The following is a 144,179-nucleotide window of genomic DNA, read 5'->3' on the forward strand; positions in this document are numbered from 1 at the left end:
CAACACCATAACCACATAGAAACTAAATAATACCCCCATACTGTTACTGAATAATACTGCCACACCATAACCACATAGTGACTGAATAATACCCCCATACTGATACTGAATAATACTGCCATACTGATACTGAAAAATACCTCCACACCATAACCACATAGTGACTGAATAATAGACCCATACTGTTACTGAATAATACCGCCAAACCATAACCACATAGTGACTGAATAATACCGCCATACTGTTACTGAATAATACCTCCACACCATAACCACATAGTGACTGAACAATACCCCCATACTATTACTGAATAATACTGCCACACCATAACCATATAGTGACTGAATAATACCCCCATACTATTACTGAATAATACTGCCACACCATAACCACATAGAAACTAAATAATACCCCCATACTGTTACTGAATAATACTGCCACACCATAACCACATAGTGACTGAATAATACCCCCATACTGTTACTGAATAATACCACCACACCATAACCACATAGTGACTGAATAATACACCCATACTGTTACTGAATAATACCGCCACACCATAACCACATAGTAACTGAATAATACCGCCATACTGTTACTGAATAATACCTCCACACCATAACCACATAGTGACTGAACAATACCCCCATACTATTACTGAATAATACTGCCACACCATAACCATATAGTGACTGAATAATAACCCCATACTGTTACTGAATAATACTGCCACACCATAACCACATAGGGACTGAATAATACCCCCATACTGTTACTGAATAATACCGCCACACCATAACCACATGGTGACTGAATAATACCCCCATACTGATACTGAATAATACCTCCACACCATAACCACATAGTGACTGAATAAAACCCCCATACTGTTACTGATAATACCACCACACCATAACCACATAGTGACTGAATAATACCCCCATACTGTTACTGAATAATGCTGCCACATCATAACCACATAGTGACTGAATAATACCCCCATACTGATACTGATAATACCACCACACCATAACCACATAGTGACTGAATAATACCACCACATCATAACCACGTAGTGACTGAATAATACCCCCATACTTTTACTGAATAATACCTCCAAACCATAACCACATAGTGACTGAATAATAACCCGATACTGTTACTGAATAATACCACCACACCATAACCACATAGTGACTGAATAATACCCCGATACTGTTACTGAATAATAATGCCACACCATAACCACATAGTGACTGAATAATACCCCCACACTGTTACTGAATAATACCACCACACCATAACCATATAGTGACTGAATAATACCCCCATACTGTTACTGAATAATACCCCCACACCATAACCACATAGTGACTAAATAATACCCCCATACTGTTACTGAATAATACTGCCACACCATAACCAGTGACTAAATAATACCCCCATACTGTTACTGAATAATACTGCCACAACGTAACCACATAGAAACTAAATAATACCCCCATACTGATACTGAATAATACTGCCACACCATAACTACATAGAAACTAAATAATACCCCCATACTGTTAATGAATAATACCGCCACACCATAACCACAGTGACTAAATGATACCCCCATACTGTTACTGAATAATACTGCCACACCGTAACCACATAGAAACTAAATAATACCCCCATACTATTACTGAATAATACTGCCACACCGTAACCACATAGAAACTAAATAATACCCCCATACTGTTACTGAATAATACCTCCACACCATAACCACATAGTGACTGAATAATACCTCCATACTGTTACTGAATAATACCCCCACACCATAACCACAGTCACTGAATAATACCCCCATACTGTTACTGAATAATACCACCACACCGTAACCACATAGTGATTGAATAATACCCCCATACTTTTACTGAATAATACCACCAGACCATAACCACATAGTGACTGAATAATACCCCCATACTGTTACTGAATAATACCTCCACACCATACCCACATAGTGACTGAATAATACCCCCATACTGTTACTGAATAATATCGCCACACCATAACCACATAGTGACTAAATAATACCCCTGTACTGTTACTGAATAATACTGCCACAGCATAACCACATAGTGACTGCATAATACCCCCATACTGTTACTGAATAATACCGCCACACCATAACCACATATTGACTGAATAATACCCCCATACTGTTACTGAATAATACTGTCACACTATAAGCACAAAGTGACTGAATAATACCCCCATACTGTTATTGAATAATACCTCCACACCATAACCATATAGTGACTGAATAATATCACCACACCATAACCAGTGACTGAATAATACCCCCATACTGTTACTGAATAATACCACTACACCATAACCACATAGTGACTGAATAATACCGCCACATCATAACCACGTAGTGACTGAATAATACCGCCACACCATAACCAGTGAATGAATAATACCTCCATACTGTTACTGAATAATACCACTACACCATAACCACATAGTGACTGAATAATACCGCCACATCATAACCACGTAGTGACTGAATAATACCGCCACACCATAACCAGTGAATGAATAATACCTCCATACTGTTACTGAATAATACCACTACACCATAACCACATAGTCACTGACTAATACCCACATACTGTTACCAAATAATACAGCCACAGCATAACCACATAGTGACTGAATAATACCCCCATATCGTTAATGAATAATACGGTCACACCGTTGCCACAGTGACTAAATAATACCCCCATACTATTACTGAATACCACCACACAGTAACCACATGACTGAATCATACCCCCATACTGTTACAGAATAATACCACTACACCATAAACACATAGTGACTGAGTAATACCCCCATACTGTTAATGAATAATACAAAAAAAACATAACCACAGTGACTGAATAATACCTCCACACCATAACTACATAGTGACTGAATAATACCCCCATATTGTTACTGAATAATACTACCACACCATAATCAAATAGTGACTAAATAATACCCCCATACTATTACTGAATAATACCGTCACACCATAACCACATAGTGACTGAATAATACCCCCATACTGTTACTGAATAATACTACCACACCATAATCAAATAGTGACTAAATAATACCCCCATACTATTACTGAATAATACCGTCACACCATAACCACATAGTGACTGAATAATACCCCCATATTGTTACTAAATACTACCTCCATACTGTTACTGAATAATACCCCCATACTGTTACTGAATAATATTGCCACACCATAACCACATAGTGACTGAATAATAACCCCATAATGTTACTGAATAATGCTGCCACATCATAACCACATAGTGACTGAATAATACCCCCATACTGTTACTGAATAATACCGCCACACCATAACCACATAGTGACTGAATAATACCCCATATTGTTACTGAATAATACCGTCACACCATAACCACATAGTGACTGAATAATACCCCCATACTGTTACTGAATAATACCGCAAAACTGTAACCACATGGTGACTGAATAATACCCCCATGCTTTTACTAATTAATACCGCCACACCATAACCACACAGTGACTGAATACCCCCAAACTGTTACAGAATAATACCACCACACCATAACCAGTGACTGTATAATACCCCCATACTGTTACAGAATAATACCACCACATCATAACCAGTGACTGAATAATACCCCCATAGTTTTACTGAATAACACCGCCACACCATAACCACATAGTGACCGAATAATACCCCATACGTATACTGAATAATACCCCCACACCATAACCACATAGTGACTGAATAATACCCCCATACTGTTACTGATAATACCACCACACCACAACCACATAGTGACTGAATAATACCCCCATACTGATACTGAATAATACTGCCATAACATAACCAGAAAAGTAAATGAATAATACCCCCATATTGTTACTGAATTATAACTCCACACAATAACCACATAGTCACTGAATAATACCCCCCATACTGTTACTGAATAATACCGCCACACCATAACCACATAGTCACTGAATAATACTCCCATACTGTTACTGAATAATACCGCCACACCATAACCACATAGTGACTGAATAATACCCCATACTGTTACTGAATAATACCTCCACACCATAACCACATAGTGACTGAATAATACTCCCATACTGTTACTGAATAATACCCCCACACCATAACCACATAGTGACTGAATAATACCCCCATACTGTTAATGAATGATACTGCTTCACAATAACCACATAATGACTGAATAATACCGCCATAGTGTTACTGAACAATATCACCACCCCATAACCACATAGTGACTGAATAATACCCCCATACTGATACTGAATAATACCGCCACACCATAACCACAGTGACTGAATAATACCCCCATACTGTCACTGAATAATGTTCCCATACTGTTACTGAACAATATCACCACCCCATAACCACATAGTGACTGAATAATAACCCCATACTGTTACTGAATAATACCGCCACACCATAACCATATAGTGACTGAATAATACCCCCATACTGTTACTGAATAATACCTCCGCACCATAACCACATAGTGACTGAATAATACCACCATACTGTTACTGAATCAAACCATTACACCATAACCACATAGTGACTGAATAATACCCCCATACTGTTACTGAATAATACCGCCACGCCATAACCACATAGTGACTGAATAATACTGCCATACCGCAAAACCGTAACCACAAAGAGACTGAATAATACCCCCATAATGTTACTGAATAATACCGCAAAACCGTAAACACAGAGACTGAATAATACCCCCATAATGTTACTGAATAATACCGCAAAACCGTAACCACATAGTGACTGAATAATACTGCCATACCGCAAAACCGTAACCACAAAGAGACTGAATAATACCCCCATAATGTTACTGAATAATACCGCAAAACCATAACCACATGGTGACTGAATAATACCCCCATACTTTTACTAAATAATACCGAAACACCATAACCACAGTGACTGAATAATACCATAATACTGTTATTGAATAATACCGCCACACCATAACCACATATTGACTGAATAATACCCCATACTGATACTGAATAATATCGTCACACCATAACCACAATGACTAAATAATACCCCCATATTGTTACTGAATAATCCCGCCACACCATAACCACAGTGACTGAATAATACTCCCATACTGTTACTGAATATCGCCACAACATAACCACATAGTGACTGAATAATACCCCCATACTGTTACTGAATAATACCCACACACCATAGCCACATAGTGACTGAATAATACCCCCATACTGTTACTGAATAATACTGCCACACCATAACCACATAGTGACTGAATAATACCCCCATATTGTTACTGAATAATACCGCCACACCATAACCACAGTGACTGAATAATACACCCATACTGTTACTGAATAATACCGCTACACCATAACCACATAGTGACTGAATAATACCCCCATACTGTTACTGAATAATACCGCCACACCATCACCACAAAGTGACTGAATAATACCCCCATACTGATACTGAATAATACCTCCACACCATAACCACATAGTGACTGAATAATACCCCCATACTGTTACTGAATAATACCGTCACACCATAACCACATAGTGACTGAATAATACTCCCATACTGTTACTGAATAATATCGCCACACCATAACCACATAGTGACTGAATAATACCCCCATACTGTTACTGAATAATATCGCCACACCATAACCACATAGTGACTGAATAATACCACCACATCATAACCACGTAGTGACTGAATAATACCCGCATACTGTTACTGAATAATACCTCCACACCATAACCACGTAGTGACTGAATAATACCCGCATACTTTTACTGAATAATACCTCCACACCATAACCACATAGTGACTGAATAATACTCCCATACTGTTACTGAATAATATCGCCACAACATAACCACATAGTGACTGAATAATACCCCCACACTGTTACTGAATAATATCGCCACACCATAGCCACATAGTGACTGAATAATACCCCATACTGTTACTGAATAATACTGCCACACCATAACCACAGTGACTGAATAATACACCCATACTGTTACTAAATAATACCGCCACACCATAACCACATAGTGACTGAATAATACCCCCATACTGTTACTGAATAATACCGCCACACCATAACCACATAGTGACTGAATAATACCACCATACTGTTACTGAATAATACCTCCGCACCATAACCACATAGTGACTGAATAATACCACCATACTGTTACTGAATAATACCGCCTCACCATAACCACATAGTGACTGAATAATACCTCCATACTGTAACTGATAATACCACCACACCATAACCACATAGTGACTGAACAATACCCCCATACTGTTACTGAATAATACCTCCGCACCATAACCACATAGTGACTGAATAATACCACCATACTGTTACTGAATAATACTGCCACACCATAACCACATAGTGACTGAATAATACCCCCATATTGTTACTGAATAATACCGCCACACCATAACCACAGTGACTGAATAATACACCCATACTGTTACTGAATAATACCGCCACACCATAACAACATAGTGACTGAATAATACCCCCATACTGTTACTGAATAATACCGCCACACCATAACCACATAGTGACTGAATAATACACGCATACTGTTACTGAATAATACCGCCACACCATAACCACATAGTGACTGAATAATACACGCATACTGTTACTGAATAATACCTCCACACCATAACCACATAGTGACCGAATAATACCCCCATACTGTTACTGAATAATACCCGCATACTGTTACTGAATAATACCTCCACACCATAACCACATAGTGACTGAATAATACCCCCATACTGTTACTGATAATACCACCACACCATAACCCCATAGTGACTGACTAATACCCCCATATTGTTACTGAATAATACCGCCACACTATAACCACATAGTGACTGAATAATACCACCATACTGTTACTGAATAATAACACCACACCATAACCACATCGTGACTGAATAATACCCCCATACTGTTACTGATAATACCACCACACCATAACCACATAGTGACTGACTAATACCCCCATATTGTTACTGAATAATACCGCCACACTATAACCACATAGTGACTGAATAATACCCCAATGGCAGCATCGTGTTTCTGCTGCAGGACCTGGAAGGTAGAAGGTAACATCATTGCAAGGTATTCTGGAGGAGAACCTTCTGCAGTCTTCAAGAGAATCATAAGGTTAAAGTCAAAGCTTCACAGCGATGGTCAAGTCAGATTCCAGGGATCAATTCAATTGAGAATTTTTAACTGAACAAGATAACAGCATTCAACAACCACTGCATCTGCTTCAGCTTTACACACCATTTGGTACTATAACTGCCAGGGGCCATTCCTGCTTTGTATTGAAGGGATAGTTTCAAGATTCACTGGTGGTATCTCAGGTATCATACATACATACATACATACATACATAGCAGCCTGAATAATTGATCCTGACGTAACAAAAAAATGACCTCCTCCCCCACAGTTGGGAAAAATAACATCAGTATTCAGAGTCAGAGTCTTAAAGAAATATACAGGTCAAATCCGATACGCTATGTTAGGGCCTAAATGGCAGTGCCAAGTGCCCCAGTAACAAAACATACATTAGTATTGAGGCACAAGATATACTCTGATTGTCCACCCCTATTTATGTGACCCTAATGACGTTTGTCAGAGATAGTTACTAGCATGTTGTTATTACAGATCTGTTCTTGCTGTATATGGCTGCCAGATTTCTGCTCATTATAAAACATTCTGCACTCAGTCAGCTGTTAACTGCACTTCCAGCATCTGAGCCCTCAGTAAGGCCAATGTCCAATTTGCACAAACAGGTTGTTTTTTTCCCCTGGAGTTAAATGTAAAATGCAGGTAACATGCACATAAGGGGAGATTTACTTAGACTGGCTGTTCAAACACCAGTCTAAAAGCAAAATAGGTTGGAAAAAAATTTGACTAATTTATTAAGAGGCACAGAAGTTTTAATTTTTAAATGAGTCAATCGATGGAAAGGTAAAACTTCCACTTGAATTTACTAATTTAAACCAGCTTCTCTGACTATATAGTGGTACATGCCAGTTATATACAGGAGCTCTGTATGGAGGTATCATTCAGTCACTGTATGGAGGTATTATTCAGTCACTGTATGGAGGTATTATCAGTCAGTGTATGGTGGTATTATTCAGTCACTGTATGGTGGTATTATCAGTCAGTGTATGGTGGTATTATTCAGTCAGTGTATGGTGGTATTATTCAGTCAGTGTATGGTGGTATCAGTCACTGTATGGTGGTATTATTCAGTCACTGTATGGAGGTATTATCAGTCAGTGTATGGTGGTATTATCAGTCAGTGTATGGTGGTATTATCAGTCAGTGTATGGAGGTATTATTCAGTCAGTGTATGGTGGTATTATTCAGTCAGTGTATGGTGGTATAATCAGTCACTGTATGAAGGTATTATCAGTCACTGTATGGTGGTATTATCAGTCAGTGTATAGTGGTATTATTCAGTCAGTGTATGGTGGTATTATCAGTCACTGTATGATGGTATTATTCAGTCACTGTATGGTGGTATTATCAGTCAGTGTATAGTGGTATTATTCAGTCAGTGTATGGTGGTATTATCAGTCACTGTATGAAGGTATTATCAGTCACTGTATGGTGGTATTATCAGTCAGTGTATAGTGGTATTATTCAGTCAGTGTATGGTGGTATTATCAGTCACTGTATGCTGGTATTATTCAGTCACTTTATGGAGATATTATTCAGTCACTGTATGGTGGTATTATTCAGTCACTGTATGGAGGTATTATTCAGTCACTGTATGGTGGTATTATCAGTCAGTGTATGGTGGTATTATTCAGTCAGTGTATGGTGGTATTATTCAGTCACTGTATGATGGTATTATTCAGTCACTGTATGGAGGTATTATTCAGTTACTGTATGGAGGTATTATTTAGTCACTGTATGGTGGTATTATCAGTCAGTGTATGGTGGTGTTATTCAGTCAGTGTATGGTGTTATTATTTAGTCACTGTAAGGTGGTATTATTCAGTCAGTGTATGGTGGTATTATTCTGTCACTGTATGATGGTATTATTCAGTCACTGTATGGTGGTATTATTTAGTCACTGTATGAAGGTATTATTCAGTCACTGTATGGTGGTATTATCAGTCAGTGTATGGTGGTATTATTCAGTCAATGTATGGTGGTATTATTCAGTCAGTGTATGGTGGTATTATTCAGTCACTGTATGGATGTATTATTCAGTCACTGTATGGTGGTATTATTCAGTCACTGTATGGAGGTATTATTCAGTCACTGTATGGTGGTATTCAGTCAGTGTATAGTGGTATTATTCAGTCAGTGTATGGTGGTATTATTCAGTCACTGTATGGTGGTATTATTCAGTCAGTGTATGGTGGTATTATTCTGTCACTCTATGATGGTATTATTCAGTCACTGTATGGAGGTATCATTCAGTCACTGTATGGAGGTATGATTCAGTCACTGTATGAAGGTATTATTCAGTCACTGTATGGTGGTATTATCAGTCAGTGTATGGTGGTATTATTCAGTCAGTGTATGGTTGTATTATTCAGTCAGTGTATGGTGGTATTATTCAGTCAGTGTATGGAGGTATTATTCAGTCAGTGTATGGTGGTATTAATTAGTCAGTGTATGGTGGTATTATCAGTCAGTGTATGTTGATATTATTCAGTCACTGTATGGTGGTATTATTCAGTCACTGTACGGTGGTATTATTCAGTCAGTGTATGGTGGAATTATCAGTCAGTTTATGGTGGTATTATTCAGTCACTGTATGGTGGTATTTTTCAGTCAGTATATGGAGGTATTATTCAGTCACTGTATGGGGGTATTATTCAGTCAGTGTATGCTGGTATTATTCAGTCAGTGTATGCTGGTATTATTCAGTCAGTGTATGGTGGTATTATGCAGTGTGTGGTGGTATTATTCAGTCACTGTATTGGGTTATTATTCAGTCACTGTATGGTGGTATTATCAGTCAGTGTATGGTGGTATTATTCAGTCACTGTATGGAGGTATTATTCAGTTACTGTATGGAGGTATTATTTAGTCACTGTATGGTGGTATTATCAGTCAGTGTATGGTGGTGTTATTCAGTCAGTGTATGGTGGTATTATTTAGTCACTGTAAGGTGGTATTATTCAGTCAGTGTATGGTGGTATTATTCTGTCACTCTATGATGGTATTATTCAGTCACTGTATGGAGGTATCATTCAGTCACTGTATGGAGGTATTATTCAGTCACTGTATGGTGGTATTATCAGTCAGTGTATGGTGGTATTATTCAGTCAGTGTATGGTGGTATTATTCAGTCACTGTATGGATGTATTATTCAGTCACTGTATGGTGGTATTATTCAGTCACTGTATGGAGGTATTATTCAGTCACTGTATGGTGGTATTCAGTCAGTGTATAGTGGTATTATTCAGTCAGTGTATGGTGGTATTATTCAGTCACTGTATGGTGGTATTATTCAGTCAGTGTATGGTGGTATTATTCTGTCACTCTATGATGGTATTATTCAGTCACTGTATGGAGGTATCATTCAGTCACTGTATGGAGGTATGATTCAGTCACTGTATGAAGGTATTATTCAGTCACTGTATGGTGGTATTATCAGTCAGTGTATGGTGGTATTATTCAGTCAGTGTATGGTTGTATTATTCAGTCAGTGTATGGTGGTATTATTCAGTCAGTGTATGGAGGTATTATTCAGTCAGTGTATGGTGGTATTAGTTAGTCAGTGTATGGTGGTATTATCAGTCAGTGTATGTTGATATTATTCAGTCACTGTATGGTGGTATTATTCAGTCACTGTACGGTGGTATTATTCAGTCAGTGTATGGTGGAATTATCAGTCAGTTTATGGTGGTATTATTCAGTCACTGTATGGTGGTATTTTTCAGTCAGTATATGGAGGTATTATTCAGTCACTGTATGGGGGTATTATTCAGTCAGTGTATGCTGGTATTATTCAGTCAGTGTATGCTGGTATTATTCAGTCAGTGTATGGTGGTATTATGCAGTGTGTGGTGGTATTATTCAGTCACTGTATTGGGTTATTATTCAGTCACTGTATGGTGGTATTATCAGTCAGTGTATGGTGGTATTATTCAGTCACTGTATGGAGGTATTATTCAGTTACTGTATGGAGGTATTATTTAGTCACTGTATGGTGGTATTATCAGTCAGTGTATGGTGGTGTTATTCAGTCAGTGTATGGTGGTATTATTTAGTCACTGTAAGGTGGTATTATTCAGTCAGTGTATGGTGGTATTATTCTGTCACTCTATGATGGTATTATTCAGTCACTGTATGGAGGTATCATTCAGTCACTGTATGGAGGTATTATTCAGTCACTGTATGGTGGTATTATCAGTCAGTGTATGGTGGTATTATTCAGTCAGTGTATGGTGGTATTATTCAGTCAGTGTATGGTGGTATTATTCAGTCACTGTATGGATGTATTATTCAGTCACTGTATGGTGGTATTATTCAGTCACTGTATGGAGGTATTATTCAGTCACTGTATGGTGGTATTCAGTCAGTGTATAGTGGTATTATTCAGTCAGTGTATGGTGGTATTATTCAGTCACTGTATGGTGGTATTATTCAGTCAGTGTATGGTGGTATTATTCTGTCACTCTATGATGGTATTATTCAGTCACTGTATGGAGGTATCATTCAGTCACTGTATGGAGGTATGATTCAGTCACTGTATGAAGGTATTATTCAGTCACTGTATGGTGGTATTATCAGTCAGTGTATGGTGGTATTATTCAGTCAGTGTATGGTTGTATTATTCAGTCAGTGTATGGTGGTATTATTCAGTCAGTGTATGGAGGTATTATTCAGTCAGTGTATGGTGGTATTAGTTAGTCAGTGTATGGTGGTATTATCAGTCAGTGTATGTTGATATTATTCAGTCACTGTATGGTGTTATTGTTCAGTCACTGTATGGTGGTATTATTCAGTCACTGTACGGTGGTATTATTCAGTCAGTGTATGGTGGTATTATGGGTCAGTTTATGGTGGTATTATTCAGTCACTGTATGGTGGTATTTTTCAGTCAGTATATGGAGGTATTATTCAGTCACTGTATGGGGGTATTATTCAGTCAGTGTATGCTGGTATTATTCAGTCAGTGCATGGTGGTATTATTCAGTCACTGTATGGTGGTATTATGCAGTGTGTGGTGGTATTATTCATTCACTGTATGGTGGTAATATTCAGTCACTGTATGGGGGTATTATTCAGTCAGTGTATGCTGGTATTATTCAGTCAGTGTATGGTGGTATTATTCAGTCACTGTATGGTGGTATTATGCAGTGTGTGGTGGTATTATTCATTCACTGTATGGTGGTATTATTCAGTCACTGTATGGGGGTATTATTCAGTCAGTGTATGCTGGTATTATTCAGTCACTGTATGGAGGTATTATTAAGTCACTGTATGGTGCTATTATTCAGTCACTGTATGGAGGTATTATTCAGTCACTGCATGCTGGTATTATTCAGTCACTGTATGGAGGTATTATCAGTCAGTGTATGGTGGTATTATCATTCAGTGTATGGTGGTATTATTCGGTCACTGTATGATGGTATTATTCAGTCACTGTATGGAGGTATTATTCAGTCACTGTATGGAGGTATTATTCAGTCACTGTATGGTGGTATTATTCAGTCACTGTATGATGGTATTATTCAGTCACTGCATGGAGGTATTATTCAGTTACTGTATGGAGGTATTATTTAGTCACTGTATGGTGGTATTATCAGTCACTGTATGGTGGTGTTATTCAGTCACTGTAAGATTGTATTATTAGTCAGTGTATGGTGGTATTATTCTGTCACTCTATGATGGTATTATTCAGTCACTGCATGGAGGTATTATTCAGTTACTGTATGGAGGTATTATTTAGTCACTGTATGGTGGTATTATCAGTCAGTGTATGGTGGTATTATTCAGTCACTGTAAGATGGTATTATTAGTCAGTGTATGGTGGTATTATTCTGTCACTCTATGATGGTATTATTCAGTCACTGTATGGAGGTATTATTCAGTCACTGTATGGAGGTATTATTCAGTCACTGTATGGTGGTATTATTCAATCACTGTATGAAGGTATTATTCAGTCACTGTATGGTGGTATTATGAGTCAGTGTATGGTGGTTTTATTCAGTCAGTGTATGGTTGTATTATTCAGTCACTGTATGGTGGTATTATTCAGTCACTGTATGGAGGTATTATTCAGTCACTGTATGGAGGTATTATTCAGTCACTGTATGGTGGTATTCAGTCAGTGTATAGTGGTATTATTCAGTCAGTGTATGGTGGTATTATTCAGTCACTGTATGGTGGTATTATTCAGTCAGTGTATGGTGGTATTATTCAGTAACTGTATGGTGGTACTATTCAGTGTATGGAGGTATTATTCAGTTAGTGTATGGTGGTATTATTCAGTCATTGTATGGTGGTATTATTCAGTCACTATATGGAGGTATTATTCAGTCACTGTATTGTGGTATTATTTAGTCACTGTATGATGGTATTATTCAGTCACTGTATGGAGGTATTATTCAGTCACTGTATGGAGGTATTATTCAGTCACTGTATGGTGGTATTATTCAGTCACTGTATGATGGTATTATTCAGTCACTGCATGGAGGTATTATTCAGTTACTGTATGGAGGTATTATTTAGTCACTGTATGGTGGTATTATCAGTCAGTGTATGGTGGTGTTATTCAGTCACTGTAAGATTGTATTATTAGTCAGTGTATGGTGGTATTATTCTGTCACTATATGATGGTATTATTCAGTCACTGCATGGAGGTATTATTCAGTTACTGTATGGAGGTATTATTTAGTCACTGTATGGTGGTATTATCAGTCAGTGTATGGTGGTATTATTCAGTCACTGTAAGATGGTATTATTAGTCAGTGTATGGTGGTATTATTCTGTCACTCTATGATGGTATTATTCAGTCACTGTATGGAGGTATTATTCAGTCACTGTATGGAGGTATTATTTAGTCACTGTATGGTGGTATTATCAGTCAGTGTATGGTGGTTTTATTCAGTCAGTGTATGGTTGTATTATTCAGTCACTGTATGGTGGTATTATTCAGTCACTGTATGGAGGTATTATTCAGTCACTGTATGGAGGTATTATTCAGTCACTGTATGGTGGTATTCAGTCAGTGTATAGTGGTATTATTCAGTCAGTGTATGGTGGTATTATTCAGTCACTGTATGGTGGTATTATTCAGTCAGTGTATGGTGGTATTATTCAGTCACTGTAAGATGGTATTATTAGTCAGTGTATGGTGGTATTATTCTGTCACTCTATGATGGTATTATTCAGTCACTCTATGATGGTATTATTCAGTCACTGTATGGAGGTATTATTTAGTCACTGTATGGTGGTATTATCAGTCAGTGTATGGTGGTTTTATTCAGTCAGTGTATGGTTGTATTATTCAGTCACTGTATGGTGGTATTATTCAGTCACTGTATGGAGGTATTATTCAGTCACTGTATGGAGGTATTATTCAGTCACTGTATGGTGGTATTCAGTCAGTGTATAGTGGTATTATTCAGTCAGTGTATGGTGGTATTATTCAGTCACTGTATGGTGGTATTATTCAGTCAGTGTATGGTGGTATTATTCAGTAACTGTATGGTGGTACTATTCAGTGTATGGAGGTATTATTCAGTTAGTGTATGGTGGTATTATTCAGTCATTGTATGGTGGTATTATTCAGTCACTATATGGAGGTATTATTCAGTCACTGTATTGTGGTATTATTTAGTCACTGTAGGGTGGTATTATTCAGTCAGTGTATGGAGGTATTATTCAATCAGTGTATGGAGGTATTATTCAGTCACTGTATGGAGGTATTATTCAGTTACTGTATGGTGGTATTATTCAGTCACTGTATGGAGGTATTATTCAGTCACTGTATGGTGGTATTATTCAGTTAGTGTATGGTGGTATTATTCAGTCACTCTATGATGGTATTATTCAGTCACTGTATGGAGGTATCATTCAGTCACTGTATGGAGGTATTATTCAGTCACTGTATGGTGGTATTATCAGTCAGTGTATGGTGGTATTATTCAGTCAGTGTATGGTGGTATTATTCAGTCAGTGTATGGTGGTATTATTCAGTCACTGTATGGTGGTATTATTCAGTCACTGTATGGAGGTATTATTCAGTCACTGTATGGTGGTATTCAGTCAGTGTATAGTGGTATTATTCAGTCAGTGTATGGTGGTATTATTCAGTCACTGTATGGTGGTATTATTCAGTCAGTGTATGGTGGTATTATTCTGTCACTCTATGATGGTATTATTCAGTCACTGTATGGAGGTATCATTCAGTCACTGTATGGAGGTATGATTCAGTCACTGTATGAAGGTATTATTCAGTCACTGTATGGTGGTATTATCAGTCAGTGTATGGTGGTATTATTCAGTCACTGTATGGTGGTATTATTCAGTCAGTGTATGGTGGTATTATTCTGTCACTCTATGATGGTATTATTCAGTCACTGTATGGAGGTATCATTCAGTCACTGTATGGAGGTATCATTCAGTCACTGTATGAAGGTATTACTCAGTCACTGTATGGTGGTATTATCAGTCACTCTATGATGGTATTATTCAGTCACTGTATGGAGGTATCATTCAGTCACTGTATGGAGGTATTATTCAGTCACTGTATGGTGGTATTATTCAGTCACTGTATGATGGTATTATTCAGTCACTGCATGGAGGTATTATTCAGTTACTGTATGGAGGTATTATTTAGTCACTGTATGGTGGTATTATCAGTCACTGTATGGTGGTGTTATTCAGTCACTGTAAGATTGTATTATTAGTCAGTGTATGGTGGTATTATTCTGTCACTCTATGATGGTATTATTCAGTCACTGCATGGAGGTATTATTCAGTTACTGTATGGAGGTATTATTTAGTCACTGTATGGTGGTATTATCAGTCAGTGTATGGTGGTATTATTCAGTCACTGTAAGATGGTATTATTAGTCAGTGTATGGTGGTATTATTCTGTCACTCTATGATGGTATTATTCAGTCACTGTATGGAGGTATTATTCAGTCACTGTATGGAGGTATTATTCAGTCACTGTATGGTGGTATTATTCAATCACTGTATGAAGGTATTATTCAGTCACTGTATGGTGGTATTATGAGTCAGTGTATGGTGGTTTTATTCAGTCAGTGTATGGTTGTATTATTCAGTCACTGTATGGTGGTATTATTCAGTCACTGTATGGAGGTATTATTCAGTCACTGTATGGAGGTATTATTCAGTCACTGTATGGTGGTATTCAGTCAGTGTATAGTGGTATTATTCAGTCAGTGTATGGTGGTATTATTCAGTCACTGTATGGTGGTATTATTCAGTCAGTGTATGGTGGTATTATTCAGTAACTGTATGGTGGTACTATTCAGTGTATGGAGGTATTATTCAGTTAGTGTATGGTGGTATTATTCAGTCATTGTATGGTGGTATTATTCAGTCACTATATGGAGGTATTATTCAGTCACTGTATTGTGGTATTATTTAGTCACTGTATGATGGTATTATTCAGTCACTGTATGGAGGTATTATTCAGTCACTGTATGGAGGTATTATTCAGTCACTGTATGGTGGTATTATTCAGTCACTGTATGATGGTATTATTCAGTCACTGCATGGAGGTATTATTCAGTTACTGTATGGAGGTATTATTTAGTCACTGTATGGTGGTATTATCAGTCAGTGTATGGTGGTGTTATTCAGTCACTGTAAGATTGTATTATTAGTCAGTGTATGGTGGTATTATTCTGTCACTATATGATGGTATTATTCAGTCACTGCATGGAGGTATTATTCAGTTACTGTATGGAGGTATTATTTAGTCACTGTATGGTGGTATTATCAGTCAGTGTATGGTGGTATTATTCAGTCACTGTAAGATGGTATTATTAGTCAGTGTATGGTGGTATTATTCTGTCACTCTATGATGGTATTATTCAGTCACTGTATGGAGGTATTATTCAGTCACTGTATGGAGGTATTATTTAGTCACTGTATGGTGGTATTATCAGTCAGTGTATGGTGGTTTTATTCAGTCAGTGTATGGTTGTATTATTCAGTCACTGTATGGTGGTATTATTCAGTCACTGTATGGAGGTATTATTCAGTCACTGTATGGAGGTATTATTCAGTCACTGTATGGTGGTATTCAGTCAGTGTATAGTGGTATTATTCAGTCAGTGTATGGTGGTATTATTCAGTCACTGTATGGTGGTATTATTCAGTCAGTGTATGGTGGTATTATTCAGTCACTGTAAGATGGTATTATTAGTCAGTGTATGGTGGTATTATTCTGTCACTCTATGATGGTATTATTCAGTCACTCTATGATGGTATTATTCAGTCACTGTATGGAGGTATTATTTAGTCACTGTATGGTGGTATTATCAGTCAGTGTATGGTGGTTTTATTCAGTCAGTGTATGGTTGTATTATTCAGTCACTGTATGGTGGTATTATTCAGTCACTGTATGGAGGTATTATTCAGTCACTGTATGGAGGTATTATTCAGTCACTGTATGGTGGTATTCAGTCAGTGTATAGTGGTATTATTCAGTCAGTGTATGGTGGTATTATTCAGTCACTGTATGGTGGTATTATTCAGTCAGTGTATGGTGGTATTATTCAGTAACTGTATGGTGGTACTATTCAGTGTATGGAGGTATTATTCAGTTAGTGTATGGTGGTATTATTCAGTCATTGTATGGTGGTATTATTCAGTCACTATATGGAGGTATTATTCAGTCACTGTATTGTGGTATTATTTAGTCACTGTAGGGTGGTATTATTCAGTCAGTGTATGGAGGTATTATTCAATCAGTGTATGGAGGTATTATTCAGTCACTGTATGGAGGTATTATTCAGTTACTGTATGGTGGTATTATTCAGTCACTGTATGGAGGTATTATTCAGTCACTGTATGGTGGTATTATTCAGTTAGTGTATGGTGGTATTATTCAGTCACTCTATGATGGTATTATTCAGTCACTGTATGGAGGTATCATTCAGTCACTGTATGGAGGTATTATTCAGTCACTGTATGGTGGTATTATCAGTCAGTGTATGGTGGTATTATTCAGTCAGTGTATGGTGGTATTATTCAGTCAGTGTATGGTGGTATTATTCAGTCACTGTATGGTGGTATTATTCAGTCACTGTATGGAGGTATTATTCAGTCACTGTATGGTGGTATTCAGTCAGTGTATAGTGGTATTATTCAGTCAGTGTATGGTGGTATTATTCAGTCACTGTATGGTGGTATTATTCAGTCAGTGTATGGTGGTATTATTCTGTCACTCTATGATGGTATTATTCAGTCACTGTATGGAGGTATCATTCAGTCACTGTATGGAGGTATGATTCAGTCACTGTATGAAGGTATTATTCAGTCACTGTATGGTGGTATTATCAGTCAGTGTATGGTGGTATTATTCAGTCACTGTATGGTGGTATTATTCAGTCAGTGTATGGTGGTATTATTCTGTCACTCTATGATGGTATTATTCAGTCACTGTATGGAGGTATCATTCAGTCACTGTATGGAGGTATCATTCAGTCACTGTATGAAGGTATTACTCAGTCACTGTATGGTGGTATTATCAGTCACTCTATGATGGTATTATTCAGTCACTGTATGGAGGTATCATTCAGTCACTGTATGGAGGTATTATTCAGTCACTGTATGGTGGTATTATCAGTCAGTGTATGGTGGTATTATTCAGTCAGTGTATGGTGGTATTATTCAGTCAGTGTATGGTGGTATTATTCAGTCACTGTATGGATGTATTATTCAGTCACTGTATGGTGGTATTATTCAGTCACTGTATGGAGGTATTATTCAGTCACTGTATGGTGGTATTATTCAGTCACTGTATGGTGGTATTCAGTCAGTGTATAGTGGTATTATTCAGTCAGTGTATGGTGGTATTATTCAGTCACTGTATGGTGGTATTATTCAGTCAGTGTATGGTGGTATTATTCTGTCACTCTATGATGGTATTATTCAGTCACTGTATGGAGGTATCATTCAGTCACTGTATGGAGGTATGATTCAGTCACTGTATGAAGGTATTATTCAGTCACTGTATGGTGGTATTATCAGTCAGTGTATGGTGGTATTATTCAGTCAGTGTATGGTTGTATTATTCAGTCAGTGTATGGTGGTATTATTCAGTCAGTGTATGGAGGTATTATTCAGTCAGTGTATGGTGGTATTAGTTAGTAAGTGTATGGTGGTATTATCAGTCAGTGTATGTTGATATTATTCAGTCACTGTATGGTGTTATTATTCAGTCACTGTACGGTGGTATTATTCAGTCAGTGTATGGTGGTATTATCAGTCAGTTTATGGTGGTATTATTCAGTCACTGTATGGTGGTATTTTTCAGTCAGTATATGGAGGTATTATTCAGTCACTGTATGGGGGTATTATTCAGTCAGTGTATGCTGGTATTATTCAGTCAGTGTATGGTGGTATTATGCAGTGTGTGGTGGTATTATTCATTCACTGTATGGTGGTAATATTCAGTCACTGTATGGGGATATTATTCAGTCAGTGTATGCTGGTATTATTCAGTCAGTGTATGGTGGTATTATTCAGTCACTGTATGGTGGTATTATGCAGTGTGTGGTGGTATTATTCATTCACTGTATGGTGGTATTATTCAGTCACTGTATGGGGGTATTTTTCAGTCAGTGTATGCTGGTATTATTCAGTCATTGTATGGAGGTATTATTAAGTCACTGTATGGTGCTATTATTCAGTCACTGTATGGAGGTATTATTCAGTCACTGCATGCTGGTATTATTCAGTCACTGTATGGAGGTATTATCAGTCAGTGTATGGTGGTATTATCATTCAGTGTATGGTGGTATTATTCGGTCACTGTATGATGGTATTATTCAGTCACTGTATGGAGGTATTATTCAGTCACTGTATGGAGGTATTATTCAGTCACTGTATGGTGGTATTATTCAGTCACTGTATGATGGTATTATTCAGTCACTGCATGGAGGTATTATTCAGTTACTGTATGGAGGTATTATTTAGTCACTGTATGGTGGTATTATCAGTCAGTGTATGGTGGTGTTATTCAGTCACTGTAAGATTGTATTATTAGTCAGTGTATGGTGGTATTATTCTGTCACTCTATGATGGTATTATTCAGTCACTGCATGGAGGTATTATTCAGTTACTGTATGGAGGTATTATTTAGTCACTGTATGGTGGTATTATCAGTCAGTGTATGGTGGTATTATTCAGTCAGTCACTGTAAGATGGTATTATTAGTCAGTGTATGGTGGTATTATTCTGTCACTCTATGATGGTATTATTCAGTCACTGTATGGAGGTATTATTCAGTCACTGTATGGAGGTATTATTCAGTCACTGTATGGTGGTATTATTCAATAACTGTATGAAGGTATTATTCAGTCACTGTATGGTGGTATTATCAGTCAGTGTATGGTGGTTTTATTCAGTCAGTGTATGGTTGTATTATTCAGTCACTGTATGGTGGTATTATTCAGTCACTGTATGGAGGTATTATTCAGTCACTGTATGGAGGTATTATTCAGTCACTGTATGGTGGTATTGTCAGTGTATAGTGGTATTATTCAGTCAGTGTATGGTGGTATTATTCAGTCACTGTATGGTGGTATTATTCAGTCAGTGTATGGTGGTATTATTCAGTAACTGTATGGTGTTACTATTCAGTGTATGGAGGTATTATTCAGTTAGTGTATGGTGGTATTATTCAGTCATTGTATGGTGGTATTATTCAGTCACTATATGGAGGTATTATTCAGTCACTGTATTGTGGTATTATTTAGTCACTGTAGGGTGGTATTATTCAGTCAGTGTATGGAGGTATTATTCAATCAGTGTATGGAGGTATTATTCAGTCACTGTATGGAGGTATTATTCAGTTACTGTATGGTGGTATTATTCAGTCACTGTATGGAGGTATTATTCAGTCACTGTATGGTGGTAATATTCAGTCATTGTATGGTGGTATTATTCAGTCACTGTATGGAGGAGGTATTATTCAGTCACTGTATGGAGGTATTATTCAGTCACTGTATGATGGTATTATTCAGTCACTGTATGGAGGTATTATTCAGTCACTGTATGCTGGTATTATTCAGTCACTGTATAGTGCTATTATTCAGTCACTGTATGGTGGTATTATTCAGTCAGTGTATGGTGGTATTATCAGTTAGTGTATGGTGGTATTATCAGTCACTGTATGGTGGTATTATTTAGTCACTGTATGGAGGTATTATTCAGTCACTGTATTTAGGTATTATTCAGTTACTGTATGGAGGTATTATTCAGTCAGTGTATGGTGGTATTATTCAATCAGTGTATGGAGGTATTATTCAGTCACTATATGGAGGTATTATTCAGTCACTGTATTGTGGTATTATTTAGTCACTGTAGGGTGGTATTATTCAGTCAGTGTATGGAGGTATTATTCAATCAGTGTATGGAGGTATTATTCAGTTACTGTATGGTGGTATTATTCAGTCAGTGTATGGTGATATTATTCAGTCACTGTATGGAGGTATTATTCAGTCACTGTATGGTGGTATTATTCAGTCACTGTATGGAGGTATTATTGAGTCAGTGTATGGTGATATTATTCAGTCAGTGTATGGTGGTATTATTCAGTCATTGTTTGCCGGTATAATTTACATTCTGTATTTTTATAATCTAGCTATGCCCCTGTTGTGAACTGTAAAATGATAATTACAATCACAATAAACTGAAAAGCTCACTGACACCTCTAATTATTATTATAGACACTGGACAAAAGTTCATGATTATTACGGACTGTCCTTGCTGTATCTAAATAGAACTTTACCACAGAGCAGAATTTTTTGCTTAAATATACTGTGAATGTGACAACTCTTAGCAAAAAGCAACTGCTTGCAAGAAGGAAGACATCGCGTGACTCCTGGACAAACTCTTGGTGGACTCTAGTTCAGTCATCTCCAACCTGTGGCTCTCCAGCTGTTGCAAACCTATAAATGCCCTGACAACCACAGGATAAAGATCACTGCTCCAGTCGGACACCGAAGTAAGAGTTAAGGAGTCATGCAGCCAGCACAGCGAGAGATAAGACAGGGAAATCTTTCTACCAGAGGTCTGTTTGCCACTGGCTGCACGTCAGCTGTTTCAGTGAATGTCATATGAGCTGAACATCTGCAGGCTAAGCTTCTCAGGAGCTACAAGAGACCCATCACCCTCCCAAGAGATCTGAAGATCTCCTGAGAAACTGGCAGAACCACACAGACTCCTCATTCAGCGATTCACACTTCTGGCAACATTCCCTGGAAAGAGTGGAAGTCAGAACAATGTTATATACATTCCAAGACAATTCTTCTAGCCGGGCCAACCAATCATAACCTCAGCTCACTTCAGCATGCACTGAACACCGGCTGTTGCGGGATTCTGGGATCTCATTGGTTATTGCAGGGAGGCAGTGGCTGGGTGTGAGATGTTGTCTTCGCTGCATTGTTTTGTGTATTGGTAAATAGATGTGAATCAAGTATTTAGCCTCAACACGCGCTCGTCCTAAGAAAACTGCGGAGAAGCTCCAAACCACTCAAGATGCAGCAGCGTGTGGTGGGGAATAGAGACCATGAATGTCCGTCAGTTTAGATTTAAGGTCGAAATATAGAACATTTGCAACTCATCATCCACTACAACCACCTTCCAGATGTTATGGTTACTGCACCGTCTTTGCATCTTCTTCCTCTCCTTCTGTTTCTCTATTCTTGCTCACTGCTGAACTTGCTTTCTAATGGGAAGGATCATCAGCGTCCATTGTTGGTTAGCATATGGTCAGTTTTAGACTTTTTTTTTTAATAATATAAAAATGATGTACTCGAATGGTTATTCTACAATGTATAAACTTGTTATTATAATTATTTTGAGGCTTCTTGCATGCAACACTGTTACAGACACCGTCCTGTGTACATGAGGCTCCAAGCAAAGACTTGTAGCAGGAAAACTTGCTCCTACAAGGTATAAATATGCTCTGTGCTGTGTTAGTCAGGACTGGAGAGATCTTAAGACCTTCTGTTGTTTTGGCTTGATGACTTATGGGCCCGGCTGAGTCTTTAGTACCAAGCTGAAGAGAATATTTCCAATAATACCACTGAGGCTGGGGCAACACCCATTGAGTTGCATGTAATTTTGTGGATGGCAGCGGTCACTTAATAGTTAAAATCAATCAGTAGCACTACAGTAAGTCCAGTTGTAACCCTGGCCTAAGTCCGCAGAGCCAGGCTGAGATGGAAATCCTCCTTTGAGAATCAGTAGGTCATCTTCCTATTTGAAAATAAAGCTGGGCCTTGTAGAACTGGACAAGATAAACATTGTCCTTTTAGACCAAATATCAGACTGGGGCTACATAGGGACTTGTTGTCGTATGACTTTCCAGTTTTAACTATTAAATGACAGCTACCGTCTACAGTCGTGCACTCCACGTAACATATTCCTTTGCACTTCAGCCAACCCTTGAAGTTTACTCATCCTGCCAGTCCTATGGACCTAATCATGTCTATTAACCTGACAATTCACAGAAAGATATTCAAGTTCATCAAGGCTTGTGGTCGTGGGTGGTTGCGAATCCCAGTGAGAACATCAGATCATTGTAGATTGGAAAAATATTCATTGCACAAAGATGAAGTACACGAAGTCAGTAACTCGGTTCCATGAAAAAATAACTACATGGTCCCTGAAACTTTGCCGAGTGGTTTATGTGTAAGACGTCTCATCATCAGCTCTATCTCACTGCCACTGGGAATTTCCTAAGTCTCCAGTCTTTATGAAGGTCGTAGTCTCACCAGCTGCCGCCCTGCAGCAAGGAGGAGTATGCATTACTCTGTAAATGGACAACTGGCCGATAAACTCTGTGTTAGGTCCATGTCTCGTATGGAGAGTATCAGGGAAAGTCATTCCGGACTGTCAGGGCTCTGTTATCATCAAGAATAAAGAAGGTGGTGAGACTCTTAGGACCAATGACTTATTTTATAATATCAGATACCATAGCAGAATCCAAATCATCCTGGCCCAAGGGGCCAACTAAAAGTAGTATGATTGCCGTGACTGAATGTTTAATGCAACCACGATACCGTGAGGCTCGGCCAGGCCAATAGTGAACAAGTATGGACTGCTCTCGCATCACCAATATAGGAATAAAGTACTAAATGGATTTTTAGAACAGGGAGCGCTTATTCTATCCACTCCATACAGTAAACTGGTATTGCAGAAACTCCAGAAACGACGCACCTTAAAAAAGGAACAAACACTTCCAAGTGCTCAGAATGTCCTAGGATCCAGCATCGTGCTGGTCTCACGTGTGGTGGATATACAGGACTTACCAAAAGTATTCCTACACATTGTGTAACAACATGGTCACAGAAGTGGAAACAAATCTCTAGAAAGTGATCGACATTGGATTTATTACACACCCAAAATAACTGAAGAAAAAAGATCCAAAATACTGTGCAAACAGTCACATGGAGTGTGGCAAGAGAAACTGAGTGACAAACTCTGAAATTGAATGCAAAAATGCTCAATTGTCCGATAGGATAAAAATGTTGAATACCAAAAATATGACATGCCCACCATAAAGCATTGTGGTGGGAAATCATAGAAGAAAACCTGCTGCAGGCCGCAAGAGAACTGACACATGGGAGAAGATTTACAGAAAGAGGGTAGCTGAAATCTACACAAGGGTGGCTGAAAATGGATGTTAATGTCCATTCATAGTCCAGATCTCAGGCCAATTAAGAATGTGTTGGTAAAATAGGAAGCTACGTGTGCATGGATCCCATTGACAGAAGTCTAGCAGTTCCATTCATACATGACAGTATCCACAGGTTCAGACTCAAGACTGTAATAACCACTAAACATGGACTGAAAGGGAGTGAATTGTTAGGCATTCAACTGTTTGGCGCTTGATAATTATAACAAACGTAAATCACTGACTTTTTTTTCCACTTTGCCATTAAAATCTATTTCTGTTGTGTTGAAAAAGTGTAAGTTAAAGCCGAATGTGATTCAATGAGGTTACACAAGAAAACGTCTAAGGGGATGAATACTTGAAGACACATTCTGAGCAGGCACACGGTTATCGTGGACACACGTAGAACATTTGGGCTTTTATTTGGAATGTGAATTTCTTGTATTCACTTGGAGCCGGTTTTGCTGGTAATGACATTAAATTGACAATTATAATGTAATATAATGAAAAAGACATAAAACAGACACAAATGACTTATGATACCGATATCTGTAGATAGAAGAGAACATGAAGCACACAACTGGTCAATAATTTGCCGCTATAGATTGGGGGGTTATTAGTGACTATTGCATAGTCTATAAAGAAGGATGGGACCCGGCCCGTGAGTAGTACGTTTACCTCCACCCCATTATCAAGCAATGTTACCTGCCATATTCCTCACTGTAAACCCAATATGGTAAGAGCAAGGCATAGCACGGAGATGGGGGCAACGTTCAGAAGAGCAAGAGGTGGAGTAATCAAGTGAGGGGAGAAGACCTACTCCATAAATAATGAGCCGGATCAGCGCCGGCGTGCAGCTGACATCAATACTGTGTACGCTATGTAACACAAAGCATATACTAAACTGTTAGGCTTCACACGACCATGTTACGTCCGTAATGGACGGAACGTATTTCAGCCGCAAGTCCCGGACCGAACACAGTGCAGGGAGCCGGGCTCCTACCATCATAGTTATGTACGACGCTAGGAGTCCCTGCCTCGCTGCAGGACAACTGTCCCGTACTGTAATCATGTTTTCAGTACGGGACAGCAGTTCCACGGAGAGGCAGGGACTCCTAGTGTCGTACATAACTATGATGCTAGGAGCCGGCTCCCTGCAGTGTGTTCGGTCCGGGACTTGCGGCCGAAATATGTTCCGTACTTTACGGACCGAACACGCTCGTGTGAAACCAGCCTTACAGTGACCCCCTGGGAAGAATAACAATTGGAATGCGTAGGGTCTGTGCATGTAAGGCATTGTTCACATAGCGTTACTGCCTTTTGTTGATGGTATATGTAAAAAAAAAAAACGTATACCACTTTTTGTTTTTGTTTACTGCATTCCTCTATAAGAAAAAAAAGTGTAACAGACTTTGCTGTTCTATAGAGAAAAGGTGGATTTTGTTCCCCGTGAAGTTTAGTTGTGGATTATGGGATCACACCTTAAATTTATTAGTAAAAGTCGGGATGGGGACTATTGTTATTGGTCAGTAATATACAAGCAAATTGGTCATGAATAAAATCTAAAAAGCAGTGGTGGTCGGAGCTTTCTGAGGCTCAATCCAAAAGGACAATTCCCTTAGGAAACCCTGTGGCCTTCTTAGCCACGGACTGCGATGATCTGGTCAGTCAGAATACATGAAAGCTCCTTCTCTGGTGCCCTCCTGGGTAGTACAGACAGGCAAAGTCTCGCTGAAGAGCCTTGTGGGAATGTTTAGGTAGGGGAAGGGTCTGCGGGCCGAGTCCCTCTCTTCTATATACAGTTTGTCCTTGATTTATTTCACTAACATAAATGACGTTTCTGAGTCGTAGTGAAGTGCAGAGAACAGAGCGGGAACCCGAGAACTCATTGTGGGAAAATTGCTCGTGAGACATTTCAATAACTTCGTTGTCATAACAATTCAATGACAACAGATGTTTCCTGCCCTAAAAAAGAACCACGCAGCTTCATACGAAATCTGGTGAACTGGTTCATGGCCTCTTTCGACAGTACAATTCCAACCGGAGATCGATGCGGATGAAGAGAATCTGACTGATGGAAATTCTGCTGCGTTTTACACAACGTCCAGCTCTTAACGTCATCAGAATATACTTCGTGATCCACTTCTCTGCTTGCTGTCATTGAATTATTTACATCTAAAGGAGAATGAAACCTATTCTGATCTAGTCCTGCTGACACAGCTGAGGATGTTACAATGTATCAGCGCAGATACAAGCTACTAGTCTGGAGTCCAAGTCTAATGTCTTAAAGAAACTGCACTGACCCACTGTACAGACAATCATGAAGCTGCAAGGCACTGGAGCGACGGATTCTGCTACAAACTATTTTTTTTACAGATGCCCAAGTCTCCAGCTGTGGATTAAATCTGATAATTGTGTAATGTAATCCGGCTCACATTCATTTTTGATCCCTTTATCAAGCCGTCAGGTTTCATGCGCTATCCAGAGAGGATACGGGGGAGGGGGACCATCATTAACACAGAACGGGCTTCACCATTCTGTGTAAAACCAACCGGCCGGCTTCACAATTCCCACTTACCCATGCGGCCGGCGGAGGGTTCCCGTCTTCGCCCTGGTACACGACACATTCCCTCTGCCTGTGTCACCTCGGGGGTCTGTGCACAGATTTAATAAAAACAAAGCAAGCGTTGGTATTTTAACATTATCTTTATACTTTCTTTTAAAAAATAAATATGTTTCTACATAATATTTAATCTGCAAAGAAAGATGTGTTAATGACTGCTCTCACAACAATGACAAATGATAGCACCAATAAATAAAACACATATTACAATTAAAAAAAAATTGTTAGGCAGAATTAACTTTTTGTGTTTTTGAATTTATTTACAAAAAGAAGGAAACCTGTAGTGTTTATGCTTAATGCTCGATATACATATAATAAACCCTTGTCTGGCAGAGGCCTCGTGGTATAGACGTCATTGTCACTAGGATAGTAATGGCTTCTACGGATGACCGAGACAGCGCTAAATGGTCGACATGCAGCTTTACAGCGCGGCCCTGGTCAGCGGGAGGAAGAACACCATCCTCTTCAGAGCTGGGCCTATAGACACAGCCAGACTGAACCATTAGAGGGGGGGGGGGGGGGACTAATAACGAGCGTCTGACTGATATGTGGCCAAATTGCAGCAGATAACACATTAAGGATTGGATGAAAGCCGCAGCATGGTCATGTCCATAGTCCAGGGGTTTCGTCATTTAATCTTTTAAAGTGGACCAGCCACCTGAACACCGGATGGGGGAAGAAATATTAAGCCAATAAGTACACTTAAAAAAAACCTCATGCACCTCATACTTCGGCGACACGCCATGCCCAAGTGTAAAAGTTGACGTGACCATTTTAAGAGGAGATCGGACTGTAAAGCTGTATTTTACCATTGCCAGCCCCCTCTGGACTCCAGAGCCTGGGACCGTTCTGCTTTACGCTGCACACGACCATTTAGTTGATATTTTTGCCCACAGAAATACAGGGCAGGGACCAGTTCTTCTGGAGTTGAAAGCGATTAATTACATGGAAGAACATGGAGCAAGGGACTACAGAAAACACACACCCTTTTTGTAAGCACTACTGTTCATCTTCACACTCCAGTGGAAAGACTAAGGGTAAGAAGTCATCATTAAATATTACATCTGGTGAGCTGAACCGTTTCCCTTCCAGAGCGATGCACGCCGTATTGTTCTGCAACGCGGTTTGCGCTAGTCGGGGGGTATTCGCCTCCCCCTTCACCAGCTCAGATTTAATCATGACCAAGCTCAGCACCTCCTGAACCTCACACTCAACATGTGCAAGTTGTGGAGATGCGGAAATAACCAGACAGTCCGCGCCGGACTGAGCACGATCATTAACAAAGGGAGGCAATGCTTTCTATGTGCACAGGAGAGTCAACAAAACCCATGAATATGTCGTATTCACACGTGCAAAATAGTAAGATGCTCCTCAGCGCTGCCCCGATATACACAGTCCACACAATAAATACTTAACCGGATGGGGTAAGATACTAATACAGCACAGGCAACAGAGGATGGAATTTGGAATAGAAGGTTTGACTGAGGGCGAGCGCCACGAGACTCAGCCCCGTAATGCTGGGACAGACGTTTGCTTGCTACATCTGACGCGTTTCGCAGCACTAAGTCATTACTGTGTGCACTGTAACATAACAGTATGCCATTTATCAAATAAATAAAATAAATACTGCCATTCAGACTTTATTCCTGCTAAGAGCTGTTTTTTGCAGTCATGGGGACAGAAATAGGTGACGGACTAATTGTACATTGCCCTATATCACGGGTTCCACAGGCCAGGCAGCCGAGACACAGAAGCGAGATTCCCACCAACAAGCAGATATTGTGACACACGTGTATGTCATGGCACCTGTATGACGGGGACGCAGACCTCTACTGACGGCCAGATTTTATCCTTCATCTAGGAGCAAAGGCAGCAGGTAGACGGCTCCAACCTACAGAACAGCCGGAGTCGCAAGATACTAATCCACTGCCATAGAGGAAAGATGAGAGAATAGTGTTGTCCTTCTGTTCCCTTAGGCCCTTCTTACCTAAAAAGTAGGCGCCTTTATACAAGAAGCCAAATGAAAAATTGGAAAAGGAGAAGATCCAGATCGTCAAACCTAAAATCTGAACACGAGTGTGATGGAAAGAAGGGGGACTTCATCAATACAAGTGATGTCCCTACTCCCCGCACCTCCACGCCCACATCCGGCCGGCCTTCCGTAATGGCTTGTAAAGAACAAATTAAAAACCCCAAAGAGAACGGATAAAAACATTGGACAATTAAGGTATTTGTATAAATTATTTTAAATATAACAAAAGAAATACTGAACCCTCCCGCAGTCTCTTAATTTAGGATTTATAAAAAGGGACATTAAATAAGTGTGGTGACGGCTCTGCATTCATGTATACACATACACACACTGTAGGTTCTGCTGCGATGTCCTGATCGGCAGACGGACAGGTGGGACAGCCTCTACATATTTGGGGCCATCAGAAGACTCGCCAGGTGCTTTAGACCCTAGAAGGCACTTATTGTACATGTTTAGCTCCATGTCTGAATTTGGCACTAGAGTAAGGCCCCCGCTCTAGAATCTGCATCTTTATAAGGGGCTCTCATCCATGATCATGAACGGCTTCTCAAGAACACAATCATTTGCAAGCTTCCCTGCCTTGAATAGGAGAACATTGACCACCGCACATTAACATCCACACAGGTGAATTTATATCCCCTCCCCCAGTAAGTTTTCCCAGACAACATTGCAGTGTACACAGGGATTTTGCTATAACACAGTCTAGCAGCAAAAGGAGCCAACTCCCTCATGCAGGGATCAACCCTTTATTTGTGTCATTTTTTTTTTTATCAGTTAATCTTTCATCGGCACTAAAGTCTTTTAACCCAAAAACAGCTCAGGGTCTTACGGAGAAGGAGCCTCACTCGTTTCTAGGCTGCAAGGCACGTGGAACCTTAGAACAGGTGTGTGTGTCTGTATACATGAGATACATAGGCAAGGCTACAGTGAACACGTTCTATAGACTCTAGTGATTCCACCCGCTGCGGCTCCAGGACTCGCGGTGTTAAGCTGAGATACTTGGGGCCAGGACCAGGTTGCTTCAGATTCTCAGACATGCGAAGCCAGTCCTGGTTCTATGATTTGGATGGGGAAACCATTCACCCACTGGAAGGCAGTCTCACTCAACATAAACAAGTCTCATTCAATAAACAGCAAGCTGCACTCATTGAGCGATCCGTACTCTTAATATAGTCATTTCCACTCATTATGAGTGAGTCTTCCTCACTGGGGTGAGTTTTTAACTCAATGTACAAGAGTTCACGTCATTTGCCGATTGCTCACTGGGAGAATACAAGTCCCAATGGATCCTAGTGATTACCGCCGGGTCTGCACGCTAATCCAGAACCATTCCTTTCTTGTCGCCTCCTTGATTTTGGTCCAGACTCAGTCCTTGCTTCTGCGAGATCTTGAATTTTTAGTGTTGTATTAAGACCAGAGATACAAGTGGCACTAGCCGAGTATACGCCTGACAAAATAGAGTCAACAGGTCACAAAATTTAGAAAGGACATTTTTTTTTTCTCGACAAAGTAAGCGTCCATTGGAAATAAAGTCAGATATCTTTGTTTTTCCCCGAAAGCCTTTCCATTTCTGAACACATAACATACCCAAATCCATATACAGAAACACCAGTATGTCGACATTAGATGCCCAAAAAAAAAAGTTCCTCCGGGGCACAAGCTGTGCACGATGGGCAAAGTTATACAATGACGTGGTCTCCGGCCAACCTCTGGCCCCGATTAGTCTCCATTCCCTCAATGAGTCTTTCTATCTGCAGAGGGCACAGGGTAAGTTTAGTGAAGGATCGCGTTTTGCAGCTGTTGGACTCCAGAACATCTCAGCAGGGCTTCTTTGACCTTTGATCTGAACTTTTTTTTTGTGCCCCATAAGTATTGGTTTAGCAGAAACTTAGTGACAGCAGATTATGATCCAGAACAATTATTAGAATTAGAGGTTAGCAGCGGTTGAGTAGCTATCCCCCACGTACGTCAGTAAAAAAAAAAAAAAAATGTTTGGTGGGCGACCAAAGTCCAGTAGATTACTATTTTGTTAAGAAAAATCCAATATATATATATACACAAATATATATATATTTATATATCTATATTTAATTATTATAATAATATATTTATAAGAATCCCAAAAAAAAAAGAAGTTATGACCCCCGCTGTTCTGGCTCTCGATGTGTAGCAGCATCAATTTTGATAAGGAGAAATGGCGTTTACTGAAAAATACGGCTATTCTTTCCCTCCTTAGGGACACGGAATGCATGAGAACCAAAGTGCTGTGCCGAGTTTCGATCCTTCATTTTCACTCCATTTTGTCTCTTTCTGGAGACTCTCTCCTAATTTCACCGCCGCGGTTTTTCACATCTGGACATGTTTGGGAGAAACAAAAAAAAGAATACAATTTAATTATCAGCAATGTAACCGTGAAATACTTGCAATCTTAGGAATAACTTTCTGAGAGGACAAGCATCGCCTACACCTTAACGTACATGTATCTGTCTACTTGTGTCAGATTGTGCAACTATAAGATCGTACAAAGCCGACGCACACCGGCCCATGTACGCCATTAGTCTCTATATTACTCTGGAAATATCATGGGTCAGGACACAATGAAATAAATCACTTCTGATGTAACCCAAAACACAAGACTAAGCCGACGTTGCATAGACTAGAGACATGAATCGATTTGTCACGATGACCAGGTCAATACTGTACGTAACAACTACAGGAAGAAAAAGAGCGGCCTTGTACAGTTATGGTGGGGAAAAATGGGGTAGACCGCTCCAGAAAATAGGCCCAGCGCCTCGGTGTCCATGCCACAACCTCGCAGGGGACACGTTCAGGCGTCACTGCTTGTCCTTCCCTCAGTCTGGAGTTATTATGGGAGAGCAGTGCTCATTGTGTCCATGACGTAGCTGAAGATACATAGGGCCGGCAGGATAATAGGGCACTAAGCAGCCCCTCCATCTCTACATTAGGAGGCTTAGATGTTTCCTATGATAATCTAATACAATGTGATTGATTAGATTCAGCCTGTTTAGGAGCTGCTGAGAGGCACACGTGCAGAGAAACCATGGCCTAGACATCTACACACGTTATTCTTCTACTGAGAGCTAGACGGACGACAGATAGAGGCATACAGGTGTTATTTGGGGTAACTTACTTTGCTGCACAGGGGTGGCAGAGCGCATGTTAGTGAGCGAGGTCGGCTGAATAGGGGGCCGCACAGGGCTGGTCTGCTCTAGGCTTCTTGCCTCTCCTAGTGAAAGACAACAAACTGCTCTAATTGGGTTCTCTAAGTAAACTCAAGACTTAGTAGCTCAGCGGATTTTGTAGGACCTGGGCGCTTTACACTGCCAGTCAACGTCCAACACAAAGATCTACGCTGGAAGGGGTAAAGTTGGGTACAAGATCCTCACATTTACAGCAGGGAGAGGTTCTAGGACTCCACTTCCCCTTCACAGCCGTATTCACATTGCGTTGTGGCTCTACAGCCTTAACACGGTTAAGCAAATCTTGTCAGACGCCATGCAAAACCGCAGGCCGCTCCATACAATGCTGTAACTTTGTGGTGTAAGAAGTGGAACCTGTTCCAGAATGGCATGTACTGTTTATCTGAAAGCTTTCCGCCAGTGTCAGCTAAAAGAACATACGGTCACATACATTGGGTAAAGCCGCTACCGAGACCGTGGCTTTACCGCTGTGCACTGGTGGAGACGCTGGTTTTGTGTGGACCACAGGGGGATTAACGTCTACCAGCAGTAAGCCTCCCTGCAGGTATATAAGGTACATGAGATGACAGATGGCTGGAGTGTGACTGATGTGCACCGTTATTCTACAGGTAGGAAGCGCACACAGAATGAGTGAAAAGAACATTGAACACAGCGCGTCCTCCGGAGACAGAACGTCAGGCAGCAATCAGCAGGAAGAAGCAGCTCTATCTTTGCATTGGATTTTTTTTTTCCCACATGTACGAAAAACCAACCTGCAAGTCCTTTCGTTTAACTCAAGCTGCTTCGTTTTGCAACGTGAGTCTGTGTTTTTACAGGAACATTTACAGGTCTGGGGGTCTTGGACAAACAAGTGTTTTCTCCTCTCTGTGTCTGTGCAAGGCTCACAATGACTGCAAAAAGCAAAAGGAAAAAAAAGAGTTCTAAGCTACAGCGCAACAGCAAGAGAAATGTCAACATGCATTACTCCTGAACACATTATAAGCAAACCCCCCATCCCCGAACCACCCCGGTGACCACCCCAGCGCCTTGTCCTGCTTTTATAGCTCCCCTCCGTGCAAGTTCTAAAACAATGGATATAAAAGCAGGACCGCTTAACATTCAGAAGACGGTGGTCATCATGATTGGAACAGCAAGGATTGGTGCTACCATCGGTCACAGTAAACCCAGCAGGTCGGCTCCTAGCTCATGCCTGGGCACCCTGGGAAATGACAGACAGGTGGCTGCGCCTCGTCTCCCCCGCACATCCCGCGCCAGCCACCTTCGTGTTAGGTTTTTTGCAGGACGAAGCAGACAGCGTAGCATTAGGAAGCCAGAAGATGCATTTGGAAGGAGTAAAATGAATTTACGGTGTAATCGGTGTAACGGCCACTACAAGAATATGCAGGACTGAAATAATTAGATAATAGACAATGTTTAGAATTAAACCAAAAAGAGAAAAGGAATTGGTATTCCTAGTTAATTCTGCCTTCCAAATGCAGCACTTTCGGGTTAGCATACAAATAAAGAGGAGCAAACAGACAAGTGTGACCTCAGAGAATAATCTGCGGGCCGCCTGTGTGACTGCGGACTCCAGTATTGGCGTAACGCACGGGTCTGACCACCGGGAGAGGAGCACAAATGGCCGGTTTTCAGATGAACAGCAAATGTATGTGAGGAACTGTGTGTTAGATGAACAGATTGTCTTTATTTTCCCCCATGGGGCAAGGACTCGGCCATTTTAGTTCTTCTCCAAAGGTCGGTTTGAAGAGTCTGTACTGAATTTTCACGGAGGGCAGTCTCACTAAGGACCCAAGGTGAAGCAGAAACAACCAAATGAGGTTCTGATGTCAGATTATTCATACCACAAACCAACTCCTCCAGCTACAAGCTCTATAGAGGTGGAGTGAGCGTGCGATGATGGTGGAGTCGCTCCATGATAAAGCTGACCATACACATCAGACAGGTGTTGACCAATCGTTCAGTCAACAAACACCTCCCCTGACTCTCCAGCCAACACATCTCTGCTTATTCCCAGGATCAGACAGGATAAAGTCCAATCTGTTAAATCCTAGACCGTGAGCAGAGGAGAAAATCAAAGAGACTTCCTGACAAATGTCTAATGTCTATAGTCGGCTTTCATCTCTTTGATACGGACAACACTTTCACTTTGGCTCCAAGAGAGACTGCGGCATCCAGAGACCTGGAGAGAACGACCCACGTGTCACAGTAAGAGGGCGGCACGGTGACGTCATCACTGGTAATGGACATTACAGATCACACTGCAACTTCTAGGCGTCATAAGGGGAAAAAAATAAATCACAAGGGAATCGAGGGGTCCGAATTAGGAGAGGGGCTGTGAGTCATGACCTTATGCCGGAGAAGTAGTCACATTTTGTGCTGGAGCCGGTAGATTATTAGGAGGATCCCAAATGTCACTATAAAATAAAGGTACTAGAAGACGTGTCCCACCACCAATGCTGCCACAAGTCACAAGTCACCACAACGTCAGCCCCAAAAAGCCAAGCTGACCTAATGTAATCATGAGATCTGACAAGACAATGAAGGAGAGGACCTAGACGATGTAGATACAGAGTCCATATAACATTACTAGTGACCAGCGGAGGACAGCGCCACCTGTAGGACAGGCGATAAGAGGAGGTCACAGCAGACATGAGCCCTGCACCAGTCAGTCATCTGAAAACGTATCTACAGAGAAATTACTTTTGAAAAGAAATGTTGGGTTTGCCGTAGCAATGAATCAGGGATCATCCCCCGGTAAGAAAGTCTCATGATGACATTAAGACAGAATAAGCCCTCGACATCATCCCCGCCACCATCAAGGCCTCCAATTACAGCATAACAAGTGGGCCACTTTCATTCTATTGACCCCCAATCCGCAAGCCACACGAGCAGACTAACGGGATTAATTTATGGAACGAGGTGACAAGGCCAATATTTGTATTTGTGGTTGGGATTTTTAGTGAGCACACGATACAAACGTACAAGCGGTGCGATTTGTACCGGATTTTCTTGCGCTTTCGTTTATGGCCCTTGCCTCGCTTTGCTTTTCTGGAAGAAAAAAAATAAACAAAGAACGAGAGACAGAGAGAAAGGGCAAAAAACGAGAGAAACTGGAGCAAAATTAGGGGCATATGTGCAGAATGATGCATTGTGGGGACGCTACACGGCAGAGACTCTCCTAGAAAGCAACGTTACAATGTCAGGTGTAGCATCCAGGAGTCTGGAAATCAGAAGGCAATAAACAGACGGGCTGAGAAATCAAACTCATCTCTGGTACTAGGAAAGTACGAAACAGAGGAGATGAAATCCATTGGACTCGTCACATTTGTGGTCAGTGCTACAAAGCGGGGCCACTCATTCCTGCCAGCGGACTCATTATCATTAGTCGCAGGGTCTGCACCGGTCTATTCACAGTAACAAACATGATGACATCACCAGAACAGCCTGGAACCTAACACTTGTGAAGTCTCTAAAGTTTCCCATTGGAGGGCACCAGAATTCCTCCATTACCCAGGACGAGCCACAGGCAGAGAATCGCTCACATTCTGTGCACACAGGGGACGTATTCGGGTAATGCTGCCTGGAGCAACACGTTCAAAGTAAAAATCGAGTGCAATAATTAACAAAACCCACATCTCCTTAGCAATAGCTGAAGAGACAAACATACCACGGCAGGAGAACGGGCCTGCTTTGGGGAGATACGTACAGGCTTCTTACGTGTGGAGAGGACCTGCATGCTACGCTGGAATGTCTCCCCCATGACTGGGCCCGCATACACAGACAAGAAAGCTGCAGATAATCTACTCCGCACAGGCGCTGCTCCGGGCTGGGAAGGCATCGGACCTGGCTGGCTTCTGTTCATGGACAGCACCGGGCAGCGTTATCTGCTTGGCGGTGCGGAGAGAAGGTCTCCAGCAATGTTACCCCGGTTATCTTGGTCTCTGCTATCTCCTGATGCCTCATTATGAAGCTGCAGGGACAGCAGAGGTGACCTTTCCCACACACGTGGCTGGATATTAATAGTAAGCGTAATAGGAAAAACATCTCTCTCCAAGAGGCCGTTCTACAGCAGAGCATTGTGGGATATGCCCTCCAGTGATTTTTTCCCCCCCCATTCTTTACTCAGACACTTCTAGCAGGTAACTGCTTTTTCACAAGGACTACAAATGCCTCATGACAGTCAGAGAGCGCCTATGACCAGGATTCCTGCATCAGTAACAGACGCGCCTGATCCCAACTACGCGATCAGAATGGTGCGCGACATTGTGCAGCAGAGCCCACGAGACGCCTGTCCCGGCGGCCGGGCACGGTCTCCCGATAGGACCAGGTTAACACCTTGTCTCCTGGACCACGCAGCTCTCCCAGCAGGATAATGAGCGTGCTGCAGCAAGAGCAGGTTTCTGGAGGAAAGCTGTAGTTGCACCAGTGCCAGTTGACAGGTCCTGACAGAGTCTAAGAAAATGCCTCACCTTATCCCCCCCCGGGCTGCTGTCCCACCCCCTCCTCTACCCACCACCTTCTCTCTGCTAAACACGGGTTGGAATGACGGAGGCATTCAGGGTTCTAAGGGCCACAGTTTGAGTGTAATATAGCAAGTCTACGTCATGGGGTGCAGCAGACAGTCCGTGATACCAGTGGGAAAACAGGAGATTGGGGTCAGAAAACTTCCAGGGATTGACAAGTGTATGTGGACAGGCTGCGGAGCAGAACACACAAAGCGAATGTGAAGAACTCGCCCTATTGTTTCAGGAACACGTCCGCTCTTTCATTTCTACAGACCGATGGCGTTTCCTCAAGAGCGGCAGAGAGAGGACAATGCGCGTGTAATCTGGGTCACGCTGCTCTCACAGGTTAGAAACACGGTACTCCGTATAAACCGTCACCACAGCGAAGGCCGAGTACTCCGACAGCCAGCACTGAATGTTAACCAGGTATAAAGCGCCCCCCTTATCACCCCCTAGCACTACTTAACAGCGCAGTTAGAGAAGCAGAGAACAAAGGCAGCGGATAATGTCATGTATAGAACGCATTGTCCACTGAGGAGCATCAGTGACAATATACCGGACAGTAAATCATTATCTGTATGCTCTGGTGACCGTATATTCAGGTCAATGGCACAGTTCTGCAGCATGATCCATTAACCCTTCCAGAGCTGCAGGAGGGGTTCATGACGGGTCTTGGTGCTTTCTGTTGGGACAGGCCATGTGAACAATCATACATAAAACAAGGTCACTTACTTTTCCTGTTTGCCTTTAATTTCTTTCTTCTGTCTGCAGCAAAAAAAATTAAAAAAAAGTAAGAAAATATTGAAGGCCATTTTTTTTTTTTTGAAGTAGCCGAGGGCACGGTCTGTAGGTTCTCACCTGCACTCACACCGATTGTGCTGCTGAAAACTCTTTTCCACATACAGCTGACTCATGTGCGGCCTCATCCTCAAGATCTAGAAGAAAGAAGCAGACTAAGTTTCACTATTAAATGAAGATCTAACCGTAGAATTCACTATAAATCGGAGACGGCGGTAAAGGGGGTTTAATTCATGCAGAGATAACATGGAGTCCGCATGAAATGAACAATGCTGGAGATAATAGAGGCGAACAATATTTGGAACCCTCACAGACAAGCTTCCGGCAGGATTTGGCCTTGGATGTAATAATGTGGCATTATGAAGATTGCATGTCAGCTGCTGGTCACGTACAGATACGCAGCCATGTCCCAGTTACTGAAGAATGTTAAGCTGCGTGTCTCAGTAAAAGTTTATAAGAAGCTGAAATGGAATTACGTGCAGCGGCCCCCGTGTAGTAAAACCTGCCAGTAGAAGTGACGTGCCTGCTCCGCACATACCTGCATGGTGACATTGTACCACTCCGTGGGCACACACTCAAAATTCTCATCGCTGCAACATCCCGCACACCTCATAAGGGGCACGCAAGAAGGCTTGAAGATGAACTCCACCTCGTCAGGGTATTCCTGGTAGATATCCACCAAGGTTTCCCGTACTTGACACATGCTGCGCTCGTAGACGTTTATAAACGGCACCACTGGAGAGAAAAGACAAAGTCATCAGCATCGTACCCATCTATACACATTCAAATTCCTTTATCCGGCATGTACAGATCAAGAAGGATGACGATAAATTAGCAGGATTTTACAAAAAGTGCATGGAGGTCTCTCATCGCCCCGAAAGTAGAGAAAGTATAAAACTAAATCTTCAACAAAACTTCCGAGGCTTGAAGCCGGCCACGTACACGACATAAAAAGGCTCTCAATCTTGTGTGTATCGGGGCCTCCGGGCTGTTTCGACAGCAGACGGTGCGGGAAATAAGGATGGGGCATGTTGGATTTCCCGTCTACCGGCTGACATGAACATGCTCGCGTGCATCGCCGTTTATAGTGGAGTCGGGAGAAATAGTCTCATGTAAATTGTAAAAAAAAATGTCTATTACCTGACGGATTGGAACTAGATTTAGCTGGAATCTAATTCTAAGGATGGATAAGCAGCCCATGAAACATTTCTGACACCTGGAGAAGTGGCGCAGATTCCCAGCTCCGGTGGTTCTCGCGGAGTGCGGTTATGTGTGAGGGAGCTAATTACACCCCCATATCTCAACAAGTGGACAAAGACTTCCAGTCATGACCTGCGCAGCCACATGGTGCCCAGATTAGCAGCAAAAACTCCCCTGTAGTTCCTGCATCCTAGAAAGATTGTTTCATTGGCCTCTGGGATTAAAAATAAAAGCTCTTAAAAATCCCCCCGGCATCCTGGCCAGGGACATGTAGCAGTTCTGAGATCTTCCAGCTGCCGCACCCCTGTTACCCCCATTACCAGTCAGACTCCGGAAAGACAAAACTGATTTACCTCCTAGGGCTCAGTCACATGAAAACGTAAAACTATTCTCCTAAACTGTGGCCTATTACAACAAAGACCACTTCTCCACACGGCTTCCATCGTGGTCGTTCGCCCAGTCACGGAATTGAAGGACAAGACCTGAACATATAGGAACTGACATGAAGTCGACAAATTCATCAGCTTGCTGGGGCGTCTCGCCCTACCGAGTCTGTCGGAAGTCCTCAGTTAACTTCCAGAGACCCCCTCCTCCCTGACTGCTCTCCTGCCAGTAGTGGTCCAACACTAGAGACCACCAGAGCAGCTGCCGGGAATCAGCCCATCCCCCTCCTCTAAGACAAACTATAGAAAAGCCCCTGCCCACACACGTTCTATTATTTACAACTCAATTTTTACTTGAGAAGCCGTTTTAAATATAAAATTCCCCTCCGTTTTGACTTCATGTCAGAGGCAGAAAACGTGTCCTCTCTGCGTTACCCGCTGCGAGCCGTGGAGAAGCTGAGAGAATAAGGGAAACCCTGTATCCAGCATGCCGTCCCAGTAGACACCTCTCTCAGGGGGTATTCAGTGTCACCCTGCTGATATGTGGTGTCCTATCTGATTTGCCCTCTGTAGTGAGTGTACAGGGTTAATGGGCGCAGGCGTGTACGCGGCCCCGTGGTGGTGGTGCGCGGTGTAGGAGGGAGGCACGCGGCTGCACCATGTTTGAGCATATTCGGAGCAGTGGCGCGGGGGTTGATAACCTTAGCTGATAAGCGGAGCTGCTGCCATCACGGAAACTTGTCCTCCGCACAGTAAAGGCTTTTATCACACGAGCGGCCGGCAGGGACGGCATCTACACAACCTGCTCTGTAAAATATACATCTACACAACCTGCTCTGTAAAATATACATCTACACAACCTGCTCTGTAAAATATACATCTACACAACCTGCTCTGTAAAATATACATCTTCACAACCTGCTCTGTAAAATATACATCTTCACAACCTGCTCTGTAAAATATACATCTACACAACCTGCTCTGTAAAATATACATCTACACAACCTGCTCTGTAAAATATACATCTACACAACCTGCTCTGTAAAATATACATCTACACAACCTGCTCTGTAAAATATACATCTACACAACCTGCTCTGTCAAATATACATCTACACAACCTGCTCTGTAAAATATACATCTACACAACCTGCTCTGTAAAATATACATCTACACAACCTGCTCTGTAAAATATACATCTACACAACCTGCTCTGTCAAATATACATCTACACAACCTGCTCTGTAAAATATACATCTACACAACCTGCTCTGTCAAATATACATCTACACAACCTGCTCTGTCAAATATACATCTACACAACCTGCTCTGTCAAATATACATCTACACAACCTGCTCTGTCAAATATACATCTACACAACCTGCTCTGTCAAATATACATCTACACAACCTGCTCTGTCAAATATACATCTACACAACCTGCTCTGTCAAATATACATCTACACAACCTGCTCTGTAAAATATACATCTACACAACCTGCTCTGTCAAATATACATCTACACAACCTGCTCTGTCAAATATACATCTACACAACCTGCTCTGTCAAATATACATCTACACAACCTGCTCTGTCAAATATACATCTACACAACCTGCTCTGTAAAATATGCATCTACACAACCTGCTCTGTCAAATATACATCTACACAACCTGCTCTGTCAAATATACATCTACACAACCTGCTCTGTAAAATATACATCTACACAACCTGCTCTGTCAAATATACATCTACACAACCTGCTCTGTCAAATATACATCTACACAACCTGCTCTGTCAAATATACATCTACACAACCTGCTCTGTAAAATATACATCTACACAACCTGCTCTGTAAAATATACATCTACACAACCTGCTCTGTAAAATATACATCTACACAACCTGATCTGTAAAATATACATCTACACAACCTGCTCTGTAAAATATACATCTACACAACCTGCTCTGTAAAATATACATCTACACAACCTGCTCTGTCAAATATACATCTACACAACCTGCTCTGTCAAATATACATCTACACAACCTGCTCTGTCAAATATACATCTACACAACCTGCTCTGTCAAATATACATCTACACAACCTGCTCTGTCAAATATACATCTACACAACCTGCTCTGTCAAATATACATCTACACAACCTGCTCTGTCAAATATACATCTACACAACCTGCTCTGTCAAATATACATCTACACAACCTGCTCTGTAAAATATACATCTACACAACCTGCTCTGTCAAATATACATCTACACAACCTGCTCTGTCAAATATACATCTACACAACCTGCTCTGTCAAATATACATCTACACAACCTGCTCTGTCAAATATACATCTACACAACCTGCTCTGTAAAATATACATCGACACAACCTGCTCTGTAAAATATACATCTACACAACCTGCTCTGTCAAATATACATCTACACAACCTGCTCTGTCAAATATACATCTACACAACCTGCTCTGTAAAATATACATCTACACAACCTGCTCTGTAAAATATACATCGACACAACCTGCTCTGTAAAATATACATCGACACAACCTGCTCTGTAAAATATACATCTACACAACCTGCTCTGTCAAATATACATCTACACAACCTGCTCTGTCAAATATACATCTACACAACCTGCTCTGTAAAATATACATCTACACAACCTGCTCTGTCAAATATACATCTACACAACCTGCTCTGTCAAATATACATCTACACAACCTGCTCTGTAAAATATACATCTACACAACCTGCTCTGTCAAATATACATCTACACAACCTGCTCTGTCAAATATACATCTACACAACCTGCTCTGTAAAATATACATCTACACAACCTGCTCTGTAAAATATACATCTACACAACCTGCTCTGTAAAATATACATCTACACAACCTGCTCTGTCAAATATACATCTACACAACCTGCTCTGTCAAATATACATCTACACAACCTGCTCTGTAAAATATACATCTACACAACCTGCTCTGTCAAATATACATCTACACAACCTGCTCTGTCAAATATACATCTACACAACCTGCTCTGTAAAATATACATCTACACAACCTGCTCTGTAAAATATACATCTACACAACCTGCTCTGTAAAATATACATCTACACAACCTGCTCTGTCAAATATACATCTACACAACCTGCTCTGTCAAATATACATCTACACAACCTGCTCTGTAAAATATACATCTACACAACCTGCTCTGTAAAATATACATCTACACAACCTGCTCTGTCAAATATACATCTACACAACCTGCTCTGTAAAATATACATCTACACAACCTGCTCTGTCAAATATACATCTACACAACCTGCTCTGTCAAATATACATCTACACAACCTGCTCTGTAAAATATACATCTACACAACCTGCTCTGTCAAATATACATCTACACAACCTGCTCTGTCAAATATACATCTACACAACCTGCTCTGTCAAATATACATCTACACAACCTGCTCTGTCAAATATACATCTACACAACCTGCTCTGTAAAATATACATCTACACAACCTGCTCTGTCAAATATACATCTACACAACCTGCTCTGTAAAATATACATCTACACAACCTGCTCTGTCAAATATACATCTACACAACCTGCTCTGTAAAATATACATCTACACAACCTGCTCTGTAAAATATACATCTACACAACCTGCTCTGTAAAATATACATCTACACAACCTGCTCTGTAAAATATACATCTACACAACCTGCTCTGTAAAATATACATCGACACAACCTGCTCTGTAAAATATACATCGACACAACCTGCTCTGTAAAATATACATCGACACAACCTGCTCTGTAAAATATACATCTACACAACCTGCTCTGTAAAATATACATCGACACAACCTGCTCTGTAAAATATACATCTACACAACCTGCTCTGTAAAATATACATCTACACAACCTGCTCTGTCAAATATACATCTACACAACCTGCTCTGTAAAATATACATCTACACAACCTGCTCTGTAAAATATACATCGACACAACCTGCTCTGTCAAATATACATCTACACAACCTGCTCTGTAAAATATACATCTACACAACCTGCTCTGTCAAATATACATCTACACAACCTGCTCTGTAAAATATACATCTACACAACCTGCTCTGTAAAATATACATCTACACAACCTGCTCTGTAAAATATACATCTACACAACCTGCTCTGTAAAATATACATCTACACAACCTGCTCTGTCAAATATACATCTACACAACCTGCTCTGTCAAATATACATTTCATCTCCCATAACATTTAAGATATGATAAAATCCGAAGAACTAACAAGAAGGTAACGAGTCTGGACCTCCGGCTGCCCCCAACGGGGAAACGATACTGAAACTGAAGGGTGTTTATACCTGGGCCGATGTGGTCATGTGACAGGAGTCGTGACTACGTAACAATGCTACAACGTGCCCCCTCATCCTGCCGCACGATCTCCACGTATCAGGAGCTTAAAATAAACGGGCTGACTAATCTCCAACCACCCGCAGTCTACATGAGACTAGGAGCTCACAATGACATATCCAGGCAGCCAGCCCGTACTTTTACGTGGAGTAATCAGACATTAAAGCGAATCGCACATCAGCGAAGGACGTCAGACCATTTCCAGCCGACCGTCAGTGCTTTTACGTGACACAAACGAAAATGACAGGCGCCGACCGAAGACAGATATAAGTGGAAAAGTTCATCCGCCGCATTGCTTTATTTATTTTTTTGGGGCCCTTGTTAAGTAGATTATATCAAACAGATCTGCATCCCATCAATAAACGACCAGGTCACCGGATCAAGGCAGAGATTCACTATTGATTTGCCATTTTAATTTATGGTGTTGACAAGTCATTCACAAAACGGATGTCCGATATCACTAATGTACGGCGGTCAAGAGTCATCAATGCCAAGGGAATTAGAAAAAACACCTATAAAAAGTGCAGGAAGATCAAGCGCTAATCATGAACCGCACACAAGCGGCAAACTCCTGAGAACGTGGGACGTAGAAGGCGTGCGTCCGGCCTGGGACCGCCGCGCTCCACAATGTTCTCCTGGACCAGCCATAGAGAAGACACGGTAAATACCCTGAGAAACTCCCTCATGGGCAAAAAACAGACAAATGGTCGCTGCGGGAAACTAAGCAGCAAGACTGAAACGTGTGAAGTAACCCTAAGAGGGCCCGTTTATCCAGACCCCCGGGTCCTGGACCCCCCTCAGAACTCATATAGACACCCCTTTATTCTAGAATGTGAATTTACACCCCCAACCCCAGGGACACGCGGGTATGAGGTGTCGGGAGCGGTTACCGCATATAAAACCAACGAGACACCTAAATTCAGAACGAAGTAAATACAGGTTGTACAGAGTTTCACAAAGCACAAGCCGTCCAGTAGGGGGCGACTGTTCACAGCACCAGATAACGGACGAAAAAAACATTCACAAAGAAGCGTTCCTTACCTTCTGTGGATTTCTGCTCTTTTTCTTGTGTGGGGGCCGCCTGGGAAAACTGCAGGGAACAGATACAAAATTAACCTATGAGGATGTTTAATAGAGAAGACGCAAGAAACTAAAGGGCAAACTCAAGAATCAAACCAAGCAGGGGGGACCTGAATAAATGACCCCCCCCCCCCCAGTACGGGTCATAGCGGGAAGGAGCACCGAGCTCTGGTCACAACATGTGGAGATCGCATTCCTAGACATGGCCTGAATGTTCCCGGAGGCCCGGACACCAGGTATATATCAGATCTTATAATGCCATTACTCTATGCTGCAGATAAGAGGCAGTATAAAGCAGTGAATAGATCCACCGTTTACATAGAGAGCCGGACCCTCCCCATACAGGACAATGTTATTGAAGGGCGTAATCACAGCTGGGCAAACGTAAACATTTCTAGGTGGTGGGCATTATATGGTAAGTGTAATGTGACGGCGGGCGCTTCTGCATACACTGGACCTTCATGGTTTCCCCGACATACAGCTATGATAAGAGATTTGTGCCCGTTTGTCGCGCTCTTCTGTTCTCTTCGGCCTTTAGAGCTCACGTTTTATTTGAGTTTGGGCTGGTCTTAGTTTTCCTATGTCTCGTGCAGGTGCCAGCATGGAGAACTTTGCTGAACTTGGCGCGGCCGTTATACGTTTTGTACCCGAGGCTCGCAGCCCTGCTATATTGTGTGTGTGACTCGTAGATGTAATAAAGAGCACAGGAAACAATTACGCTACAACAATAGGAAATCATCATCGGGCAATGGATGGTCAATGACTTCCCTGAGTCTTCAGCTTTACTCCTAGAACACCCTGATAAGGCTGCGTTCACATCTGCGTCAGGGCTCCGTTCTAAGGAAAATTTCAAAGGAACGTCGGAACGGAGCCCTGACGCAGATGTGAACGCAGCCGAAGGTCCCTTGTCTGTCAGTTTGTGGTCAGTGCTGATTATACACAGGATCGGTCTCCAGCTCAGGCTGCTGTTTTATTCAGCCTCCAGCTCAGGCTGCTGCTGCTGTTTTATTCAGCCTCCAGCTCAGGCTGCTGCTGCTGTTTTGTTCAGCCTCCAGCTCAGGCTGCTGCTGCTGTTTTGTTCAGCCTCCAGCTCAGGCTGCTGCTGCTGTTTTGTTCAGCCTCCAGCTCAGGCTGCTGCTGCTGTTTTATTCAGCCTCCAGCTCAGGCTGCTGCTGCTGTTTTATTCAGCCTGGTTCTGAAGACAACATGATTGTCCGACTCGTTCTAGCACAAGTGGTCTTCAGTTTACAGGAGACCCCTGACAGTGAAGGCAAAGCTCCATCAGCAGTGTAAATAGTCCTCGGCCCTATGTGTATCATCGCCCCTGCTTTCCCGTAGAGCTCATATCTGAAGGTCAGTCAGTGGCAAAACAAACAGCACAGCAGAGCTGGCCCTGCGTGTTGTGAGCTGCAGACAGGTTTCAGGCTTGGCTCTGATGGGTCCAAAGTCTATGATCCAATAACCAGAGCAGCAGAGACTGGGACATTGCGCAACACAAGCAAATGTCATTATGTGTTTATTCCTGTGCCCGGCCACGGCGTCTATTATATTATACCGTCATGTCATCTCATCACTTCTACTGCTCTGGTTACATTTGGTGCTTTCAGACACTTCAGTAAACGGACCCTTACACAGACACGAAGTCCCTGCAGTTTAATGCTTCCACCCCTAAGGATCATCCGTGGCTGATGACATAGAAATAATTAAAATACATTATCAAATTTATCTTTGAGATCCTATGGAATCACATTGACATGATAACCCGGCTGAAGAAAAAAAAAATCTAATAAATAAAATTGCAACTGTGTAAAGTGCCATAATGCGGATCCTACAGAACCAGAAGAGAACAGCGAAGAATAAGCATCAGACTCAGCGACGACGCACGGAAACAAAGGTGGTCGCTGGAGGACGAGACCATGCAAGACATGAAATCATTCTGTAAAATAGAGGAGGAATACACAAGTAGGAAACACATCTGTCCTCTACTGGTTTATTCATCCCAAATCTCACCTGAGCTTCTAATTCTGGAGACAGATGAATATTAAAGCGGAGATCTGGTTACCACTTAACACAACCGCTCGTACCAAGTGACCAATCAAATCGCTGCCTGCAAGCAAAAACAAAACTAGAAGGCCTTGGCGCTAACCTTTACAGAGGTCTAGAGACCGCACACACCATGGGGCCCCGGATTAGGAAGGACCTTGACTGACAGCAGTGAACAGAACTCCGTCACATCCTGATGTCACATTAACTCTCCGCGCTCATCACGCCCAGCACCTGTCCAGGGGTCCTCAAGGACGGAATTAAAGCTGAACAGTGATTATGGGTCCTGCCTGTCCTTGTAGTCTGTGCCAGTCCTGACAGGAACAGGGAGCCCCTCCAGAAGCCGCCGCAGGACTCTGCTATGCGGGTGACCTTTTCCCTTGCAGTAAAGCTGGAGTACTGCTGACATTGCTGTGCTGAAACTAGAAGAAGATGCTACAGCCAAGTCCAGCGAGCTGCCATCTCACCCACAAACAATGCCTGGAGCACCTGACATCAAATAACCCTGATAGGGACTGTAACATACAACACAAAGCAAGCAGAGGTGTGAGACATGCAGCAGTCCAAGACACCAGTGTTCCCATCAAAACTGTCAAATTAATAGAAAACCTTGTAACAACGTCCAATCTCCCCCCAACGAAAAAATCTTAATACGATTCTGTATCTGTCGCACCTCCTTCTACAGATGGCACTTGGAGCGTGACCTTGGAAAGTTTGCACTGAATGGAACGCCTGAGATAATAAAAAGTGAATTAAAGTAGATCTGGAGCTGGACGCCGTGTGCGGGCAGATGTAGCAGAGCTGGGATGCTACTAACAGTCACTTTCTCGCATGCACCATTAACCACAATCTCATGTCACTTTGCTCAACTTCCTATTCAGACTTTTTTTTTTGCCATTCGTTGAAAATAAACAATTTGTTGACACTGGGGACCTCGATAGCACGCGTCGCTTCCCAGATTATTCTTCCCAGGGGTGTAAGGAGTTAAGAAGCCCTGAAATCGGAGATCAGCCATTCGGCACGCTAACCTCTGCACTTTACTGTAGGTTGCACTCCTGACTACAGACGCTGCTGCCCCTTTACCTCAAAACTTTTGCTGTTGTAATGTATGAAACTTTCCAGTGGGGGGGGGGGGATCTAATGTCAGAATGAACTACAACTGCAGCAAGACCCGGGCTGGAAGCAGCGATGTGGTGCGCGCGGGGGGGGATCTAATGTCAGAATGAACTACAACTGCAGCAAGACCCGACGTGGTGTCGCTATACATATGAACACAGGTTCCCATAGATTTCATCTCTATGAGAGGTTTGGATCCTGCCCAGATTTTCCAGCTATCACCGTGAACAATGACTCTTTACAGCAGCCAATAGCAGCGCTGGAGAAAACCTGCACCGGATTATCCCTGAAGCGGACTGTGAGCAAGGCAAGGTCTCCCCAACTCCGGCCAACTTATCAGAGAGAAGGTTCCTCTATTGGGACTGAAATACAGGAGACCAAACACTGACAAAGAACAGGTCACCGCTGAGAGGGAAAACAAGTCCAGAACATGACCTTGCAGATACTGGCGCTAGGTCACTGACTAATGTCTGCGCTTCCTTGTCACCGCTGCCTGGACAGGTAACCGCTGCTTCCATATCAGAACATGCAGCGGTGTCAGGGGCGTCCTGTGGGAATCTCTGTCTGAACGGGACCCTGTATGAAGCGTGCTCGGGGCCCCAGGTTAATGTCTGATCATGTACATAGACAGGAGACAATCCAGCGCCAGGTGCGGGGCTCCCACTACTCTTCTTGGCAGATAATGCTATTCACAGCTTCTCCCAGGCCGGGCAGGTAGTGAAGCAGTTAAAGCGTCTCACTCCGCCTGTCTTGCCACAATCTCGCCTTCCTCATTAGTTGAGCTTTGTAACTGTAAATGCTTGGAAAAACAATTAGGCTTACTTGTAAAAACTGCTTTTGAGTGAACAAGAACCCTTCCCAAAACCAAGAAAAGAAAGCCTTGTGACTGTCAGCGAGGAGCCTGCTCATTCAAGGACATTCACAACTCACAGTGTGGACTGAGGCCTAGCCATTCCTGGCATTGTGCACACACAGATGAAGGAGGAAAAAAGCCTGGCCCAGTCACATGAAAGAGATTTAAAGGCCTTTAGTCTGTCTCAAGGCTGGTTTACATTTGGAAAAAGTGTACGTGCAGCATGAGCAGCCTGGCAGAGCCGGCCTACTGATCTGTCGTCAGACTGAAGAGGGGAGCCAGTGAGGAGAGGCCGCTCACCCCAAGAGGAGGAAACTTAAGTGACCCATTAACAGTCCAGTCACACGCCGCCCGCTCACTTGTATCTATGACAATGCTCTGGGGCGATGCACATACAATGCTCCGGCCAGCTCTCCTTATATCTATACCGTCCCTAATTGTAAGTCACTGTGAATATTTGTACTGCGCTGCAGAAAACGTTGGCGCTTCATAGATATTATTATTATTAACGCTCCCGGCCTCAGCGCTACCATTTATCTAGTGACACAACCTGTAACATATCAATGACACCTGTACAACAACCAATGGTCTGCTGGCCCCCAGCAGTGTCACATCAGACCCCCGGCGAGCCCTGAGGGATGTGCAGCCTGAACTTCACAGAACTTCCAGGGCTCCCTGCAGATGGAGGCATGGTGCCCGCTGCTGGACACACGTGCTGATGGATAATTGTGATATTACAAGTCTGAGCTCTACTCTTCATTGGAGGTAGCCCGGGACTAGGGGACTACGATGGCCGGGATCACCACTGCACAGATCCATGACCAAGTTCACACAAGACGCTGCACATAAATTCACAACCCAGCAGAAAGGGGGAAAAATCAAATCCTACTTTTCTGCATGCACAAAGCTCCCTGCCAGGACCACCTGAGCCCACAGCCCCACGTATTGTGGGTATTAATGGAAAGTGCTACGTGCCCACATGTGCTGAGCTGGTACAAAGCAAAGAAATAAGGAGACCGGGCAATGTGGGCACATCCACTGAGAGCTGTCACTACTCAGCATCCCCCAGGACAAGCCCCTGTGCCAGCACTCCTGTCAGCCAGGTGCCCCTAGTCCCCAAGTAAGTGCCCCTCTTACCTGGGCAGAGTAGATATAGACCAGTAAGCCCCAGTATATCCAAGAAAGCAGACAGTGCATGGTTCCCAGTAACATCCGCAGAGGAGCCCCCCGAGTGTGCTGTGTGTGAGGACCCCCCACTCCCAGGTGTGACTGTAGATCTTCAGAGCCCGGGAGCCGGGGTCATTCCATGAATCCACGACCCTGCTCTCAGGAGAACGCGGCTGTAACAGATCCCGGGCAAGGAGGACAACACAAAAAGTTGAAGCCAAGCAAGTTTCAATCCATGTTTGCAGTAATCCCGGTGCGGGCGCACAGACAGCGGAGCTCCCGGTAACGTGGACGCTGAACTCTAGAATCCCAGCGGTCGGTGTCAGGAGCCGGACCCAGCGTTACCCCGGCGGCTTCTCGTAGCTGTGTGTCACCCAGAGCAAGAACAAGCGATAGACTAAAGCCCGTCCAGGACCGCCCCCGGGGAGGGGCAATGCCCAGCATAAGAAAGCGACCCAAGCCGCATCTCAGGCAGACAAGCGCTCAGAGAGGAGCCCGGCTGCCGCAGATCATCGCCTGCGCTGCGGCTCCATGATCAGTAGTAATAGCGCTGCTCCGATATTACACGTCTCTTCTCCTCCATGCTGCAGTCAGCAGTGCGCTCGTATACAGCCCCACCGCGGCTCACCACCAGAGGGCGCCCTGTCACCTCCGGACTCTTCGCTCACACGTCTCACCAGCTGCACTACAAGACCCAAGAAACCGCACCAACTACAACCTGCATCTCCACAACTGTACGTGACATAGCAGAGCTGAAAAGGGTTATCTGCAGTCCTATGTAACGCCACAGATAACACAACGATAACTCTCTGAGTACAGATCATGTAGTATATGTTACCTGCAGTCCTATGTAACACCACAGATAACACAGTGATAACTCTCTGATTACAGATAATGTAGTAGGTGTTACCTGCAGTCCTATGTAACACCACAGATAACACAGTGATAACTCTCTGAGTACAGATAATGTAGTAGATGTTACCTGCAGTCCTATGTAACACCACAGATAACACAGTGATATCTCTCTGAGTACAGATAATGTAGTAGTGTTACCTGCAGTCCTATGTAACACCACAGATAACAGTGATAACTCTCTGACTACAGATAATGTAGTAGATGTTACCTGCAGTCCTATGTAACACCACAGATAACAGTGATAACTCTCTGAGCATAGATAATGTAGTAGTGTTACCTGCAGTCCTATGTAACACCACAGTGATAACTCCCTGAGTACAGATAATGTAGTAGTGTTACCTGCAGTCCTATGTAACACCACAGATAACACAGTGATAACTCTCTGAGTACAGATCATGTAGTAGTGTTACCTGCAGTCCTATGTAACACCACAGATAACACAGTGATAACTCTCTGATTACAGATAATGTAGATGTTACCTGCAGTCCTATGTAACACCACATATAACACAGTGATAACTCTCTGAGTACAGATAATGTAGTAGATGTTACCTGCAGTCCTATGTAACACCACAGATAACACAGTGATAACTCTCAACTCTCTGAGTACAGATAATGCAGCAGTGTTACCTGCAGTCCTATGTAACACCACAGATAACACAGTGATAACTCTCTGAGTACAGATAATGTAGTAGTGTTACCTGCAGTCCTATGTAACACCACAGATAACACAGTGATAACTCTCCGAGTACAGATAATGTAATATCGTTACCTGCAGTCCTATGTAACACCACAGATAACAGTGATAAGTCTCTGACTACAGATAATGTAGATGTTCGCTGCAGTCCTATGTAACACCACAGATAACACACAGTGCTAACTCTCTGGGCACAGATAATTCAGTAGGTTAGCTGCAGTCCTATGTAACACCACAGATAACACACAGTGCTAACTCTCTGGGCACAGATAATTCAGTAGGTTAGCTGCAGTCCTATGTAACACATGATCACATGACACTACCTCTGTACATGCTCTATGAATGTAGCGAGGTATAATGATAATGAAGAATATGACTTTATAGCTGGTGATACACATTAACACGAATGTTTATTTGATGAGGGATACACTTTCTTGGCAGAACAAAGGATTGGGCACGTTAAAACCCATCATGCCCGCTTGTCGTTTCCCGCACGCCTGCCCCCATACACATAGTATTAGTGAATGAGCTGTGGACTGCTTAGTAGCTCTGTGAGGACACCTACTGGACACTCTGTGATCATCCACTGATTCCTGGCACATATTCTTTACATTTTATAATTTGGTAACAAGTTCCTGAACTGATTGTGGATGTGGTGAAAATATCATGAGGAGGGGGAGGAGGCGCTGCAGCCATCACACATAATACTGTCTCTGTAGCTGCCCCTTCCATGGAAATAAAGAGTCAGAGTCTGCAGTGCTACAGTCACCCGCTCAGGGATTTCCTATTCACGCCACAATTCTGGGCTATGTTTGAAGCATATAGTTCTATACAGTAGCAGCATACAGACACATACACTGGTTTCATACAGTTGCATGTTTGGTGCATAGTTACATACACCTATAGCATACCGCGATATACACTTATAATTACATACACTAATAGCATACAGTAATATACACCTATAGCATACAGTGACATACACCTATAGCATACAGTAACATACACCTATAGCATACCGCAATATACACTTATAATTACATACACTAATAGCATACAGTAATATACACCTATAGCATACAGTGACATACACCTATAGCATACAGTGACATACACCTATAGCATACAGTGACATACACCTATAGCATACAGTGACATACACCTATAGCATACCGCGATATACACTTATATTTACATACACTAATAGCATACAGTAATATACACCTATAGCATACAGTGACATACACCTATAGCATACAGTGACATACACCTATAGCATACAGTGACATACACCTATAGCATACAGCGATATACACTTATACACCTATAGAATAGTGATATTCACTTATAGCATACATGTACATACACCTATAGCATACACGTACATACACCTATAGCATACAGTAATATACACTTATAGCATACACTTACATACACCTATAGCATACAATGATATATACTTACAGCATACAGTGACATACACCTATAGCATACAGTGACATACACCTATAGCATACAGTGACATACACCTATAGCATACAGCGACATACACCTATAGCATACAGTGACATACACCTATAACATACAGTGACATACACCTATAGCATACAATGATATATACTTACAGCATACAGTGACATACACCTATAGCATACAGTGACATACACCTATAACATACAGTGACATACACCTATAGCATACAATGATATATACTTACAGCATACAGTGACATACACCTATAGCATACAGTGACATACACCTATAACATACAGTGACATACACCTATAGCATACAGTGACATACACCTATAGCATACAGTGACATACACCTATAACATACACCTATAGCATACAATGATATATACTTACAGCATACAGTGACATACACCTATAGCATACAGTAATATACCTATAGCATACAGTGACATACACCTATAGCATACAGTGTCATACACCTATAGCATACAATGATATATACTTACAGCATACAGTGACATACAACTATAGCATAAAATTAACCCAATATACAGCAAATGACACCTACCATTTGGTAGCCGGAATATATCTCTGCCCTAAGGGTATCAGCAACACTTCACATTACCAGTGAAAAAACAGCTATTCAAAAAAGTAAATTTTTATTGATAAAGTTTTGAACACAACACATTAAAAATGAGCCCTACAAGAAAAGGACGGCACGCACGGGTCAGTTACATCATCACAAAACATTCCATCGGTATATGGATGTCTGTCCAATGTACTAATAGTAATGCGCACGACTGCCAAACAAAGCCTATTATAACAATTGTATCAAACAAGGGGCATATCCAAAAAAACAATACATTACCAACCCATATTACCACACTGGATGCCTCTCCATATGGGTTGGTAATAGGGCAGAGCCATTATGGCCTAAATCAAAATCCACATTAATTGAACCTGTAATCTTGATTACGATTAATGAAAGATTATTTAGGACACACCCCTTTTGTATGCCACACCCCCTATTTGCATGCTACATCAATGAATTAATATTTATCCCCTAAGCCTCCTGTATACTACTGTATATAATATACCCCCTGGCACTGCCTCCACACAGTATAATGCCCCATAACTGCCCCCACACAGTATAATGCCCCATAGCTGCCCCCACACAGTATAATGTCCCCATAGCTGCCCCCACACAGTATAATGCCCCATAGCTGCCCCCACACAGTATAATGCCCCATAACTGCCCCCACACAGTATAATGTCCCCATAGCTACCTCCACACAGTATAATGCCCCCCATAACTGCCCCCACACAGTATAATGCCCCATAGCTGCCCCCACACAGTATAATGTCCCCATAGCTGCCCCCACACAGTATAATGTCCCCATAGCTGCCCCCACACAGTATAATGCCACATAGCTGCCCCCACACAGTATAATGCCCCATAGCTGCCCCCACACAGTATAATGTCCCCATAGCTGCCCCCACAGTATAATGCCCCATAACTGCCCCCACACAGTATAATGTCCCCATAGCTGCCCCCACACAGTATAATGTCCCCATAGCTGCCCCACACAGTATAATGCCCCATAGATGCCCCCACACAGTATAATGCCCCATAACTGCCCCCACACAGTATAATGCCCTATAGCTGCCCCCACACAGTATAATGTCCCCATAGCTGCCCCACACAGTATAATGTCTCCATAGCTGCCCCCACACAGTATAATGCCCCATAGCTGCCCCCACACAGTATAATGTCCCCATAGCTGCCCCCACACAGTATAATGTCCCCATAGCTGCCTCCACACAGTATAATGCCCCATAGATGCCCCCACACAGTATAATGCCCCATAACTGCCCCCACACAGTATAATGCCCCATAGCTGCCCCCACACAGTATAATGTCCCCATAGCTGCCCCACACAGTATAATGTCTCCATAGCTGCCCCCACACAGTATAATGCCCCATAGCTGCCCCCACACAGTATAATGCCACATAGCTGCCCCCACACAGTATAATACCCCATAGCTGCCCCCACACAGTATAATGCCCCATAACTGCCTCCACACAGTATAATGCCCCATAGCTGCCCCCACACAGTATAATGCCCCATAACTGCCTCCACACAGTATAATGTCCCCATAGCTGCCCCCACACAGTATAATGCCACATAGCTGCCCCCACACAGTATAATGCCCCATAACTGCCTCCACACAGTATAATGCCCCATAGCTGCCCCCACACAGTAAAATGTCCCCATAGCTGCCCCCACACAGTATAATGCCCCATAACTGCCCCCACACAGTATAATGCCCCATAGCTGCTCCCACACAGTATAATGTCCCCATACAGTATAATGCCCCATAGCTGCCCCCACACAGTATAATGCCCCATAGCTGCCCCCACACAGTATAATGTCCCCATAGCTGCCCCCACACAGTATAATGTCCCCATAGCTGCCCCCACACAGTATAATGTCCCCATAGCTGCCCCCACACAGTAATGTCCCCATAGCTGCCCCCACACAGTATAATGCCCCATAGCTGCCCCCACACAGTATAATGCCCCATAGCTGCCCCCACACAGTATAATGTCCCCATAGCTGCCCCCACACAGTATAATGCCCCATAACTGCCTCCACACAGTATAATGCCCCATAGCTGCCCCCACGCAGTATAATGTCCCCATAGCTGCCCCCACAGTATAATGCCCCATAACTGCCCCCACACAGTATAATGCCCCATAGCTGCTCCCACACAGTATAATGTCCCCATAACTGCCCCCACACAGTATAATGCCCCATAGCTGCCCCCACACAGTATAATGCCCCATAGCTGCCCCCACACAGTATAATGTCCCCATAGCTGCCCCCACACAGTATAATGCCCCATAACTGCCCCCACACAGTATAATGCCCCATAGCTGCCCCCACACAGTATAATGCCCCATAACTGCCCCCACACAGTATAATGTCCCCATAGCTGCACCCACACAGTATAATGTCCCCATAACTGCCCCCACACAGTATAATGCCCCATAACTGCCCCCACACAGTATAATGCCCCATAACTGCCCCCACACAGTATAATGTCCCCATAGCTGCACCCACACAGTATAATGTCCCCATAACTGCCCCCACACAGTATAATGTCCCCATAACTGCCCCCACACAGTATAATGCCCCATAACTGCTCCCACACAGTATAATGTCCCCATAGCTGCACCCACACAGTATAATGTCCCCATAACTGCACCCACACAGTATAATGTCCCCATAGCTGCACCCACAGTATAATGTCCCCATAACTGCCCCCACACAGTATAATGCCCCATAACTGCTCCCACACAGTATAATGTCCCCATAACTGCCCCCACACAGTATAATGCCCCATAGCTGCCCCCACACAGTATAATGCCCCATAACTGCCCCTACACAGTATAATGTCCCCATAGCTGCCCCACACAGTATAATGCCCCATAGATGCCCCCACACAGTATAATTTCCCCATAACTGCCCCCATACAGTATAATCCCACATAGCTGCCCCCACACAGTATAATGCCCCCATAGCTGCCCCCACACAGTATAATGCCCCATAGCTGCCCCCACACAGTATAATGCCCCATAGCTGCCCCCACACAGTATAATGCCCCCATAGCTGCCTCCACACAGTATAATGCCACATAGCTGCCTCCACTGTATAATGCCCCATAGCTGCCCCCACACAGTATAATGTCCCCATAGCTGCCCCCACAGTATAATGCCCCATAGCTGCCCCCACACAGTATAATCCCACATAGCTGCCCCCACACAGTATAATGCCCCATAGCTGCCCCCACAGTATAATGCCCCCATAACTGCCCCCACACAGTATAATTTCCCCATAACTGCCCCCACACAGTATAATCCCACATAGCTGCCCCCACACAGTATAATGCCCCCATAGCTGCCCCCACACAGTATAATCCCACATAGCTGCCCCCACACAGTATAATGCCCCATAGCTGCCCCCCACAGTATAATGTCCCCATAGCTGCCTCCACACAGTATAATGTCCCCATAACTGCCCCCACACAGTATAAAGTCCCCATAGCTGCCTCCACACAGTATAATGCCACATAGCTGCCCCCACACAGTATAATGCCACATAGATGCCCCCACACAGTATAATGCCACATAGATGCCCCCACACAGTATAATGCCCCATAGCTGCCCCCCACAGTATAATGTCCCCATAGCTGCCTCCACACAGTATAATGTCCCCATAGCTGCCTCCACACAGTATAAAGTCCCCATAGCTGCCTCCACACAGTATAATGCCACATAGCTGCCCCCACACAGTATAATGCCACATAGATGCCCCCACACAGTATAATGCCCCATAGCTGCCCCCACACAGTATAATCCCACATAGCTGCCCCCACACAGTATAATGCCCCATAGCTGCCCCCACAGTATAATGCCACATAGCTGCCCCCACACAGTATAATGCCACATAGATGCCCCCACACAGTATAATGCCACATAGATGCCCCCACACAGTATAATGCCCCATAGCTGCCCCCACACAGTATAATGCCACATAGCTGCCTCCACACAGTATAATGTCCCCATAGCTGCCCCCACACAGTATAATTTCCCCATAACTGCCCCCACAGTATAATCCCACATAGCTGCCCCCACACAGTATAATGCCCCCTTAGCTGCCCCCACACAGTATAATCCCACATAGCTGCCCCCACACAGTATAATGCCCCATAGCTGCCCCCACACAGTATAATGCCCCATAGCTGCCCCCACACAGTATAATGCCACATAGCTGCCCCCACAGTATAATCCCACATAGCTGCCCCCACACAGTATAATGCCCCATAGCTGCCCCCACACAGTATAATGCCACATAGATGCCCCCACACAGTATAATGCCCCCATAGCTGCCCCCACAGTATAATGCCCCATAGCTGCCCCCACACAGTATAATGCCCCATAGCTGCCTCCACTGTATAATGCCCCATAGCTGCCCCCCCACAGTATAATGCCCCATAGCTGCCCCCACACAGTATAATGCCCCATAGCTGCCCCCACACAGTATAATGCCACATAGCTGCCCCCACACAGTATGCCACATAGATGCCCCCACACAGTATAATGCCACATAGATGCCCCCACAGTATAATGCCCCATAGCTGCCCCCACACAGTATAATCCCACATAGCTGCCCCCACACAGTATAATGCCCCATAGCTGCCCCCACAGGATAATGCCACATAGCTGCCCCCCACAGTATAATGCCACATAGCTGCCCCCACACAGTATAATCCCACATAGCTGCCCCCACACAGTATAATCCCACATAGATGCCCCCACACAGTATAATGCCCCATAGCTGCCTCCACACAGTATAATGTCCCCATAGCTGCCCCCACACAGTATAATGCCCCATAGCTGCCCCCACACAGTATAATGCCCCATAGCTGCCCCCACACAGTATAATGCCCCATAGCTGCCTCCACTGTATAATGCCCCATAGCTGCCCCCCCACAGTATAATGCCCCATAGCTGCCCCCACACAGTATAATGCCCCATAGCTGCCCCCACACAGTATAATGCCCCATAGCTGCCCCCACACAGTATAATGCCACATAGCTGCCCCCACACAGTATGCCACATAGATGCCCCCACACAGTATAATGCCACATAGATGCCCCCACAGTATAATGCCCCATAGCTGCCCCCACACAGTATAATCCCACATAGCTGCCCCCACACAGTATAATGCCCCATAGCTGCCCCCACACAGGATAATGCCACATAGCTGCCCCCCACAGTATAATGCCACATAGCTGCCCCCACACAGTATAATCCCACATAGCTGCCCCCACACAGTATAATCCCACATGGATGCCCCCACACAGTATAATGCCACATAGATGCCCCCACACAGTATAATGCCCCCATAGCTGCCCCCACAGTATAATGCCCCATAGCTGCCCCCACACAGTATAATGCCCCATAGCTGCCCCCACACAGTATAATGCCCCATAGCTGCCTCCACTGTATAATGCCCCATAGCTGCCCCCCCACAGTATAATGCCCCATAGCTGCCCCCACACAGTATAATGCCCCATAGCTGCCCCCACACAGTATAATGCCACATAGCTGCCCCCACACAGTATGCCACATAGATGCCCCCACACAGTATAATGCCACATAGATGCCCCCACAGTATAATGCCCCATAGCTGCCCCCACACAGTATAATCCCACATAGCTGCCCCCACACAGTATAATGCCCCATAGCTGCCCCCACACAGGATAATGCCACATAGCTGCCCCCCACAGTATAATGCCAAATAGCTGCCCCCACACAGTATAATCCCACATAGCTGCCCCCACACAGTATAATCCCACATAGATGCCCCCACACAGTATAATGCCCCATAGCTGCCTCCACACAGTATAATGTCCCCATAGCTGCCCCCACACAGTATAATGTCCCCATAGCTGCCCCCACACAGTATAATTTCCCCATAACTGCCCCCACACAGTATAATCCCACATAGCTGCCCCCACACAGTATAATGCCCCCATAGCTGCCCCCACACAGTATAATCCCACATAGCTGCCCCCACACAGCATAATGCCCCCATAGCTGCCCCCACACAGTATAATGCCACATAGATGCCCACACACAGTATAATCCCACATAGCTGCCCTCACACAGTATAATGCCCCCATAGCTGCCCCCACACAGTATAATGCTCATATAGCTGCCCCCACACAGTATAATGTCTCCATAGCTGCCCCCACACAGTATAATGCTCCTATAGCTGCCCCCACACAGTATAATGCCCCATAGCTGCCCCCACACAGTATAATGCTCCTATAGCTGCCCCCACACAGTATAATGCCCCATAGCTGCCCCCACACAGTATAATGCTACTATAGCTGCCCCCACACAGTATAATGCCCCACAGCTGCCCCCACACAGTATAATGCCACATAGCTGCCCCCACACAGTATAATGCCACATAGATGCCCCCACACAGTATAATGCCACATAGATGCCCCCACACAGTATAATGCCCCATAGCTGCCCCCACACAGTATAATCCCACATAGCTGCCCCCACACAGTATAATGCCCCATAGCTGCCCCCACAGTATAATGCCACATAGCTGCCCCCCACAGTATAATGCCCCATAGCTGCCTCCACTGTATAATGCCCCATAGCTGCCCCCACACAGTATAATGCCCCATAGCTGCCCCACACAGTATAATGCCCCCATAGCTGCCCCCACACAGTATAATGCCCCCATAGCTGCCCCCACTGTATAATGCACCCATAGCTGCCCCCACTGTATAATGCCCCCATAGCTGCCCCCACACAGTATAATGCCACATAGATGCCCCCACACAGTATAATGCCACATAGATGCCCCCACAGTATAATGTCCCCATAGCTGCCCCCCACAGTATAATGTCCCCATAGCTGCCTCCCACAGTATAATGTCCCCATAGCTGCCTCCACACAGTATAATGTCCCCATAGCTGCCTCCACACAGTATAATGTCCCCATAGCTGCCCCCACACAGTATAATTTCCCCATAACTGCCCCCACACAGTATAATCCCACATAGCTGCCCCCACACAGTATAATGCCCCCATAGCTGCCCCCACACAGTATAATCCCACATAGCTGCCCCCACAGTATAATGCCACATAGCTGCCCCCACACAGTATGCCACATAGATGCCCCCACACAGTATAATGCCACATAGATGCCCCCACACAGTATAATGCCACATAGATGCCCCCACAAAGTATAATGCCCCATAGCTGCCCCCACACAGTATAATGCCACATAGCTGCCTCCACACAGTATAATGTCCCCATAGCTGCCCCCACACAGTATAATTTCCCCATAACTGCCCCCACACAGTATAATCCCACATAGCTGCCCCCACACAGTATAATGCCCCCATAGCTGCCCCCACACAGTATAATCCCACATAGCTGCCCCCACACAGTATAATGCCCCATAGCTGCCCCCACACAGTATAATGCCCCATAGCTGCCCCCACACAGTATAATGCCACATAGCTGCCCCCACAGTATAATCCCACATAGCTGCCCCCACACAGTATAATGCCCCATAGCTGCCCCCACACAGTATAATGCCCCATAGCTGCCTCCACTGTATAATGCCCCATAGCTGCCCCCACACAGTATAATGCCCCATAGCTGCCCCCCCACAGTATAATGCCCCCATAGCTGCCCCCACTGTATAATGCACCCATAGCTGCCCCCACTGTATAATGCCCCCATAGCTGCCCCCACACAGTATAATGCCACATAGATGCCCCCACACAGTATAATGCCACATAGCTGCCCCCACACAGTATAATGCCACATAGCTGCCCCCCACAGTATAATGCCACATAGCTGCCCCCACACAGTATAATCCCACATAGCTGCCCCCACACAGTATAATGCCCCCATAGCTGCCTCCACACAGTATAATGCCCCATAGCTGCCCCCACACAGTATAATGCTCATATAGCTGCCCCACACAGTATATTGTCTCCATAGCTGCCCCCACACAGTATAATGCTCCTATAGCTGCCCCCACACAGTATAATGCCCCATAGCTGCCCCCACACAGTATAATGCTCTTATAGCTGCCCCCACACAGTATAATGCCCCACAGCTGCCCCCACACAGTATAATGCTACTATAGCTGCCCCCACACAGTATAATGCCCCATAGCTGCCCCCACACAGTATAATGCCCCATAGCTGCCCCCACACAGTATAATGCCACATAGATGCCCCCACACAGTATAATGCCACATAGATGCCCCCACAGTATAATGCCCCATAGCTGCCCCCACACAGTATAATGCTCCTATAGCTGCCCCCACACAGTATAATGCCCCATAGCTGCCCCCACACAGTATAATGCTACTATAGCTGCCCCCACACAGTATAATGCCCCATAGCTGCCCCCACACAGTATAATGCCCAATAGCTGCCCCCACACAGTATAAAGCCACATAGCTGCCCCCACACAGTATAATGCCACATAGATGCCCCCACACAGTATAATGCCCCATAGCTGCCCCCACACAGTATAATCCCACATAGCTGCCCCCACACAGTATAATGCCCCATAGCTGCCCCCACAGTATAATGCCACATAGCTGCCCCCCACAGTATAATGCCACATAGCTGCCCCCCACAGTATAATGCCCCATAGCTGCCTCCACTGTATAATGCCCCATAGCTGCCCCCACACAGTATAATGCCACATAGCTGCCCCCACACAGTATAATGCCACATAGCTGCCCCCACACAGTATAATGCCACATAGATGCCCCCACACAGTATAATGCCCCATAGCTGCCCCCACACAGTATAATCCCACATAGCTGCCCCCACACAGTATAATGCCCCATAGCTGCCCCCACAGTATAATGCCACATAGCTGCCCCCCACAGTATAATGCCCCATAGCTGCCTCCACTGTATAATGCCCCATAGCTGCCCCCACACAGTATAATGCCACATAGCTGCCCCCCACAGTATAATGCCCCATAGCTGCCCCCACAAAGTATAATGCCCCATAGCTGCCCCCACACAGTATAATGCCCCATAGCTGCCCCACACAGTATAATGCCCCCATAGCTGCCCCCACACAGTATAATGCCCCCACTGTATAATGCACCCATAGCTGCCCCCACTGTATAATGCCCCCATAGCTTCCCCCACACAGTATAATGCCCCATAGCTGCCCCCACACAGTATAATGCCCCATAGCTGCCCCCACACAGTATAATGCCCCATAGCTGCCCCCACACAGTATAATGCCCCATAGCTGCCCCCACACAGTATAATGCCCCAAAGCTGCCCCCACACAGTATAATGCCCCATAGCTGCCCCCACACAGTATAATGCCCCATAGCTGCCCCACACAGTATAATGCCACATAGCTGCCCCCACACAGTATAATGCCCCATAGCTGCCCCACACAGTATAATGCCACATAGCTGCCCCACACAGTATAATGTCCTCATAGCTGCCCCCACACAGTATAATGGCACATAGATGCCCACACACAGTATAACCGTAGGTTGTGCCACACAGGCCCCCGTAGGTAGTGCCACACAGCCCCCCGTAGGTTGTGCCACACAGCCCCCCGTAGGTAGTGCCACACAGCCCCCCGTAGGTAGTGCCACACAGCCCCCCGTAGGTAGTGCCACACAGCCCCCCGTAGGTAGTGCCACACAGCCCCCCGTAGGTAGTGCCACACAGCCCCCTGTAAGTTGTCACACAGCCCCCCGTAGGTAGTGCCGCCCAGCCCCCTGTAGGTAGTGCCGCACAGCCCCCCGTAAGTTGTGTCACACAGCCCCTCGTAGGTTGTGCCACACAGCCCCCCGTAGGTTGTGCCACACAGCCCCCCGTAGGTAGTGCCACACAGCCCCCCGTAGGTAGTGTCACACAGCCGCCTGTAGGTAATGCCACACAGCCGCCTGTAGGTAGTTCTACACAGCCCCCTGCAGGTAGTTCTACACAGCACGCCCCCATAGATGGCACCCCCCCTACCTGTCTGTAGATAGCGCCACCGTTCCAGGAGAAGTCCCTGACTTCAATGTCCATATATTGAAGTCCCTGACTTCAATGCCACATCCCCGGGGATTCCGCTTCAGAAGTCCCTGACTTCACTGTGTCCATATATGGACACAGTGAAGTCAGGGACTTCTGCTGGAGCGGAATCCCCAATCCCCGGCCACAGTGTTGCTGAAGCTCCTACAGGGATCAAAAGACATATCCTCCCCCCCTCCTCCTCCTATGCACTTCGCACTGTGAGGAAGAGAAGGAGAGAGCGAGCTACGGAAGACACGGCCGTCACTTGGAGCACATTCAAGTGATGGCCATGTATTACCCGGCCTCATAGACTTCTATGGGAGCCGGACGGCCGGCCGAAAATAGGGCATGTCCCATTTATTGGCGGCCGGGTTTCCCGCGCCGTAAAAAAAAATCAGTTGTGTGAATAGCCCCGTTAGGGGTCTATTGTTCCTACTGCAGCCGGGTGAGGGACGTTTTTTGAACGGCCGGGAAACCCTGTCGTGTGCATAGGGGCTAAGGGAATGTTAACATGTGGCAGATTCCTCGCAGAAGATTCTGCAGCTAAGTGACTTTTACAAACTTCCACAGCAAATGTGCCACATGTGAATCCTAAGGGCTAGTTCACACGGCGGATTTTGCGTGGTGGGACCCGCCGCAAACTATTCCTGCCATCGGCAGGAAGATTCCTCCCCTTGACTTAAATGGGAGGTTCGGGCAGAATCCACCCAAAGATCGAGCAGGATGCTTCTTTTTTCCGCTATTTGAAATAATCAGCTAGTGGGAAAATGAAGGGTCCGACTCCCATTAAAATGAATAAGAGGCAGAAATTTGCGGCGGAATCCGCTGCAAAATTCCTCTGTGTGAACATACCCTAATGCTTTCCTGTTGGTCTGGCTGGATAAACCCCAAGTGGTGACAATTTTGCGACAGGCTGAAACTATTCATACACAGAAGTAGATAGAGGAAAATAGGGGGTAGGAGGAAACCTCCAGCTCACCAGCTCCACGTTCGTGTGTTCAAGTCTCGCCCGGATCTCCGCACCGGCCCGCGGTAGTTAACACAAGAAAAAAAGAAGGTAGGATCCAGCGAAATGTAATAATGTGGGGAAACTCGGGTTACACTTTATTGAATCGTGGACAATAAATAACGGACACAGGATCAGATTATTGTAGCAAGGTGGATATGGCAGGTATAAAGCAGCCTACGCGTTTCGAGGACGGTCTGTGCTCTTATTCATGGCTAGTTGTAGTGTGCTGCTGTGAGCCATAGATGTAGGTATGTACCAAACAGGTAAAAGGCGCTTCCCAGGCAGCGAAAAACGCCCTAAGCATGTAATATTGCAGGTGGAAGATTAACCCCTGCTATTCATGATGAAAAGAAGGGGAAGGGGAGCGAGGGACATAAATAACCCTGGGCAATGTGCGATTGGTAGAATGATCTAATAACCTTGGAAATATCATGGTCCCAAAAATGATAACCAGGAGGATAGTAGAGTGGTACATATAGCAATATTGTAACAAATAATAAGTGATGGATGAAAAGCCTCTCACAAAAATGTAAAACAACGTTAAACAACCAATTCAGAGAATTGGAGAAATGATCCGCCCATGAGGCTAGAGTTTGGTGGGACCGGACGGACTACACTGCAAAACGACATCTCCAAAAGCATGATCTCAAGAGGTTTACGCTTACGGAAAATTCCTACCTTTAAATACTCAGCCGAATTTTCACAAGAGTGGAATAATCTTATCTGAATGTTCATTAAATCTCATGATCCGAATTACAAAACATGAGGAAATAAAACTGGCTGAACTACACATGGACATTAATAAACGGAAATGAACAAATCTACAGCTCACCCGACTTTTGCACTCTGGAGCCAGGACACAGAAATACGTGGACCAACTTGAAAAGTCCATAATGGATACCAAGAGAACTAAATTCCAAAGGGATACTGAGGACTATGCCAAAGGAGAAGTTTACAACTGGAGCAAGAGGGACTATTCCCATTATAGAGCCAAATCTATCCTAAAGGATCGGAGGAGACCCAGACAACGCAGAGTTAGCTTCAGCTCCGCGGAGCAGGAGACAACAGATGGAGCAGAAGGGGTATCAGACATGGACTCATCCAGAGAATCAGGTTCATTCAGACACTCCTTTCCTGTCAGACATGGCCCCTCAAAAAACGGGGGAGGAGGGGGGGCAGGAAACATCGGAATCACGGATATAACACAACTACGCCGACTACGGAACCAGAGACTTTAACGAATACTATGGATGTGATCAACTTGTCTACATTGCCTCTTACCCCCACACAAATTGACGTACTTGCTCTTGGCCTTAACTTTGCTCCCAACAGGGATTTTGATATTTTTCACACCCTATTAGACATAAATAAATGTATACGAAATCTGACTATAAAAAGGCACTTTTATTTCGACGCAGATGTCCATCCAGAGATTAGTCCTTCAACCTCTGATAGAGACTCACCGAGCTACAACATCTTCCGTCCAGTTATGTTTCAAGAGCAAGTTGCTCTGTTAAGTCTGGTAGAGTTAGCTGAGCAGGGTAAATCACTTGCATGTCCGCTAGCAGCTACATTTCCCACATCAAAGCCCACTTTTTATCCCATCCAGTCCAGGACCGAGTCCATGGATAGATTTCAGTCTACAATAGAAAGGGAACTACATAAAATCGCCAGCCGTAGCAGCAAGAGTAAGTCCCAACACAATCTTACAGATAGTCAAAATAGCGCAATTAAATCCCTTAGGGACAAGAAAAATATCATGATTGGCATGTCTGATAAGGGAGGTACTGTGACCGTAATGGACCGAGACATATATGTCAACCAAGTGACAGAGCTAGTATCAGACACCGACACATATACCAAATTGGATCACAATCCGACCTCTGACTTCCAGCAACTCCTTGTGAACCTGCTTGACAGAGGCCTCGGTAGTGGCACAATTACCAAGAAACAACATGATTATCTGTCAGTCCAAAATCCGATCACCCCTATTCTTTATGCCTTACCTAAGACGCACAAAGGAATCATTCCTCCACCTATGCGCCCCATTGTCTCCGGCATTGGGTCACTTACTGAAAAACTATCAGAGTGGCTCGACTTCCTCTTACAGCCTCTTGTACAGAGAACCCCTGGTCATCTCAGAGACACCAAGGATGTCTTACAAATTTTCCACAATAAAGTCTGGGGTCATAATCACACCTGGCTGGCTGAGTTGTGACGTGGTGTCATTATACACAACTGTACCCCACCTCATAGCCACCCAAGCCGTAGAACATCATTTACTAAAGTACAGTACATATGATAATACATTACAGCTCTTTATGCTAGATGTAATCCAGTTTTTAATGACCCACAATTATTTCCAATACGAGGGTAGCTTCTTCCTCCAAAACAGAGGGGTCTCTATGGGTGCCAAATTTTCCCCGTCTTTAGCCAATCTAGTTATGGCATAGTGGGAGGAATGCACTCTATTCTCTGCTCTCAATCTGTTCCTCCACCGGGTGCACTGGTATGGCAGATACATCGACGACCTCCTGTTCATTTGGGAGGGCGATGTCACTGCCATACCCGAATTCTTGGAGTATATTAACAACAATCTTTTTTAATTTTGAGATTTACTCACACCTCTCATCGCACTAGTATTAATTACCTTGATTTGACATGGACAGGCACTGCTGGTAAAATCATTCAGACCGAGATTTTTCATAAACCCATCGCTGCCAATACCATCCTTCATCCTAAGCACACCATCTCCTCAATACCGGTCGGGGAGCTGACTAGGGCCAAAAGAAATTGTACTAACAACCAGAGCTTTTTACCAGAACAACGAAAAATTTGTAAAAAACTATCCAACAGGGGGTACAAGAAGTGGACCCTCTCCAGAGCTCAAGCCATAGTCCACTCCAAAGACAGGAGGGACCTACTATCTATTGATAATGTTAGGTCAAATAGTGACTCATCTGCTGTTCAGGGAATAGAAAAACCCACACTTGTCCTCCAATTTAGTAACCAATTTAACGAAATAAGGGACATGGTGTACCGTTACATTCCCATACTCTGAGAATGCCAAACTTGAGACGATACTTAAGAATGGCTGTCGAATAGTATCCCGCGGGGCACCCACTTTAGGGAACATTCTGTCCCCATCGTAAGTGTCATCTAATCAGAGTTCCAGCCTGGTTGCAGTATTCAGGTCTTTACAGGTGTGGGTCTCATCCCTGTAAAGTGCGCACAGTCAGTAAATTTACTAAGCAATTCTCCAACTCTAGTGGTACAACCAATTTCCCAATAAAAACATACATTAATTGTAACAGTGACCATGTAGTTTACATAATGGAGTGCACTAGCTGGAATATGTGGTCTGCACCACCAGGAAACTTAAGATCAGGATTCTAGAGCATCTAAGTTACAAAAGAAATCCGGCCATTGTTACCATCTCCAATGCGAGCAGACATTTCATAACCTGCCATACCAGAAATATTCATTCCTTCAAATGCTATTGAAAAAAGAATGAAAAGTGACAGAGGTGGTGATGTTAAACATAGATTATTAACGCGTGAAGCATTTTGGATCTACCACCTGAATACAAGATTTCCTACAGGTCTTAATCTTAGAAAGGAGCTCATGTTCCATTACTGACTGACACCTTTCTATTATCATCTCCTCATCAGTATATATATATACACACGAGTCTACATCAAGCTCCTCCTCTTTTAAGCTATAAGCTACGGTTCTATGCCACCTTTTGAACTATAATTGATATTCCCTACATATATCGTGAGAATCAGTTCTATATTATCGCTGCCGCCTATCCTGCTATGATACAGTATCATCACCTCTGTAGCTGTTTTTCATTCAAGCTCCCTCTGTCCTGCGAGTCGGGTCCTGTTCACACTGGCTGCTCTCCCGTTGCGACTGCCTCTATCTAGACAATTTTCCTGCAAAATAATGCATACATTGTCATTTTCAACATTGTCAATCATATACTGTTGTAGTTGCACACCATTGCACACACTGTCTTGAATCTAATGTACATCAATGTACACACTTTCCTGAATCTTCCATTTGATCATGAAGCGTGTCCATCCATCCATGCAATGCACACACTATTCTGAATTCAAGTCTATTATATTCTTTCCTGTGACCTATTGGACAGATCTAGTTTTCTATTATAAGAAGATAGTCCGTTTTTATGCTACTAATTAAAGATACTCCATTTTTATTGTGTCCACTTTTTACTCTTGCCACCATCAATTCTTGTTACTAACTTTCACTACAGTAATTATTTTGTTTTGTCACCACTTCACTTTTCTATCAGTTTTCACATATATTTTCTATCATTTCCTGATAAGATCATAGATACTACATTTGTACCGTCATATGCTTTATGCGGCTACGGACTGACACCAGTACTTTGTGCTATATTAATTACTCCATGTGTAGAATGTATCTGGTCACTCATTATTATCATCATTACTTCTTCTTTATGCCAAGTATCATTTTCTTCCTCCCATTCAATGTATTTCTTTTTTGGTTTTGTTTCCCTGTCTGTCATTATTCATTGTTATTCATTAGTGATGCCCTGTCAGGCTTTTCATCCATCACTTATTATTTGTTACAATATTGCTATATGTACCACTCTACTATCCTCCTGGTTATCATTTTTGGGACCATGATATTTCCAAGGTTATTAGATCATTCTACCAATCGCACATTGCCCAGGGTTATTTATGTCCCTCGCTCCCCTTCCCCTTCTTTTCATCATGAATAGCAGGGGTTAATCTTCCACCTGCAATATTACATTCTTAGGGCGTTTTTCGCTGCCTGGGAAGCGCCTTTTACCTGTTTGGTACATACCTACATCTATGGCTCACAGCAGCACACTACAACTAGCCATGAATAAGAGCACAGACCGTCCTCGAAACGCGTAGGCTGCTTTATACCTGCCATTTTTATCCACCTTGCTACAATAATCTGATCCTGTGTCCGTTATTTATTGTCCACGATTCAATAAAGTGTAACCCGAGTTTCCCCACATTATTACATCTCGCTGGATCCTACCTTCTTTTTTCTTGTGAAACTTTTCATGTATGGAATGAATGGCAAGTTACAGTCGATCGGTCACCACTTTGAAAAAGTCAAGTGCATTCTGTATTTTTACTAAAAAACTTTTGACACTACGTCCCTGATCTGTTAGTTCAGTCTGGCATGTTTATTATCGGATCGTTTGTACGTGTACCACATGTTTGTCAATCCTACTGAGTTTATGGCCACCTTAACTATGGGACATCTGCGTGTAAAGGCCGGACAGTGAGCACATTTATAATTGGTTCTTTTTGCACTGGCTGGTGAGCTCAGTTAGCGTGGAGTATTTTTAGGAAGCGTTATCTGCTCTGCCCTGATACCAATAAGGTCCATGCCAGACCTAGTTTCCTTATCTCGCCTTGTGGTTTTGAATCCACTTGGAATTATGACGGTCAGCTTGTTATGTGTCAGCCTCACGATAGTTATCACAGACGCATTGATTAGAGATGTGAGAAGCTGAAGCATGGGACCATAGGAAACTCTGCGCCTTCTCAGAATTTGGAATGAACACCGCTGGTCCCGTTCTTTAATCTATCTTATGCAATCATAATTCAGTGTGTTCCTGTCCATATATATATGCAAACACTTCTATATGATTATCATTTTTTTTTTTACTGTCCAGCTTCTGTCCACCTAAACACTACTTTACAATTTACATGTAGAATTAATCTACATAAATAGCTAAAAAACATTATATATACACCTGAGTTACATCCTGTATTATACTCCAGAGCTGCACTCACTATTCAGCTGGTGGACTCCCTGTGTATATACATTACTTATCCTGTACTGATCCTGAGTTACATCCTGTATTATACTCCAGAGCTGCACTCACTATTCTGCTGGTGGAGTCACTGTGTACATACATTACATTACTTATCCTGTACTGATCCTGAGTTACATCCTGTATTATACTCCAGAGCTGCACTCACTATTCTGCTGGAGGAGTCACTGTGTACATACATTACATTACTTATCCTGTACTGATCCTGAGTTACATCCTGTATTATACTCCAGAGCTGCACTCACTATTCTGCTGGTGGAGTCACTGTGTACATACATTACATTACTTATCCTGTACTGATCCTGTGTTATATACTGTATTATACTCCAGAGCTGCACTCACTATTCTGCTGGTGGAGTCACTGTGTACATACATTACTTATCCTGTACTGATCCTGAGTTACATCCTGTATTATACTCCAGAGCTGCACTCACTATTCTGCTGGTGGAGTCACTGTGTACATACATTACTTATCCTGTACTGATCCTGAGTTACATCCTGTATTATACTCCAGAGCTGCCCTCACTATTCTGCTGGTGGAGTCACTGTGTACATACATTACATTACTTATCCTGTACTGATCCTGAGTTACATTCTGTATTATACTCCAGAGCTGCACTCACTATTCTGCTTGTGGAGTCACTGTGTACATATATTACATTACTTATCCTGTACTGATCCTGAGTTATATCCTGTATTATACTCCAGAGCTGCACTCACTATTCTGCTGGTGGAGTCACTGTGTACATACATTACTTACCCTGTACTGATCCTGAGTTATATCCTGTATTATACACCAGAGCTGCACTCACTATTCTGCTGGTGGAGTCACTGTGTACATACATTACATAAATACAGAAAATAAAAGGCGACAGGTCAAAATGATTAATTAACATTGAAGATTGCCAACCAAGGCTAGAGATACTCTATTTTTCCCGCTCTACTAATAATATCTCACTGTAATATTAGAAGGGTATGTTCACATGAGGTCATTACGTCCGTAATTGACGAACGTATTTCGGCCGCAAGTCCTGGACCGAGCACACTGCAGGGAGCCGGGCTCCTAGCATCATAGTTATGTACGACGCTAGGAGTCCCTGCCTCTCTGCCGGACAACTGTCCCGTACTGAAAACATGATTACAATACGTCCGTCAATTACGGACGTAATGACCTCGTGTGAAAATACCCTCACACAAGACCATTTAAAATGTATCTTTTATTAGAAGGAAATTTAGCACAACTGTGTGTGTGATCCTGGTCTGCGGTCGGTTTTATGCACCCGTTTTCCGTTGCGGTCAGATGTTAGTTAAAAGTCTATAGTAAAATATGAAAATGTCTGTATACACACAGTTTTGGTTTGTGCAGTTTTTGAACGCAGCATGTTCAGGGTATGGCATTTTTCAGATATCGTTCTCCATAGGCTTCTTAATGAAACTTCAAAAATGCCTGGAAAAACATTTTCACAAAATGAGAAATACTAAAGAAAAATGCACCAAAATTGCATAAAAAACACTTCACTTTGCTGCCATTTTTACATAATAAAACGCCATAAAAGAACACGTAGGCCTCCTTCACACAGTGATTTTTATTGAAGCCTTTATAAGAACATGTAAAAAACGTATAACTAACTTCAGACTTTGATCATGTAGCTGTAGTGTTTTAGCCGCAACCCCAAACGCTTTAGAAATTGCTGCTAACCGGCCTAATGCCTTGTTCACACAGTGCAGATTTGCTGCAGATTTTACATGGAATTTTTTAAAGCCAAAACCAGAATTGGAGAGGAGACCTATAAGACCTTCCTTTATATATTTGTTCTGTTTACATGGCGTTCCTGGTTTTGGCTTAAGAAACACAATTAAACATTGCAACAAATCTGCAGTGTGAACAAGGCCTTCAAATTCTTCCAAAGACTGCAGCATGGGTCATGCAGATAGCAGTTTTGGTTAAAATTGTGGTCTATCGGTGCCCTCAAAAACTCCACACCAAGATAATGCTTTGATTGAAAAAGGTCACAGGGCACCGAAATACTACAAACAAAAACACAAGGGGAGAGGTTTATAAAAGCCGGGGTACCACATAAACAGTGCAGTGGTCGCCCTCACATTGCGGCATATTCATCAGTAGAACGTGCCGTAGTCTCATTAGGGTTTGTTAACATAAGACATTTTTTGTGACGATTGTGGCAAAAAAAACACTACAAAAAAAAAAAAAAGAGTCATGTAAACGTACCCTAATGGTATGTTTCCACAGGTTGGATACTCTGTGCAAAAGTGCGCAGGGTATCCGACCTAGAAACCACAGGGAATTGTGGTGCGGATTTTGAACCGGAATCGCCGCTACGGAAAATAGAGCAGAAAAAAAGTCAATACTTCCCTTCACTGGCGTTACCATAGCGACACATCCCTCTGGAAACGCCATCCCAGGAGGCCAGGCTGCACGGAGAACAGCCGGGCGAACAAGGAGCCGTCACTGACACTGCCACGAACAATGCAGCAAAACGCTGTGTGTGAATCCAGACTTTTGCAGCTAAAACCATAAAAAGTAAAAAAGTGTAATGGAAAGATTTGTACGTCTTATGTGTATTGAAGACACTTCAGGTTTTGGCTCACAAATACGGAAGCAAAATACTGTCGTGTGAAGGAGGCCGTAAAGGCGAAGTCCACCATTGAAGGCATTTTTTTATACATAAATCACCGTTTTATTCTATTTTAAACTTTAAGTTTTGAATTGGGCATTTTTTTTAACATTTTGAGATACAGCATCTGTGTATCCTGTATACATAAAAGCTGTATCTTGCGGTCACAGCCGAATTAGTCAGGTCAGCAGGACTGACGGCTTCGGTGACAGCGGGTCCTGCATGTCTCTGTTCATGAACTTAGATGTGATCGATAACAGCTGGATCCTGTGTCAGAGACGTGCAGGACCAGTGCTCACCAAAGCCGTCAGTCCCACTGATCTGACAGGTTCGGCTGTGACCGCAAGATGCAGCTTCTATGTATACAGGCTATTTTATTTTTTTAAGAAAACCCAATTTAAAACTTATCTAAAATATTACATTTATACAAAAAATGGCTTCAATGGTTTACATAGCCTTTAAATGGAGGCACGTGGTGGACAATTTCTGCAGTTGATTTCGTTGCAAATTTCAACGCTAAATCCGCATCAGATCTGCGCCAAAATCTGCTTATGAAACATGCAGATTTTGTTGCGTGTTTAGAAGCAGATTTGCCACAAGTTTCAGCCCCTGCATTGCAAAAGGTTGAAATCTGCAATGAAAATCCGCAACCGTCTGAGCATGCTGTGGAATTAAAAATCTCTATCATGCTGGGCTCTTACTGCAGATTTTTTCTACTAAGAGTGGATGGGGTATTGAAAACCTCATACACTTGTATTGTATTGTAAATTGCTGCGGATTCTCGATGCAGAATCCGCACTGGAAATCTGCAGCAAATCTGAACGCATCCTAATGCCTCCTGCACACGTAGCGGGTTTGTTGTGAATTTTCCTTCCGGATTTACATCCCAAATAGAGCATCAGAGAAAGGGAGCATCATTTTTTTTTTTTTTTTTTAAACTCATCTGGACTTACGGATTTTGCTGCGGATCTGCGGGTAATCCGCAGCAACATCTGCAACAATAGGATTTGCTTGCAAATTTCTTCTTTCCCATTGAATTCAATGAGAAAAATCTGAAACAATTCCATGGATTCTCACAAATACAAAAACAAGCATTCTGCCTGCAGCTACCACTAGAGGGAGCTCAGGAGTTTACTGTATACTGATTATACATAGAACTAAATAGTAAGACAGTATACAGTGAAATCCCCCTAGTGGTGGCTGCAGCTATAAGAAAAAGAAAAATACATTTTGTGATGCAGCTATGCTCCCCGAGCTGGTCTGTTTTGAGCCGGGCTCCCAAGATGACGTTTTGCCCCCTGTGATTGCTGCAACCAATCACCAGACGTCATCTCAGGAGGCCGGCTCAACACAGACCAGCCCGGGAAGCGAGGAGTCTCTGCTACTGCAGCGACAGGTGAGGTGAGTATAATATATATATATTTTTTTTTTAATCCCCTCTGCTCTCCTTTTTGGCTTTTTTTCCACAGCAGCAAATCCGGGCTGAAAATCTACACCAATACGGTTTAGTGCAAATTTTCAGCCGGAATTCCCTGCAGAATCTGGGTCAGATTATCCGACCCATGTGAGCATACTCTTAGATTGGCCTTCATGGAGGAGCTGTTATTTTACTTTTTTGTTATTTGTCAGGGACTTTCAGGGGTGTGCACGAGTACTGTGTCAGACGAGAGCTGCAATTCATGTGGACTGATGACAGAAAAGATCATGCAGAACAAGCCGACCTTTTAGGTACTGTAAATATTTGGACATGAATATACTGTAAATGTGAGACCGGATATCAGTGACAGGACTGAAAAGTAACCGGCTGTATAAAGAATAAAGCCAGGGCCATGCGGGCTGCAGTCTTCTATGTCAGACGCCTGGATGACAAGGAACTCCATGTTATAAAGACGTAGAGGAGTAAAACAATGACCCTGCACGGTGTCTGACAGTGTCAGTGACTTCAGGCAAATGTTGTCCTTAGCCGCTCTTTTAACTAGTATCACGCATGTGACCTTGTCTTGCTGCCAGCCGCTCGAAGCAGGAATGTGGCCAAACGCACAGCAGAGCTGGCGGCAACACCTTTCACACCGTACATGGAAGGTCCAGTTCTCCCGGATCCCTGCACTACGCACCTTCAGACCAGTAAACACATACAGTATGCACAAAACAATCACTCATCCTAAGGCCGGATTCACACGAACGTGTGTATTTTGCGCGCACAAAAGGCACTTGACAGCTCCGTGTGTCATCACCATACAATGCGTGGCTACGTGATTTTCGCGCAGCCGCCATCATGATGACACTCTGTTTGGATGTTTGTAGCACGTGGTGCTTTTCTGTTTACATTCATAGTTTTACTGCTGTTGCGCAAATCACGCGCGTCCCACGGAAGTGCTTCCATGTGGTGCGTGTGATTTTCACGCACCCATTGACTTCAATGGGTGCGTGATGCGCGAGAAACGCAGAAATATAGGACATGTCGTGAGTTTTACGCAGCGGACACAAGGACACACGCTGCGTAAAAATCACTGACAGTCTGCACGGCCCCATAGACTAATATAGGTCCATGCGAGGCGTGTGAAAATCACGCACGTTGCACGGACGTATATCGCGTTCGTGTAAATCCGCCCTTAAAGACCACAAACAAATTCAAACAGTGCAGCCATATGCATGCAACAAGGCACAACTTCCTGAGATCTGTACACGAACCATGGACTGACATATAGAAGTGTACTGACCTATCCGCCGGAGACTGCTGGAGTTTCCAAGGTGCTTGTAGTTCCTATGCCCAGCCTGCAGGGCGCACTCTTAGGCCTCGTTTACACGTGCGTGCGACGCGCATGCTTTTCACGCGTGTCGTACGCACCTATATTAGGCTATGGGGCAGTGCAGACAGTCCGTGGGTTTTGCGCAGCGTGAGTGGGCTGAAAAAAACTCACGACATGTCCTTTCTTTGTGCGCTGTTCGCGCATCACGCACCCATTGAAGTCAATGGGTGCGTGAAAACCACGCATGCCGCACGGAAGCACTTCCGTGTGAACTGCGTGATTCGCGCAACAGCTGTCAAACTCTGAATGTAAACAGAAAAGCACCACGTGCTACAAACATCCAAACGGAGTGTCATAATGACGGCGGCTGCGCGAAAATCACACAGCCGCGCATCATACACTGATGACACACGGAGCTGTTAAGTGCCTTTTGCGCACGCAAAACGCCAGGTTTTTTGCGTACACAAAACGCACATGCTCGTGTAAATCAGACCTTAGGGTATGTTCACACGTTTAACCAAAAACGTCTGAAAATACGGAGCTGTATTCAAGGGAAAACAGGTCCTGATTTTCAGACGTTTTTAAGACACGTTTTTCGCTACCGTTTTTGGAGCGGTTTTAAATAGATTCTTTGAAAAACCGCTCCAAAAATGGCTGAAGTGACCTGCACTTATTTTTCACGGCCGTTTTTTTAATGTGTTCTTAATGTGTTTAACCCCTTAACGCTCCAGGACATACTATTATGTCATGGTAAGTGCATCGTTCGCGCTCCATGACATAATAGTATGTCATGGAGTAAACACGGCGCCGTTCGCGCGGGACGCGTTCATGAGCTGTGATAGCTGCTGTTTCCGACAGCAGACTATCACTGCTCAATGTGCCGGGACCGATCACGGAGCTCCCCCGCCGATTAACCCCTCAGAAGCCGCGTTCAATAGCGATCGCGGCTTCTTAGGGGTTAATCCGCCATCGCCGGCCTGCTACACGATAGCGGCCGGCGATGGTTACTATGGCAACCGGACACCAAACAATGGCGTCCGGCTATGCCATAGACGGAAGCCTAGTGGGTCCTGACAACGTCAGGACCCACTATGCTTGCTGTCAGTGAGTAGCTGACAGTTCTAATACACTGCACTACGCATGTAGTGCAGTGTATTAGAATTGCGATCAGGGCCTCCTGCCCTCAAGTCCCCTAGTGGGACAAAGTAATAAAGTTAAAAAAAAGTTAAAAAAAGATGTGTAAAAATAAGAAAATAAAAGTTTTAAAAGTATTAAAAGTAAAAATCCCCCTTTTTCACTTATCAGTCGTTTATTATTAATAAAAATATATAAACAAACAAATAAACTATACATAATTGGTATCGCCGCGTCCGTAACGGCCTGAGCTACAAAATTATTTCACTATTTATCCCGCACGGTGAACGCTGTAAAATAAAATAATAATAAACCGAACCACAATCACAATTCTTTGGTCAGTTCCCCTCCCAAAAAATGGAATAAAAAGAGATCAAAAAGTCGCATGTACCGAAAAATGGTCCTGATGGAAACTACAGTTCGTTACGCAAAAAATAAGTCCTCGCACGCCTTTATTGATTGAAAAATAAAAACTTTATGGCTCTTAGAATAAGGTAACACAAAATGTGAATGATTTATTACAAAACGTATTTTATTGTGCAAACGCCATAAGACATAAAAAAAAACTATAAACATCTGGTATCGCCGTAATCGTATCGCCGCAGAATAATGTGAATATGTCATTTATAGCGAACGGTGAACGCTGTAAAAAAAATAGAATAAAAAAACAATAGTAGAATTGCTGTTTTTTAGTCACCGCGCCACCTAAAAATAGAATAAAAACTGATCAAAAAGCCGCATGCACCCCAAGAAAACTACAATGGATTCCTCAAGGGGTCTAGTTTCCAAATTGGGGTCACTTTTGGGGGGTTCCCAATGTTTTGGCACCACAAGACCTCTTCAAACCGGACATGGTGCCTAATAAAAAGGAGGCCTCAAAATCCACTAGGTGCTCCTTTGCCTCTGAGGCCGGTGCTTCAGTCCATTACCGCCCGAGGGCCACATGTGGGATATTTCTCAAAACTGCAGAATCTGGGCAATAAATATTGAGTTGCGTTTCTCTGATAAATCCTTTTGTGTTATAAAAAAAAATGGTATAAAGAGGATTTTCTGACAAAAAAAAGAAGTAAATTTCACCTCTACTTTGCTCTAAATTTCCGTGAAACACCTAAAGGGTTCATAAACTTTCTAAATGCTGTTGTGAATACTTTGAGGGGTCTAGTTTCTAAAATGGGGTGTTTGATAGGGGTTTCTAATATATGGGCCCCTCAAAGCAACTTCAGAACTGAACTAAAACCTAAAAAAATAAATAAATGAGGCAATACTTCACTTCTTACATTATACTGATAATGAGTCGTGCCCACCCCGAGTTGACCCCAGTTTTGACCGTTTGTATAAACGGAGACCCCTATTAGACCGTTTCAGTGCCCGGTTTTCCCAAGCATACACCCCCGAGAAGTGTATTTCTATTGATGAGTCCCTGGTACATTTTAAAGGGAGGGTTCAATTCCACGAGTACCTGCCGGGTAAGAGGCCAAGGTATGGCGTGAAGATGTATAAGCTGTGAGAGTGCATCAGGGTATACCTACAGGTTTAGGATATATGAAGGAAAGGCCACCCCCAAACCAGACTGCATCCTGGACTACAATAGGTACATGGGAGGGGTGGACTTGTCAAATCAAGTCCTGAAGCCCTACAGCGCCATGCGGTGTGGTATAAGAAGCTGGCCGGGCACATCATACAGATGGCTTTGTACAATGCGTGCGTGCTACGTCGATGTGCAGGCCAGACGGGAACTTTCCTGGAATTTCAAGATCTAATCTTTAGGGACCAGGAAGGGGGGGCACCCAGTACTTCTGGAAGCGAGGCTACACGCATCGTACCAGGGCAACACTTTCCAGGAGAAGTTCCCCAAACCGGTGGAAAGGGAAAGAGTCAAAAGAGGTGCAGAGTCTGCTATAAGAGGGGGATAAGGAAGAACACAATGTATCAATGTGACACGTGTCCCGAAAAACCAGAGCTCTGTATAAAAGATTGTTTTAAAATGTATCATACATCCCTTGATTTTTAATTTACCCTGATGCACTCCGCACAGCTTACCTCCCTCATCTTTCCCTTCTGAGCCCTGCCGTATGCCCAGGCAGCTGATAACAGCCACATGTAGGGTATTGCCGTACCCAGGAGAACCCACATTACAATTTAAGGGGTGTAGATCTCCGGTGGCGCATGCTGGGCACACTATATCGGACACTGACATGCCATATATATATATATATATATATAAAATTGCAAATCTCACTCTGCACCATCTGCTGCGCATTATCTTTTACACAGTACCTGTGGGGTCAAAATGCTCACTACACCTCTAGATGAATGTCTTAAGGGGTGTAGTTTTTAAAATGGGGTCACTTCTCGGGGGTTTCAACTCTACTGGTACCTCAGGGGCTTCTGCATACATGACTTAGCACCAGAAAAGCTCCAGTAGGCCAAATGGTGGTCCTTTCCTTCTGAGCCCTCCCATGGGCCCAAACGGCAGTTTATCACCACAAATGGGGTATTGCCGCACTAAGGACAAATTGGGCAACAAAATGGGGTATGTTGTTCCCTGTGAAAATAAGAAATTTTGATCAAAAATGAAATCTTATTGGAAAAAATATCATTTTTTTCATTTCACAGCCCAATTCAAATAGGTGCTGTGAAAAACCTGTGCGGTCAAAATGATAACAAAAACCATAAATGAATTCCTTGAGGGGTGTAGTTTCCAAAATGGGGTCACTTCTGGTGGGTTTCCATAGTTTTGGCACCTCAACACCTCTTCAAACCTGGCATGCTGCCTAAAATATATTCTAATAAAAAAGAGGCCTCAAAATGCACTAGGTGCTTCTTTGCTTCTAGGGCTTGTGTTTTAGTCCACGAGCGCAGTAGGGCCACATGTGGGACATTTCTAAAAACTGCAGAATCTGGACAATACATATTTAGTAGTATTTCTCTGGTAAAACCTCTGTTACAGAAATTTTTTTAATAAAATTGAAATTCAGCAGAAAAAATGAAATTTGCAAATTTCATTTCCACTTTGCTTTAATTCCTGTGAAATGCCTGAAGGGTTAAAAAACTTTCTATATGCTGTTTTGAATACTTTGAGGGGTCTAGTTTTTAAAATGGGGTGTTTTATGGGGGTTTCTAATACATAGGCCCCTCAAATCCACTTCAGAACTCAAGAGGTACCTTCAAAAAAAGGCTTTTGAATTTTTCTTAAGAATATGAGAAATTGCTGTTTATGTTCTAAGCCTTGTAACGTCCAAGAAAAATAAGAGAATGTTCAAAAAACGATGCCAATCTAAAGTAGACATATGGGAAATGTGAACTAGTATCTATTGTGGGCGGTATAACCGTGTGTTTTACAAGCAGATGCATTTAAATTCTGAAAAATGCTATTTTTTGTAAATTTTCTCTAAATTTTGCAATTTTTCACAAATAAAGACTGAATATATCGACCAAATTTTACCACGAACATGAAGCCCAAAGTGTCACGAGAAAACAATCTCAAAATCGCTTGGATAGGTTTAAGCATTCCGACGTTATTACCACATAAAGTGAAATATGTCAGATTTGAAAAATGGGCTCTGAGCCTTAAGGCCCAAACTAGGCTGCGTCCTTAAGGGGTTAATGCAGTTTTTTTACGCGGCCGTTTTGGAAAACGGCTGCGAAAAAAAAACGTTCCGTCGGAAACAGAACGCAATTTTTTCCATTGAAATCAATGGGCATCATTTGGAGGCGTTCTGCTTCAGATTTTTCAGCCGTTTTTCGGGACATTTACGGACTGAAAACACTCCGTGTGAACATACCCTTACTCATTTTCATTCCTGAACGTCCACCTAACCTAACCGGCCACTGACCTGAGTAGATGTAGCAATTCACTGATGGCAATCACTGGAATCTGTAGTCATTATAAGGGCAATAATTTCAGGTGCGAGTGCCCGTTATAATGTATTGAGATATCATGTATTACCATGTGTAAATGTGATGTCGTGTCCGCGATATTGCAGTAATGTTGGATTTTTTGCGATTATTGCAGAAATCCAATTGAGGACCTTACCCCAAATTTCTGCAATTTCGGCTAGCATGTCGCATTCGAGATAGGCTGCAGTATCACATAAGAGATTGCAGCGCGCACACCGCACGAGGACAAGATGCTGTAGACTTTATTACACTCCGGGAGCCGACTACACTTTTCTATAATATAAGTTTCACTGACATCAACAGAAAGAAAACAAAAACATAGGCGCCAGCAGCACATTTTTTGGTGCTTAATTAATGCCGGCCTTGTTTGTGTGATTAATTACTGTTCATTTTATCTATATTTAGGAATATATCATTGAATGAAGAGGAGCGTTCATGCACCCAAGGCAGAAATTTTACAGCACAGGTTAAAAAGGGTTTATTTATCACTCATGTCAACCACCGACCACCGACCGTTTCTTCTTACATTTTACAAAGACATAAAGAGGTTTTCCCATCAGGAAGATTTTTGGCATAGGATGTGATGTCTGATCTGTGGGGTCCCAAGTGCAGCAGGTAGGAGTCAAAGGGCCACAGTGCTGAAATAAATCACTAAATACAGTAAAAAATAGTGTAGTACCGTGTTAGCCAGAAACAATATGCAATGTTTAAATACCTTTATGTCAAAAAAGACAAAAGTATAGAAGGTCTGATACCTTTATTGGCTAACCATAAAAGTTCTATATGCGGCTTTCAGAGCACAGAGGCCCCTTCTTCAGGCAGTTTACAAATATTCATATAGAACTTTTATGGTTAACCAATAAAGGTATCAGACCTTCTATACTTTTGTCTTTTTTGACACAAAAGGTATTTAAACATTGCATACAGAAATAAATCACTGCAACTTGTGGAGATCCCAGCAGCAATACCCCCACTGATCAGACATACTGCTATGCTACATCTATCTATCTAATATTCCTGGTCCGGACACTGTCTCCCGCAGGGTGAGCGCAACCGCGCGTGCACAGCCTTAAAAGGCCAGTACGTGCACATTTTCAGAATAGCTGCAATTAGCCCAGAATGCCTCTGGGCTATAAAAGGGGCTCTGCCCTCTCCGCATTGTTCTGTTACCTTAAGGGCTTATTCAGACGAACGTATAATACGTCCGTGCAACGCGCGTGATTTTCACGTGCCTCGCACGGACGTATGTTAGTCAATGGGGCCGTTCAGACTGTCCGTAATTAGCACCACGTGCTTTTCTGTTTACAAACACAGAGTGTCATAATGATGGCGGCTGCGCATCATATGCTGCTGACACATGCAGCTGTTATGGACCATTTGCACGAGCAAAACGTTACGTTACTCCTGACTTGTGTACAGCGTCGTCCTCCCATGAGGCGTCGGCACTCACTTTCGTAATACGAGACTGTCTCCAGGGGGTGCGCACGCCCGCTCTTAAAGGGCCAGTGCGCGCATATTGCAGGAAGTCTGCAATCTAGCCCGGGATGCACTGGGCTATAAAAAGGGCTCTGCCCCCTTGCTCTTTGCCAGAGCATTGTTTGTTTCCCGAAGTTTGTCGTGCTAATGGTCTCCTAGTGTTTTCCAGTTTCCCAGTGTACCCTGTTCCTGTATCCTGTTACCGTGCTACCCTGTTCTAAGTGCCGTGCTGAGTTGTTGCCAGATTGGACTACGTTCCACGCCTGTTTCAGTACTCCACAGCTGACGTCTACCTGCTGCCTGGTCCCAGTTGTGCCTGCCTTTCTACTGTCTACGTTGCCTCAGGTGTCCTCTCTGAACTATTTGACTCTGTACATTACCTGTTTGGCCAGCTGCCGGCCCGCTCCGCGGTACGGCCCAGTGGGTCCACACCCCGCATCGTGACAGTACGCTCTGGCCATGGACTCCGCTGGTCAATTCAAAGGCTTGGCACCCTCCCAAGCTATGCAGGCAGACCTGCTGGATCTCCGAGTTAGACAAGATCAACTCCTTGTGGCAGTGGACGCTATGGCACAGCAGCTGGGGACGCTTCTCTTCCTGTCCCTATGCAAAATCCTCAGGTCGATCCTCCTGCTACACCTCCTGGCAGTTCCGGCTCGGATCCTCAGTTCTCGCTGCCATTGGCCTCTCAATTCTACTGAGACGCCAGTACGTGTCGGGGTTTCTGAACCAATACTATATTCATTTTACCCTGCACGCCCGTGCATTTCCGTCGGACGGAACCAAGATCACATTCATCATGTCTCTACTTGCCGGCAAAGCCTTGGCGTGGGCTAACCCTATCTGGGAACGTCAGGGTCCCGAGACCCAAGACTTTCAGGGATTTGTGCGGTTATTCCGGACTGTTTTCGAGGAACCAGGGCGAGTCTCGTCGGCAGCTACAGCCATCTTCAACTTTCGCCAAGAGGACACCTCTGTGGGCGAATATACCATCCAGTTCCAGAACCTGGCAGGAGAGCTATCCTGGAACAATGAGGCCTTGGTGGCATCCTATTGGCATGGCCTGTCGTCCGAGATTAAGGACGAACTGGCCGCTCGTGATCTGCCCCCTGCCTTGGATGACTTGATTCTGCTAGCCACTCGGGTAGACATAGGGCTGAGGGAGAGATCTCATGAAGTTCACCAGGAGAGAAGGCTTCCTAGACTGGCGCCCAACTTCCAGCAACCCCTCTTGCCGGCGCCTACTGCTTTGCCCGAGGTTCCAATGGAAGTGGACCAGCTAAAATTGTCGGTTCAGGAGAAACAGTGCAGGCGAACCTCTGCACTGGTTTATATTGTGGTCTCGCAGGCCATGTCTGTGTCGGGAGAAGCCAAAAAAAAACAGCGCCTAGGTTTGGTTGGAGCGACTACCCTGGGCGTCACTGCATCTAATCGCGAACTCTCTTCCAAACTATTCATTTCCGTAATCATCATTGCTGGCGAGAGGCCCCATCCGGTCTCTGCCTACCTGGACTCCGGCTCTGCTGACAATTTTATCGGTCAGGATCTGGTGGATCTTCTTCAGTTGCCTACTGTTCTGCTAGAAAGGCTGTTGATCGTTGCCTCGGTGGACGGACTGCCATTGCCTGACCCAGTTGTGTCTGTAACCAAGCCGTTGAGACTTCAAGTAGGAGTTCTTCATGCTGAGCTCATCTCCCAGTTTGTCCTGTCCAAGGCCGTCAATCCCGTACTGCTGGGTTTGCCTTGGCTCCGTCTGCACGCCCCAGTCCTGGATTGGAACACTGGAGAGGTTCTTCAGTGGGGTCCGAAGTGTCAAGACCGCTGGCTGGGCCGTGTCCAGTCACCACAGGCTTCGCCGCCTCAGTCACTAGCAGGGTTGCCTTCTTGTTTCGCCATGTTCTCCAATGTCTTCAATAAAAAGGAAGCTGAGACCTTGCCGCCAAAGACCCAGTCTATGTCGGCCTAAATTGAGGAGAATCTGGAGACCGGCCTCATTCGTAAATCCTCATTCCCCGGCCGGAGCGGGGTTCTTCTTTGTCAAGAAGATGGATCGCTACGACCTTGCATTGACTACCGAGCTCTGAATCAGATCACGGTGAAGAACAGGTATCCTTTGCCTTTGATCTCTGAACTGTTTGATTGCATACGGGGGGCAAAGTTTTTCTCTAAGCTGGACCTGCGGGGAGCCTACAATTTGATTCGGATTTGTCGAGGTGACGAGTGGAAGACTGCTTTTAATACGCGTGATGGGCACTATGAATATCTAGTTATGCCCTTCGGCCTTTGTAATGCTCCCGCAGTGTTTCAAGAATATGTCAATGACATTTTTTGTGATCTCCTTTATGTTTGTGTTGTGGTGTATCTCGATGACATTTTGATTTTTTCTTCACCATCCTGATATATCCCTACAGTTTTCATTAGAGGTGGACGCTTCCTGTCAGTGCTGGTGCACTCCTGTTCCAGAGAGGTTTGAAAGGCAAGGCTGTGGTATGTGGCTACTATTCCAAACTGTTTTCCTCCGCAGAACGCAACTACTCGATTGGGGACCGGGAGTTACTGGCTATCAAACTGGCTCTGCAGGAGTGGAGACATCTACTGGAGGGCGCTGTTCATCCTATCCTGGTTTTCACGGATCACAAGAACTTGACCTACCTCCAGACGGCCCAGCGGTTGCATCCTCATCAAGCCAGGTGGTCATTGTTCTTTGCTCGGTTCCGGTTCGAACTCCACTACCGACAAGAATCTGAGGGCGGACGCTTTGTCTAAGTCTTTTTAAACTGAAGACACTGTGGAGTCCCCGCAGAATATTATTGATCCGTCCTGCATCTTCTCTGTGAACCCCCTGCAAGTGAGAGACATTCCTCCGGGAGGAACTTTTGTGCATCTGGCACAGAGGAAGAATTCTTCGCTGGGGTCACTGTTCTAAGGTGACTGGTCACGCGGGTGCTCGTAAGACTCAAGATCTAATCACCCGTCAGTTCTGGTGGCCCACATTACCCAAAGACGTTATGGACTTTGTCTCCTCATGCACGGTGTGTGCAGCAAATAAAGTCGCCAACTCCAGACCTGCTGGTCTGCTCCAGCCACTGCCCGTTGCTCCCTGGCAGCATGTCGAAATGGACTTTGTCACAGATCTTCCTCCTTCTGCAGGTTGCAGTGTAATCTGGGGGGTGGTGGACCGATTTTCTAAGATGGCTCATTTCGTTCCCTTGACTGGCCTGCCTTCTGCTGTTCGACTGGCTGACCTCTTCATACAACACATCTTCAGTCTGCACGGCTTGCCTCTGCATATTGTCTCGGACCGAGGGGTCCAGTTCACCTCAAAGTTTTGGAGAGCACTCTGCGGTCTCCTCGGTGTAAAGTTGGACTTCTCTTCGGCCTATCATCCACAATCCAATAGGCAAGTCGAGAGGGTTAACTAGAGAACTAGACAACATGATAACTGGGTGCAGTTGCTTCCGTGGGCAGAGTTCTGTTATAATAACCACACTAGTGAGTCCACCACCTCCAGCCCGTTCTTCATCGTCTATGGTCAACATCCTCGTATACCTCTTCCTGTCTCTACTATCTCCCAGATTCCTGCAGCTGACTCGACCTTCAGGGACTTTCTACAGATATGGCAACAGACCCGGTCTTCTATCTTGCTGGCGGTGGACTGCATGAAGAGAAAGGCGGACACAAGAATACGGGATCCTCCGCAGTTTCTTCAAAGGACTAAAGTCTGGTTGTCTTCAAGCAATATCCGTCTGAGGGTGCCGTCGTGCAAGTTTGCTCCTAGGTTCCTCGGACCCTTCGAAATCCTGCGACAGATCAACCCGGTATCTTACAAGCTGCGGCTGCCTCTTACCCTTTAAGATTCCTAATTCCTTCCAGGTTTGCTTGCTGAAGCCCGTGGTCCTGAACCGCTACTCCAGGATTCCTAGTTCTGCAGTGGTCCCTGGCGGCTCATCTGGGACTTTTGAAGTAAGGAAGATTCTGGCAACAAAGAAGGTGGGAGGAAGGACAGTTTAATTAGTGGATTGGAAGGGGTTCGGTCCAGAGGAGAGGTCTTGGGAGCCCGAAACAGAGGAGAACATCGATGCCCCTGTGCTCATGAGGTTTCTCTCCCGCTCTGGTCCCAAGAAGAGGGGGCGTAAGAGGGGGGATACTGTAACGTCTATGGCCACTGCCCGTCGTTCCGACTTACCCCTTGACGGCGATGGCCATGGATTCCTGACTTGTGTCCATCGTCGGCCTCCCGTGAGGCGTCGGCACTCACTTCCGGATTACGAGACGCTCTCCAGGGGGCGCACACGCCCACTCTTAAAGCGCCAGTGCACACATAATGCAGGAAGTCTGCAATCTAGCCCAGGATGCTCTGGCCTATAAAAAGGGCTCTGCCCTCTAGCTCTTTGCCAGAGCGTTTGTTTCCCGAAGTTTGTCGTGCTAATGGTCTCCTAGTGTTTTCCAGTTTCCCAGTGTACCCTGTTCCTGTATCCTGTTACCGTGCTACCCTGTTCTAAGTGCCGTGCTGAGTTGTTGCCAGATTGGACTACGTTCCACGCATGTTTCACTACTCCACAGCTGACGTCTACCTGCTGCCTGGTCCCAGTTGTGCCTGCCTTTCTACTGTCTACGTTGCCTCAGGTATCCTCTCTGAACTATTTGACTCTGTACATTACCTGTTTGGCCAGCTGCTGGCCTGCTCCGCGGTACGGCCCAGTGGGTCCACACCCCGCATCGTGACACTCGTCTGCTCCTGTTCCAGCTTCACCAACTGATCCTCTTGCTACCCCTCGTGTCAGCACCAGTTCTGATCCTCGGTTCTCGCTGCCACTACCTCATTTTTACGGAGACCCAAGTGCGTGCAGGCTATTTCTCAACCAGTGTCATATCCACTGCACGCCAGAGCATTTCCCTCGGACGGCGCCAGGAACACCTTCATTGGTTCTCCAGTGGAGCCCCAAGTGCCTCAACCGCTGTCTGGGGCAGATCAATCCGCTTCAGCCTCCTCCGCATCAGTCATTGGCAGGGTTGCCCTCTTGCTACTCTAAATTCTCAGTTGTCTTCAACAAGAAGGAGGCAGAGATGTTGCCGCCACACCGAGCGTATGATTTTCCTATTGACTTGGTCCCTGATTAGTCTCCTCCTCGCGGTAGAGTATACCCTCTCTCGTTGCCTGAGACCCAGTCGATGTCTGCCTATTATCACTGAGAATTTAGAGAGGGGCTTCATACACAAATCCTCATCCCCGGACGGAGCAGTGTTTTTCTTTGTTAAAAAGAAACACGGATCCCTCCGACCCTGCATTGACTACCGGGGTCTCAACCAGATCACGGTAAAGAACAGATACCCATTGGCTATAGTCTCTGAACTGTTTGATCGTATACGGGGAGCAAAGATTTTTTTCCAAACTAGACCTGCGGGGGGCCTACAATCTAATCCGGATTCGTCAGGGTGGCGAATGTAAGATGGTATTTTTTACACGTGATGGGCACTACGAATACCTGGTGATGCCCTTCGGCCTGTGTAACACCCCCGCAGTCTCTCAAGAATTTGTCAATGACCTCTTCTGTAATCTCCTCTATGTCTGCGTTGTATCTCGATGACATTTTGATTATTTCCCCAGATCCAGAGACATGTCTGCCAAGTTTTGCTTCGATTAAGGGAGAATGATCTATATGCCAAGCTGGAGAAGTGCGTGTACGAGAGAAAGTCTTTACCCTTCCTGGGCTACATCATCTCTGATCAGGGCCTCAAAATGGATCCTGAAAAGGTAAAGGCTGTCTTGGAATGGCCACGCCCTCAATGCTTAAGGGCCATAAAGCGCTTCCTGGGATTCCCCAACTTCTACTGGTTGTTCATCCCCAACTTCTCACTTACAGCTCCCATCTCTACCCTCACCAAAAAGGGCATGAACGCCAAGGTGTGGACTCCAGAAGCAGAGGCCGCGTTCAAGAGCTCAAAGAAGGCCTTCACGTCAGCCTCAATCCTTCATTATCCTGATGTGTCCCTACAGTTTTCATTGGAGGAGGACGCCTCCTCTGTTGGGGCTAGCGCACTTCTGTTCCAGAGAGGCTCCAAAGGTAAGGCTGTGGAATGTGGCTACTACTCGAAGCTTTTTTCTCCCGCAGAGCGTAACTACTCGATTGGGGATCAGGAGTTACTGGCCATCAAGCTGGCTCTGCAGGAGTGGAGACACCTACTAGAGGGTGCAGCTCATCCAATCCTGGTCTTCACGGACCACAAGAACCTCACCTATCTCCAGACGGCCCAATGGCTGAACCCTCGTCAGGCCAGGTGGTCACTGTTCTTCGCTCGGTTCCAGTTTGAGCTCCATTACCGCCCTGCCGACAAGAATGTGAGGGCCGATGCCGTGTCTAGGTCGTTCGAGACAGAAGACACTGTGGAGTCCCCACAGAATATCATTGACCCTTCCTGCATCATCTCTGTCAACCCTCTGCAAGTTAGAGACATTCCCCCGGGGAGGACCTTTGTGCATCTGGCAGACAGAGGAAGAATCCTTCGCTGGGGACACAGTTCCAAAGTGGAAGGTCACACAGGTGCCTGTAAGACCCGAGACTTAATTACCCGTTAGTTCTGGTGGCCCACGCTGCCCAAAGACGTCACCGATTTTGGTCTCCTTCTGCACGGTGTGCACAGCAAATAAAATTGCACACTCCAGACTAGCTGGTCTGCTCCAGCCACTGCCTGTGCCTGATGCCCCCTGGCGACATATTGCTATGGACTTTGTCACGGACCTGTGTCTCTCTGCTGGACGCAGTACGGTCTGGGTGGTGGTGGATCGATTCTCCAAAATGGCTCATTTTGTTCCACTGACTGGTCTGCCCTCTGCTTCCCGACTGGCCAGCCTCTTCATCCAACACATCTTCCGTCTGCACAGCTTGCCTCTGCATATTGTCTCGGATGGAGGGGTTCAGTTCACCTCAAAGTTCTGGAGAGCCCTCTGTGGTCTCCTCGGTGTGAAGTTGGACTTTTACTCGGCCTACCATCTCCAGTCCAATGGTCATGTCGAGAGGGTTAATCAGATTATGGAGAACTACCTGTGGCACTTTATCTCCAGGCAGTATGATGACTGGGTACAGCTGCTTCCTTGGGCTGAGTTCTCTTACAATAACCATACTAGTGAGTCCACCACCTCCAGCCCATTTGTCATTGTCTACAGCCAATATCCACGAATACCTCTTCCTGTTTCCACTATGCCCCAGGTGCCTGCAAGCTGACTCTACTTTCAGGGACTTTCTGCAGATATGGCAGCAGACCCGATCTTCTATTCTGCTAGCGGTCGATATGGGGTATTTCTGTAAACAAGAGAAATTGCTTTACAAATGTTGGGGTGCTTTTTCTCCTTTATTCCTTGCAAAAATGTGAAAATTCTAAGTTCTTCCAGAAAAAAAAAAAAGGAGATTTTATTTTCACAGACTAATTCAAATAAATTTAGCAAAAAAACCTGTGGGGTCAAAATGCTAACTGTACCCCTAGATAAATTCCCTGAGGGGTGTAGTTTTAAAAAATGGGGTCACTTTTGGGGGGTTTCCACTGTTTTGGCACCACAAGACCTCTTCAAACCTGACATGGTGCCCAAAATATAATCTAATAAAAAGAAGGCCACAAAATCCACCACCTGCTCCTTTGCTTCTGAGGCCGGTGTTTGTCCATTAGGACACTAGGGCCACATGTGGGATATTTCTAAAAACTGCAGAATCTGGGCAATAAATATTGAGTTGTATTTCTCGGGTAAAACCTTCTGTGTTACAGAAAAAAAATGTATTACAAATGAATTTTAGCAAAAAAATTAAAAATTTGTACATTTCACCTCTACTTTGTTTCAATTCCTGTGAAACGCCTAAAGGGTTAAAACACTTTCTGAATACTGTTTTGAATACTTTGAGGGGTGCAGTTTTCAAAATGGGGTGTTTTATGGTGTTTTCTAACATAAGGGCCCCTCAAAGCCACTTCAGTACTGAACTGGTCGCTGTAAAAATGGCCTTTTGAAATTTTCTTAAAAATGTGAGAAATTGCTGCTAAAGTTCTAAGCCTCGTAACGTCCTAGAAAAATAAAAGGACTTTCAAAAAACTATGCAAACATAAAGTATATGTATGGGGTAACTATTTTGTGTGGTATTACTATCTGTTTTACAAGCAGATACATTTAAAATGAGAAAAATCATAATTTCTTAAAATTTTCTGCAAATTTTGGTGTTTTTCATAAATAAGCAATGAATTGAATCGACCAAATTTTTCCACCTAACCACGTTTAGCAATGGCTGCCCGCTGTGAGGATTGCCATCGCCCATAGTGCTTCAAATTTTCTCTAAGTTTTGGTGTTTTTCACAAATAAGCAACGAGTTTATCAACCAAATTTTTCCACTAACAAAGTACAATATGTCACGAGAATACAAACTCCAAATCGCTTGGATAAGTAAAAGCATTCCAAGGTTATTACCACATAAAGTGACATGTCTGTTTTGAAAAAAATGGGGCTGGTCCTAAAGGCCAAAATGAGCTTGGTCCTGAAGGGGTTAAAGACCCTATTTATTTCTGTTGCTTATATAGCGCCACCATATTCCGCAGTGCTGTACAAAGGCCATGACTTCATGGTCAGCACAACACTTTACAGTAGTCAGCACTATGCAGGTGATTTACAATATAGGCGGCCACATCTGTGTATAAGCCGGCCCTGCCTTCATGTTCAGATGATGCCCCTTAAAAGTGGAGGTGCTATTGAATCCTAACAATCTGCCGGCCCAATGTTTCCTCCAGAAATGTCTCCGAGGATAAATGGCCATTTGTTTTTTATTAGAAGCATCGTCCTCCGGGATGATGAATGTTCACATTGCGTGCTAGGCTCATAGTATGTACAACACGAGGACAGGCGTCTAGTTACGCTGCATACACTATTTGCATTCAAAATCAGATTTCCTTCTGGGCCGACATTAAAGTTTCTCCTAAACCTCCTGAAACCGCAGAGCTTTACTGTGTTTATTTGTTTCGGAGACGTCTTATCAGGAGAGGTAAGTGATGTAGAGCTAATGGGTTCTGTGCTAAATTACCCGGGCAGAGCAATAAACAGAATCAACAGGTACGATTACAGACATGTTTAATGAACACAGCACACCAGCCGCTCCTGCCACATATGACACGCGTGTGCAGGGCGCTGCGTTTACTAACAAGGGCTTAGAGGTCTGTCTGAGAACAGCGGCGCTCCCCCGCACTGAGCAATAAGCTCTAAAATATACTCACCATTAAAAATTCTCCTTTCTACCCCTTATACCCTGGTGTTTATTTCCAGCTAACCACGTTTAGCCTAGGCTGCCCGCTGTGAGGATTGCGGTCGCCCATAGTGCTATAATGTCCCGGAGCAGTAATTGGCTGCCACCATTATGGAGAAAATGTCAGTAGTTATTCCCATCGGAGACATTGATGGCATATCCACAGGTCCCACTATAAGGCCTGATTCACATGAACTTGTTAAACGTCGGTGGGACGGTCGGTGAAACAGCGGCCGTCCCACGGACCTATGTAATTCAATGTGGCCGTTCATGCAGCCGTTGTTTCAACGGAGCGTGTGATGGGTCCGTGCGAAAATAGGACATGTCCTGTCTTTTCACGCATCTCTCCATAGACTCTCAACTATGGTGGGTGCGTGACATCGCGTCCCGCAGCGCTGAGCACGGATGCACCTCGGACGTGAAAAAAGACATGGTTGGTTGAATGGTTGGGGGAGTTGGGGGTGGAAGAGCTTGACTGGCTGCACAGATTCCTGACCTCATCCCCATCCAACACCTTTGGGTTGAACTAGAACGGAGATTACGAGCCCGACCCCCTCCCCCAACATCAACGTCTGATCTCACAAATGATCTTCTGGATGAATGGCAAAAATGCCCACAGACCCCCCAAAATCTTGTAGAAAACCCCAGAAGAGCACAATGGGATGTCTGTAGTGTAAGGTGGAGGGGTCACATACTTTTTACCTTATAGTGTAGGTGCGGGTGCCAGAGCTGGGATGGGATTAACTCTTTAAACCAGAATAGAAAATATCGGAGAGGCGGAGGACAAAGAAGATGAATTTCATTCTATTTTTCCAACATTCACCTTCAAGCGGTTCTACATTATTAATACACAAAATAAACCCATACAGTGCGGTATACTTCTATTATAACAGGGGGTCAATGGGCGACGCACCCCATAGTATGTCTATACATAGTCTTCCGCTGGAGGTATACCTTGGGAGTCAATGGAGCCGCCTTACATCTGAAAAATCCGCTCACACAGCTGAGGGTTTGTTACTATGTATCAGTCTACGTAATCCTCAGTCAAAACACAGCAGCACAACTCTCTCCTGTACTAATAAAAGGTATTACATATCGCTAGAAGATGCCATCTCTTATTATAAGTGGGGGGTCTGACCTCTGCCCCCCACCCACCGATCCTAAAAATGAAATGGCTGCGGTTCTGATTTAGAACTTTCATCTTTTCTAAGTTTTCCCTGCAGAGCAGCGCTCCCAGTAGTGCAGGGAAAACATCAGAACTGTGGCCCCTTCATGCTGAGGATCGGTGGGGGACCCAGAGGTCGGACCCCCACTGACAATAAAGTGATGGCGTCTCCTAGCGATGAGATGGGAATATCCATTTACAGAGGACGGTCGCCTCTCCTGACACGTCAGTTGTAGCAAATAATCGTATTCCCCGTAATATAACGATTCTGGAGCATCTGTTATTAGGGCTCTGCATTGTGGCGCTCCTCTGTTGTCCCTCCTAGAACATTATGAATAAATTGACAGCTGGGTGTTACCAGTTGGGGGTGTGTCCCTAGATGACCAATCAGTGCTGAAAGTGTCAGTCTGTGTATGGACACGCCCCCAACTGGTAACTCCCAGATGTCAATTTATTCATACATTTCTAGGAGAGATAACAGAGGAGCGGCACATGATAAGGTGCCCCAGAATCGTTATTTCATGAGTGATAAAGTATTTAGTACACCAGACGTGTCAGGAGAGGCGACCGCTCCTCATCCTCGTCAGGCTCTGACCGCTCCTCATCGTCGTCAGGTACTGACCGCTCCTCATCCTCGTCAGGCTCTGACCGCTCCTCATCCTCGTCAGGCTCTGACCGCTCCTCATCGTCATCAGGTACTGACCGCTCCTCATCCTCGTCAGGCTCTGACCGCTCCTCATCCTCGTCAGGCTCTGACCGCTCCTCGTCGTCGTCAGGCACTGACCGCTCCTCGTCGTCGTCAGGCACTGACCGCTCCTCGTCGTCGCCAGGCTCTGACCGCTCCTCGTCGTCGCCAGGCTCTGACCGCTCCTCGTCGTCGCCAGGCTCTGACCGCTCCTCGTCGTCGCCAGGCTCTGACCGCTCCTCGTCGTCGCCAGGCTCTGACCGCTCCTCGTCCTCAGGCTCTGACCGCTCCTCGTCCTCAGGCTCTGACCGCTCCTCGTCCTCAGGCTCTGACCGCTCCTCGTCCTCAGGCTCTGACCGCTCCTCGTCCTCAGGCTCTGACCGCTCCTCGTCGTCGCCAGGCTCTGACCGCTCCTCGTCCTCAGGCTCTGACCGCTCCTCGTCCTCAGGCTCTGACCGCTCCTCGTCCTCAGGCTCTGACCGCTCCTCGTCCTCAGGCTCTGACCGCTCCTCGTCCTCAGGCTCTGACCGCTCCTCGTCCTCAGGCTCTGACCGCTCCTCGTCCTCAGGCTCTGACCGCTCCTCGTCCTCAGGCTCTGACCGCTCCTCGTCCTCAGGCTCTGACCGCTCCTCGTCCTCAGGCTCTGACCGCTCCTCGTCCTCAGGCTCTGACCGCTCCTCGTCCTCAGGCTCTGACCGCTCCTCGTCCTCAGGCTCTGACCGCTCCTCGTCGTCGCCAGGCTCTGACCGCTCCTCGTCCTCAGGCTCTGACCGCTCCTCGTCCTCAGGCTCTGACCGCTCCTCGTCCTCAGGCTCTGACCGCTCCTCGTCCTCAGGCTCTGACCGCTCCTCGTCCTCAGGCTCTGACCGCTCCTCGTCGTCGTCGTCAGGCTCTGACCGCTCCTCGTCGTCGCCAGGCTCTGACCGCTCCTCGTCGTCGCCAGGCTGACCGCTCCTCGTCGTCGCCAGGCTCTGACCGCTCCTCGTCGTCGCCAGGCTCTGACCGCTCCTCGTCGTCGCCAGGCTGACCGCTCCTCGTCGTCGCCCGGCTCTGACCGCTCCTCGTCGTCGCCCGGCTCTGTTCACATCTGGCTCAACATAGCGCCGCATTATTTTGTCTGGTAAAATGATGGAAACCTGCTGGAAACCATTATTGTGGACTTTATTAGGCGCCATTGGTGTCCGTCGTGTAACGGATCCGGCATTTCTGTTATTTTCGCTGTACTGTTCCTATAACAACCAATAAGGACGCAGGTGTGCACAGAGGCGTAATCTTCTCCTTATACAAGTCACATGGTACGCGCCAGACATTCACAGCCACTCAAGAGACGTAACGCTCGCGGTGTGACACAAAATGGCGACGCAGGAGCCTCCATTCAGGGTAAGTGTACTGTACAAACAACACTACTACTACCCCCAACATCCGAGCATGCTGACAACACCTGACAATGGAGGAACGCTTCACTGACTCCTCGGTGCCGACCCTGTGCAAGGTAACGTTACTGTGGGGGGAGGTCACTCAGGACACATTCCGGTCACCTCTTCACTACAGAAAGGACATTACAGACCTGTCACAGCCGTGTGGTGCCGCTCCTCCGCGGAGATCTGAGGAGGGGGCGCAGGTTACCTCAGGAATTCCGCCTTCCACAGACAGGCAAGATGGCGGCTCAGAGGAACCGCTACTCTTCTTATAACGGCCGCCCCCCGCCGATAGGCAACGGGTAAGCTGAACAAAACAGCGCTACGTAGTCTCCGTGGCCAGACCCCGCCCCCGCTAAAGCTCGACTTTCTTATTGGCTGTGCGGAAGAAGCGGGAAGGAATCATGTGACCTAGGCTCAGCGCATGAACTTCCGTCAGGTATTTTGAGTTTATTTGAGGGGATCTGGTGATTATAGTGACGGTCAGACAGCGGCCATAATAAAGCTGCAGAGCTAGTCCATGCTCTCCCTCATCATCACTGCTATGCGGGCACAGTGACTAATATGAGGGAACTGTGGCTGTCACTACTATGGGGGCACAGCGACTAATATGAGGGAACTGTGGCTGTCACTACTATGGGGGCACAGTGACTAATATGAGGGAACTGGCTGTCACTACTATGGGGGCACTGTGATTAATATGAGGGAACTGTGGCTGTCACTACTATGGGGGCACCGTGACTAATATGGGGGAACTGTGGCTGGCACTACTATAGGGGCACTGTGACTAATATGAGGGAACTGTGGCTGGTACTACTATGGGGGCACTGTGACAAATATGAGGTACTGTGGCTGTCACTACTATGTGGGCACAGTGACTAATATGGGGGAACTGTGGCTGTCACTACTATGGGGGCACTGTGATTAATATGAGGGAACTGTGGCTGTCACTACTATGGGGGCACAGTGACTAATATGAGGGAACTGTGGCTGTCACAACCATGGGGGCACAGTGACTGTCACTTCTATGGGGGCACTGTGACAAATATGAGGGAACTGTGGCTGTCACTGCTGGGGTGCATTGTGATTAATATGAGGGAACTGTGGCTGTCACTACTATGGGGGCACAGTGACTAATATGAGGTAACTGTGGCTGTCACTGCTGGGGTGCGTTGTGGCTGTCACTGATGGGCTGCATTGTGGCTGTCACTGCTGGGGTGCATTGTGGCTGTCACTGCTGGGGTGCATTGTGGCTGTCACTGCTGGGCTGCATTGTGGCTGTCACTGCTGGGGTGCATTGTGGCTGTCACTGCTGGGGTGCGTTGTGGCTGTCACTGCTGGGGTGCGTTGTGGCTGTCACTGCTGGGTACATTGTGGCTGTCACTGCTGGGGTGCATTGTGGCTGTCACTGCTGGGTGCATTGTGGCTGTCACTGCTGGGCTGCATTGTGGCTGTCACTGCTGGGTGCATTGTGGCTGTCACTGCTGGGTGCATTGTGGCTGTCACTGCTGGGCTGCATTGTGGCTGTCACTGCTGGGCTGCATTGTGGCTGTCACTGCTGGGGTGCGTTGTGGCTGTCACTGCTATGGGGGCACTGTGACTAATATGAGGGAACTGTGGCTGTCACTGCTGGGGTGCGTTGTGGCTGTCACTGCTGGGGTGCATTGTGGCTGTCACTGCTGGGCTGCATTGTGGCTGTCACTGCTGGGCTGCGTTGTGGCTGTCACTGCTGGGGTGCGTTGTGGCTGTCACTGCTGGGGTGCATTGTGGCTGTCACTGCTGGGGAGCATTGTGGCTGTCACTGCTGGGGTGCATTGTGGCTGTCACTGCTGGGGTGCGTTGTGGCTGTCACTGCTGGGGTGCGTTGTGGCTGTCACTGCTTGGGTGCGTTGTGGCTGTCACTGCTGGGGTGCGTTGTGGCTGTCACTGCTGGGGTGCATTGTGGCTGTCACTGCTGGGGTGCATTGTGGCTGTCACTGCTGGGGTGCATTGTGGCTGTCACTGCTGGGTGCATTGTGGCTGTCACTGCTGGGCTGCATTGTGGCTGTCACTGCTGGGCTGCATTGTGGCTGTCACTGCTGGGGTGTGTTGTGGCTGTCACTACTATGGGGGCACTGTGACAAATATGAGGGAACTGTGGCTGTCACTGCTGGGGTGCATTGTGATTAATATGAGGGAACTGTGGCTGTCACTACTATGGGGGCACAGTGACTAATATGAGGTAACTGTGGCTGTCACTGCTGGGGTGCGTTGTGGCTGTCACTGATGGGCTGCATTGTGGCTGTCACTGCTGGGTGCATTGTGGCTGTCACTGCTGGGGTGCATTGTGGCTGTCACTGCTGGGTGCATTGTGGCTGTCACTGCTGGGCTGCATTGTGGCTGTCACTGCTGGGTGCATTGTGGCTGTCACTGCTGGGTGCATTGTGGCTGTCACTGCTGGGCTGCATTGTGGCTGTCACTGCTGGGCTGCATTGTGGCTGTCACTGCTGGGGTGCGTTGTGGCTGTCACTACTATGGGGGCACTGTGACTAATATGAGGGAACTGTGGCTGTCACTGCTGGGGTGCGTTGTGGCTGTCACTGCTGGGGTGCATTGTGGCTGTCACTGCTGGGGTGCATTGTGGCTGTCACTGCTGGGCTGCATTGTGGCTGTCACTGCTGGGCTGCGTTGTGGCTGTCACTGCTGGGGTGCGTTGTGGCTGTCACTGCTGGGGTGCATTGTGGCTGTCACTGCTGGGGAGCATTGTGGCTGTCACTGCTGGGGTGCATTGTGGCTGTCACTGCTGGGGTGCGTTGTGGCTGTCACTGCTGGGGTGCGTTGTGGCTGTCACTGCTTGGGTGCGTTGTGGCTGTCACTGCTGGGGTGCGTTGTGGCTGTCACTGCTGGGGTGCATTGTGGCTGTCACTGCTGGGGTGCATTGTGGCTGTCACTGCTGGGGTGCATTGTGGCTGTCACTGCTGGGCTGCATTGTGGCTGTCACTGCTGGGGTGCGTTGTGGCTGTCACTGATGGGCTGCATTGTGGCTGTCACTGCTGGGTGCATTGTGGCTGTTACTGCTGGGTGCATTGTGGCTGTCACTGCTGGGGTGCATTGTGGCTGTCACTGCTGGGTGCATTGTGGCTGTCACTGCTGGGCTGCATTGTGGCTGTCACTGCTGGGCTGCATTGTGGCTGTCACTGATGGGCTGCATTGTGGCTGTCACTGCTGGGGTGCGTTGTGGCTGTCACTACTATGGGGGCACTGTGACTAATATGAGGGAACTGTGGCTGTCACTGCTGGGGTGCGTTGTGGCTGTCACTGCTGGGGTGCATTGTGGCTGTCACTGCTGGGCTGCATTGTGGCTGTCACTGATGGGCTGCATTGTGGCTGTCACTGCTGGGCTGCGTTGTGGCTGTCACTGCTGGGGTGCGTTGTGGCTGTCACTGCTGGGGTGCATTGTGGCTGTCACTGCTGGGGTGCATTGTGGCTGTCACTGCTGGGGTGCATTGTGGCTGTCACTGCTGGGGTGCATTGTGGCTGTCACTGCTGGGGTGCGTTGTGGCTGTCACTGCTGGGGTGCGTTGTGGCTGTCACTGCTGGGGTGCGTTGTGGCTGTCACTGATGGGGTGCGTTGTGGCTGTCACTGCTGGGGTGCGTTGTGGCTGTCACTGCTGGGTGCATTGTGGCTGTCACTGCTGGGGTGCGTTGTGGCTGTCACTGCTGGGGTGCGTTGTGGCTGTCACTGCTGGGGTGCGTTGTGGCTGTCGCTGCTGGGCTGCATTGTGGCTGTCGCTGCTGGGGTGCATTGTGGCTGTCGCTGCTGGGGTGCATTGTGGCTGTCACTGCTGGGCTGCATTGTGGCTGTCACTGCTGGGGTGCGTTGTGGCTGTCATTGCTGGGGTGCATTGTGGCTGTCACTTCTGGGGTGCATTGTGGCTGTCACTGTTAGTGGCACCGGCTGTCATTACTTGTCATATTGTCACTGTTTTGGCGGCGGGGAGGACCGGAGCGGCGGCGCTGGAACAGTGGGGGATCCGTCCGGTAAATAATACCTCTTTTTTTTTTTTATTATGTCTCCGACCCCTCTAATCCCGATAGCTCTGAAAGTCCAAGAAACGTATATTTTGGCGTTTCAATAGCCTACGCTGTTCTATACAGAGGAATACGGGAAACAATGATGTCGTGTGGTATACCTCTTATTACTCTGGGAGCCTATACCACCCTACACCTATAGAGTGGCATACATTGCAGCCTTCCATCGGAGATCCATTATAAGATATGATCCTCTGACGGAAAAGAGAAAATGTCGCGTGACACGGCGGCCACCTTTCTGTTTCGAGCTTCTGTACGGTCCGAGCTTCTGTACGGTCCGAGCTTCTGCACGGTCCGAGCTTCTGCACGGTCCGAGCTTCTGCACGGTCCGAGCTTCTGCACGGTCCGAGCTTCTGCACGGTCCGAGCTTCTGCACGGTCTGAGCTTCTGCACGGTCCGAGCTTCTGTAAGGTCCGAGCTATGGTCCGAGCTTCTGTATGGTCCGAGCTTCTGTATGGTCCGAGCTATGGTCCGAGCTTCTGTATGGTCCGAGCTTCTGTATGGTCCGAGCTTCTGTATGGTCCGAGCTATGGTCCGAGCTTCTGTACGGTCCGAGCTTCTGTATGGCGCTCATCATGAGGCGGACTCCGTACCGTAAACATCAAAAAGAAAAATCACCCGAAAACCGAACACGAGGAGTAAAGTCTCCACAGATTGTGGCTCTGTCGTCGGCTTGTTGGAAGGAAGACGCGGCCGATGAATCGCTGGACATTTCTCTAGTTTTTGGCGATCTTAAAGACAATGTCCACATTTGAAGCAAAACATTTGTATTTTTTTAGAAAAGCTATAAATGTTTTATCTGATTTTAAACAACTTTTAAATGATTTTTATTACATTTTGTTGTCAACTTTTACTATACAGATCTACACATTCGCGTCCCATTATTCTGAGCAGCATCTGATCTCCGGAGTGACCGCCATGGGCAGCAGTAGACGGGCGGGGAGTGATCGATAAGGTGCTGGTCGGGGTCTCAGGTATCTGGTGCCGCGCTGACTGCAGAATAGGGATGTCACCAGACCAGAATTTGGGCTTGGATACCGATACTTTGTGTATATTGTGATTTCGATACCAATTCGATACTTTGCCAACAGTAATTTAAAAAAAAAGTTCTTCCATGTTCTGATGTGAGGCGCGATGATGAATTTTGAATGTGCCTCACATTAATAGTAATTAACCAAAATCATGTTCCTCAGTCATAATGGGTTAATGTGTGAGGCACATGGAGGTTAAATTCATCGCACCTCATGGCTCACAATAAGTGAAAGAAAGCCGTTTTTTATTTTTTACAGCGCACACATCATAAATGATGCAAAAAAAATGTTGTGCCGAATGTTTGTATATTTTATGTATTGAGGCTTATTTTAATGTTTATTGTAAAAAGGCGTATGTGTATTTGTTTTTAATTTAACATTAGTTTATGTTTTTACTTTATTTTTAAACTTTAATGTCCTGGCATATATCTATATACCGATAGTACACAGGCATACATCTACAGTGAAGGAAATAAGTATTTGATCCCTTGCTGATTTTGTAAGTTTGCCCGCTGTCAAAGACATGAACAGTCTAGAATTTTTAGGCTAGGTTAATTTTACCAGTGAGAGATAGATTATATAAAAAAAAACTGAAAATCACATTGTCAAAATGATCTCTATTTATTTGCATTGTGCAGAGAGAAATAAGTATTTGATCCCCGACCAACCATTAAGAGTTCAGCCTCCTCCAGACCAGTTACACGCTCCAAATCAACTTGGTGCCTGCATTATAGACAGCTCTTACATGGTCACCTGTATAAGAGACTCCTGTCCACAGACTCAATGATCAGTCTGACTCTAACCTCTACAACATGGGCAAGACCAAAGAGCTTTCTAAGGATGTCAGGGACAAGATCATAGACCTGCACAAGGCTGGAATGGGCTACAAAACCATAAGACGCTGTGTGAGAAGGAGACAACTGTTGGTGCAATAGTAAGAAAATGGAAGACATACAAAATGACTGTCAATCCACATCCATCTGGGGCTCCATGCAAAATCTCACCTCGTGGGGTATCCTTGATCCTGAGGAAAGGGAGAGCTCAGCCGAAAACTACACGGGGGGAACTTGTTAATGATCCCAAGGCAGCTGGGACCACAGTCACCAAGAAAACCATTGGTAACACATTACGCCGTAATGGATTAAAATCCTGCAGTGCCCGCAAGGTCCCCCTGCTCAAGAAGGCACATGTACAGGCCCGTCTGAAGTTTGCAAATGAACATCTGGATGATTCTGAGAGTGATTGGGAGAAGGTGCTGTGGTCAGATGAGACTAAAATTGAGCTCTTTGGCATTAACTCAACTCGCCGTGTTTGGAGGAAGAGAAATGCTGCCTATGACCCAAAGAACACCGTCCCCACTGTCAAGCATGGAGGTGGAAACATTATGTTTTGGGGGTGTTTCTCTGCTAAGGGCACAGGACTACTTCACCACATCAATGGGAGAATGGATGGAGCCATGTACCGTCAAATCCTGAGTGACAACCTCCTTCCCTCCACCAGGACATTAATAATGGCTCGTGGCTGGGTCTCCCAGCACGACAATGACCCGAAACATACAGCCAAGGCAACAAAACTTATGGAGGCAGCTGAAGATCCGAGTTGCCAAGCGACAGCCTCGAAATCTTAATGATTTACAGATGATCTGCAAAGAGGAGTGGGCCAAAATTCCATCTAACATGTGTGCAAACCTCATCATCAACTGCAAAAAACGTCTGACTGCTGTGCTTGCCAACAAGGGTTTTGCCACCAAGCTTAAAAGTCTTGTTTGCCAAAGGGATCAAATACTTATTTCTCTGTGCAAAATGCAAATAAATATATATAATTTTGACAATGTGATTTTCTTTTTTTTTTTTTTTATATAATCTATCTCTCACTGGTAAAATTAACCTAGCCTAAACATTCTAGACTGTTCATGTCTTTGACAGTGGGCAAACTTACAAAATCAGCAAGGGATCAAATACTTATTTCCTTCACTGTATATACTGATAGTACACAGGCATATATCTATATACTGATAGCACACAGGCACATATCTATATACCGATAGCACACAGGCTTATATCTATATACCAATAGTACACAGGCATAGATCTATATACTGATAGCACACAGGCATATATCTATATACTGATAGTAATGTACTGGCATATATCTATATACTGATAGTACACAGGCAGTTGTTACGACATACCTCAGTATGCCCTAACAACAGGAAATATGGTAAGACAGCCCTGGGGTCCTTCAATGGACCCTGAGCTGTCTGCCCATATATGGTATGTCCCTCAATCGTGACGCGATCCAAGGGGCATCCCCCCTTCTCATTTTCCCCTGAATGCTGTGGCGGTCAGCTTTGATCGAAGCATTCACTGCAATAGCGGTGGAGATGAGCGGTTTCTCTGATCTCCGACAGCGGGGCTGCGGCTCTGTAATACAGTCATTGCCCCACTCCTGACAGGAAGTGCGTGCGCGGTCAGCATGAGGTGATGCGGCCGGCGCTGCACTAATGAGAGGCGGTTCAGGCACTGAAGACAGAACATGGGGGTGTTTTGTAGTGCGCCCGCCATGTTCGGTTTTCAGTGCCGTCGATCATTAGTGCAGCGCCGGCCGCATCGCATCAACCTGACCCCGCACAAACTTGTCAGGACTCAGGAGCGCGATGGCTGTATCACACAGCCGCAGCCCCGCTCTCATACATTCATGTGTTACAATACTGAGCTGTGCGGCTCACAGCTTAGTATCGAAATACATGAAATAACGGTATCGAACCGTTTGGGGATGCACAGTATCGAAACAGTATCGACGTTTCGATGCATCGTGCATCCCTACTGCAGAACATCTCACATTTTCTGGAGGGTGCGTGGGGGAGGATCCATACAGCCAACAAGAGGATCAAGTTCCCACAGATGCTCTATTGGGTTCAGGTCTGGTGAATTAGGGGCCGGGGAAGTCTTGCTTGTCCTCTTCCAACCACTGTCGGACATTTCTAGCTGTGTGACATGTCGCATTGTCTTGCTAAAAGATTCCATCTGCACCAGGGTGAGTCAATCAGCGTGTATGGCGGAACGTGATCCGCAACGATGGATTCACACCCAAATCGCTTCAGAGCCGTCCACATGGATGAGTGGCCCAGAGAATGCCAGAAAATAATCCCCCGACCATAACGCTGCCGCCACCGGCTCGTGTTCTTCCAGCAATGGCTGCCGTGTGTTTGTTCTCTGATGTTTCTCGCCTGACACGCAAACGTCAATCCGTTCCATGAAGCAGAAAACGTGACTCATCGGAGAAGACAACCCTGTGCCAATCATCGGTGGTCCAATTCCGATACTGCCGTGCAAATTGAAGCCTTTTTTTTTTTTTTTCTATGCACCTCTGTCAGCATATCTGCAGTGTCCATCCGTCGGCTTCGGAGCCCCATACGCAGTCGGGTTTGCTGAACTGTTGTATTAGACACGTCTGGTCGCCCCCTTGTTGATTTTCACGGTGAGCTGCTCCACTGTAGCATGTGGTTCGGCCCTCGCGAACCTTCTTAGCTGACAGTCACCTCTCATCAGTGGCGCGTGGTGCTCTGCAGTTTCCATGTCGGTTATTCCCAATGGCGCCATTTGCCCACTCACGATACACTTGCACCACAGCAGCACGCGAACAGTTCACAAACTGCGCTGTATGAGAAATACCGCCAACCGTGACCCGAAAGCCGATAATCGGCCCTTTTTTGTAACTCTGATAAATCTCCCCTTTTTACCCATGATAACAATGAGTGATATGTGTTCAGACAGCCGACCGCACCCCTTATACACCCACCAAGCCCACCACACATCCTTTCCTTCATGGGCTAGGCTACACGCTGCCCTCGTCGAGAGTAGGAGGTGGTCACAATAACGTGACTCGACTTTGTATGTATCCTGTATGAATAAAAGCTGTAGCATTCTCTCAGCTAATTCCATCAGGTCAGCTGCACTGACGGCTCGGCTGAACGCTGGTTCTGCGTATCTCTAACACAGGATTCACCTAATAATAGTTCATGTACTTAGACTCAGTGTTAGAGGCCTCCGTCGCAGATCCAGCTGAGATTACCGGAAACAATATAGCCGACGGAACCCGTTAAAGTCAATTGGTGGTGTCCGTGGTGCAATGGAACCGTCGCTTCCGGTTTTCCCTTGTTGTGCTCCTCTGACTGCACAACGGTGGAAAAACCAGACACAGGTGTGAACAGGGCCTTAGACGTGATAGATATGAACTTAGATGCGATCAATATTAGCTGGATCCTGTCTCAGAGACACGCAGGACCCGCTCTCACAAGAGCTGCCAGTGTAACTGAACTGACGGACTTGATTCAGATGGAACAATACATCTTCTATGTATACTGGATATATAACAGCTGTATCTTAGAAAGTAAACAATTTAAAAAATATTTAAAAGTTGTCTTAAATGAAATAAAACATTGATTTATTTAAAAAAAAAAAAGTGTACATCGCATATGGTGCGTTTTTTTGGTGCAGAATAACTTCGTGTCCGCAGCAAAAGTCACAAGTAGAAAAAAACAACACCCTGTTTCTACTTTCAAATAAAGCAAACGCCATACTCTCCTGCCATGGCGCTCCTATAGCAATGCGTCCCTGGTCTCTGTGTTGCCGGCCTCCTGGGGTGACATTTTGTCCCATTTGACGGTGCGTCTCCGCAGCGATTCCGGCCTTGTGAACATACTGTACCTTCTGTTATTTCCCATATTTCTTGCCCAGAAATGTCACATCTACCACAATTGCTGCATCTTAGATCCCACAGGTGTCATAATGATGAAACTTTTACAGAAATGTTTTATTAAAGTCTCCAGCTTCTTCAATTCTATTAATGTTTGTGGCCCACCTGACCTCTGTATTCAGTCGTATGTAGTTCTCAAACTGAGCCGCAGGAAGACAACACAACCCTGAGGCTGTTGAACTCATCACACAGCAGAGCCCGGTGAACTCGTGTACTGTCATCACTGTGCCGAAACAAACCTCCGCGGAGTTCTCACTGCTCGGTCGGCGGAGTAACGGCCTGTTTGGAGATATGAAGTCACCATGACAATGGGACGCCAGACTCTCCTTCTTTTGTGCTGTGCGTCTCCAGCCGCAGGATCGGGGCACGGCACGTGACATCACTCTTGGCCGTTAGGAGAACTGCAATTCCTTGCTTGGTTTTCAGCCCTGGTGTCGTTTCTTGGTGTTTTTCCTTTTGTTTCCTGTCTTTAACCCGGCTTTCAGCTTGATCTGACTTACCTGTCCTAACGCTGACCTTACCTTTTGAGTCTGAATAATCCACCTGACATGCCCGCCTATTACCGACCCGGATCTGTTTTGCCACGAAACGGTTCACACCTGCCATCCGCAGCCTGACCGTCTATTGAGGACTATGCTTATGACCCCGTCCTGGGAATTCCACCGGCACAGTCCGCACCTCTTTGTGGGGATTAAGGGTGAAGAATCTGAGATTCCTTAGATTCTGCACCCCAGATAAGCCTGTGTGAACTCAATATTGGTCCCAGTCATTTATTGTTCCTGCCGGCTGCCAAACTACTCCTAGGGGCAACTCTTCCATAATGTCTGCAAGGTGTCACTGAAGTCTGCTCCTGCCACACTGCGCTTCTCTGCTTCACCATCTTCCAGACCTCATCCAAGTTCCATCTACTTCTGGCTTTCGTCATGACGTTTTTTATTTCCCAGTTTGCGTTGGCTTCGTCACCTGTGTTATAAGTAAATCCTGGCCATGTAACCATGGAGGGATTACAGCGAATGACTGTGTTATGGTGCTCGCTGTATATACATGCCGGCCTGTTTCACTTACAAAGAAAAACATTTGTTTACACAGCAATCCACAAGTGAGGTGTTTCTGAAAATTATCGTTAAGTACATTCATAAAACAATTGACTCAGGTCACCTGGTTGTTACGTGTCTGAGCGACGAGCGGAACGTGCAGTGATTATACGAGCTTCCTCCCGCCGCCTTTCACTGGCCCTTCTAGCGCTCCTTCCTGCCTCGCTCTTCCTCTAGAGTATAATACATCTTTATTACCTGGGCATCTCTTGTATATGTTCTTATATGTCACCTCCCCTGTTTATATTCTGTATGTAACATTTCCTCCATCATGTGATACGTCATTTTGGATGAAGCCGTTTTATCACCAGGATTATTGTAGGTCACTGAGAATAAAGGGCTCGTCCAATCCTCTGTGAGTGAAGATAAGTATTAGTATAATATTAAGTTCTGCAACTTTATACTAAACTTTGTGTTTTAGGGCCTCAACAATTTTCAGGTTCTCTGCTTACTGTCAGTGAATGAGAACATTCATTGTTTACATTTAGTGCTTTACATCCCTCCTGTCCTAGTACACAGCTGACAGCTCGTTACAATGTATCAATGTAGGTAGAGCTATCCAGGAGAACAGGACAGGAGAGATTTGTGCTGCTGCTGCAGAGGATTGCCTATGCTGATGCATTGTGACAAACCCTCAGCTGTGTGAACAAGACTAAAACAATACAGGTTTTCAACCTCTGAATGTAAAGATTGACTGCTTCAATTTACTGACCGCAAGCAGAGATCTGGGATTATCCGGCCGAAATGTGTGATGGGGACGACCCCTTATCGCATTATTTATAGAAGACTGTACAAGACATTGAGAAAAGAGAAATACCACAGCAGTGGACCACAGGTGGGTCCACGCCTCAATAGGACCTTGTCCACATTCCCCGGAACCAGATAGACAAAAAACAGACGAGGAGACAGCACTTCCAATATATGTCAGCTTTATAATCACCCGTGCGACGTTTCATGCTTGAGAAAGGTCCTGTTGTACAAGACATTGAGACATTTAAAGAGTTTACCCAAAATTCTTCTGAAGTATAGAAAATAAAATAATGTGAGGTGTAATAACTTCATGATTTATGGCTGTCTCTCTAGACAGAAAAGTGTAGAGATTCCTTTTAAGCCTGTCCCCCTGCAGACTGCCTGTGACAATACGGGCGGGTGACAGCCCAGATTCTTACATCCTTCTCCTAATGTTTTGTTGTCTGCATCAGCTCTGACCGCACAAGCCTTTACCTGACCGCATGGTCGTTCTAATTACCCCCCTGACAGCCAGCCCTCATACATGGAAGATTATCATTTCAAAGCAAGTAAAGATGAAGCAGCTGCGGACTGAGGATGGAGGATGAACACCTTGATAGATCACATGAAGAGGACGGCGCACAATTGTTAGATGTCAGGAAAAGAAAGATGAAGGCTTCCTGTATATATTAACCCTGCACTGACTGTACACCGCGCATATACACAGGCAGATATAGAAGTACAGTGACGTATACGCAGGCATATACAGTACTGTTCAAAAGTTTTAGGTAGTTGTGAAAAAATGCTGCAAAATAAGAATTCTTTGAAAAATAGAAGTGTTAATAGTGGTTTTTTTTTTAATCAAATAAAATACAAAGTGAATGAACAGAAGAGAAATCTAAATCAGATCAATATTTGGTGTGATCGCCCTTTGTCTTCCGAACAGCATCAATTCTTCTAGGTACTTGCACACAGTTTTTGCAGGAACTCGGCCAGGAGGTTGTTCCACATCTTGGAGAACTAAGTGCAGATCTTCTGTGGATGTCGCTTACTCCAATACCAGACAGACTCCATGATGTAGAGATCAGGACTCTGTGGGGGCCAAACCATCACTTCCAGTGCTCCTTATTCTTCTTTACACTGAAGATAGTTCTTAATGACAATGGCTGGATGTTGGGGGTCGTTGTCCTGCTGCAGAATAAATTTAGAGCCAATCAGATGCCTCCCTGATGGTATTACATGATGGATAATTATCTGCCTGTATTTCTCAGCGATGAGGTCACCATTTATCCTGACCAAATCCCCAACCCCATTTACTGAAATACAGCCCCAAACCTGCAAGGACCCTCCACCATCTTCACTGCTGCCTGCAGACCCTCATTATTGTACCACTCTCCAGGAGCCTCCACCATCTTCACTGTTACCTGCAGACCCTCATTATTGTACCGCTCTCCAGGACCCTCATTATTGTACCGCTCTCCAGGACCCTCCACAATCTTCACTGCTGCCTGCAGACCCTCATTATTGAACCGCACTCCAGGACCCTCCACCATCTTCACTGCTGCCTGCAGACCCTCATTATTGTACCGCTCTCCCGGACCCTCCACCATCTTCACTGCTGCCTGCAGACCCTCATTATTGTACCGCTCTCCCGGACCCTCCACCATCTTCACTGCTGCCTGCAGACCCTCATTATTGTACCACTCTCCAGGACCCTCCACCATCTTCAATGCTGCCTGCAGATCCTCATTACTGTACCGCTCTCCAGGACCCTCCACCATCTTCACTGTTGCCTGCAGACCCTCATTACTGTACCGCTCTCCCGGACCCTCCACCATGCTTCACTGTTACCTGCAGACCCTCATTATTGTACAACTCTCCAGGACCCTCCACCATGCTTCACTGTTACCTGCAGACCCTCATTATTGTACAACTCTCCAGGAACCTCCACCATCTTCACTGCTGCCTGCAGGCCATGTTTCACTGCTGCCTGCAGACCCTCATTATTGTACCGCTCTTCTTCAACACTTTGCACCCAAGTTCTGATGTTTTCGTGCATAGTTGAATAGCTTGGCCTTGTTTCCACATTGGAGGTTTGAGTTTTTGCCAGCAATTATTCCATGAAGACCACTTCTGGCCAGACTTCTCCACCCAGTAGATGGGTGTTCCTGGGTCCCACTGGTTTCTGCCAGTTCTGAGCTGATCGCTCTGCTGGACATCTTCTGATTTAGAGGGGAAGTAGCATTATGTGTCTTTGATCTGCTGCACTAAGTTTCCTTGGCCGACCACTGCGTCTATAGTCCGTAATTTTGCCCGTTTCTTTGTGCTTCTTCAAAAGAGCTTGAACAGCACATCTTGAAACCTCACTCTGCTGTCAAATCTTTGTCTGGGAGAGACCTTGCTGAAGCAGTATAACATCCTTGTGTCTTGTTGCTGTGCTCAGTTTTGCCATGTTGTACCTGTGACATAAAACTGACTTCCACAACCTCACATTTGTAGCAGAGTCTGGCTGTTCTTTCTTACCCACCAAATGTATTTTAGTAAGAATTAGGGAGCAATCGACTCACAGCACATAGGACATCATTTATCAAAACTATCTAACAGTCCTTGTTGTCCATAGCAACCAATCACAGTTAAGTGTTCACGTTTCCAGAACAGTTTAAGAAGTGATATCTGAGCTCTGATTGGTTGCTATAGACCATAACAACAGTTTTTCTTTCAGACAGTATTAAAATATGAGGCCCTGACGCAGGATCAGACTGCACAAGGTTTGTTTGTTGTCTGTTACCAAGGAAACTTATAGGCCTGTATAGTTGATGTATATACAAAATGATAGGACATTTTTAAAAAGACTATTTACAAAGTTCCTTAATTTTTCATTTTAGATGCATTGGAACAATAAATAAATTGGCAGCGAAGGTGGGCATAACATTTAAGCCTCAACGATAAAGGTATGGGGGGATCTTAATCAAATTAAGTTAAAAGGTGATTCCTTTTTGGACAATATTTTTTGCTAGAATATTCCCCCCGCCCACCATAATATGATCACAGTGTACTCTGCTGCTTGGACCCTCAATGATAAATCAGCTGTAATCTGTGGGGGAACGCAGCAAAAAGTGTTGTGTGCCCACGCATCGCTACTGCAGGTCAAATCAAGCATTACATGGTGCACATTGCCCTTTATTAAAGGGGTTGTCCTGGATCACGAAAAACAGGATGTATATCAGTACAGGATAAGTAATGTAATGTATGTACACAGTGACTACACCAGCAGAATAGTGAGTGCAGCTCTAGAGTATAATACAGGGTGTAACTCAGGATCAGTACAGGATAAGTAATGTAATGTATGTACACAGTGACTCCACCAGCAGAATAGTGAGTGCAGCTCTGGAGTATAATACAGGATATAACTCAGGATCAGTACAGGATAAGTAATGTAATGTATGTGTACAGTGACTCCACCAGCAGAATAGTGAGTGCAGCTCTGGAGTATAATACAGGATATAACTCAGGATCTGTACAGGATAAGTAATGTAATGTATGTACACAGTGACTCCACCAGCAGAATAGTGAGTGCAGCTCTGGAGTATAATACATGATGTAACTCAGGATCAGTACAGGATAAGTAATGTATGTACACAGTGACTCCACCAGCAGAATAGTGAGTGCAGGTCTGGAGTATAATACGTGATATAACTCATGATCAGTAGAGGATAAGTAATGTATGTACTTAGTGACTCCACCAGCAAAATAGTGAGTTTATCTCTGGAGTATAATACAGGATATAACTCAGGATCAGTACAGGATAAGTAATGTATGTACACAGTGACTCCACCAGCATAATAGTGAGTGCAGCTCTGGAGTATAATACAGGATATAACTCAGGATCAGTACAGGATAAGTAATGTAATGTACACAGTAACGCCACCAGCAGAATAGTGAGTTTAGCTCTGGAGTATAATACAGGATGTAACTCAGGATCAGTACAGGATAAGTAATGTATGTACACAGTGACTCCACCAGCAGAATAGTGAGTGCAGCTCTGGAGTATAATACAGGATGTAACTCAGGATCAGTACAGGATAAGTAATGTATGTACACAGCGACTCCACCAGCAGAATAGTGAGTGCAGCTCTGGAATATAATACAGGATGTAACTCAGGATCAGTACAGGATAAGTAATGTAATGTTTGTACACAGTGACTCCACCAGCAGAATAGTGAGTGCAGCTCTGGAGTATAATACAGGATGTAACTCAGGATCAGTACAGGATAAGTAATGTAATATATGTATACAGTGACTCCACCAGCAGAATAGTGAGTGCAGCTCTGGAGTATAATACAGGATATAACTCAGGATCAGTACAGGATAAGTAATGTAATGTTTGTACACAGTGAGTCCACCAGCAGTATAGTGAGTGCAGCTCCGGAGTATAATACAGGATGTAACTCAGGATCAGTACAGGATAAGTAATGTATGTACACAGTGACTCCACCAGCAGAATAGTGAGTGCAGCTCTGGAGTATAATACAGGATGTAACTCAGGATCAGTACAGGATAAGTAATGTAATGTATGTACACAGTGACTCCAACAGCAGAAGAGTGAGTGCAGCTCTGGAGTATAATACAGGATGTAACTCAGGATCAGTACATGATAAGTAATGTAATGTATGTACACAGTGACTCCACCAGCAGAATAGTGAGTGCAGCTCTGGAGTATAATACAGGATGTAACTCAGGATCAGTACAGGATAAGTAATGTAATGTATGTACACAGTGACTCCACCAGCAGAATAGTGAGTGCAGCTCTGGAGTATAATACAGGATGTAACTCAGGACCAGTACAGGATAAGTAATGTAATGTATGTACACAGTGACTCCGCCAGCAGAATAGTGAGTGCAGCTCTGGAGTATAATACAGGATATAACTCAAGATCAGTACAGGATAAGTAATGTAATGTATGTACACAGTGACTCCACCAGCAGAATAGTGAGTGCAGCTCTGGAGTATAATACAGGATATAACTCAGGATCAGTACAGGATAAGTAATGTAATGTATGTACACAATGACTCCACCAGCAGAATTTTGAGTGCAGCTCTGGAGTATAATATCGGATGTAACTCAGGATCAGTACAGGATAAGTAATGTCATGTATGTACACAGTGACTCCACCAGCAGAATAGTGAGTGCAGCTCTGGAGTATAATACAGGATATAACTCAGGATCAGTACAGGATAAGTAATGTCATGTATGTACACAGTGACTCCACCAGCAGAATAGTGAGTGCAGCTCTGGAGTATAATATCGGATGTAACTCAGGATCAGTACAGGATAAGTAATGTCATGTATGTACACAGTGACTCCACCAGCAGAATTTTGAGTGCAGCTCTGGAGTATAATTTACCCTTTACCATGCCTTTCGTGTCAGAAGCAGTCCATAAATCTGTAGCTCTCCTCTGTGCCATGCAGTCTGTCCACTGGTTTCATTTGTAAATACGACCCCCTTGTGCGGGTACATCTTGCCGGTGTGTGTGTTCTCACACAGAGAGTAATATCTATTGAATTGGCAGCTATTTGCTCAGTTTGATATCAGGCTTTTTGTATTTGTGGTTTATGAACATTTACAGGTGTCTTATTGGCAAGATGGGGATTGAGCCTCTCTGGAGTCCGTGTTTTGCACCCCCACTACTTGCACAATATTTTCCAGTTAAGGATGATGAGTCCTGGACATTTCGTGGTTCAGTGGTTAGAATTTTAGCTCATTTTGCAAGTGTGACAAAAGATCTTTCTTGCAAAACTGTAACGGCCACTTTCCCCCGGTGAGAAGTCTCGTATTCCCGGCCACAGTGCTGTATTACATCTTGTTGGGCGTTACTCGGGATGTGCTTTATCTCTTCCACAAGGCTTTGTGTCTCACCAGTAGATATTCTCTTATCAGATCAATCACAGAAAGACAAAACAGCCGACAACATATGATCCTCGGAAAAAAGGTTGTCAGTCAAAGCAACAACTAAAGCGTCCCGTGAAATGTAAGAGACAAAAAAGCAGCATGAGGGTCTATGTGTTTTACAGATTGGAAGGTTCCCTTTTGTATACTCAGGTGCACGTGTATACAGTCAGTGTAATCAGAAATACAACGAAATATACTCGATCATTATTCGCTGCCATATGGATGACTACCAGGTGGAAGGCAGAGGTGGTATATAGAGCGTGACATGTAAGTCCAGTCTTACCACTTGTACAGTGAAAAGTTCTGTAACTTTCTAATATGCTGCGTTTCAATTCCTTACAATTTCCAAGATCTCTTCTTTCTGTCAGTGAATGAGAACATTCTTGTTTCTATCCAGAGGCTGTAAACCCACCCTGACCCACTTCTTCTCACAGCTGAGGGGTTGTTTCAAAGAATCAGTGTAGACAATCCTCTGTAAATAAAACACAGCAACAGCAGAAATCTCTCGAGGCTGAAAGCTCTTACCTACACTAAGACATTGTAACAAACCTTCAACTGTGGAAGTAGCAATAAGGGCTCGTTCACAAAATTTTAAATTGACGCAAAACGCAGCGGTTTTGCTCCAATCTAGAAAAAACGGCAGCAATTTGCTGTGATTTTGTGGTAATCGATCCAATAAATCACTATTTGCACTGACCCTGTGAAAAAGCACTTTTCATTGTATAAATTATATTTCCACCTTCACAACCAATTTATTTTTTCATTGCTTCACTACATCTACAAACCAAACGTAGAAACGCTGTAAATGATGTCGATTTGTGTATACAGCTCCTATACAGACCCATGTGTGTCCATAACTACAGCCCTGTATAGTTTGGTTCTGCACTCCCATGTAGCTCCCTCTTCTACTGTCTGTAGGTTATCAAGAAGTATGGGAGCGACGGGAGAATGACTGCAGCATCAGACTACTGAGGGCGTGTGTGTAGTCTGTAACCATGGAGACACACAGGTCTGCGTAGGAGCTGCAGACACATAGCAGGAGGAGCCGTTTCATCAAGACTATTTTGCAAAGTTGCTTTATTTTATATTTTAGTTGCACAAAAAATAGTTGCAAAGGTGAAGATACCCTGGAGAGGACAGGAGATGACTGGCATGTATGAGATCTGCCACATTCATTTCTGTTCCATTTACCCAGATGCCGGTGTGTAATAATCTGCGATCAATGTATTCCCATCCTTCATAGTCTGTATAAACCTTCATTACATAAGTCAGGAGTAGATGATGCTGCAAGTATTGCCAACCAGACTCCCCCGAGCACAAAGTCATTACATAGCAAATTCTTTGGAGTCTTGGAATCCAGAAGAGAAATGATCCCTGATGTGAAGCCGCGGGGTGTCGCTGGGGGCCACATCCTTACATTTGTGGCTGCGGGGACATGGAACGTGCTGAGGATCGTCCTCCGCTGCACCCCCGCTAATGGGACCCTATGCCGGAGGCGCTGAATGTGGAGACCTATAGACCCTGACTGTCTGCTGTGCCACATGTTTATTAACCACTTGCGCCAGGATTTAGTGCCTATTGTGCCGTAAACGTCAGTTTAGTAACTATGGAGTGAATTGTGGGTGTGGCTTATGAAACGCAAAAAGTCGGAAATAAGGAAAAAGTTGCGCCTCTTCTCCACACCGGCCCTGGCGTAGAAAAAGTGACGTCATTTTAGCTTCCAGTGTGGAAGTGAAGGGCAGTGACGTATGTTCGGACAAATGTATCAAGAAGTCGCATACGGTCATAAATTTGTCGCTACATTTGTTACTATATCAGCCGAGCTGTAACGTGGGCGTGCGCTGAGATGACGCTTCCTGATACTTGTCGGCCTGGTGTGTACATTATTGATGAATTGCCGTCTGCTTCTTCTACAAGGGATTCAGACCCCGGTATCAGATCTCTCCATTACCATCGTAGTGTTTCTGGACGCCGCAAATGATCCGTTTTTCAGCAGGCAGCGTTCCTGTCTTTGATCAGCCGTCGTCATTGCTCCAATGTTGCTGCCGGCCCATAGATCCTGGACATTTGATCACCTGTGACATGACGCGCAGGATAAGTGGCCGTCAGTCCTCTATTCTCACACAATTAACAAGGCTTTTCATGAACCTTTAGACCAAATGCCTCTGAACCCACCCGGAACTTGGCAAACATCAAGTCTCATCAATTAACACCGGTGATTACAGCCAAACGTATGTCTTCACCAGTGACTAGTGTGCGCTGTAAATGAGACCCCCCCTTATTGAGGACCCCCCTTATTGAGGACCCCCCCTTATTGAGGACCTCCCTTACTGAGGACCTCCCTTACTGAGGACCCCCCTTATTGAGGACCCCCCTCCTTATTGAGGACCCCCCCTTATTGAGGACCACCCTTTCGGAGGACCCCCCCTTATTGAGGACCACCCGTTCTGAGGACCCCCCCTTATTGAGGACCCCCCCCCCCCCCCCCCTCAGTCGATGCGCAGCAGTTTCCTGTGAATCTTTCTCTCATTGATGGTTTAGTCACTTGTAATTTACAATCATTCTCTTCTTGCTGTAGTGAACGCTCTGCATGTACTGACGTTCTGCTGGGCTTGTGCTTATATACGGCATCTGGACAAGCGGAGCTGCAGTGTAAAGCACGAGGGAGGGAAAGAGCAGCAGCCTAGCCTCTGATGAGATACGAGGAGGCAGATTAGACTCCATAAGACAATGCAGCTCAGCTGATCATATCTGTGCCCAATGGTGGTGACTTTTTCCTCTATTTTGACCTTTTAGCGTAGAGTCCCGCACGCAACCGGAGGTTTCTGGGGAGCCCCAGCCTCATTCTGTCCTGCGGTCCAGAAGTTGCCCCCTTGTCTGTGCAGTATCCGACGCTGCCAATGCCGCACTGGTGCGTGTGGTGAGACCATGACTTCAACGTTTCCCCCTGAATTATTCTCCGTGTTGTGGTGTGAATAAATCCTCACAACTTCTGTTACATTGGAGATCTAAAAGAAGTGTAAGAAAAAAAAATACATTATTTGGTTAAGGGATTTGCGATTATTGATTAGGGTTAGGCCTTATTCAGATCAGCGTGTCCGTTTTGCATCCGAAAAAAAATGGAGCATATTTCACGCGTTTCAGCTCCTTGTGGCTTCAGTTTCATGTTTTTCTTTCCTCATCATTTCTTTACCAACTGGTAAAGATGTGTCCATGTTCTGTCCGTGTTTTTCACACTCCCATTGACTTCAAAACGAACCAATATAAGACATGCAGCGAGTTTCAAGCAACGGGCGCTCGCTCCGTGAAAAAACACGGACGTCAGAATTGCCCCATTAAATGTCATAGGTCCGTGTACTGCCAGTTATTTAAACGGACAACACACGGACGTATAATACGCTCATCTGAATAAGGCCTTGGGCTCTGTTCACACCTTACGATCAATTTTCGTTTTTGCGGCAATTTTCACAGAATTGCCGCAAAATAGAGCGGGTTTTGTCACCATTTTTTTAAAATTGCCATTTTTTTTATAGAATCAAACATCCTTTTTTTTTTTTCCAGACGTGGTAAGTATGAACGACACCTTCTAGTTCTCCGCGGAGTACATTGCGTAGGCGGCGTAGGCGGTCTGCTGGAGGACATTTTAGTCAAAGAGTGGAATTTTCTTCCGTTTTCGCTCATGGCGACCGTTGGATGCCGGGGGTTGTGTATTAATTATTACGTTGGATTTTTATCCACTTTTGTTGCGCTCTCAGAAAATGTAGATTTGGTCGCATCGTTGCGGTTTGCAGTTGATATTTATATCACATTTGTGGAGGACGGACAGACATTGATTGGCTTCTGTTTCAGTGGTTTTGGCTTCTGTCATACCAGACACAACCCATGGACAGGAGGGGCGCTGTTTCTGAACTATGTCATTGCACAATATACAGAAGGTGGAGAGTCAGAATAATTACCTGCTCTCCCCGTATATATCAGACACGCGGGTACATTTGTTGAGGATGCGATGAGGCGTTACTTTGATTCGCTGATTGTTTCGGATTTTTTTGACTGCCTTTTTTACAATTCCCACTTTTTCCTTTCTTTTATTTTTGCTGGTCGGTTGATGAAACACGCACAAGATTTACCGCTAGTAACGATGTGTCGTCTACATGAGCGCTGCCTGTGCCATTACTGGGAGTTTTCTTCAATTTGTGGTTCCCGCTCCTGGATTGTGACCCCTTTTTCTGTAGTAGCAGGATGCGTTGCATCACATACACTTCATACTTCAGGTTCTCCTGGCCGTGGACACCATTCTGTAGCGCTACGGAAAGTTGTCCGTGCCGGGAAATATGGAGCATGTCCTACTTTTCGGATTTTGCGGGCCGTTCTCTTATACTCTGTATGGGAGCACGGCACGAAAATGCGGCCCGCGGGTGCCAGCGGCCGGCCGTGCCCGCAGTCGCGGGCCGTGATTATGGGCACGGCCATGTACACAAGGCCTTATATCGTGATTTCCCCAAATTGCTGCAAAAACCACAATATGATCACAAGGTGTGACTCTTCATCAGGCTCAGGATTTATTTGTGGTATTTTGCGTGAAATCCTTTTTTTTTCACTATGGGACCTTATGCGTGACGGATCTGTTTATCGTATATGTCGGGAGCTTTTCCTGCGTTATATGGAAGCCATAATTGTGATGTGAACAGGGTTTAATAGAGGATCCGTCTTCTGCAGGGCCCCGAGGACATAACCTGCGCTCATTATGTGTTGTAGAACTACAAGGCTCAGCAGTGATGACCGTGGGGGGTGGGATACAATATAACATATAATGAGGATGACGATGATCCGGTGTATTGAAGCTGCGCAGGTGGATGGATGCGTTGTATATAGCAGAGCTGGTTGTGTTCACAAGATTAGAGAGATGACGGAGATGATCACGCAGCGACCCCTTCCCCGTTCATGACAGCCGCGGTCAGCACATTGTCGCGTTCTGCTCATTGGTATAGAAAATATATTGGGGGAAGGGAGAAGAGAATAAGGTTTCCATGGTTTCCCTGTCACTCTCCTGCTCAGTAAATAGGTATTCATCAGATAGCGAAGAGTCCGACCAGACGGCTTTATATCCCGAAGCTGAGAAGCCGCCCCTGATAAGACCAGTGTCAGCGTTACACAATCACCCCTGAACCCCACCGAACATATAGACCTGTCTGCATGAACTGGGCCGTCACTCTGTAAATATATTGTGTTACTTCTCTACTACCAATCCGCAGTCTGTTCTCATGGACTTTCTGTTTAAATTCCTTACCTTTTTCTTGATATTCGATTGCTGTCAGTGAATGGAAACATTCCAGTTAATATTTGACCGTTGAAAACCTGCTGTGTCCTTGTCCTGCTCACACAGCTGAAGACTTGTTACAATGTATCAGTCTAAGCAATACTGCACTTTTTGGGGTAGATTTGTTATGCAATTTGTGTAAGTTTTGTGGCTGAAAAAAATAAACATTTAGGCACGCACCGGTTTTGCGTGTTAAGAGGGCGTGCTGATTGGCTGACTAGTGGGGGGTCCATTACATGTGGTCAAAACAAAGAACTGAGGCCGGATGCATTACATTACTGTATACTTTGCACAGCCACAAAAATAGAAGAATAATGTTTCCATACCTTGACACCAAGCAGAGATCATGAAAATGGTGAGGGATAAATGAGAAAGTTAAAGAACTTTTCCTTGTAGAATAATTGGGATTTATTCACAGGGACTGGAGCTGCTCCGACGTGCATAAGTGGAGGTAACAGGATAAGGCCTCATTCACACCAGCGTGTCCGATTTGTGTCCACAAACAACAGATCGCTTTTCATCTATATGAATGTCTGTGTTGTGTCCGTGTGTCATTCATTTTTCTCGTCCGTTTTTCTCCTCCTCTACAAGCCTTTCCTGGTTCCACTGGTGTTTTTTTTTAACGTCCCTGTAGACTTTAATGGGCGAGTCTGGTCTGCAAAAACGGGCAAGAATAGAACATGCTGTGAGGTTTCCACTACAGACGCACGCTGCATTGAAAAAAACGTATGTGTGAAACGCCTCATTGACTTGTATGGGTCAGTGCGCTGTACTTTGTTAAACTGACAGCAGATGGACGCTAGTGTGAATAAGGCCTGACCCATGTAGAACGTATTTGTTGTGTGGTAGTTTTTGTAGCAAATCCGACATGGAATTGACAACAGAAAACCAAAGATGACCCTTAGATTTCAGCGGTTTTCAAAAGGGATAATCTGCATGTCGCTACCCTACTTTGTTTTAACGGCGGAATATGCAGCGGAAACTGCACCAAGAAGTGATAAATCACTCCTTTTTTTTCAACAAGGCGGTTTGCAATTTTGCCCGCTGAAAATGTTGTCCCATCTGAACAACGAAGTGGTTTCCATTTGAATACAATGGGAGGCTTTTTACAAGAAGAAAAGGCGTCAGAATCAACATGAGTTATCCATCATGTGTACAAGGCCTGAGGTTGCTTCTAGCCAAAATAACACCTGCGGTGGAGATAGATGGCTCCTCTGGGAGGATAATTGGCTCCTCTATGGGGATAGATGGCTCCTCTGTGGGATAGATGGCTCCTCTGGGGGCATAGATGGCTCCTCTGAGAGGATAAATTGCTCCTCTGGGGGGAAATATGGCTCCTCTGGGGGCATAGATGGCTCCTCTTGGAGTATAAATGGCTCCTCTGGGGGATAGATGGCTCCTCTATGGGGATAGATGGCTCCTCTGTGGGATAGATGGCTCCTCTGGGGGGATAGATGGCTCCTCTGGGGGATAGATGGATCATCTGGGGGATATATGGCTCCTCTGGGGAATAGATGGCTCCTCTGGGGGATAGATGGCTACTCTGGGGTATATATGGCTCCTCTGGGGGATAGATGGCTCCTCTGGGGGGATAGATGGCTCCTCTGGGGGATAGATGGATCATCTGGGGGATATATGGCTCCTCTGGGGAATAGATGGCTCCTCTGGGGGATAGATGGCTCCTCTGGGGTATATATGGCTCCTCTGGGGGATAGATGTCTCCTTTGGGGGCATAGATGGCTCCTCTGGGAGGATAAATGGCTCCTCTGGGGGATAGATTGATCCTCTGGGGGATATATGGCTCCTCTGGGGGATAGATGGCTCCTCTGGGGGGATAGATGGCTCCTCTGGAGGGATAAATGGCTCCTCTGGGGTATAGATGGCTCCTCTGGGGGATAGATGGCTCTTCTGGGGGGGGGCATAGATGGCTCCTCTGGGAGGATAAATGGCTCCTCTGGGGGATAGATGGAACCTCTGGGGGATATATGACTCCTCTGGGGCATAGATGGCTCCTCTGGGGGATAAATGGCTCCTCTGGGGGATAGATGGCTCCTCTGGAGGCATAAATGTCCTCTTCTGGGGTATAGATGGATACTCTGGGGGATATATGGCTCCTCTGGGGGATAGATGTCTCTTCTGGGGGATAGATGTATCCTCTGGGGTATATATGGCTCCTCTGGGGGATAGGTGAATCCTCTGGTGGATCGATGGCTCCTCTGGGGGATAGATGGCTCTTCTGGGGGATAGATGGCTCCTCTGTGGCGATAAATGGCTCCTCTGGGGGATAGATGGATCCTCTGGTGGATAGATGGCTCCTCTGGGGGATAGATGGCTCCTCTGGGGGATAGATGGCTCTTCTGGGGATAGATGGATCCTCTGGTGGATAGATGGCTCCTCTGGGGGATAGATGGCTCCTCTGGGGGATAGATGGCTCTTCTGGGGATAGATGGCTCCTCTGGGGGATAGTTGTATCCTCTGGGGGATAGATGGCTCCTCTCGGGGTATAGATGGCTCCTCTCGGGGTATAGATGGCTCCTCTGGGGAATAGATGGCTCCTCTCGGGGGATAGATGGCTACTCTGGGGGGGGATATTTATATGGGTTTTGACCACCAAAGCCATTTACAGGTATTACTTATGGTGCAGTTGTGCGAGAATAATTGTCCCACCCAATCACTGGAGCCCACTTTGTGGTGCCTGGTCGCACAGCAACTGGTGATCTAAAAAGTCTGCTAATCCGGCACCTGTTTCCAGCGCAGAACTGCGATGTCGTGGAGTTTCCAGACCAGAAGGCTGATCAGAGATCAAAGTGATAGAAGATGTTCTGGTAAGATTTTTTTTGCTGATAAATGGATAAATGGCTCCTCTGGGGGATAGATGGCTCCTCTGGAGGCATAAATGTCCTCTTCTGGGGTATAGATGGCTCCTCTGGGGGATATATGGCTCCTCTGGGGGATAGATGTCTCTTCTGGGGGATAGATGTATCCTCTGGGGTATATATGGCTCCTCTGGGGGATAGGTGAATCCTCTGGTGGATCGATGGCTCCTCTGGGGGATAGATGGCTCTTCTGGGGGATAGATGGCTCCTCTGTGGCGATAAATGGCTCCTCTGGGGGATAGATGTATCCTCTGGGGTATATATGGCTCCTCTGGGGGATAGATGGATCCTCTGGTGGATAGATGGCTCCTCTGGGGGATAGATGGCTCCTCTGGGGGATAGATGGCTCTTCTGGGGATAGATGGATCCTCTGGTGGATAGATGGCTCCTCTGGGGGATAGATGGCTCCTCTGGGGGATAGATGGCTCTTCTGGGGATAGATGGCTCCTCTGGGGGATAGTTGTATCCTCTGGGGGATAGATGGCTCTTCTGGGGATAGATGGCTCCTCTCGGGGTATAGATGGCTCCTCTCGGGGTATAGATGGCTCCTCTGGGGGATAGATGGCTCCACTCGGGGGATAGATGGCTACTCTGGGGGGGGGATATTTATATGGGTTTTGACCACCAAAGCCATTTACAGGTATTACTTATGGTGCAGTTGTGCGAGAATAATTGTCCCACCCAATCACTGGAGCCCACTTTGTGGTGCCTGGTCGCACAGCAACTGGTGATCTAAAAAGTCTGCTAATCCGGCACCTGTTTCCAGCGCAGAACTGCAATGTCGTGGAGTTTCCAGACCAGAAGGCTGATCAGAGATCAAAGTGATAGAAGATGTTCTGGTAAGATTTTTTTTGCTGAAGGTTTTCCGACCTTTAAGACTTTTGCATGGCTGTCTGATAATCCGGAATACTTGATATTCTGGCAGTTTTCATTGCTCCATATGGAGCGAGTGTGGCAGAACATCCTGGTGGCATCTTTTAAACTCTTTATGGCCCTTACAGTTCTCTGCTTTCAGCCGCCTCTGCTTCACTACTGACTCCACTTCACCGCCAGCTGCCTTCCTTCTCCTCCCTGGTGACCTCTGGCACCAATAACTCCCATCATCTGTCCTGATGCAGGAAGTTTGTCTATCGGTGTCCTAGACTTTCACCCAGAAATGTGACTGTGAAGTTGTGGTTTCCTGCCTCTAAGAAGAGTCATTGCTGACACGTGAAAGTGTATTGTACCGCTCCTTACTGGGCCGAGGACACCTGAAGATATGACAACCGGAGATACATGCTAACCTCCTAATGCCAGGGACATGGAGGTGGCTGCATGAGGTCTTATATTGTTATTTTGCCCCCACTTTGAGGTTCATATACATAATATTTTTCTTACTATTCGCACAGGGCCTGGCATAACAGCCGTACAATTACCCTGTCAGATATGTATGTCATAGAGCATGATGCGTGTGTGTGTGTGTATATATATATATACATGTAATGGTGCATTAGGCTAGTCAGTATAACCCATTCATTCGACCGCTATTTATCCCAACACCCCATACACATGCACGCTCGCCTCCACCGAGCGTTGATGTGTTTTCAGTAGGGAGAAGGGAGACTCATCTGGCAGTGGTTTATCTCCTAAAGGAATGGCCATGTCGAAATTCAACAGCCCGATCCTTCTCTCCCACCATTGGCTGACATATAATGTATATGGCCCTTAGCCCTTTTACACCAGCAGATATATGTTGGCAAAGGATCACTTCATCACTGTCAGCAGCACATTCTCTGTTTACACAGGGAGATGTGCTGCTGACGATGATTCTTAGGACCACATGAAAGATCACTGATCGCTGGAACCTTTTATACGAGCGTTCCGTTCCCCCCGATCATTGACCCATGTAGAAGGGCCGTAGGTAAAGGAGGGACTTGGAGTGATTTGGAGTAATTTATTTAAGGGTCATAAACATGAAATCATCGCCTTCTATGAGCAGATATAGATTTGAGTAACTAGGTCTGCTGGGAGACCACACACACTTTTGTTGGCACTTTTCAGATTTGGCAAGTGACGAGAACAGTCACAATTATGTCACATGTTGCCGTTTGCAACTTTTTTAGCATCGTTTTCGCCAAAACCTGTCATGAACTGCTTAGGAAATGCGGGTCGATATATTTCAATTCCTCACCATTTTCCAAATCTACTTTCTGTCTGTGAATATAAAATGTCTCTCCTAAGAGGAGTTGTTGCTACATTGTATCAGCCTAAAACGTATGAATAAAGTGCGGACTGTTCAGCTCACAGAGGACACAGTTGCAGTTTAGATCTGTTTTATAACTTCACCCAATCTCGTCATCAAGGTTTTATCTCATTTCTTACCAGCATGAGAACGAGTGACATCTTTCCGGTGTCGTTATTCTTCGTGTATCATCGTCTCTGCTGAACTCTATCTTTACATCATTTGTTGTTCAGTTGATGTCACCATGTCACACGGGGGTGACATAACGATGGCACAAGGATCAGGACAGTCATCCGGGAGTTGTATAAAGAAGCGGAGAATCTCCACAAATAAGTATTTTTATTTCATGATTTCTTCACTTCTACAGCATCATTGCATATATTTTCTATAGTGAAAGTGGGAGCCTTCAAGGTTACATAGTCGATAAGCCGGAAAGACTCAGGTCCATCAAGGCCAAACCATAATCGGTGTTGTTCTAGAGGAAAGCAAGAAACCCCTATGAGGCAGAAATTCCTTCCCAACCCCATATCTGGTGATCAGACTAAATCCCTGGATCTACGTCCCATTTTCAGTATCTAGTACATATAACCAGGACCGTATTTTCCATACTTCTCAACTGATTCTGCGGGTTTTTGGCAAGAGGGGGCATGACACTAACCTCCTGCACAACTGCCCAGCTGTCTCCCTGCGTCATTGGTCATCAATTCCTCCCTGCGGAGGTGCTGTATGTTGCTTTGAGGCCTCCTGGTCCTGGGTGCAATTCCTGAGCCACCTGTGTTACCAAAGCCGCCGGTCTCCTCCTGGCTCTTTGGAACTGACTGGCGGCTGCAGAGACTTTTGGGATCCTCCTTTACCTTCTGGGCTGGTAAATATGTTGCCCATGACTCTTGGTACCATGGCTGCTGTGCCGCTCCCTGCTGTTCCCATATACAGCCCACACTCCCGTAAAAACGACTGACACCTCTACGGAACTCAAGGGACGCCATTGTAAGTCAAGTCTGTCAAGCGTCCCTGATAAAGGTTGTGATATCTGTTCATATCTTTGTTGTAGGCCCCCTTAGGAGCCTCCATTGCAGATTACGTCATCTTTGGCAGGAAGAATAACCCAGCATGCCTTGCTATTCTTTCTGTCAAAACAACTGAACCCGGCCGACCCCATTATCAGTTACCGGGATCCATCGGGCACCATTGGTGTCTGTCGTGCAATGGATTTGGCACTCCGTCAATTTCGTTTTTCTGCACGGAACTGACAACAAGGGATCTGAACTTTTAGTCTCTGTTCACATCACCGTCGTCATTTCCGTTTTTCTTTTACGTCATGGTAACAAAAAAAATGAAAAAATATCAGTTCTGGATCCTTCACATGAGGGACACCAACGCCCCTCAGTACTTTACCCAATATTCCATGTGTGGTCTGACTAGTGATTTGTATAGAGGCAAAACCATGTTGTTGTCACGAGCTTCTAGGCCTCTTTTGATGCATCCCATGATTTTATTTGCCTTGGCAGCAGCTGCCTGACACTAGTTGCTACAGTTAACATCCTCATATTGATCGCTGTCATTTCTGAAAAGTTACAACTCCTTTAGGGCTCATACAGGACATCTGTGATGCTTTAGTGGGAGGCATTAATGTAACACCAGCCAGATGTTACATGTAAGTGTGTGGGAAATGACAAAATCCCAATTATAAGTTGCATTTGTCCGCTGTCTGCTATTGAGATCTATCTGAGACAATTGCAGCACATACTTTGCCTTGTGTTCGGCTCGGTGCACGACGGAGCCTCCGACGCAGATTCTGCAGCGCTATTTTGTTTGGCAAAAGGATGGAAAACCTGAAGGAAACCCATTAAATTCAATGGGTTCCAGCAGTGAATTGCCCCCCGTACCCGTGCTGTACTGCTGGTCATGTATGTGGTATGAGGAGCCGTCTGTTAGTGTGAAGCTGCATTAGATGTTTATACACTGATTCCTGCAGCAGATGTGAGCGCACTTTGATGTCCGCCTCTCAGAATAAACAGAGCCGGGCCGTACATGATAAACGACATTACATACACAGCTCCACCACATGCCCCTGTTACCTAAAACACAGAACCCAAGCAAAACGTCCAGTCCAACTCATGTATACAGACGCCGTCACTGCTGCAGAAAAAGTATTCACCCCCTGCCAGGTCTCCCTATTATTTCATATCCGTCACCCTGTTTCTGCTCTTTAGCCACAATATGATATTAGGGAAGCTGAGAGATCCTACAACACAGTTCTTACTACATTTAGATCAAAAGAAAAAAATGTAAGGGCTTGCCCCCCCCCCCCCATTCATGACAGAAGAAGAGTGACGCTTTCCTTGGTGATAGCATTGTGAGAAACTAGACATGGACCGCTTTCCTTGGTGATATGTTTGGACCCTTGCAATAAATAAGGTGGTTATTCAATCCGAAAAAAAAATTATCACAGAAAAAAACCAAAAAAAAAGGTGAAAAAGTTGCACCAAAGTGTAAAGTAACCAGTAATTCTCCAATCATTGCCCGAAACTCTGTCATTATCGGCAACTACAACTAACAAGCCACGCCTCCTCCACACCCCTGCCACGCCCATTTAAACAAAATTCAATTTTTTTTTAGATTTCATAAGAAACTTCAGAAAATATGGCGACCGCCTCCATCCTACGCTAGTTTTTCATACATAGGCTGCTTTATCTCCATTGGACACAGTGCTACATCTCTGTCTTTTTTAGTGATTTTATTTGCTTTGGGCCTTGTGATCCCAACAGCTGTGAGCGCTGGAGAGGAGAGACTACTGTACGCAGCAGTGACCCTGGATACTACGCAGCCCACGGGCGGTGGCAGGGCTCTGCACTCATAAATCCCTAAAGGCATGCGAGGGAGTTCCCTGAGAGAAATTGTCTGTGTGGTGCGAAGAAGAAGGCAATAACCCAGCAAACTGACATGAATTGTCACAGCCAGCCTGAAACACACCGCATCCCACCGGATGGAACAGGATTGCTTTTCCCTTCCATTAGCAAGATGACACTGTAGAAAGGGAGGATTCTCCGCCAGGACAGTCACATTATAGAGACGGGACAGCTGGACATATACTCGATGGATCCATGAGGACATACGAGCAGAATATCCCATATAATGGAAATTGTCAGAACATCTTTATTATTTCCAGACCAAAGAAAAGTCCAAGAAAAGAACATTATAACTTGTATCGTATATCTGTATGTGTCGATATCACCGGGGACGGATGACAATAAGTGTTCGTTAGGCTTCGTTCACATCTGCGTCAGGGTCCCGTTCTGATGTTTCATCGCAGCTTTCCGTCAGAACGGAGCCCTGACTGACACAAATGGAAACCATAGGATTCCGTTTCCATCACCATTGATTTCAGGATCCGGTGTCAATGGTTTCCATTTGTCTCCGTTGTGCAATGGTTCCGTTGCTTTGACGGAATCAATAGCGTAGTCGACTGCGCTATTGATTCTGTCAAAACGAAGGAACTCTTGCACAACGGAGACAAACGGAAACCATTGGCACCGGATCCTGAAATCAATGGTGATGGAAACGGAATCCTATGGTTTCCGTTTGTGTAAGTCAGGGCTCCGTTCCGACAGAAAACTGATGGAACATCAGAACAGGACCCTGACGCAGATGTGAACGAAGTCTTACTTCGCACGATTATTCAGGAGAAGACATGTATGTAACAGACCTGCAGTGGATCCTCCTGTGAGCTACCATCAGATTGGTGTGGACAGGAGCTTTTTAACTCTTGCAGGGTATCCCCAGGTCCCGATCTCCAGAGTAGTCTCCAATTGGTGGTAGGAGTCAGTGTAGGTAGCAGAAGGAAAATAAGAGTCAGGCCAAAACTGATGGGGTTAGTGGAACCGTAGATGAGGAACATTGACGGAGACATAACGGTAACCTCTGACGAGCCAGAGATCACATACTACTGTATGCTTGATATAAGACACGGCCATCAAAACCAAGATGAACAAGAGCAGGAACCAGAAAGGAGAATGAAGGGACAATAAGAAGGACAAGATCAGAATCAGGAGTGAAGACATCAACATCAGGTCCAGGAATCAGAGATCAGAAGGCCAGGGGCAAGGTATATATTGCAGCTCAGGAGCAAAGAATTGAAGGATCTATGTAATGCCTTTGGTATTGCAGTTCAAACCAAGATCAGCCCCAAAAGGCTGAGCTGCAATACCAGGAGCAGTCACATGAATGAATGCACCGCTGGGTCTGGAACAACAGTGAGGGTCCGGGGTGTCGGACCCCTATTGATACAATGATAACCCATCCAAAGGGACATTCTTGGAAAGAATTCAGATGGAATCCTCCAGAGATGAGCAGCTCGGGCCATATTAATCCAGCTGATAGCTACAGTCTTTTTGTTTGCTCAATATCTGTCTCAACCCCTTTCCCTTTTTTTCCACTTCTTGCCTCATTTTCTTTCCCAAAAACCCTGTTTGTCTCGACCTCTTCTCTTACATAGTTTATAAAGTTGAAAAAAAACCTGAGGTCCATCAAGTCTAACCTATAATCCTACAATGTTGATAAACATAAAGGCAAAACCCCCTGAGGCATATGCCAATCGCCCCATAGTAGGAGAAAATCTCTTCCCGACTCCAGTTATGGCAATCAGAATAAATCTCTGGATCATTGTCCCATCTCCAGAATCTAGTACTCATGAAAAAAATATATGGTGAAATCCTGTTCCATGTAAAACCCCCTCAAAAAACAAGGGGGCGCTCCCTCCGCCTGGAAAAAGAAAGGTTCAACCTGCGGAGGCGACAAGACTTCTTTACTGTGAGAACGGTGAGGCTGGGTTCACACGACCTATATTCAGGCGTAAACGAGGCGTATTATGCCTCGTTTTACGTCTGAAAATACGGCTACAATACGTCGGCAAACATCTGCCCATTCATCTGAATGGGTTTGCCGACGTACTGTACAGACGACCTGTCATTTACGCCTCGTCGTTTGACAACTGTCAAACGACGACGCGTAAATTGACTGCCTCGGCAAAGAAGTGCAGGACACTTATATACATTATGTGCGGGACACTTATATACATTATGTGCAGGACACTTATATACATTATATGCAGGATACTTATATACGTTATATGCAGGACACTTATATACATTATATGCGGGGCACTTATATACATTATATGCGGGACACTTATATACATTATATGCGGGACACTTATATACATTATATGCGGGACACTTATATACATTATATGCGGGACACTTATATACATTATATGCAGGATACTTATATACGTTATATGCAGGACACTTATATACATTATATGCGGGGCACTTATATACATTATATGCGGGACACTTATATATATTATATGCGGGACACTTATATACATTATATGCGGGACACTTATATACATTATATGCGGGACACTTATATACATTATATGCAGGATACTTATATACGTTATATGCAGGACACTTATATACATTATATGCGGGGCACTTATATACATTATATGCGGGACACTTATATACATTATATGCAGGACACTTCTATACATTATATGCGGGACACTTATATACATTATATGCGGGACACTTATATACATTATATGCGGGACACTTATATACATTATGTGCGGGACACTTATATACATTATATGCGGGACACTTCTATACATTACATGCGGGACACTTATATACATTATATGCGGGACACTTATATACATTATATGCGGGACACTTCTATACATTACATGCGGGACACTTATATACATTATATGCGGGACACTTATATACATTATATGCGGGACACTTATATACATTATATGCGGGACACTTATATACATTATATGCGGGACACGTATATACATTATATGCGGGACACTTATATACATTATATGCGGGACACTTATATACATTATATGCGGGACACTTATATACATTATATGCGGGACACGTATATACATTATATGCGGGACACTTATATACATTATATGCAGGACACTTATATACATTATATGCGGGACACTTATATACATTATATGCAAGACACTTATATACATTATATGCGGGACACTTATATACATTATATGCGGGACACTTATATACATTATATGCAGGACACTTATATACATTATATGCGGGACACTTCTATACATTATATGCGGGACACTTATATACATTATATGCAGGGCACTTATATACATTATATGCGGGACACTTATATACATTATATGCGGGACACGTATATACATTATATGCGGGACACTTATATACATTATATGCAGGACACTTATATACATTATATGCGGGACACTTATATACATTATATGCAAGACACTTATATACATTATATGCGGGACACTTATATACATTATATGCGGGACACTTATATACATTATATGCAGGACACTTATATACATTATATGCGGGACACTTCTATACATTATATGCGGGACACTTATATACATTATATGCAGGGCACTTATATACATTATATGCGGGACACTTCTATACATTATATGCGGGACACTTATATACATTATATGCGGGACACTTATATACATTATATGCGGGACACTTATATACATTATATGCGGGACACTTATATACATTATATGCGGGACACTTATATACATTATATGCGGGACACTTATATACATTATATGCGGGACACTTATATACATTATATGCAGGACACTTCTATACATTACATGCAGGACACTTATATACATTATATGCGGGACACTTATATACATTATATGCAGGACACTTATATACATTATATGCAGGGCACTTCTTTGCAACGTAATTTGAGCCGTTCTTCATTGAACTCAATGAAGAGCAGCTCAAGATTTACGAGCGTCACAGACGCCTCGTATATTACGAGAAGGAGCATTTACGTGTGAAACGAGGCAGCTGTTTTCTCTTGAAAACAGTCTGTCTTTTCACACGTAAATGCCTGCTATCGTGTGCACATACCCTGAATCTATGAAATAGTCACAGCAGGGACAGGAGATGCTGCAAAATAGGCAAAGATAATTTCCTAGAACAAAAAAATATCAGCTCCTATGCGTAGAAATGTTTTACTTCCCCTTTCCCATCCCTTGGTTGAACTTGATGGACATAAGTCTTTTTTCAACCGTACAAACTATGTAACTTCAAGAAAGTAATCCATTCTCTTCCTGAACTTGCCCAATGAATCAACCATCACAACATCCTGTGGCAGAGAGTTCCATAGTGTGACTGCTCTTACAGTAGAGGTTCCATAGTGTGACTGCTCTTACAGTAGAGGCTCCATAGTGTGACTGCTCTTACAGTAGAGGTTCCATAGTGTGACTGCTCTTACAGTAGAGGCTCCATAGTGTGACTGATCTTACAGTAGAGGTTCCATAGTGTGACTGATCTTACAGTAGAGGGTCCATAGTGTGACCGCTCTTACAGTAGAGGCTCCATAGTGTGACTGCTCTTACAGTAGAGGTTCCATAGTGTGACTGATCTTACAGTAGAGGTTCCATAGTGTGACCGCTCTTACAGTAGAGGCTCCATAGTGTGACTGCTCTTACAGTAGAGGTTCCATAGTGTGACTGATCTTACAGTAGAGGGTCCATAGTGTGACCACTCTTACAGTAGAGGCTCCATAGTGTGACTGCTCTTACAGTAGAGGTTCCATAGTGTGACTGATCTTACAGTAGAGGTCCCATAGTGTGACTGCTCTTACAGTAGAGGTTCCATAGTGTGACTGATCTTACAGTAGAGGCTCCATAGTGTGACTGCTCTTACAGTAGAGGTTCCATAGTGTGACTGATCTTACAGTAGAGGTTCCATAGTGTCACTGCTCTTACAGTAGAGGTTCCATAGTGTGACTGCTCTTACAGTAGAGGTTCCATAGTGTGACCGCTCTTACAGTAGAGGTCCCATAGTGTGACTGCTCTTACAGTAGAGGTTCCATAGTGTGACTGATCTTACAGTAGAGGTTCCATAGTGTCACTGCTCTTACAGTAGAGGCTCCATAGTGTGACTGATCTTACAGTAGAGGTTCCATAGTGTGACTTCTCTTACAGTAGAGGTTCCATAGTGTGACTGATCTTACAGTAGAGGTTCCATAGTGTGACTTCTCTTACAGTAGAGGTTCCATAGTGTGACAGCTCTTACAGTAGAGGTTCCATAGTGTGACTGATCTTACAGTAGAGGCTCCATAGTGTGACTGATCTTACAGTAGAGGCTCCATAGTGTGACTGATCTTACAGTAGAGGCTCCATAGTGTGACTGATCTTACAGTAGAGGTTCCATAGTGTGACTGCTCTTACAGTAGAGGTTCCATAGTGTGACTGCTCTTACAGTAGAGGTTCCATAGTGTGACTGCTCTTACAGTAGAGTTCTATAATGTGACTGCTCTTACAGTAGAGGGTCCATAGTGTGGCTGCTCTTACAGTAGAGGTTCCATAGTGTGACCGCTCTTACAGTAGAGGCTCCATAGTGTGACTGATCTTACAGTAGAGGCTCCACAGTGTGACTGCTCTTACAGTAGAGGTTCTATAGTGTGACTGCTCATACAGTAGAGGTTCCATAGTGTGACTGCTCTTACAGTAGAGGCTCCACAGTGTGACTGCTCTTACAGTAGAGGTTCTATAGTGTGACTGCTCATACAGTAGAGGTTCCATAGTGTGACTGCTCTTACAGTAGAGGTTCCATAGTGTGACTGACCTTGCAGTAGAGGCTCCATAGTGTGACTGCTCTTACAGTAGAGGTTCCATAGTGTGGCTGCTCTTACAGTAGAGGCTCCATAGTGTGACTGCTCTTACAGTAGAGGCTCCATAGTGTGACTGATCTTACAGTAGAGCTTCCATAGTGTGACTGCTCTTACAGTAGAGGCTCCATAGTGTGACTGCTCTTACAGTAGAGGTTCCATAGTGTGACCGCTCTTACAGTAGAGGTTCCATAGTGTGACTGCTCTTACAGTAGAGGCTCCATAGTGTGACTGCTCTTACAGTAGAGGCTCCATAGTGTGACTGCTCTTACAGTAGAGGTTCCATAGTGTGACCGCTCTTACAGTAGAGGCTCCATAGTGTGACCGCTCTTACAGTAGAGGTTCCATAGTGTGACTTCTCTTACAGTAGAGGTTCCATAGTGTGACTGCTCTTACAGTAGAGGCTCCATAGTGTGACTGATCTTACAGTAGAGGTTCCATAGTGTGACCGCTCTTACAGTAGAGGTTCCATAGTGTGACTGCTCTTACAGTAGAGGTTCCATAGTGTGACTGCTCTTACAGTAGAGGTTCCATAATGTGACTGCTCTTACAGTAGAGGCTCCATAGTGTGACTGCTCTTACAGTAGAGGTTCCATAGTGTGACCGCTCTTACAGTAGAGGTTCGATAGTGTGACTTCTCTTACAGTAGAGGTTCCATAGTGTTACCGCTCTTACAGTAGAGGTTCCATAGTGTGACTGCTCTTACAGTAGAGGTTCCATAGTGTGACTGCTCTTACAGTAGAGGCTCCATAGTGTGACTGCTCTTACAGTAGAGGTTCCATAGTGTGACTGCTCTTACAGTAGAGGTTCCATAGTGTGACTGCTCTTACAGTAGAGGTTCCATAGTGTGACTGCTCTTACAGTAGAGGTTCCATAGTGTGACCGCTCTTACAGTAGAGGCTCCATAGTGTGACTGATCTTACAGTAGAGGCTCCATAGTGTGACTGATCTTGCAGTAGAGGCTCCATAGTGTGACTGCTCTTACAGTAGAGGCTCCATAGTGTGACTGCTCTTACAGTAGAGGTTCCATAGTGTGACTGCTCTTACAGTAGAGGCTCCATAGTGTGACTGATCTTACAGTAGAGGCTCCATAGTGTGACTGCTCTTACAGTAGAGGTTCCATAGTGTGACTGCTCTTACAGTAGAGGTTCCATAGTGTGACTGATCTTACAGTAGAGGTTCCATAGTGTGACTGATCTTACAGTAGAGGGTCCATAGTGTGACTGCTCTTACAGTAGAGGTTCCATAGTGTGACTGCTCTTACAGTAGAGGTTCCATAGTGTGACTGATCTTACAGTAGAGGTTCCATAGTGTGACTGATCTTACAGTAGAGGGTCCATAGTGTGACTGCTCTTACAGTAGAGGTTCCATAGTGTGACTGCTCTTACAGTAGAGGTTCCATAGTGTGACTGCTCTTACAGTAGAGGTTCCATAGTGTGACTGCTCTTACAGTAGAGGCTCCATAGTGTGACTGCTCTTACAGTAGAGGTTCCATAGTGTGACTGCTCTTACAGTAGAGGTTCCATAGTGTGACTGCTCTTACAGTAGAGGTTCCATAGTGTGACTGATCTTACAGTAGAGGTTCCATAGTGTGACTGATCTTACAGTAGAGGGTCCATAGTGTGACTGCTCTTACAGTAGAGGTTCCATAGTGTGACTGATCTTACAGTAGAGGTTCCATAGTGTGACTGATCTTACAGTAGAGGCTCCATAGTGTGACTGATCTTACAGTAGAGGCTCCATAGTGTGACTGATCTTACAGTAGAGGCTCCATAGTGTGACTGATCTTACAGTAGAGGCTCCATAGTGTGACTGATCTTACAGTAGAGGTTCCATAGTGTGACTGCTCTTACAGTAGAGGTTCCATAGTGTGACTGCTCTTACAGTAGAGGTTCCATAGTGTGACTGCTCTTACAGTAGAGGTTCCATAGTGTGACTGCTCTTACAGTAGAGGCTCCATAGTGTGACTGCTCTTACAGTAGAGGTTCCATAGTGTGACTGCTCTTACAGTAGAGGTTCCATAGTGTGACTGATCTTACAGTAGAGGTTCCATAGTGTGACTGCTCTTACAGTAGAGGTTCCATAGTGTGACTGATCTTACAGTAGAGGCTCCATAGTGTGACTGCTCTTACAGTAGAGGTTCCATAGTGTGACTGATCTTACAGTAGAGGTTCCATAGTGTGACCGCTCTTACAGTAGAGGTTCCATAGTGTGACTGCTCTTACAGTAGAGGTTCCATAGTGTGACTTCTCTTACAGTAGAGGTTCCATAGTATGACTGATCTTACAGTAGAGGTTCCATAGTATGACTGATCTTACAGTAGAGGCTCCATAGTGTGACTGCTCTTACAGTAGAGGTTCCATAGTGTGACTTCTCTTACAGTAGAGGTTCCATAGTGTGACTTCTCTTACAGTAGAGGTTCCATAGTATGACTGATCTTACAGTAGAGGCTCCATAGTGTGACTGTTCTTACAGTAGAGGTTCCATAGTGTGACTGCTCTTACAGTAGAGGTTCCATAGTGTGACTGATCTTACAGTAGAGGTTCCATAGTGTGACCGCTCTTACAGTAGAGGCTCCATAGTGTGACCGCTCTTACAGTAAAGGTTCCATAGTGTGACTGATCTTACAGTAGAGGTTCCATAGTGTGACTGCTCTTACAGTAGAGGTTCCATAGTGTGACTGATCTTACAGTAGAGGCTCCATAGTGTGACTGATCTTACAGTAGAGGTTCCATAGTGTGACTGCTCTTACAGTAGAGGCTCCACAGTGTGACCGATCTTACAGTAGAGGCTCCATAGTGTGACTGATCTTACAGTAGAGGTTCCATAGTGTGACTGCTCTTACAGTAGAGGCTCCACAGTGTGACTGATCTTACAGTAGAGGCTCCATAGTGTGACTGATCTTACAGTAGAGGTTCCATAGTGTGACTGCTCTTACAGTAGAGGCTCCACAGTGTGACTGCTCTTACAGTAGAGGCTCCACAGTGTGACTGATCTTACAGTAGAGGTTCCATAGTGTCACTGCTCTTACAGTAGAGGCTCCATAGTGTGACTGCTCTTACAGTAGAGGTTCCATAGTGTGACCGCTCTTACAGTAGAGGTTCCATAGTGTGACCGCTCTTACAGTAGAGGCTCCATAGTGTGACTGATCTTACAGTAGAGGCTCCATAGTGTGACTGCTCTTACAGTAGAGGTTCCATAGTGTGACTGATCTTACAGTAGAGGTTCCATAATGTGACTGCTCTTACAGTAGAGGCTCCATAGTGTGACTACTCTTACAGTAGAGGTTCCATAGTGTGACCGCTCTTACAGTAGAGGCTCCATAGTGTGACCGCTCTTACAGTAGAGGTTCCATAGTGTGACTTCTCTTACAGTAGAGGTTCCATAGTGTGACTGCTCTTACAGTAGAGGTTCCATAGTGTGACTGATCTTGCAGTAGAGGCTCCATAGTGTGACTGCTCTTACAGTAGAGGCTCCATAGTGTGACTGATCTTACAGTAGAGGTTCCATAGTGTCACTGCTCTTACAGTAGAGGCTCCATAGTGTGACTGCTCTTACAGTAGAGGTTCCATAGTGTGACCGCTCTTACAGTAGAGGTTCCATAGTGTGACTGATCTTACAGTAGAGGTTCCATAATGTGACTGCTCTTACAGTAGAGGCTCCATAGTGTGACTGCTCTTACAGTAGAGGTTCCATAGTGTGACCGCTCTTACAGTAGAGGCTCCATAGTGTGACCGCTCTTACAGTAGAGGTTCCATAGTGTGACTTCTCTTACAGTAGAGGTTCCATAGTGTGACTGCTCTTACAGTAGAGGTTCTATAGTGTGACTGATCTTACAGTAGAGGCTCCATAGTGTGACTGCTCTTACAGTAGAGGCTCCATAGTGTGACTGCTCTTACAGTAGAGGCTCCATAGTGTGACTGCTCTTACAGTAGAGGTTCCATAGTGTGACCGCTCTTACAGTAGAGGTTCCATAGTGTGACTTCTCTTACAGTAGAGGTTCCATAGTGTGACCGCTCTTACAGTAGAGGTTCCACAGTGTGACTGCTCTTACAGTAGAGGCTCCACAGTGTGACTGCTCTTACAGTAGAGGTTCTATAGTGTGACTGCTCATACAGTAGAGGTTCCATAGTGTGACTGCTCTTACAGTAGAGGTTCCATAGTGTGACTGATCTTGCAGTAGAGGCTCCATAGTGTGACTGCTCTTACAGTAGAGGCTCCATAGTGTGACTGATCTTACAGTAGAGGTTCCATAGTGTGACTGCTCTTACAGTAGAGGCTCCATAGTGTGACTGCTCTTACAGTAGAGGTTCCATAGTGTGACCGCTCTTACAGTAGAGGTTCCATCGTGTGACAGATCTTACAGTAGAGGCTCCATAGTGTGACTGATCTTACAGTAGAGGTTCCATAGTGTGACTGCTCTTACAGTAGAGGTTCCATAGTGTGACTGCTCTTACAGTAGAGGCTCCATAGTGTGACTGCTCTTACAGTAGAGGCTCCATAGTGTGACTGCTCTTACAGTAGAGGTTCTATAGTGTGACTGCTCATACAGTAGAGGTTCCATAGTGTGACTGCTCTTACAGTAGAGGTTCCATAGTGTGACTGATCTTGCAGTAGAGGCTCCATAGTGTGACTGCTCTTACAGTAGAGGCTCCATAGTGTGACTGATCTTACAGTAGAGGTTCCATAGTGTGACTGCTCTTACAGTAGAGGCTCCATAGTGTGACTGCTCTTACAGTAGAGGTTCCATAGTGTGACCGCTCTTACAGTAGAGGTTCCATAGTGTGACTGCTCTTACAGTAGAGGCTCCATAGTGTGACTGATCTTACAGTAGAGGCTCCATAGTGTGACTGCTCTTACAGTAGAGGTTCCATAGTGTGACTGATCTTACAGTAGAGGTTCCATAATGTGACTGCTCTTACAGTAGAGGCTCCATAGTGTGACTGCTCTTACAGTAGAGGCTCCATAGTGTGACTGATCTTACAGTAGAGGCTCCATAGTGTGACTGATCTTACAGTAGAGGTTCCATAGTGTGACTGATCTTACAGTAGAGGTTCCTTAGTGTGACTGATCTTACAGTAGAGGCTCCATAGTGTGACTGCTCTTACAGTAGAGGCTCCATAGTGTGACCGCTCTTACAGTAGAGGTTCCATAGTGTGACCGCTCTTACAGTAGAGGCTCCATAGTGTGACCGCTCTTACAGTAGAGGTTCCATAGTGTGACTTCTCTTACAGTAGAGGTTCCATAGTGTGACTGCTCTTACAGTAGAGGCTCCATAGTGTGACTGCTCTTACAGTAGAGGCTCCATAGTGTGACTGCTCTTACAGTAGAGGTTCCATAGTGTGACCGCTCTTACAGTAGAGGTTCCATAGTGTGACTTCTCTTACAGTAGAGGTTCCATAGTGTGACTGCTCTTACAGTAGAGGTTCCATAGTATGACTGATCTTACAGTAGAGTTCTATAGTGTGACTGCTCTTACAGTAGAGGGTCCATAGTGTGGCTGCTCTTACAGTAGAGGTTCCATAGTGTGACCGCTCTTACAGTAGAGGTTCCATAGTGTGACTGCTCTTACAGTAGAGGCTCCACAGTGTGACTGCTCTTACAGTAGAGGTTCTATAGTGTGACTGCTCATACAGTAGAGGTTCCATAGTGTGACTGCTCTTACAGTAGAGGTTCCATAGTGTGACTGACCTTGCAGTAGAGGCTCCATAGTGTGACTGCTCTTACAGTAGAGGTTCCATAGTGTGGCTGCTCTTACAGTAGAGGCTCCATAGTGTGACTGCTCTTACAGTAGAGGCTCCATAGTGTGACTGATCTTACAGTAGAGGTTCCATAGTGTGACTGCTCTTACAGTAGAGGCTCCATAGTGTGACTGCTCTTACAGTAGAGGTTCCATAGTGTGACCGCTCTTACAGTAGAGGTTCCATAGTGTGACTGCTCTTACAGTAGAGGCTCCATAGTGTGACTGCTCTTACAGTAGAGGCTCCATAGTGTGACTGCTCTTACAGTAGAGGTTCCATAGTGTGACCGCTCTTACAGTAGAGGCTCCATAGTGTGACCGCTCTTACAGTAGAGGTTCCATAGTGTGACTTCTCTTACAGTAGAGGTTCCATAGTGTGACTGCTCTTACAGTAGAGGCTCCATAGTGTGACTGCTCTTACAGTAGAGGTTCCATAGTGTGACTGCTCTTACAGTAGAGGTTCCATAGTGTGACTGTTCTTACAGTAGAGGCTCCATAGTGTGACCGCTCTTACAGTAGAGGTTCCATAGTGTGACTTCTCTTACAGTAGAGGTTCCATAGTGTGACTGCTCTTACAGTAGAGGCTCCATAGTGTGACTGATCTTACAGTAGAGGTTCCATAGTGTGACTGCTCTTACAGTAGAGGTTCCATAATGTGACTGCTCTTACAGTAGAGGCTCCATAGTGTGACTGCTCTTACAGTAGAGGTTCCATAGTGTGACCGCTCTTACAGTAGAGGTTCGATAGTGTGACTTCTCTTACAGTAGAGGTTCCATAGTGTTACCGCTCTTACAGTAGAGGTTCCATAGTGTGACTGCTCTTACAGTAGAGGTTCCATAGTGTGACTGCTCTTACAGTAGAGGCTCCATAGTGTGACTGCTCTTACAGTAGAGGTTCCATAGTGTGACTGCTCTTACAGTAGAGGTTCCATAGTGTGACTGCTCTTACAGTAGAGGTTCCATAGTGTGACTGCTCTTACAGTAGAGGTTCCATAGTGTGACCGCTCTTACAGTAGAGGCTCCATAGTGTGACTGATCTTACAGTAGAGGCTCCATAGTGTGACTGATCTTGCAGTAGAGGCTCCATAGTGTGACTGCTCTTACAGTAGAGGCTCCATAGTGTGACTGCTCTTACAGTAGAGGTTCCATAGTGTGACTGCTCTTACAGTAGAGGCTCCATAGTGTGACTGATCTTACAGTAGAGGCTCCATAGTGTGACTGCTCTTACAGTAGAGGTTCCACAGTGTGACTGCTCTTACAGTAGAGGTTCCATAGTGTGACTGATCTTACAGTAGAGGTTCCATAGTGTGACTGTTCTTACAGTAGAGGCTCCATAGTGTGACTGATCTTACAGTAGAGGTTCCATAGTGTGACTGCTCTTACAGTAGAGGCTCCATAGTGTGACTGCTCTTACAGTAGAGGTTCCATAGTGTGACCGCTCTTACAGTAGAGGTTCCATAGTGTGACTGCTCTTACAGTAGAGGCTCCATAGTGTGACTGCTCTTACAGTAGAGGCTCCATAGTGTGACTGGTCTTACAGTAGAGGTTCCATAGTGTGACCGCTCTTACAGTAGAGGCTCCATAGTGTGACCGCTCTTACAGTAGAGGTTCCATAGTGTGACTTCTCTTACAGTAGAGGTTCCATAGTGTGACTGCTCTTACAGTAGAGGCTCCATAGTGTGACTGCTCTTACAGTAGAGGTTCCATAGTGTGACTGCTCTTACAGTAGAGGTTCCATAGTGTGACTGTTCTTACAGTAGAGGCTCCATAGTGTGACCGCTCTTACAGTAGAGGTTCCATAGTGTGACTTCTCTTACAGTAGAGGTTCCATAGTGTGACTGCTCTTACAGTAGAGGCTCCATAGTGTGACTGATCTTACAGTAGAGGTTCCATAGTGTGACTGCTCTTACAGTAGAGGTTCCATAATGTGACTGCTCTTACAGTAGAGGCTCCATAGTGTGACTGCTCTTACAGTAGAGGTTCCATAGTGTGACCGCTCTTACAGTAGAGGTTCGATAGTGTGACTTCTCTTACAGTAGAGGTTCCATAGTGTTACCGCTCTTACAGTAGAGGTTCCATAGTGTGACTGCTCTTACAGTAGAGGTTCCATAGTGTGACTGCTCTTACAGTAGAGGCTCCATAGTGTGACTGCTCTTACAGTAGAGGTTCCATAGTGTGACTGCTCTTACAGTAGAGGTTCCATAGTGTGACTGCTCTTACAGTAGAGGTTCCATAGTGTGACTGCTCTTACAGTAGAGGTTCCATAGTGTGACCGCTCTTACAGTAGAGGCTCCATAGTGTGACTGATCTTACAGTAGAGGCTCCATAGTGTGACTGATCTTGCAGTAGAGGCTCCATAGTGTGACTGCTCTTACAGTAGAGGCTCCATAGTGTGACTGCTCTTACAGTAGAGGTTCCATAGTGTGACTGCTCTTACAGTAGAGGCTCCATAGTGTGACTGATCTTACAGTAGAGGCTCCATAGTGTGACTGCTCTTACAGTAGAGGTTCCACAGTGTGACTGCTCTTACAGTAGAGGTTCCATAGTGTGACTGATCTTACAGTAGAGGTTCCATAGTGTGACTGATCTTACAGTAGAGGGTCCATAGTGTGACTGCTCTTACAGTAGAGGTTCCATAGTGTGACTGCTCTTACAGTAGAGGTTCCATAGTGTGACTGCTCTTACAGTAGAGGCTCCATAGTGTGACTGCTCTTACAGTAGAGGCTCCATAGTGTGACTGATCTTACAGTAGAGGCTCCATAGTGTGACTGATCTTACAGTAGAGGCAACATAGTGTGACTGATCTTACAGTAGAGGTTCCATAGTGTGACTGCTCTTACAGTAGAGGTTCCATAGTGTCACTGCTCTTACAGTAGAGGTTCCATAGTGACTGATCTTACAGTAGAGGTTCCATAGTGTGACTGCTCTTACAGTAGAGGTTCCATAGTGTGACTGCTCTTACAGTAGAGGCTCCATAGTGTGACTGATCTTACAGTAGAGGCTCCATAGTGTGACTGCTCTTACAGTAGAGGTTCCATAGTGTGACTGCTCTTACAGTAGAGGTTCCATAGTGTGACTGATCTTACAGTAGAGGTTCCATAGTGTGACTGCTCTTACAGTAGAGGTTCCATAGTGTGACTGCTCTTACAGTAGAGGCTCCATAGTGTGACTGATCTTACAGTAGAGGCTCCATAGTGTGACTGATCTTACAGTAGAGGCTCCATAGTGTGACTGCTCTTACAGTAGAGGTTCCATAATGTGACTGCTCTTACAGTAGAGGTTCCATAGTGTGACCGCTCTTACAGTAGAGGTTCCATAGTGTGACTGCTCTTACAGTAGAGGTTCCATAGTGTGACTTCTCTTACAGTAGAGGTTCCATAGTATGACTGATCTTACAGTAGAGGTTCCATAGTATGACTGATCTTACAGTAGAGGCTCCATAGTGTGACTGCTCTTACAGTAGAGGTTCCATAGTGTGACTTCTCTTACAGTAGAGGTTCCATAGTGTGACTTCTCTTACAGTAGAGGTTCCATAGTATGACTGATCTTACAGTAGAGGCTCCATAGTGTGACTGTTCTTACAGTAGAGGTTCCATAGTGTGACTGCTCTTACAGTAGAGGTTCCATAGTGTGACTGATCTTACAGTAGAGGTTCCATAGTGTGACCGCTCTTACAGTAGAGGCTCCATAGTGTGACCGCTCTTACAGTAGAGGTTCCATAGTGTGACTGATCTTACAGTAGAGGTTCCATAGTGTGACTGCTCTTACAGTAGAGGTTCCATAGTGTGACAGCTCTTACAGTAGAGGCTCCATAGTGTGACTGATCTTACAGTAGAGGCTCCATAGTGTGACTGATCTTACAGTAGAGGTTCCATAGTGTGACTGCTCTTACAGTAGAGGCTCCACAGTGTGACCGATCTTACAGTAGAGGCTCCATAGTGTGACTGATCTTACAGTAGAGGTTCCATAGTGTGACTGCTCTTACAGTAGAGGCTCCACAGTGTGACTGCTCTTACAGTAGAGGCTCCATAGTGTGACTGATCTTACAGTAGAGGTTCCATAGTGTGACTGCTCTTACAGTAGAGGCTCCATAGTGTGACTGCTCTTACAGTAGAGGTTCCATAGTGTGACTGCTCTTACAGTAGAGGTTCCATAGTGTGACTGCTCTTACAGTAGAGGCTCCACAGTGTGACTGATCTTACAGTAGAGGCTCCATAGTGTGACTGATCTTACAGTAGAGGTTCCATAGTGTGACTGCTCTTACAGTAGAGGCTCCATAGTGTGACTGCTCTTACAGTAGAGGCTCCATAGTGTGACTGCTCTTACAGTAGAGGTTCCATAGTGTGACTGCTCTTACAGTAGAGGGTCCATAGTGTGACTGCTCTTACAGTAGAGGCTCCACAGTGTGACTGATCTTACAGTAGAGGTTCCATAGTGTGACTGCTCTTACAGTAGAGGTTCTATAGTGTGACTGCTCATACAGTAGAGGTTCCATAGTGTGACTGCTCTTACAGTAGAGGTTCCATAGTGTGACTGATCTTGCAGTAGAGGCTCCATAGTGTGACTGCTCTTACAGTAGAGGCTCCATAGTGTGACTGATCTTACAGTAGAGGTTCCATAGTGTCACTGCTCTTACAGTAGAGGCTCCATAGTGTGACTGCTCTTACAGTAGAGGTTCCATAGTGTGACCGCTCTTACAGTAGAGGTTCCATAGTGTGACTGCTCTTACAGTAGAGGCTCCATAGTGTGACTGATCTTACAGTAGAGGCGCCATAGTGTGACTGCTCTTACAGTAGAGGTTCCATAGTGTGACTGATCTTACAGTAGAGGTTCCATAATGTGACTGCTCTTACAGTAGAGGCTCCATAGTGTGACTGCTCTTACAGTAGAGGTTCCATAGTGTGACCGCTCTTACAGTAGAGGCTCCATAGTGTGACCGCTCTTACAGTAGAGGTTCCATAGTGTGACTTCTCTTACAGTAGAGGTTCCATAGTGTGACTGCTCTTACAGTAGAGGCTCCATAGTGTGACTGCTCTTACAGTAGAGGCTCCATAGTGTGACTGCTCTTACAGTAGAGGTTCCATAGTGTGACCGCTCTTACAGTAGAGGTTCCATAGTGTGACTTCTCTTACAGTAGAGGTTCCATAGTGTGACTGATCTTACAGTAGAGGTTCCATAGTGTGACTGCTCTTACAGTAGAGGTTCCATAGTGTGACTGCTCTTACAGTAGAGGTTCCATAGTGTGACTGCTCTTACAGTAGAGGTTCCATAGTGTGACTGATTTTACAGTAGAGGTTCCATAGTGTGACCGCTCTTACAGTAGAGGCTCCACAGTGTGACTGCTCTTACAGTAGAAGTTCTATAGTGTGACTGCTCATACAGTAGAGGTTCCATAGTGTGACTGCTCTTACAGTAGAGGTTCCATAGTGTGACTGATCTTGCAGTAGAGGCTCCATAGTGTGACTGCTCTTACAGTAGAGGCTCCATAGTGTGACTGATCTTACAGTAGAGGTTCCATAGTGTGACTGCTCTTACAGTAGAGGCTCCATAGTGTGACTGCTCTTACAGTAGAGGTTCCATAGTGTGACCGCTCTTACAGTAGAGGTTCCATAGTGTGACAGATCTTACAGTAGAGGCTCCATAGTGTGACTGATCTTACAGTAGAGGTTCCATAGTGTGACTGATCTTACAGTAGAGGCTCCATAGTGTGACCGCTCTTACAGTAGAGGCTCCATAGTGTGACTGCTCTTACAGTAGAGGCTCCATAGTGTGACTGATCTTACAGTAGAGGCTCCATAGTGTGACTGCTCTTACAGTAGAGGTTCCATAGTGTGACTGCTCTTACAGTAGAGGCTCCATAGTGTGACTGCTCTTACAGTAGAGGCTCCATAGTGTGACTGATCTTACAGTAGAGGATCCATAGTGTGACTGCTCTTACAGTAGAGGTTCCATAGTGTGACTGATCTTACAGTAGAGGCTCCACAGTGTGACTGCTCTTACAGTAGAGGTTCTATAGTGTGACTGCTCATACAGTA

The 144,179-nt window shown here is 44.9% G+C and overlaps 1 protein-coding gene across 12 annotated transcripts; it reads right to left on the minus strand.

Moving 5' to 3' along the window:
• Positions 1-27,913: 27,913 nt before the first annotated feature.
• Positions 27,914-95,967, minus strand: VEGFA (vascular endothelial growth factor A). 12 transcript variants are annotated; one of them, XM_075863525.1, is made up of 13 exons: positions 95,758-95,967; positions 72,522-72,619; positions 71,933-72,003; positions 69,140-69,241; positions 67,954-68,080; positions 45,331-45,379; positions 38,774-38,970; positions 38,296-38,372; positions 38,170-38,202; positions 35,915-35,980; positions 33,685-33,822; positions 32,863-32,958; positions 27,914-32,063 (listed from the first exon to the last, which is right to left on the minus strand). In XM_075863525.1, exons 5-12 carry the CDS (start codon positions 68,038-68,040, stop codon positions 32,892-32,894), a joined length of 714 nt encoding a protein of 237 aa, XP_075719640.1. In that variant the 5' UTR covers positions 68,041-68,080; positions 69,140-69,241; positions 71,933-72,003; positions 72,522-72,619; positions 95,758-95,967; the 3' UTR covers positions 27,914-32,063; positions 32,863-32,891. The 12 variants fall into 12 exon arrangements, with proteins under 12 accessions (XP_075719640.1, XP_075719638.1, XP_075719644.1 ...); XM_075863523.1 differs by having other exon boundaries at positions 67,954-68,076; positions 72,522-73,699; XM_075863529.1 differs by having other exon boundaries at positions 35,933-35,980; positions 72,522-73,699.
• Positions 95,968-144,179: the final 48,212 nt, after the last annotated feature.

Source organism: Rhinoderma darwinii, chromosome 4 (genome assembly GCF_050947455.1).
Source record: "Rhinoderma darwinii isolate aRhiDar2 chromosome 4, aRhiDar2.hap1, whole genome shotgun sequence".
NCBI lineage: Eukaryota > Metazoa > Chordata > Amphibia > Anura > Rhinodermatidae > Rhinoderma > Rhinoderma darwinii.

Excerpts from the sequence above, each read along its gene's own strand:
- VEGFA (XM_075863527.1), bottom strand. The coding sequence starts at position 68,040 with ATGAAGGATGGTATTGGCAGCGATGGGTTTATGAAAAATCTCGGTCTG. Across the intron at positions 45,380-67,953 it reads CCTGTCCATGTCAAATCAAG|TTTTCCCAGGCGGCCCCCAC; the intron begins GTAATTAATACT and ends TGTTCCCTGCAG. Across the intron at positions 38,971-45,330 it reads AGAGCAGAAATCCACAGAAG|TGGTGCCGTTTATAAACGTC; the intron begins GTAAGGAACGCT and ends TTTTCTCTCCAG.